The sequence below is a fragment of the Lontra canadensis genome, unplaced genomic scaffold (genome assembly GCF_010015895.1).
Source record: "Lontra canadensis isolate GAN:19392208 unplaced genomic scaffold, GSC_riverotter_1.0 scaffold83, whole genome shotgun sequence".
Taxonomy (NCBI): Eukaryota; Metazoa; Chordata; class Mammalia; order Carnivora; family Mustelidae; genus Lontra; species Lontra canadensis.
This window is the reverse complement of record NW_022631077.1, coordinates 4,690,095-4,834,273: the sequence shown is the minus strand read 5'-3', so window position 1 is coordinate 4,834,273 and position 144,179 is coordinate 4,690,095. Positions and strand designations below refer to the sequence as shown.

The 144,179-nt window shown below is 39.2% G+C and overlaps 2 protein-coding genes across 2 annotated transcripts; both read right to left on the bottom strand.

Moving 5' to 3' along the window:
* Positions 1 to 2,434: 2,434 nt before the first annotated feature.
* On the bottom strand, positions 2,435 to 3,277 carry LOC116882305 (coiled-coil domain-containing protein 152-like). The gene is given in 2 exon segments (XM_032882610.1): positions 2,435 to 3,223; positions 3,225 to 3,277. Coding segments are annotated over 2 exon segments (699 nt in total). The 3' UTR covers positions 2,435 to 2,577.
* A 21,500-nt stretch (positions 3,278 to 24,777) lies between these two features.
* On the bottom strand, positions 24,778 to 113,385 carry RAB2A (RAB2A, member RAS oncogene family). The gene is made up of 8 exons (XM_032882609.1): positions 113,117 to 113,385; positions 81,331 to 81,402; positions 72,603 to 72,670; positions 63,736 to 63,818; positions 63,235 to 63,327; positions 52,916 to 53,027; positions 27,206 to 27,274; positions 24,778 to 25,175 (listed from the first exon to the last, which is right to left on the bottom strand). The coding sequence occupies exons 1-8, from the start codon at positions 113,160 to 113,162 to the stop codon at positions 25,080 to 25,082; spliced, it is 639 nt and encodes a 212-aa protein (XP_032738500.1). The 5' UTR covers positions 113,163 to 113,385; the 3' UTR covers positions 24,778 to 25,079.
* Between the last annotated feature and the right edge of the window lie 30,794 nt (positions 113,386 to 144,179).

The following is a 144,179-nucleotide window of genomic DNA, read 5'->3' as shown; positions in this document are numbered from 1 at the left end:
AAATGAGATATCTTAAAGAGCCCTCGAGATGTCAGTTCTCAGATCATCTTTGAATATATGTGGGAGTTATTTAAGTGGAGTTGTAATCTTTCCCTGTGTAATTTTGGAGTAAAGGGAAGTGAGAGCAGTAGAGAAATATATGGAGATCAAGAGCAGGGTTTTCTTTCATCCTAAAGAAGTTTTCTAGGTAATGGAGTATTATAATAAAGAATAGTCATCTTTCCTATTTTGTTCCCAGTATCAAAGGGGTAGAAAGATGGCAAAAGAAAGAAGACACATATGAAATAAGAGATACACAAGTAAAATGTTTGGAGAGTTTTGAATAAAACTAAGTTGTATTTCTTTTGAAAAAGCTGGTTAGGAAAAATTATTGTAGAGTTAAAAGCAGACTTGTGTTAATACAGATTATCTGTGTGTTTATTATGTATGTATGTGTGTGTGTGTATATATATATATATATATATATATATACATATATATATATATATTTAAATCTATTTAACTTTTTAAAGGATTTTATTTTAATTCCAGTATAGTTAACATACAGTGTTGCATTAGTTTCAGGTGAACAAAATAGTGATTCGACAACTTCAGGCATCACCAATATAGATTATATTATATTATAGCTTCAGTTTAATGCCGTCTTCAGAATTAAAAAAAAAAAAGGCAATGATTTCATTTAATTGAAAAATCAACAAGAATTAGAGACTTGGAAATGACAAATGAAGGACGGAAAACATCCAGAAAACAAGATAAATTTAATGGACATGATTCATTGTAAGAGACATGACCTCATTCCTTATTAGTGGGATTTCCACTAAACCAGATTTGATGTTAAATAAATTTATTTTACAGACTTTCCTCAAAATTATACTAATTTAATATGTTTTATTGTTGTTGTCGTTTTGTGGAATGGAAAAAGGGAAAAGAAAAGAGATACAATGAAAAATTTAAAACATTGTCGCAGTTTCCTTAAATAACAGTTGTTCCAATCTCCTTTACCTCACCCATCATAATATAGGAATAAAAAAGCAGAAATCATCAGCATAAAGATTCTAGTTGTCCCTAGAAGTGAAGCATGAATAGGTGTGTGGATGTCTGTGAATGATGCAAATTTAGTTTTGATCACTTAAACTTATAGAATTTAAATTGTTGATTTCTAGAATTAAGCTGATTTTACTTAAAAGTTATTGAAGAAATGATTAAAAGTTAGGGATTAAGCTGGGTGAAATAAGCTGTTTATAATAAACACAAGGAGCAGGTTATATGATATAGTCTATAAAGCATGAAATGACTAGCCGAGTAAGTGAGATTTTTCCAGCAAGTCTTTTCCTTAGGACTTTTGGTTTGGTATTCCATATATAACTATAGAATAATCTGTATACAATCATAATGTTTACCCAATACTTAGTATATACCAAACTCTGTTTTAAGTATCTTCTTCTTCTCCTTCTCCCCCTCCTTCATCTACCCCTCCTTCTATCCCCCCCCCCTCCTTCTTCTTCTTCTTTCAGATTTCATTTATTTGACAGAGTGCACAAGAAGGGGAACAGGAGAGGGAGAAGCAGATTCTCTGCCGAGCAGGGAGCCCAATGCGGGCCTCCATCCCAGAACCCTGGGATCACGACCTGAGCCGAAGGCAGACGCTCAATTCACTGAGCCACCTAGGTGCCCCTAAGTATCTTCTTAAATACTCAAAAAATCCCAGAGAGCAGGTACATTGTTATCCCCATTTTATTTACTTACTTATTTATTTAATAGGATATGTTTCATTTTTTTTAAAGATTTTATTTGTTTGAGAAAGAGCACAAGTGGAGGGTAAGGGGCAGAGGGAAGGGGAGAAGCAGACTCTCCTTCTGGGCAGGGCTGCATCCCAGTGCCCTGGGATCATGACCTGAGCCGATGGCAGACACTTAACCATCTGAGCCACCCAGGTGCCCCTATTATCCCCATTTTATTTTATTTTTATTTTTTTCCCCATTTTTTTCTTCACTTATTTCTCAAAAAAATATTATCTTAGTCTTTTTAATCTTACATTTTTAATTGACTAAATCTTTAAAGAACTCAGTGAATTTGTCTTTTAAGTTCCAGATATACTGACATGACTATTTTGCTAGGACTACATTTTAAATATCCGCTTGTACTTTGTATATCTAAGAGTTATATCTTAATTTTCACCATCACATATGAATGAAGGCCTTATATCTTATTTTCTTTATCTAGCATTATGTCATACTCTTAAATTTGAGATAGTCTGTCTTGAGGGTAGTAATGGAAAAGATAAAAGAATGTTGTCTATGTCTTGATTGTTTAGAAAGTATTTCCATAGTCAGTGATGGTTCAATAGGTAAACTAAGGCCTATAAACCTGAACTCCTTTATGGGTAATACTGTTCAGCAAGAACATAGTACATGATTGGCCAAATGTGGATTTGTTTAAATAAACTCAATTTAAAAGGTCTGAAGCTCTCCTCTTTTCTTTGTTATTATTTAGGCAGTATGTTATATTAATGATAGAAGTGTATTTTCAACTGCTTTTAAAGAAATTAGGTAGCGACTAATGAATTTACTGTCCTACTCAAAACCGTCTACGCCTAAGGTAAGAACCTTTGCCAGTAGGTTTAAGTTGAGAATCTTTGTCAAGGGAGAGATGTTGCTCTGAATCATGAATGGTATTACGAAGAACTGAGATCTCCTTGTTTTTTTCTTCTTGAAGATGTTGAAGCTTCCTTCTGTAGATGCTCTGTGGCAAAACAGTAGAGTCTGGGTATGAGTTTGACTTAGTTTGAAGTCTTGCTGGGTTGGCATCAAACTCTAACTGTAATTTGATAATTTCACTTTGTTTCTCCTTTTCTTGAGTTCTTAACTTTGCATTTAACTCTGAAATTTCTACCTCCTTTTTCTCTATCAGGTCTTTATGCTTTTCTTCATTTGACTCAATTTTTTCCCGCATATCCTGACGAAGTTTCCTTATTTCTATCTTATGTCCCTCCTCTTTGATTTTCATTTCACTCATAAGTTTGGCAATAGTATTCTTATATTCCTGTTCATGAGATTTTAAATTTTCTTTCATAAGATCAACATTTCTTTTTAGTTGTTCATTTTCACTTTTCAAATCATGTTGAGATTTAATGGTCTGTTGTAGTCCTTTTATCATATTATGAAGAGCAGCACATTCTTCTTTAATCGAGATCTCCTTTGTTTGCATTACTTTTAGAACAAATAGTTTTTTCCAACTGTATATCCAGTATATTATTCTTTCCACTGTTTTCTATCATCTTCTCTGCTCACAGGTCCCTGCAGTTTCCCACACCTCCTCCTCCTCCCGGTGCAGGTCTGCCCCACAGGGCTGTCTCCTCCCTGTATTCTCCCCATTTTAAAGATGCAGAAAAGTTGAGTAGCTTGCCTGAAGTCAGACAGCTGGGGGGACAGAGCTGGGAATCAGGCCTAGAATCCTGACTCTGCTCAAAGCCATGTGGCTAAGTGTTCTCAATCCCTCACTGAGCTGACTTAGTTATTTCTATGGATGTGATCATTAATGCACTTTTGATCAGATTGTTTCAACAGTTACACATTTAAATATTTTGCGCTTTCATCCATTTATATTTCAGGTGAGCCTGTGGCTACCGAAGTGTCATCTGTGCTTAGTTTGCTAGAGAAAGACAAGCAGGCCTGTCACCTTTGAAGAGAAACACCCCTGAAATTTGCATCTCTGTTCTCTTTTAAGCAGACATGGACATGGGCAGCAGCACATGGGAAAGTCCACTCCCCTTTCTTTCTTTTCGTTCTTTTTCTTCTTTCAGGCCTGTGGCTTCAGGGGACCCCGAGCACAGAAGACCAGCTGGCCGTTTGGGGTGCCTCGAGCTGGTGTCCTTCCCAGCACAGGTGCTGATGTCCTTAGCCAGTATCAGCCGAAGGCTGCCAAGTCACTCAGCTCTCAGAAGACAGAGAAGGGAGGAGGCAACAAGAATGCATGACAGGAATTTGGGGATTCAGTAGCATAAAGCTGAGAGAAAAGGGGTGGCACCTTCCAGACGGTTTCCCCCCTTTCTTCCTCAGTCTGTACATTCGGCAGAGAAGTGGCACGTGCTTCATGACAAGAGTAAAGGCCGCTGCCCCTCGCATTGACCTTGGCCTCCTTAGGCTTCGTTCTACAGTGTAGCTCTGCCACCGAGTGGGGAAAGGGCTCAGTCAGGCTCAAACCATTCCCTGTCAGTACTTGTTCACCGGGCCTGCATCCGGAGGGTTAAGAAATTAGAAATAAAATTATTCTGAACAGGATCACTTGCGACTCATTAATCCATGTGATTTCTGATGCTCATTATCACTGAGAATTGAGTTGCCTAAGTCTGTTTAACTTTTGTGATTAAGGATCAGCATTAGGATTTGAGGTTCCGGGGACAGAGGGGATGAAAGGATTGTGCTCAGCTGTCTTCCACCCCCACCGCTCCGCACCCAGTGCTCTTTGTCCTTGGCCAAAAGTGCTTCTCTATCTCCTGTAAAACCCTGACAGCGGGCAGACAGCCCAACATGGAGCACAGGCCAGCACTGGGCGACCCGATCCACAAGTCCTCCTGCCATCAGTGGGTAACAGGCACAGCCACAATCAGTATCTTGATCCTAAGGTGCCTAGAGGGGCAGGTCTAACTGAAGACTGACCTCATTAGCCAGGGGCTGTCTTTATATTTTATTATAGTTCTACAGTGTTCTATAACTAAGTTCTTGCCATATGATATTTTTCAAATCCAAATATTTAAACATCTTATCAATGTGTAAAACTATTTTAAACCTAATAGCAAACACCTACTCGTGTACGTTTGTACTAGTACTTCTCACTCAACAGGTGGCCGCCCTCTCTTCCTGGGATCCCACACACAACCAGATTCTGGTGCGCCATCTTCTTTCTTTAACCCCTCAGCCTGGGGTGGGCATGGCTTCCAAAGGTCGCCACCCCGGATGCCTCACCTTGCTGATTCCTTTCGCTGAACCCATACTTCTTACTAGTCTTTTCCAAAAGTCCGAGCGAATGTGCCTTTCCTTCCCTCCTTGGATAGGACATGGATTGCCTCGGACATCCATCATGATCTGGCCCCTTACCGACACCTCCAGTTTCCTTTGTGGCCTTTCCCCGCCTTCACACCGCAAACTACTCCTGTCTCCCACACACTCTGACCCTCGAGGATGCTGTTCTTTCTGTGGGGAAAACTCTGTGAAGACTTCCTTGGGCTCCTTCCACATGGGCCGCATCTCTTACAACCTTGACCACATTGTATTGGAATTCCTGCTTGGCCCCTTCCCGAAATGGAGGTTCCTGGAGGTCAGAGCTCATGTCGTTCATCTGACCTCTTGATGCTTTGCACTGTACTGTACACATGCAAGAACATGATGAAGGAAGAACTAAAGACAAATCGAAAATGTTTCATTTCCTCTATGGATTCTTTTTCCAGATCAGCTGTCTGGCTTTTTCCAAATTTAATCAATTCAAAATTCAAGTTACATTTATTTCAATCTTGTCAATATTGACGTAGATAAAATGATACCCTTTAATTAACATTTACACAATAGCGAGCTTTTACTATGCTGGATACACCAGATATGCTCTCAAAACGTGAGTAAATTAATATTTCTAATTCAAGTGTTTACAATTTAAGGTAATCTGATTTCTTTATTAGTGGTGAAGCTTTTTCTTTTCTTTCTTTCTTTTTTTTTTAAGATTTTATTTATTTATTTGACAGAGAGAGAGACAGCGAGAGAGGGAACACAAGCAGGGGGAGTGGGAGAGGGAGAAGCAGGCTTCCTGCTGAGCAGGGAGCCAGATGTGGGGCTCGATCCCAAGACCTTGGGATCATGACCTGAGCCAAAGGCAGCCGCTTAAATGACTGAGCCACCCAGGCGCCCCAAGCTTTTTCTTCTGCATAAAAGTAACTTTCTAGGTTATTTATTTGGGAAATGCTGCTTTCTTTGTATTAGATTTGCCTTTAGAAAAGGAATTCTGTGTTGTACTCTACTACATAAGTAGATTTAACTGAGAAGTATCATTTTTGCTATTTTTTTGCCTGTGAATGAAAAAATAACAAGAACAATTTAACAGTTCTGTTCTTTTCAAGACAACACCACCGTCTGTGTGTTTTCGGCAGTGAGAGCAGGGGGCGGACCAGCTTCTCCCCTGTCCCTTCCCCGCGCTTCTCTAGCTCTAGCAGAGACATTTTCTGTAATTGGTTTTCCACATTTGCCAAGAGTCTGTTTCCTCTTAACATTCAACATGTTTAACAGAAGTCTTGTAATAGTTCCAAAAATAATAAAGCGGGTCCCAAGCATAAAAATGATCCATACACAACACATTGTTTTTTTGTCATGGCTTTGGTTTGTTAAGTTCTTTTTAATAATTTTTTAGTGTCAAATCATGTGGTAGAAATGAAAAGGTTTTCTTCACAGTAATAAAACCCACTATAGATCTAGAATTAACGACTTGTGCATAAGGCAAGAGTTACCTGCCCAGGCCACCCCAGGACAGTGTGGCCTCTCAGTGTCCAGCTCTTCATGCTGTGTTGGAAGTGGGACATTCTGGTTAAATTTAACGTTGTATCCTCAGAAAGAACAAAAGCGTGTTCGAGGTACATGCTTCCGATATATTGGGAAGGCTATTTTTAATCTGATGAAATTTATTTCTCACGTTGTGAAATGTTAATATAAAAAAGCAACACGAGCTTATATTTTATCCACCCCTGCAATTACTTCTAGGAGGTGGTTAAAGTGTCCCAAAGTAACTTTCTCTGTTTCAATAATTAGATATAGGACAGTTGAAAAAATGTAGATTTCCTTTAAAATTGTTACTTAATTTACTGGTGTTGTAGTCAATATGATGATTACCACCACTATCATTATGAATGACATACCTTTAAGCGTTGAGGGCATCTGGACTTTGGAAGAGGTTTAAAATCCCAGAGAGAAATCAGAGGCACTGGCAAGCAGGTAGTAGGGGAGTTGACAACACAATCCTTATGATTCTGTGCAAGGCATTTTAACCTTTTCTTCATTCGTGAGTCAGAATCCGAAAAAAAAAAAAAAACAGCAGTGGTACCTGAATGTTTATAACAGCAATGTCCACAATAGCCAAACTATGGAGAGAGCCCAGATGTCCACTGACAGATGGATGAAGAAGATGTGATATATATACACAATGGAATACTACTCAGCCATCAAAAAACAAGATCTTGCCATTTATAATGGCGTGGATGGAACTAGAGGGTATTATTCAAAGCAAAATAAATCAGAGAAAGACAATTATCTTCTGATCTCACTCACTCATGTTTTTGTTAAAAAAAAAAAAAGGAGGAGCATAGGAGAAGAGAGGAAAAAAGAAAACAAGACAAAATCAGAGAAGGAGACAAACCATGAGACTCTTAACCATTGGCTATTATATAAGATTGATGAATCACTGACCTCTACCTCCAAAACCAGTAATATATGTTAGTTAATTGAATTTAAATTAAAAAAATTTAAAAAACCCAAAAGATAAGCCCAGCGCAGTAAAAATAACCCTGGCGAGGGGATGTTGCCCCCTGTGTCACTGTTAGACTGAGCATCCCAAAGCCGGTGGGATCTATCCTCTGGCTCATACTCATGTTTGGGAACACGTTCTGTCCTTTCCCCAAGTCCACTTCCTTCTTCTGAAGGAGACTGCTCTTTCCCACAGGACCTGGACAGACCTCGAGCAAAAGGTCTTGCTGTTCCACGTCCGTCTGGGGTCCAGCAGCATCCATAGGACCAACGACTGCTTTGGAACTGAAGAAGCCCAGGTTGAACCTGATCTTTGGAATCTGAATCAGCATCTTAACAAGGTCTTCAGGGGACCCAGGGCAACCCCCATGTGAGAAGCCTGGCTTAGAGCACCCCCAAATGAAGATAAACAGAGACTGCCACCCCCGGGGGAGTGGGAACCCCCTTATATATATTTTATCCCCTGGTGTATTTTATACCATTGCATATTTTAGCCTATGTTTCTAGGGAAGGGAAAGACTCGGGGAGGTGGGGGGATAAACAAAGAGTACTTACCTCGCCGAGCCTGATCAAATACATGTAGTCCAAATTCAATGACCACCTTCATGGTAAACAAAAGGAAACACTGCAATGGGTACAGGTGTCATTCCACGGAGAAGGGTTACATTTCGAATCTGTGTTGGTTTCCTAGGGTTACTGTGACAAAGTGCCACAGGCTGGCTGACTTCAGTGACAGAGCATCGCCTGGGTCTGGAGGCTGGAAATCTGACCCTCATGCTCCCTCTGAGTCTCTGGGGACAGTCCTTCCTCTCCTAGCTCTGCGGCTCCTGGCCGCCCTTGGCCTGCAGCCGCCCCACTCAGCCCTGTGCCTGCTTCGGTACATGGCGCTCCACTGCCTTGCTGCTTACTGGGGCTCTCTTCCCCCTCTGTGGAAACCGGTGATCATGGATTAAGCCCCAGCTCCAGTATCACCGGCAATGATGTGCTTTCCAAGTAATGCCATATTCCACCAGACCTGGGGATCCTGTGATGAGGAAGACGTGGCCTTTGGAGGAAGTCCAAGTCTGGGGGGGGGGCAGGGACAGCAGAGCAGCAGGAGGGGCTCCTAGGGTATCTTTCCAGCCAGACTCCAGGCCACCCCCAACTCCCACATTGATTCCGTGGCCCTGGAACTTTGAAGTGTAACAAATCCCAAGCGATTCTGAGGTAGACAGCCTCTCTTGCAACCTACCTCCAGAGGCATCAGGATCTAACAGAGATCCCCGTGCTGCCCAACTTGCCCAGAGTGGACCCCAAGTGTGTTTACAGACAGACGATGGTATGTGTGTGAGCACATGAGTGTGTGTGTGTGTGCACGCGTGTGTAAGAATGAATCTGAGCAGGAGACCCTAGTTGTGGAGAAAGAAATCGGGAACTGGTTGTTAGAGTATACTGATAGGTGACAAGAGCCCTTCACAGTGTCATGACAGTTTTATTGTTGTGAAGACTACACACTAACCTCGACCATTTCAAAACCGAGGTGGTTCATTCATTCATCAAATACTCAGTGCCAAGTTGTGCTCAGTACTTTGGTATTTGGGGTGGTTTGCTCTTAATTTTTAAAAAATTAAATAAGTTTAGGAAATTAATATAAGATTGCAATTAATACATTTTTATTCTGCCAATTATGGATGTGCAAAAATTGCCATCAGTGATTTTATTTTTAATTTGTAGTATTTATTTCTGAATAGGTAAAACCAAAAAGTACAGAGGATGACAGTGCAAAGTGAATGTCTCTCCCACAGAGGCGACTGCTGTTACTTGAGAAAAACCATTTTTAACACCAAAGAAGTAAGAAGGACATAATCTTCGGGAAAAAGAGAGCTTTTCCCAAAAGGGAACAGTTAAGAAAAAAAAAAATCTGTGTCTGTTTTTCCTTTTTTTTTTTTTTAAATTCATCTCTTATTTTTTCCAAGTATTTCCACATTCCTTTCATGAATGAGGCATTGTTCCAGATATGAGGAGTACATCAGAGAACAAAACAATGAAAACACCATTCCCTGCTTTCTTGGACTTACATTCCTGTGGGAACTGAACTAAATCTGGAATTGGGACATAGAAGTCCAAGCCATTTGAACAAGGAGAAGCCAACAGAAGCTAAAGGAAGAGGATGTCCCAGCCAACCAAGAGGACCCCGGTGTCCTCCAGGCACAAGGGGTACAAAGGTGGGCATGCCATTAGAAACTGCCACCAGCCACACCAGGACTGTTCAGAGTCTACGTCAGCCAGACCAGGTGAAGGACTTCATGTCTGGTGAGAAGCAGAGCCTGACAATAGAATTTGGTCCAGATTTGACTACAAGTGCGAGAGATGACTGGTGAGATGGAAGCAATCTTAAGGAGCAGAGAGGAGAGTGATTTTAATTCTTTGATAGGGTTTCTGTTCATGCAAAGAAACTAGCTCAATCTGTTTGCCATTTGCATGCTTCCTTCCTCATGCTTCCAGTATCTGGGCGTGTCCCTCAACCGAGGTAGCGGCTGAGCTGTGATAAATTACTGGGTCTCTGTCGATGGCTCTCCAACCAGGACATGGGGTGGGAAGCATTGACCTCAATCTTTACACTTTTTTGAAATTAATAGACATTTTTTAAAAAGCAGTTTTAGAAAAAAAAAGTCATTAGGTGTATTTTTAAAAAAGATTTTATGTATTTATTCATAAGAGACTGAAAGAGGCAGAGGTAGAGGGAGAAACGGACTCCCCACTGAGAGGGAGCCTGATGCGGGGCTCGATCCCAGGACCCTGAGATCATGACCCAAGCTGAAGGCAGAGGCTTAAGCCACTGAGCCACCCAGGGGTCCCTAGTTCTAGGTTTATAGAAAAGCTTTTGTATATGTCCTCATCCATCCCAATTTCTCCTGTTATTACCATCTTGTGTTAATGTGATGATTTCTTACAGTCGATGAATGCGTATTGATACGTAATTATTAAGTAAAGTCAATAGTTTACATTAGGCTTCCCTCTTTGTGGTGTACCTTCTGTGAGGTGTTTTTTTTTCAAGATTTTATTTATTTTTATTTTTTAAAAAAGATTGGATTTTATTTATTTGACAGAGAGAGACAACGAGAGAGGGAACACAAGCAGGGGGGAGTGGGAGAGGGAGAGGCAGGCTCCCCACGGAGAAGCAGGGAGCCCGATGTGGGAATCTATCCCTGGACCCTGAGATTTTATTTTTAAATAATCTCTACAGCCAACGTGGGGCTCACTCACAACCGAGATCAAGAATGTGGGTTTTGACAAATGTAGAAGGACGCGTATCCACCATGGTAGTGTCCTATGGCATAATTTCACTGCCCTAAACCCCCTGTGCTTTGCCTATTCATCCCTCCCTCCTGCTGAACCCGGGTAACCACGGATCTTTTTACCAGCTCCATAGCTTTTGCCTTTTTCAGGATGTCACATAGCTGGAACCATACAGTATGTGGCCTTTTCCGATTGTTCTCTTTCACTTAGTGATATACATTTAATGTATATGCTATGTGTATATGTGGATATAAAGTCTTTTTGTGCTTAAAAGCTCAATTTGTTTCTCGGACTATATATTATTCCATCATCTGGACGGACCACATTTGTGTTTCCATTCATCTATTAAAGGACATTTTGGTTGCTTCTAAGTTTCGGCAATCATGAACAAAGCTGTTATAACCTTTTCTGTGCAGGTTTTTGTGTGAACATAAATTTTCAACTTATATGGGTAAATGCTATGGAGCACATGATAAGCAAATGTTTAACATTTATACGTTTCCTTCAAGAAACTCTTCCCTTTATGTCAAAATTGAATCCAGAAAAAAAATGCGGCACAACATTTTGTCATAAAATACTACATTACATGTAATTTTTTTCTTGATATGAGCTCCTCTGTTTAGGAAACTGCATTTCACATCGCAACACAAAGTTAAAAAATGTTTTTAGCACAACTTTTGGGCATTTGGCTTTAAAAATAGACTTTATTTTTTAGAACACTTTTACATTCACAAAAAATATGAGATTCCCATATATTCCTCCCCACATTTGCTTTTTAATGCTGTCATTTTAAAAAAAATTTTTCTTAAAGATTTTATTTGTTAGAGAGAAACACAGCGAGAGAGAGAACACAAGCAGAGGGAATGGGAAAGGGAGAATCCGGCTCCCTGCCAAGCAGGGAGCCTGATGTGGGGCTCGATCCCAGGACCCTGGGATCATAACCTGAGCCAAAGGCAGACACTTAAGGACTGAGCCACCCAGGCACCTCTAATGCTGTCGTTTAAAAAAAGATTTTATTTATTTACTTGTCAGAGAGAGAGAAGGGGAGAGAGAGAGCACAAGCAGGGGGAGCAGCAGAGGGAGAAACAGGCTCCCCAATGAGTAAGGAGCCCGATGTGGGACTCGATCCCAGGGCCCTAGGATCATGACCTGAAGGCAGACGCTTAACCGACTGAGCCATCCAGGCATCCCTTTTAACACTGTCATTTATCAAAATATAGCTACACATAGATTGAATAAGGAAAATGTTGATTAAAAAAACCCCTACAACTTCTAAAATTCAAGAACAATAGCAGCTCACAGAAACAAGAGCACTCGAAGCGCCCCTGGGTGACATAAGCAGCATTTCTCCTGCTCCCACTCCCTGCCTCGGCCATCACTCAGTCTGTGTGTAAGCTTGACAGCATTTGTTCATACTTTGCAAACATATCTACACGGAAGTAGGGTTTTCTTTTGTCATTATTTTCACAGAAATGGGAATCCTATAATAATTATTGTCCTGCTAGCATGATTTGTTTTCTTTTTATTATGAACTTTCAGTTTAGTGCATAAAAACTTTATTTATTTATTTTTTTAAAAGATTTTATTTATTCATTTGACAGAGTTCACAAGTAGGTGGGGGGGCGGGGGCTGGGAAGCAGGCTCCCTGCTGAGCAGAGAGCCTGATGCGGGTCTCGATCCCAGGACCCTGAGACCATGACCTGAGCCGAAGGCAGAGGCTTTAACCCAATGAGCCACCCAGGCGCCCCCAAAAACTATTTTTAAAAAAGATTTTAATTTTAAGCTATCTCCACACCCAGCGTGGGCTCAAACTCCCAACCCTGAGATCAAGAGTCACATGCTCTACCAACTGAACCAGCCAGGTGTCCCTAAACCTTATTTTTTTAAAGGCTGGATTGTATTCCTTAGTCGATCCCTTCTCCTAGTGTGGAAATTTAAACAGTTTTGCATTAGAAGTTATGTTTATATAAACATTCTATATATTCATATATCATCTTTATGCATTTGTGCTAAAACTTCTGTAAGTTAGAGTTAGAAGAATAATATTGTTATCATCTGGTCATTTTTTACACACACACACACACACACACACACACTCACTCATATATACAATTTCCCCTATTTAAATTCCATCAGCATTTCGTGAACAAGTAAATCCTTAATCCTGGATGTTATTAAGCCTTTTTTTTTTTTTTTTTTTGCCAATTTGAAAGACAAAAAATGGGTATCTCTTTGTTTCAACTTACGTTTTCTGATCTTGAATATATTTTCATAAGTTTGGAAGCTATTTGTACTTCTTCTGTGAAATGTCTGTCAAGACTATTTGCCTATATTTTCTCTTAATGTAATTTTCTTTTGCATAAGTCATACATTAATGTAATATTCGGATTTAAAAATTCAAACAGTGTAGAAGTGTAAAGAATTAAAGAAAAAAAAATTCTCCATCCAGAAATTAGTTATCATAGTCAAAAGTTGAGATGTATGAGATGTATTTCTCTAGCTAATTTCCTCTGTGTGTGGGATACATACATATACAATGTACATATGTGGGTATATATGTGTACGTGATCACAATACATATATTATTCTCCATCACATTTTTAACTCAACAATATATTTTGTATATATTTATATATTATATAAATGGTTTTACTTAATAATATGCCATATACATCTATATAGAATCTTGATTTTTTTAACCATTATTTCGTATTCCATAATTTTTCTTCTTTTTTTCATTCCTATTTAATGAACAAATATATCCTGTTTACTGTGCATGAGGTATCCTTCCAGTACTTGATAAAAATTAGACCATTTCATCATCACAACTATTCCGTGGAGTAGGTATTACTGGGATCCCCATTTTTATCAAGGAAAGTAAGTTACTAAAAGGTTAAGTACTTGCTCGATCGAGATCACACTGCTGGTCATTTGCAGAATAGATTAAAATTTGACTTGAGGGGCACCTGGGTGGCTCAGTGGGTTAAGCCTCTGCCTTCAGTTCAGGTCATAATCTCAGGGTGCTAGGATCGAGCCCCACAACGGGATCTCAGCTCAGCAGAGAGCCTGCTTCCTCCGCCTCCCGCCTCTCTGCCTACTTGTGATCTCTGTCAAATAAATAAATAAAATCTTTAAAAATTTTTTTGACTTGAAAATTCCCATATTAATAGGCTTAAGTTGTTTCCAACTTTTTGCTCTTTTGTGTAGTGCTGCAAGAAACACACCTGGTGACACAATAAAAATGTCAGGAACAAGTCCAAACATGCTTATAAAATTTTTGCCATCTGAAATTAAAGCATTTAGATGTAATAGGGGAAAGATGAATTGCTCAATAAATGACACGAACCAAAGATTTGGGGGTGCCCCATCAAGTTGCAAAAAATTTTTTTTAAATAAAAATTTCCATTGCTGGTAATACAGTACAGAAAACAGGACACTCTTGAGGTCTAGGTGGAATATAAATTGATATATTTCTATGTATCAATTTATATAAATAAAATATTTTATTTTTTTAATTTATATAAATAAGTAGCTATTTATATAAATAAAATATTTTATTTTTAAGTAGTGGCAACACCTAACTTGGAGCTCAAACTCACAACCCTGAGATCAAGTGTCCCATGCTCTGTGGACTGAGCCAACCAGGTGCCCCTAAACTGATACATTTCTGGAGAGAAATTACATATATAGAATCTTTAAGAATATCTATACTTTGGGATGCCTGGGTGGCTCAGGTGGTTAAGCATCTGCCTTCAGCTTAGGTCATGATCCCAGGGACCTGGGATCGAGTCCCAGATCGGGCTCCCTGCTCAGAGGGAAGCCTGTTTCTCCCTCTGCCTGCCACTCCCCCTGCTTGTGTTCACTCTCTCTCTTCTCTCTCTGACAAATAAACAAATAAAAATTTTAAAAAAATATATCTATACTTTATGAACCAGTACCTCTCCTAAGAATGTACTTTAAAGAAATAACTGTTTATGTGTCCAAAGATTTAGCTATAAGAACGTTAACAGAATCATGATTATTGTGTCTAAATTATTTATAAACCTAGTCAGCAGAAGAAGAGGATAGATAAATTATAGCACACCTGCACAATGAAGTACTATACAGTCATCAAAAATATGTATAAAATCAATGAGGTAACATGTATTGAGTACTCACCGTGTGCCAAGTCGATTTCGAAGAACTTTCCAGGTAATAGAGCATTTCACCTCCCCACCCCACCCCCATGAGGTAGGGCGATTACCGCTTCCATTTTACAGATGAAGAACCTGAATGAGGGCGTTCGAAGCCTTGCTAGTAAGTGGTAGAGCCTGTATCGGAACTAGAGGGTGGGGCTCCTGAGCTCACATTCCTAATCATTACAACTGAGGAGCTTAGTTAGTAACAATGGAAAATTTATATGACAGAATAGGTGAAGAGTGGTATGCGCTATATGATTCTATTTTCATAAAAGAACATACGTATGTATACTCACAGAAAGAAACTGGAGAGAAACACAGCAAGATGTTAAGTTGTTTTCTCTGGAGGCTGGGGTTCTAGGTCATTTGAACAAAGGCTGTTGGTGCTCTGGTCTCCAGCCGCAAGTCCTCATTTGCAGTCCTTTATCTCGGGCCATAAGTGTCCTAGTCTCGCTGCTTAAGGGCATGTCTGGCATTGCGCAGGGCAGGAGAGAGTGCCAGGGAGCTGATGTCCCCAGAGCAACTCCCACCAATGACGGAAGTCACCCTTTGCTGGGGTGGGTTCTTGTCAGTTTCCCAGAGGGTCCTCAATGGGAATGAGTCCTGAGGTACTCATAGCAGTCCATAGAAGTAATGCATCCAATAGTGCACCTTAGTTAGATTTTTTTTCCTTTTCTTTTCCTTTTTTTTTTTTTTTAAAGATTTTATTTATTGATTTGAGAGAGAGGGAAAGAGAGCATGAGCGGAGTGAGAGGCAGAGGGAAAGGGAGAGGGAAAGAGACAAGCAGATTCCCTGTTGAGCGTGGGGCCCAACACTGGTGGGGGGGCTCCTTTGGAGATCATGACCTGAGCTCAAGTCAGATGCTTAGCCAGGCTCCCCTGCTGGCTGTCTCTCCTCCTCTCCCTATCTCATTTCTGCACACCTTCACTGTGCTCCTGGGAGCACTACCTCTCCAAATTCCTTGCACCTCAATCTTGTCTCAGAATTGGCTTGGGGGGAATCCAAACGTGGAGACTAATTTTAATTTTCTGCTTTTTGTTTGTTTTCTTAATGTTTTCTGCAGCAAACTCTGTGTTTTAACAAGTTATAAAAGAAGACAGTGCTGCTGTTTTAAAGAAACTTCCTGGACTTCTAGTTCAGCAAGGTGGTTTGAGCATATGACTTTATTTCCCTCCCAAGACCTCAATAAATGCCATTACAGGAATATAATATACAAATACACAAAGACAAGGAGGAGAGGAGATGCCAACACCATGGGGACTTGGGAGAGGGAAATGTCCGGAACAGCGAGCCACGGTCACCATGGAAGGTGGCTCCATGTCCCTTCTCAGCACTGCACAGCCAAGGGTCCAAACTCCATGGCTCCTCACACAGGAGCTGGAGGTTGATCGTGGATATGGGCACCAAGGAGGGGTTGAAGTCAGGGCTGAGAACTCTGGAGAGTTGCTTATGAATTGGGGACAGGTGGGACAACAGATGGTTCCTTTTACTATAAGTCTTCTAGTACTATTCAACTTTTTGGTAGTGATGTACATATATAATTTTAGTAATTTAAAAAAAATTTATTCACCTACTTGTCAGAGATAGAGATAGAGAGAGAGCACAAGTAGGGGGAGAGGCAGGCAGAGGGAAAAGCAAACTCCCCACTGAGCAAGGAGCCCATTATGGGGCTCAATCCCAGGACCCTGGGATCATACCTGAGCCAAAGGCAGATGCTTAACCAATTGAGCCACACAGGCATCCCTAAAATAAATCTGAAATGAAAGAAAGAAAGAAAGAAAGAAAGAAAGAAAGAAAGAAAGAAAGAAAGAAAGAAAGAAGAGGGAAAGAAGGAAGGAAGGAAGGAAGGAAGGAAGGAAGGAAGGAAAATAAAAGAAAGTGAAAGGAAGGAAGGGAGGGAGGAAGGAAGGGAGGGAGGATGGAAGGAAGGAGGGAAACAATATTGAGGCTGAGAAAGGAGTGGGAAGCAAGAATTGGAAAGCACAGCACCACTGCATGTCTTGTGCTGGGGAGTTTTGTTACGCAGATGGGTCATGCTGCCCGACAGGATGACACGAGGCCCTCGGAGCAGCCGACCCCAACGGAGACATACACACACCAGCTCCATGGAGTCATGCAGGCTGGACTCCATGACTCCAAGACCCACTGGAGACTCCAAGACCCACTGGAACCCAGTGGGTCTTGATTATGTAGTGAGGTATTTGGAATCAGGAAGAGAATTCCACACACTGAGCTTTTCTCTAGATTTAGTAGACACAGACAAACATAAGAAACATTGAGGGAGCATTCTTTACAGTCTCTTTATAGCAGGCTTGTTCATGTCCCGTGTGGTGTTCCCCAAATCCCAGCTTAATCATCAGCACATACTGGGCTGATTAAAGAGCTAAGTGCTTCTCTTTCTTACTCTCTAAATCCATACTCCACAACCACCTTTGTTATGCTCTGACTTAAATTCTCCTACCTCCCAAACTCATAGGTTGAAATCCTAAATCCCAGTATGGCAAAATGTGACCTTATCTGGAGATAGAATCCTTACAGCAGTAATCCAGTTAATTTGAGGTCATAGGGGTGGGCCCTGATCCAACATGACTGGTGTCCTTATAAGAAGGGACAATGCGGATACAAAGACACACACAAAGGGAAGATGATGGGAAGAGGCACAGGGACAGAGGGGCTTCTCCAAGCCAAGGAGAAGGGCTGGGAGCAGATCCTCCCTGCAGCCCTCAGAAGGCACCAACCCTGCCCTCCTCATCTTCAATTCAGACTTCTAGCCACCACCACACAGTTGTTGTTGGGTGTTTGTTTTGATAGTAGTCTCTACACCCAACATGGGGTATAAACTCACAACCTCTGAGATCAAGGGTTGCACGCTCCACTGACTGAGCCAGCCAGGTGCCCCTAAAGCACACAGTCTTTAATACTTTGTTATGACAGCCCTAGCCAACTATTAATAGATTATATAATAATCCTTGCTTGTCATCCCTAACATGCCCATTTTCTGCATAAATACTTTTGCCCATTGTGCTGTGGCTGGTCAATGGAATACGCTCACTGTCTTTTACGATTGTTAAGTTTCCAATGACTCATGGAACACTGCATCAAAAACTAATGAGGTACTGTATAGTGACAACATAACATTGAAAAAAAAGGTCATGAGTTTTGGACAACATAACATTTAAAAAAGGTTTTAGACAACATAACATTAAAAAAAAGGTCGTGAGTTTTGGACAGGTCCTAGGAATAGGTGACTCTGGGACCACAGCCCCTGACCGAGCGATCTATGATGACAGCCCTGGATAAGTACTTTTATTATACTAGTTGGAAAGAGGATGTGGGGTCTGGCTAACTTGTACACCAGCAGCTCCCAAGTCATGCACAGGCATATGTTAAAAGACTAGTGGAGGGTTGACTTTGTGGCCACTTACCAAGTTCCTGTAAATGTGAATTCCATGAAGCTGCAGCTCTGGGGACTGGAATGTGGCTATTTTAATGCAAAATTGTCATGTATAAGACTGCAGTGGGCCTGCTCTCTGGTGGCCAGCTCAGCCTCTAGCTAGGTGCCCGCCTTCTGTCCTCAGTCCCCATCCGAAGATCACAGTTGTATACCTCTGACACCTGCTGGGATTTGGAGCTGAATTCTGGGCGAAAGGAATGATAAATATTCTATCTCCAATGTCCTATCAAGAAAGTCTAATGTGTACAAATCTTTCATGTTCCGAATTGCATCTTGATGTGTAGATTAAGTTAATGTGAGGCAGGGAGATGTAATACCCCCTGGAGACGAATGGTTCTCTAGGGGTGAACTCCCCACGGGCTGGGTGGTGAAGCAGCTCTTACCTTCCCATCAGCCGCCAGATGCAATGCGACCTTTTACTGAAGGCACGCAGACAACCCATCCAAATATGTCCCCATTCACAGGATATAAGGGATGTGTCAATTTCCTAGGGGGGCTGTAACAAAGGGCCACAGAGGGCATGGCTGAAAATGGAAACGCACTCTTTTACAGTTCAGAAGGCTAGACTAAGCTCCAGGTCAGGATGTCAGCAGGGCTGCCCTCCCTCTGATGCTGGAGGGGAGCCCTTCCTTGCCTCATCCTGGCTTCTGCTGGCTTGCTGGTCATCTCCGGCATTCCTTGGTTTGAGGCTGCAGAACTCCAGCCTCTGCCCTCACCGTCAGGTGGTCTTCTCCCTGGGTCTGTGTCCTCACATGGCTATCTTCTTCTCAGGACCCCAGTTACACTGACTTCATTCTAATTAACATAGGTAGTAATCCTATTTCCAAATAAAGACAAATTCTAACGTACTGGGGGTTAGGACTTCAGTATATTCTTTTGGGGGTGGGAGGGTGCAATTCAACCCATTACTAAGGGATAAGATAAACTTCACACATTTCTGTTTTGAGGATAGCTCATATGGCAGCATTTTCATTTAATGAGACAAAATCTTATTTATCAGAACGTGCGTAAAACACATAAGCATAGTTTAAAAATCGTAAGACAAATATCTATGTAACCCCCAACTTGGGTCAAGAAACAGAATCTTGGGGTGCTTGAGTGGCTCCGTTGGTTGAGTGTCTGCCTTTGGCCAGGTTGGAATTCCAGGGTCCTGGGATTGAGTCCCACATCAGGCTCCTTGCTCAGCAGGGAAACTGCTTCTCCCTCTGTTGCTCCCCTTGCTTGTGCTCTCTCTCTCTCTCTCTCTGGCAAATGCATAAATAAAATCTTTAAAAAAAAAAAAAAAAAAAGAAAGAAACAGAATCTTGCTAGTACCAGAGAAGCCCCCTGCACACCCTTCCTTCATCAGAACCCTCCTCCAGGGTCCACCCAGCATCCCACACTGAATTTAGTTGTCATGTCTCCTTGAATCTGTGACGGTTTTTCATTCTTTATCTTCCATGACCTTGATATTTTTGAAGAGTACTAGTCATTTTTTTTTTTTTTTTAAAGATCTTACTGGAGAAAGAACAGGTGTGGGGAGAGGAGCAGAGGGAGAGGGACAAGCAGAGCAGAGCCCAACATGGGGCTCAATCCCATGACCTGGAGCCTACATCAAGAGTCAGAAGCTCAACTGACTGAGCCACCCAGGCACCTCACTAGTCACTTATTTTAAGGATGTTCCTCAGTTTGGGTTTTTCTGAGGTTTCCTAATGATTTTGTTAAGGTTATACATTTTTTAGCAAGAATCCCACAGAACCCTGCCCTTCTCAGCGCATCCCATCAATGGTACATGATGTCCTCACATCTTGATCATTTGATGAAGGTGGTGTCAAGTTGGCTAACCATCAAGTTAGTATTTTTCCTTCTGTAACAATATCTTGTGGAGATACACTGAGCCTACGTACATATCTTATTTCTTGTCATTCTTTTGCCCATTGCATTCAACATTCATCAATGATGCCTATCTTTAACAGTTACTGTGGTTTTGAGGATTTTGTTTGCATCATGCTTTCTAGCTCTACTGATTGGTATTCTACTGTAAGGAAAAGCTGCCTCTTTCCCTCATTTATTTATGCAATTATTCATTTGTACCATGGATGTTTGGTCCCATGGTTTACGATCTTATTACTAACACGAGTTACTTTTTTCAAAGCATTCCCGATTTGGCCATCAGAAGCATTAAGTTGGCGCCTGAGTCCCTAGTAATGCCCCCCTTTCCATTCCCATCATTTTATGAGCACTCCCTTACTTTTCTGGCATCAAGATATTCCGGACTTATTTTATGATTTTCCTGCCCCAGCCCTGGAATCAACCATTTCTCCAGGGTGCCCTAATTCCCTTAATAGAAGGTATTTAGAAACCACTATCTGCGTACTAGGTGTGCTCACAGCTGCTGGGGTGTCTTCACTTCCGGGCCCTTCTCAGAGTAGACAAAACTAGGAAAGGTGTATTTTCTCACTCATCTACCTGTATTTCTCTGTGCATCCATACACAAAAAAACCGTTGAGTTCCTAACACCTCCACTTTCAATCCACCACCACAGGGTCCATTCTAGTCTTTCTCAACTTTTATTTGTGACTTTATTCAATATGGACCTTTCATTATCCACAATATATTTATTTGCTCAATCTAAATATGCTAAAGGTGTTTTTAGAATTGCTAATCCATACATCTCTACTACCTACAACATAGTTGTGTATAGTTTGCTGTATCTTTAGCCTTAGTCATATCCTGTTCCTCAAAGTTGCTGCTTGTATGCTAGTTTTCTTTCCTGTCCCCTTCAGTGTGGTAATGTCGCTCATTTGTAATATAGGCAGGGTCATTCATTCCAAGTTCCCTGAACATCATGGTTGGTTTTAATTATTTTTGGAGTGCTGAAAACACTACTATGGTTCTGAGTCAGACTAAAGAAAAATGTATACTGAAAGAGAGGTCACTTAACCCAAATACCTCATTCCCAATCCTCCTTACTTTCTATACCAATCCTACTCACCCTCTGTAGGTAACCAGTCTTTTTAGTTTATTCTTGCTTGTTTCTTTTGCACAAATGAGCAAATACATGCATACTTTCTGATATTACCTTCTTGATTCCATTATGGTAACCTGTAGACACCTTTGCACTTCACTTTTCTCCCTTCATATATCCTGGAAATGACATCAGTTCATAGAGCTCTTCTTCATGCTTTGTACAGCTGTGTAGGGCTCCCTGGGGTGGATGTCCCATGGTTTATTCAATCATTCTATGCACATTTAGGTCATCTCCAATTATTTTGCAATTACAACCAATGTTGCAGTGAGCAACTTCATGCCTATGTGCTTTTGCATTGTTGCAAGGTTATCATCAGGGTATTTTGCTAGAAGTGAGATCGCTGGATCAACAGCACTCTCTCTCTGGCAAATGAATAAATAAAAATCTTAAAAAGAAAACAAAACAAAACAAAAACAATCTTAGGTATGACCAAGTTCCTCTCCAGCTACACATTACATTTGCACTTCCACTGGCAACATCTGAGAGTGTTTGACCAACAGAATGTGCTGTCATACTTTAAAATTCTTCCAATCTCACAGGTGAGAAATGTTTTCTGTTTTATTTCTGTATGTTTGAATTTTTATATTTTAGGTATACTTAAGAATCTTAAGGGTGAACTGGTTTTTGTTTTTGTTTTTTCCCCCATCAGGACTTTGGTCCTTCATCCTTCAGTTTTAAGAGTTGGCCTCATGATATTAGAAAGCTTTTGAATACTGAAAACATACTGGCCCTTTAAAGCTTCCCATCATGACTTCAACCAAGTAAGTACTATTATCTAGTAAACACCAATGTAATTATCAAATGCTCTACCATGGGGCTAGGTTCCATTTTCATTTGAACACCAAAACACACGTAAACTCTTTTTTCTAAGATATGCAGGTCGGTATTTCAGTCTCTTTGTAGTCAATTCTTTATTATGAAACAAGATTTTCTTTTCATTATTTTTTTAGCTTATATAGTCAAACCCTATCCTGTCAATCTTAGTACTGAGCTTTGAAAGGGTTCGACTACCTATGAGAGAATATTTAATGTGTGCCAAAGCCAGACGTAAGTCACTGCTTGAGTGATTAAACACATTTTGGTATCATTTACATTTCTACCTTCTTGACTATGAGGACAAATAGGGGCTATTTTCCTGTTAACAGCCTATTTTAAAATTAAAAACAAACTGTGTATGAAGTTTTGGTTCAGCTCCCATGTTGTTTGAATCACATACCAAATTATGTACTATTCTTTCAAAAATTTGCTCCCGATTCAGTTGTCTTCAATTCAGAACACAAAGAGTAACACTGTCTTTATGAAGATTACAACTTTGGAATGTTACACGTTAAGAAATTAGAAGTTGTATCTAGTTTTTTAGTGACTGATTTTTTGGCTCTTAAGTGTGTCCACAGATGCTGCAGAAACTGATCAAAGTTCAATTAAAGACTCAATTATAGTATTAAAGATTCAATTACAGGTGCCAATATTATAGTATTTATGATAGGAATATAGGAATAAAATGGGCAAAGGGTAGAAGCCAACACTGTTTTCTTTGTCAACCAATGTAAAGGGTTCATCACACATATTCTTTAATAGTAGATGAGCTTTGTGGAGGAAGTGGTAATGAATTATAGAGAAGTCTACTACTCACCCTGCTGCCCAAGTCGGAAGCAGATTAAGGGTCCTGTGGTAAGGGCTGTAGGAGGGCTCCGTCTTTTCTTAGGGTATTAAAATACATGTGCTCGTCTGCTACTGTTTGTGTTTACCATTTGTTTCTCCTCCTATACTTGATTTAGAGAAGAATTAAGGGAGATGGATGGAAAAGAAACACACTGAACTTTGGGTAAAGTTAACAGCGGCTTCAAAATAACAATTTCCAAAAAAGCACCCTCTTCCCAGTACACAGCAGAACAAGTCTTGGTTGTCTCAACATTTTTTTACTCATCATTACTGACAGTGAATTTTATATGACCACTTTAAGGAGAGACAAGCTTATAATAACAATCCTCAAGAAACTTGGTTTCCTCTCACCTTTCCCTCTGGCCACAGGGGGTTCATTAAAGCAAACCTAAGATGACATTAAGTGTTTTCCCACAAGAGTAATGGCGGGGCTCTGACGAGAGTATTGCTGAATCTTCAAGGAAGACCCGCAGAAGGTTGAAGTCAGTGAGTGAACTGAAAGTAGTTTCATACTTAGAACTTCTTTATAAACCCTTCTTCTAGTTTGAATGCACTTTTATGTTGGCTGAAAGGTAGGAAATACTTGCTTACATCATCCATCACAAAAAGGATTTCAATATTGTTAAGTCCGATCACATTTAAGCAAAATTTTTTAAAAAAGGTGTTAAAACATGCTGACCCTTTAAAAAATATGCTCAAATAAATACATGTGGATGTACTAAAAAAAAAATTTTTTTTAAATGATGTGGTCATAATAAAAAAAGGAACACTTTTATACATAGGATTTTATTTTGCACTGCTGTAACAATTTCATTATAGACCAAGGGAGGAAAAAAAAAAAAAAGGATAAAACCACCACACTGAGTAAATTACTAAAGCTTTTCTACTTTTGACAGGATTTTCCGTCTGGTAGATTTATTGTCATATCCCCTTCAAAACAGACAAGATGCTTACCATATTTTAAAGATTACAGGTTGCCACTGAAAGAAAAATTTTACACAGTCACTGTACATCAAGGTTGAAAAACTGTCCTGCATGAAAAATATACTTAGAAATCATGTGAATAAAAGCAAAAGAAAACATTATTGTGTTTAAGGAAAGATTAAAGTCCTCATAATGTGCCATCTAAATGTGGACATTCATTCTTCTTGGAGTCGCTTAGGTGTAGGGAGTTCTTGCTTCTGCCCATTTCACTCATTATACTGTGTTTGTACCCAACAGTATTCATTAAGGCAAACAAATCCTTTTCTGAAGAGGTCTTAAAGAAACTGTGGACATACAGCAAACTTTTGGCATTAAAACAGGTTAACACATACATAGCCTTTAGTAATGTACATTAAGCATATTTTCTTGGACTAGTGACAAGAAAAGATGAACATGCTTGTTAACAATGTCAAAAAGTTTAAAATTCAGTGTCCAAGCAATTCCTAACAATGCTTCTGTAGCTTTAAGCTCTAAACAGTATAGAATTTATGCAAATGCATTAAAGAATTCAAGCTTGGCAAAGTACACCCAAGCAGGTTAAACTGTATATACAGAAAGTAAATGATAAATACAGAATTAAAAGAGTCCTTCTGGTTTTCCTTACAGCCTTGAAAATTGACAAACTTTTTGAGGACAGTTCTAGAATATTAAACATTAGGTCACCACAGGTGTGAAACCTAACCACACAAACTGATTTAAAATACTCAAGATGACTTTGTAGTGTTTAATACAGTTCAGTTCGTAGGTAAGGGCACAAGACAACATTTAACAAAAATAATCACATCAATTGACCTAGAAATCAAATGCAAATAGATATGAATACAATCTCCAAAATCTGTCGTTTTTAAGTGAACATTAACCATTTATTCAAAGTTATACAAGAATTTGAAGGATTAAAGTCTCCTGTGACATAAAGCCATTTCAAATAGCTTCATGTCTCAGCTGAGCAGGAGGAGAGAGTGAAAGAGGAAGTGAGGAGCCGCATTTGGGCAGCGAGACAGTAAAAACGGACTCAACAGCAGCCTCCCCCGGCCTGCTGTCCTCCCTGATTGCCTGCGTGTGTGGCGTTAGTAGCAGCGTGCTGAGGGCCAATTTTAATGCCGTTTGCCTGAAAGAGAAAGGTAAAGGGATAAAAATGTCAACGGGCCCCAACCAGATAGTAGAGTTTAACTAAATTTAAAGAACTCTATTGAATTCTTAATGACATAATTTCTCCACAAATGACTGGGGGAAAAAAAGACATTAAGCGGATTTTTGACGCCATTACAACAGTATCTCTGAGGGGGATGTTCCTTCCTTTTGAAACTAATACTGTGGAAATCCTTCTGAAAAGAATCCTTTATCCTCCCAGGTACTTGTGAGTAGACAGAACCCGAAGTGCCGCTTGGCGGGGTGTTCCCAGAATGGAGACGCTGTTTAAAACGATTACTGCAAGTCATCTTTAAAGGGTAAAAATACGCACAGCCCTGTACTGCTCTAAGATGACGTCCAAGCTTTTCTCTAGACGGCGTTTCTGCCCCATGTTGAATCAGCTGCGCGGGCTAAGGGCATATGAGTGTTCTGTGTCATCAATAATTTCTATGATCCCCAAAGACATGGCAGCTCGCCAAGAACCCACACACAGAGTAGTTCTTTCATTCATCAAACTCACACTTCTGTCTCAGCCCTCACTCCCTCAAGTGGATTTTTACCTACAAACACAACACTTGGAGAAAGTAATACAGTAGCTTCAGAAATTAAGCTCTGAAGGAAACTTTCCGTCACAGTAAATCTCAGCTTTATAGTGCTTGGCAGTTGCTCTGCCCCGGTAGTAGCCTGGGGGTTTCTGGCACTCGCTCAGTATTGACAGCAGCTGATGTGGTTTCTTCTCGCTCTTTTGACTCCTCTTTAATAAAAAGCATGCCCTATGGCTCATTGGTTTTGCCCCCTCTGGGCTGGTAGCAACTTCTTGAGGAATCAAGGAGTCAGACTTGGCACTGGGCCAAATAAATCGCACGGCCTGTTGGCTCCTGACAGCACATTACACTCGAAGAGGCCCCGCGCACAGCAAAGCAGTCAGCTACTATATGAAACCAGACAGAAACAGTGAGTGTTCCCTTTTAAACGGAGGCCCAATTACTGTTCCACTTATCTGGCATTAGTCTCTGACTGCTGTCTTTAAAGTAACTCCAAATCTGCCGCACGGAAGCCTAGAAGATAGGATTTAGGAAATATAGTACCTCCAAATTAAAAGAAACAAGAAAATCAAGTACTTTTTGGAAACCTCAGGTAGACTGCTGTTTTAGCAAGGAATATTGAGACCTATAGGGAAGAGCCTCATGTATGTACAGGCCAGGAGCCACACATGCAATAAAGGATTCCTAACACTGTGCTTTCCTAATTGCAACTGTGGGAGGAATAAGGGTTTTTCTCTTGGGAGCACCAAGTCTCAATATGGAATGGCAAAAATATTTATGTCAAAGTAAATAATCTACCATATATCCACATAAACGTTCTGAAATAAATAAGTGCAAGTGGGGAGTTAGGTCAGAAGGATAACTTTGGTAAACACTGAATTATATGCTTCAAAACTTTACATTTCATCCTAATCATATTCATCAAATAATTTTACAAAGAAGACAAAACCAAAAACAATGCCAACTGCCAATTACATATATTAGTCTCCTGAAAACATGCTATGCTATACTGGGAATCATTTCCAAATTGGGTATTTCCCTCTTTCAAGCTAGACAACAGAGAGAGCCTCGTGCATTAGTAACATAGTACGTGAATTTACACACTAGAAAATTATTCCCCAAAGCAGAGGACACCATATGGACGCATGTATGAAAGTGGATTTTCTTCTCTTTTTGGAGGGTTTATCTTTTTTTTGCAGTGTGTGCAATAAATGGTCACTTATTTTAATCCATTTTCACAAAGTGATGCCCTACTAGAACATAAACATTTATCTACTATAGAACACAGAACAAATCTTTAGTTAGAGGATTATAAACTAACAATGTGTTAACGGATATCACAGACCCATTTTTAAGAATTTCAAAAAATCTAAACTCCTAAATCCATGTTGTAATTAAAATTCACCTCTAAATTAATATTAGCCAATAATATTTATTTATACATATATATATGTATATATACCTCGTTATTAATGTCAAAGACTCCTTCTTGGATTTTCTCATAAATTTCTTTTGCTGTATTAATAAATGCCTGAAATATAGAGTAGAGAAATTGATTCAAATTATTTAAAATCACAACAGTAAAAGAACATTATGTAAAAACTCTGTAGAATTTCATTATGTTCCATGTAAGAAAATCAACCAATGTAATACAGCATGTTAATTAATAAAGGACAAAAACCATATGATCACTTCAACAGAGGCAGAAGAAGCATTTAACAAAATCCAACAACCTTTCATGATAAACAAGTTGGGTTAGGAGGGGACTTCCCTCAACAGCATCTATGAAAAACTTACAGCTATCATCATACCAAGTGGTGAAGACCGAAAGCTTTCTTAAAGATCAAGAACAAGGCAAGGATATATACGAATGTTCATTATCAGCAGCAATAGCCAAAAAGTGGAAACAACACAAATGTTAATCTACTGATGAGTAAAAAGCAAAAGGTGGTATAACCTTACAATGCAACATTACTCAGCCATAAAAAAAAAAAAAAAAAATGAAGTACTCATTCATACTACAATGTGGATGAATCTTGAAAACATTATGCTAAAAGAAACCAGATGTAAAAAAACCACACATAGCATGATTCTATTTATTGAAATGTCCAGAAGAGGTCAATCCATAGAAGAAAGAGATTATTGGTTGCCAAGGATTAGGGAAACGGGGAGTGACTGATAATGAGGTATGGGGTTTCTTTTGGGGTGATAAAAATGTTCCCGAGTCAGGTATTGGTGATGGTTGCACAACACTGTGAATATACTAAAACCTACTGACGTGTATTCTTTAAAATAAGGGTAAATTTTATGGCATTTGAACTATATCCCAAAAGAAAAATTCTTCACTGGAGGGGGCAGGCAGGGATACCACACATAAGAAAAAAGATGTCAGTTCGATACATTGCATGAACTTCCATGCTGAAACAAGGTTACTCTTAGAGACCACTGTTCCATATACGATCCTTTTCACCAGGGCAATGTATTACTTAATATACAGTTGAAGAAGAAAAGAATCAAAGGATGCTTAAGATAAAGAGATAAAAAGCAGCTCAATTTTTATGCTGGGCTGAATGAAGTTTCACCCTATTCCCATGTAGCATACTACTAAATTGACCAAAAAAAAAAAAAAATCAGTGTTAAAACACCAACCAAATTAAACCTCTAAACACCAAATGAATCCACAAGGATTCTCTATGTAAAACAGTAAGCTATTAGGGGGCACCTGGCTCAGTCAGGAGAGCACGTGACTCTTGATCTTGGGTTTGTGAGGTCTAGCCCCACGGTGACGGTAAAGATTACTAAAAACACAAATAAATACAAATAAATATTGAGATGTTTTATACGAATAGTGCCAGTGTTACCGAAGGTGTTCATAAATTCACGCTCTAAACTATCCCATCTGAGAGAGCACAGATAACAGCATTCATTTTCCAAGTCGGGTCCCCTTCAGCAAGCGTTCTCTGAAAATTCATAAAACAAGGCGATTCTCCGCTAGCATGGCCACAGATTTAAGTCCAAGTTTAAAAAGTAAACAGGTTCATGGAAAGGAACCAATCCTACTTTTCGTCTTTTCCACACTGGAAACATTTCACGGCTGAACTTGCCACCGGAGCTTTTGTTTCCTAATTAACAGGACTGATATGTTTTCACCTTTAAAGGCCTTACAGCTCCCCAGAGTAATCAATCTACCGCAGCTCAATTACTGCACCAAGAACACACCAGTCGGCAGCGGAGACGCGAGTGACTACAGGAGGGGCGCGGAGATATGAATATGCATAAACTCTAAGTGGCTGATCGAATCATCAGAGAGGGTCATGAGAATTTGCAGCAAAATAATGAGAAGAATTAATCACTGCAGATTCACAAGCCTCTCAGGAAGCGAGAGCGCTTTTCGTGTGCGCTGGAGTTACAGTGAAGGAGAAACTGGCTTCCAGCCAACTCTGAATTGATTCACATTCCTCAAAATTGAAGTTACCCTTATAAATAAGGGAAAACTTAACTTTATTTCCAATAATATGTCAATTACGGTTGATGGTCTCAGAAACCGGGCTAACTAAATATTGAAGCCAACAGATTCATAAATTCACAGGGCTCGAAATCCTTAAAGGGGCCCCTGCATGTATACATCTCCCTAGAACATCAGACAGAACTACAAGATCCCATAAAGGAGTTACAACTTCATATAAACAAGCATTTTTTTTTTAATTTTATTTATTTGACAGTGAGAAAGAGAGCATAAGCAGGGGGAGCGGCAGGCAGGCAGGCAGAGAGGGAAAAGCAGGCTCCCCACTGAGCAGGGAGCTGATGTGGAGCTCAGTCTAGGGACTCCAGGATCATGACCTGAGCTGAAGGCAGACGCTTAATGACTGAGCCACCCAGGCACCCCTAAACAAGAGTTTATATTATAAAAGACACTAAATGTGCCAATTTATGTACAAAAATGGACATTTTTACCAATCTGTTGATGAATCATTTTAAAAACTGGCTGAAGAAAGCTATGCGATATTAAGATTTTTAAGTCACTACTAATTTTGTAGTACTGAATAGTACTTAATATTTAAGTACCTTTAAGAACAGTTGTACTCAATGGACTTAAGATGTATTTTATATCTGGGGTGCCTGGGTGGCTCAGTCGTTAAGCATCTGCCTTCGGCTCAGGTCATGATCCCAGGGTCCTGGGATCGAGGCCCGTATCAGGCTCCCTGCTCCTCGGGAAGCCTGCTTCTCCCTCTCCTACTCCCCCTGCTTGTGTTCCCTCTCTGGCTGTCTCTCTCTCTCTGTCATATAAATAAATTTAAAAATCTTACAAAAAAAAAAAAAGATGTATTTTATATCAGAATGACATGCAATTAATTTCATTACAAATTGAAATATATACAAATAGTTATATTTCCTTTCATAATTCTCATCATCTCAATGAAATAGTCTTTTTTTTTTTTTAATTTATTTGTCAGAGAGAGAGAGAGAGAGAGCACACAGGCAGGCAGAGAGGCAGGCAGAGGCAGAGGGAGAAGCAGGCTCCCCACCGAGCAAGAAGCCTGACATGGGGCCCGATCCCAGGACCCCGAGATCATGACCCGAGCTGAAGGCAGAGGCCCAACCTACTGAGCCACCCAGGTGCCCCATGAGATAGTCTTTGGACAATGCTACATTTACTTGCCTTCCAACTCATGATTATATACTGAAAATACTGAAATAACATATCTTCCACTCCACTGGGCATATTAAAAAGATAATAGCATATAAATAGGTTGTTTTGTTTACATGATGGCAAAATTATATTTAAAATGTATTATTAAATGATTTATTATCAATCTTAATGAGGCCTTAGTTTAAAGGCCGATGTGACAAATGCAGACATTAGTTCACATGTTTTAAAAGCCCGTGGCTATCGACTGAAACTGCTGAATCCCCAAATACAATGAACATTAAACAAATACTGTTAAGGCTTATTAGAGATGAAATGAAACTTCCAAGAGAAGAGTCTTGGGTGTTAGAAACGGTATCTGTCCCTCAGAGCTGCAAGCATTTCAAGAACTCAGAAGGATAAGAGACACCTCTTACAATAACTGGCTAGAATTTTAATTGCTCATTTCACTCAAGTCACTAAAAAGCAATCCCTACATATATTTTTCAAGGTTGTAATATAACGATGTGAAACACCTCTAGAACACAGACAACAATGAAGAAATGAGCAACAATTTAACTAGATACTACAAAGCCTTTACACGAAAGCTCTCCTGCTTTCATAGGACAGTCTTAACTTGAAATTCCTTCCAGTTCTAAATGTAATTTTAACCAGTTTCACTTCTTCTATTTCCCAGGCCATAGAAACAATTTTTGAGGAGGGGGTAGGATAAAGAAAAGGGGAAGCACACCTGGGTGGCTCTTATGGTTAAAGCATCTGCCTTCAGCTCAGGTCATGATCCCAGAGTCCTGAGACTGAGTCCTGCATCTGGCTCTCTCTCTGCTAAGCAGGGGAGCCTGCTTCTCCCTCTGCCTGCCATTCCCCCACTGGTGCTCTTTCTCTCTGACAAATAAATAAATAAAATCTTAGCAGAAAAAAAAAAGAAAAAAGAAAAGGGAAGCATGCATGAGGGCGTGTCTGTGAGTGGTAGGCGGGGATGAACCCAAGCAGTATCAGGGGCAGAGGCAATGGGGGAGCCTGCATACAGCGGCAGGTGTAGGGACAGCAAACTTGGGGACATCTCACAGCTCATGGCAGAGTACAAGTGCTAATGACGATGGTCCACGTCATTAAGGAGAGAGGCTGCAACCTGGTAAATTAATCTATCTGGAACATTTATTTATTATCAGAAAAATGAAGCAAGTTGATGGCACACCTACAGAAAATGTTTAGCATTAGTTAAATACTGTCAAAGCACAACCTAAAGATCACTCTTTTTGCCACATAAGTCAGAACTGTAAGCAAGAACACTGTACACTTCTATATTCCACAAATACAATCAAATCTGAATATTAATAGGTTATAGAATAGGAAAAAACATTTGCTAAGAAACCGATGTCGGAAGATTTCATTATTCACACTGAGGAACAAACAGTATCTAGGCAGATCCACAATTATGAAGTAGAAATAGATTCCCGTGTAGCCAACTTAATTTGCGAGCCTCTTGCTTTCCCATGCAGGACTGCACTCCAGGATCAGAGAGGCCTGACTCTCTCTTCATTTTACCATTAGCTCTCCCCTTTACCCGACTTTGATTAACTGTCACGGTCAGTTCTTTACCTTCATTAGCCATTAATTACCTTCTACCTCAGACACTAATCTTTCAGCCCCTGGCACTAATAATACCTAAATTTAAGTCCATTTTCAGTGACTTCCCTAGCAAAAATTAAAATAAACATAACCACAAAATGCATCATAATTCCAAGAAATATTCAACACACTAGCTGACGCATATCCTGCCACGTGTCATTCACCCAGCAGCCATCTGTTAAATTGTTACCTTAGACTCAGTACCTCCCTAGGTCCTATGGAAGATACAGGGAAGAGGAGGATAGAGTTCCTGTCGTTGCTGAACTTAAACAATTCAGTTGGGAGGATCTAAGAACAAGGGCTTAAATCTCTGTTGAAGATGCAGGAAAAAGACACTTTCTGCACTGACAGAGGGAGAATGTGTGCAGGGCAGGACTGAGGCAGGTCTAGATGTAGGACAAGGACATCATATGCTTAAAGGGCCTTCCTTCACAGCCAATGAGAGAGAACAGAGGCAGAGGTGAACACAGAACAATGTTTCATTTTTATTATGGTTTAACAGTTTTTAAAGCAAAATACTGAAGACTGTCTACAATAAAGGATTTAAGTTATTTCTTTATGTCACATGCTGCCACCTGGTGGCAAGAGAAAAACTATACCATCTGATAGGTAAGAATTCAAAACAAATCAAAGTATCTTAGTTTCACTGAAACATCTTGAACAGGGGTATGCCCTGCTGGCTCAGTTGGTAGAGCATGTGGCTCCTGATCAGAAGGTTGTGAGTTCAAGCCCCATGCTGGGTGCAGAGACTGCATAAAAGTAAGTCTTTAAATAAATAAATGTCTTAGATGACAGCAAAGTATGCTGTGCAATCAGTTGATTCTTCAGTTTTTTTTCTTAGAACTGGGGAATGTGAGGTAACTAAAATGTTTAATTTTCTTCTCAATCCCTAATCAATGCTATGAACATTACAGGTGTCCATGTGATGATGCTAATAATAACCAATATTTACTAAGTACTCACTAATGGGTGGGTCACTATGCTAAGTAATTTGCACAGGTTTTCATTATTTCTGAAAGAAATTCAAAATGCATGTAAAAATAAGGAAATTAACTTTAATTTACTTTCATCTGCTTCCAAGAAGATCTGTGGGATGACATTCTCCCTATATTAGCAGAATGGCCAAGAGTAGAGCTCTAGAACCAGACTATCTAGGTTCTAACTCTAGCACCACCTCTTACTAGATGTGTTGCTTTGGACACACCGCTTACCGTCTCTGTAGCATGAGGATACTGATGATATTAATGCCTACTTCACAGAATCGTTGGGAGGATGAATGTGTAGAGCACTGAGAATGGTGCTTGGCAAGTAGTAAGCACTCATGGCTTGTTAGCCTTCAGCATCATAAATGTGTGAGCGCGATGATGTGTGGGGAGCAACAGAGAAGAAGGTACACATGTTAAATGCGAATGTGTCCTGAAACACAGCAGAGTAAAGGAGAGAAATGGTGATCAGGATTAAGGGGCATCTGGGTGGCTCAGCTGGTTAAGTGTCTGCCTTCAGCTCAGGTCATGATCCCTGAGTCCCGGGATAGAGCCTCACACTGGGCTCCCTGCTCAGTGGGAAGTCTATTTCTCCCTCATCCTGCTTGTGCTGTCTCTCACCTCCCTCTCAAATAAATAAAATCTTAAAAAAAAAAAAAAGTAAAAAAATGGTTATCTCTATTATTCAGTGAATTAAAGCATCTTGATTTTAAAAAAAATGAACATTAAAAAAATAAATTAACAACATACAACGTGTACAGTGAGCCCTGAAAATAAAATACAGTAAGATAAGGCTTAAATGTTATGCAAAGACAGGGAAGTCATGTGAAAGGAACATCAGACTAGAACTCAAGATTAGGCAGTTTAAACACAAACTCCTTCAAATTCTGTGGCTTTAAAATGTTCTGAGTCTATCTGATTTAGTTTCAGTAAGAAACTAAAGATACACACAACATCCAATACAATAAATAGCTTTCAAATTGTATTTCATGGACATCTTGTAGGGGATGAGGGAGAAGTAGGGAGAACCCAGTGAAAGGAGAATGAAACTCCTCTTTCCCCCTCATCTTCATGGCATTCCACTCTGCTTTTCTTTCATACGGCTTCCTGTGTTTCATTAGAAGAAAGAGGTCCACTGCTAAATCTGATCTATAGTAACTCTCACTTTATAGATAGGACTGAGCTGCAGAAGGAGAAATGATCTGTCCAAGACCACACACAGCTGCAGAAGAAGCAAGAGCAGCAGGACTGACACTCTGCCACATTTACCTTCCCTTTATCAGGATCACTTATCTTTAACACAACTCAAAGGAATTTTCTTTTATGTTTTCATTTTATTTTATGATGAATTTATAAGGATGCAAGGTTGGCAACACGGAGACCAGTAGAGAGTCTAAAACAATAATCCAGATAAGAAATGAAGGCCCGACAAATTAACTGTGGCAACAAGAATGGAAAGCAAGATCAAACTTAATATCTACTTTGGAGAAATTAACAGGACTTGGTAAATAACAGGGAAAGAATGGTGAGGTATTTAAGGGTGACTCCACTTTTGGCTAAAATGCCTGACATGGAAGGGTATGCTATGAATTGAGATAAATAAAATAGGAGGGGCACCTGGGTGGCTCAGTCAGTTAAGCGTCCAACTCTTTGCTTTCGGCTCAGGCCATCATCTCAGGGTTGTGAGATCAAGCCCTGTGTTGGGCTCCATGGTCAGTGGGCAGTATAACTCTCTCTCTTCCTCTCCCCCTCCCTCTGCTAGTACTTGCTCTCTAAAACAAACCAATAAATCCTTAAGAAAAATAAAAAGGAAAAAAATCAGGTTTCAAGGAGAGAATGAAGAGTTTATTTTAGACACACGGAATTCTATGCTTATGTCAGATACAGGTGGAAAGTCTTGGCAGCTGGTGATCTAGATAACTGTGTGCTTACATGACTACGCACTATAAGTGCATGAGTATGTGGGTGTGTGATATGCACATATCAGCAGGACTTTCTCCAAGAATGTTTAGCTCCCTTAGTTCAGTAGAGAAAACGAATGCAAATTTCAAAGTTAGTTTGGCTTGGATGATCCAAGTTCTGCTGGGTGATGGCCAAGTAAGGGGTGGAGAAACTGATGATGGTCAGCAAAATCTTCCTATTAGGGTCTAAGTATTTATTAAACACTCCTCCAAGGATGCTGGAAACCTGATAAAGACAGGTCAAATTTCCAGTGAAAAAGTCGTGTGGTACCCTTGACACTGAGAACAGGGTTAAGGGACAAGAACACTTCAGTTTATACCACATTCCAGCTTTACAGAAATATCTGTTCCACCACTTATAATACAGCCCAAGGCAAGTAAGATGTTATCTCAACACAAATTAAATTTGGAGGTACTGGGACAGGACACAAACATTAGCAAGGGGCTTTGAAATTGGGTGTTTTTGGTTACGCAAGTCATGTGTTTTCCCTAGACATAAAAATTCACCTATCCTGTCAGATGGCTTGGCAAGTTACTGCAATCTGTCTTAGGGCTAGCTAGTTGACTATGCTTTCAGCTATTATCTTGGCTGTATCTATCATTTATTTATTTATGCTTAGATTTTGAGACAGAGAGAGCATGAGAGAGAGGTGCACGCATGAGCACACAAGGGAGACAGGTGGAAGGAGAAACAGACTCCCCACCAAGCAGGGAGCCCGATGCGGGACGTGATCCCAGGACCCTAGAATCATGAGCTGAGCTGAAGGCAGACGATTAACTGAGTCAACCAGGCGCCCTTGGTTCTATCTTTCAGTACTTTAGCAGCTAAGCCAGGAACTGTCAGACTTGATTTTTCAATAGTTAAAGATATTTTATTTAAAGATTTTTTTAAAGTTTATTTATTCAAGTCATCTCTACAGCCAACATGGGGCTCAAACACATGACTCCAAGATGAAGACTCAGTCACATGCTCTTCCAATTGAGCCAGCCAGGTGCCCCTCAAGATTTTAAGCAATCTCTACACCCAGCGTGGAGCTCAAATTCACAACCCCGAGTTCAAGAGTTGAGTGCTCCACTGACTGACCCAGCCAGGCACCCCAAGAATTTAAGACATTTTAAAAGATATTTTAAATTACTAGACTTTTGCCTCAACATTGTTTGATGTTTATATATTTTTCTGGTTTCCCGTAAGTAAAATTGATGCACACAGAGAAAAATAACCCATCAAATGGCTGAGAGAGTGAGAATATCTGATAAGGAGACAACTGTTAAACAAATGGCAAGTTTAATCGCGGTTCACACCACAATCATCTTTAGTCCCTAGAGAGAATATAATACTATGAGTTTTGGTAATATACAACTCTGAGAAAACGAAATTTTCTCAGGAAGAAAGACAGGGAAGGACACAGACACATACACACACCTCCTTTATATATATATTTATATATAAATATATATTAAATATGTAAATATATATTAAACATATTTATATATAAATTAAATAAATATATATAAATAAAACTATACACACACAGTTACATATATAATTATAATACATCACTTCTGAGGCATTTTGAAATCTTCATGAAGTTAGCATGAGGCTTTTGGGAAGGGGTATTTTTCCTAGCCTGCTGTAATCTCTCTGACATCTATTCCTGGGTCTAAAAAAAAAAATCTTTTCAAACTACCAAGACCCCAGGTAGCTAGTGAAAGAAGTTCCTATCAAAGGAGAAGGCAATTTGTTCTGGGATTTTAAAAATCTCATGGGTTTGCTCTAAAGCAAAGAAGGTTTAAGACAGAATTCCATCTACATATTAACAAGTGGGACCAAAGCATAAAAGATTAAGACTGAAGGAAAAAGGACAAGATTGAAGTAATTAAATAAATTCTTCACCATCCAAACATTTATTATCTACTATACAGGGGAGAAACTGTGGTAGGTGCTGGGAATGCAGAGATGAAAAGATAGTCTGCATTTTCAAGGAATGCTGCCCTTATGTTGAACCAACATGAAAAACAACCATCATGATAGAGTGCTAAGATAAATTCATGCTCAGGAAGATACAGGAATGAACACAGAGAAAAGAACACATAATTGCTGACTATGTGTGCATGTGCCTGGTGGCTGGTGGCGGAGGGGGCAGGGAAGGTGTGTTGTGTGTCACAGCATTCCAAGAGGAGGTATGAGACTTTGTTATATCCTTGAAGGATCAGGTAGGATGGAAGGACATCTCAAGGGTAGAGAACACTTTCTGTGGAAGCAGGCTGAGAGAGTACCACCCAGCTGGTGAGCTCTTAGTAGAATACAGAGAGCACACTGTATGGAGCTGGCCAATAAAGGGACTTGTCTTCCAAGCTAATGAGTTTGATTCTGAAGCTGTGGGGAGCCCACTACACATCGGTTTAGTAAAACTGGGGAGTGACATTCAATTTTCATTTTTCTGAACATCTCAGAGGCAACAATGTAGAGGATTGAAAAATTAAGACAGGGAATCCAATAGCAATGAGAGAAGAGAGCAACTTGGGAAGATATTTCACAGGTAGAAACAAGACACAAGTAGAAAGCAATATATATTCACTGAATAAATGACTATATGTAGGGTCAGGGAAAAAGAAACACTTTAAGACATAGGCTACTGAAGATTCAAAAACCCAAAGGAACTGGTTCAGGCAAGAACAGAGAAGTATTTGTTAGAACAGGCAATTAGGAGGTGCAGGGTAACCTTGTCCATGGCAGAGGAAGTTGACCTGTGAACTGAGGTGTGAAAAAGAATGAGGAAATGGAGATGGAGTTTACAAGAAGATAGAAGAGAACATATCCAGAACTGGGAATGACAGGTTTTTGTTTTTAAAATGATTGAAACTTGATTATTTAATTATATGCTGAGAGCCAAGAATCACTAGAGAAGGAGAGGATGAAATCGTTTGAAGGAATGTTTCTAAGGAACAGAAAAAGAGAGTAGCCCTCCAGTTTCTTCTGTTAGCTAGCAGAGCTGAAGGAACTCCGCAGTCTCTGCCCTCCTCAGAGCCCGGCCCTAGGAGCAGCAGCATCTACAACACTAGACAGCAAGTTCCAAGTGCAGGCTTTCAGGCCACACCCCTGACCTACGAAATCAGAATCTGCATTTTTAACAGGATTCCTAGATGATCTGAGCACACATTAATGTTTGAGAAGCACAGCTCTAAATACAACTGATTTGGGGGTGGGGAATTGTTCATATTATTTATTTTTAAAGTAAGCTCTCCATCCAATGTGGGGCTGGAACTCATGACCCCAAGATCAAGAGTCATATTCTCCATTCAAAGAGCCAGCCAGGTCCATTCATTTTTCAGATATTACATATCCCCTACCCCAATTCCATTTTTGGGGGGAGAAGGGTTAAATCACACTGGGAAATCTCTGGGTTAAATAAAAAGTGAACAAGCTTCTTAACAGGGGTTCCTCAGAAACTAATAAACTACTGGGAATTCTGGTTTTCTACAAGGGGGATACATACTAGCTCCTCCTAAACACGTTTGATCATGGAACCTTATGTAGAGGTGATAATTTTATTCTATTACTTTATTTTAAAGATTTATTTATTTATTTGACAGGGAGAGAGAGATCACAAGTAGGCAGAGAGGCAGGCAGAGAGAGAGGGGGAAGCAGGCTCCCTGCCGAGCAGAGAGCCTGATTTGGGGCTCGATCCCAGGACCCTGGGATCATGACCCGAGCTGAAGGCAGAGGCTCAACCCACTGAGCCACCCAGGCAACCCCTCTATTATTTAAATTTTTTTTAAAGATTTTATTTGAGAGAGAGAGCACAAGCAGGGGGAGCGACAGAGGGAGAAGGAGAAGCAGACTCTCTGCTGAGCAGGGAGCCTAACGAAGCACCCGATCCCAGGACCCTGGGATCATGACCCAAGCTGAAGGCAGAGGCTCAACCCACTGAGCCACCCAGGCACCTCTAGAGGTGATCATTTTAATTAATGCTCCTTAAAGAGGATCGAATAGTCTTTACTACTGCTATTCTCTACTGTGTGGCGCAGCAGAAAGGGGATAATCTATGTGAAAGAAGTCTGACAACATGCCATACAAATATACAACTGCATTGTTTCAGGTACTTGGCATGTTTTAATCACCTGAAAATTCTTCTGAAGTACATTTTCCACTTATGAGACACTCTTCTAAATGCTGACACCACACGTGTGGAACCAACATCACTGGATTCCAGTGACAGAAGGAGTTTCCTGTAATCTTCATACCAACTCCTCAGTTTTGTCACAGGGTAGACGACAGAGGCCAGATTTTCCTGGGACACTGCAGAGTAGGACACTCAACAAAGCTGTGGTTCTGGAATGAACTGCCAGCCGGTAGCAGCTGAGGAGGTGTTTTCCTGAGGAGTCAGACAGTTACCAGGTACACATGGTATCTTGGGTGTCCTCAATGACCTTCAAGGTCTCGGCTGAAAACAGAAGCCAAAACTAATATTCAAAAATATTTACTGCTGGTCACATAGCTGATTCTTATTCTCTTATTAGCAAAATCTTTAGTAAAATGGAAGTCAAGGGGATTTTTTTTTTTGGTCAGAAATAGAGATTAAACTCATTTTCTTAAAAAATAAAATCCTACAATGGATTTCCTAAAAATCCATTTCCTAAAATTTCCTAAAATATATCATTTTCGGGGCGCCTGGGTGGCTCAGTGGGTTAAGCCGCTGCCTTCGGCTCAGGTCATGATCTCAGGGTCCTGGGATCGAGTCCCACATCGGGCTCCCTGCTCAGCAGGGAGTCTGCTTCCCTCTCTCTCTCTGCCTGCTTCTCTGTCTACTTGTGATCTCTGTCAAATAAATAAATAAAATCTTTAAAAAAATATATCATTTTCCTCATTTCACTATAAATGCTCTGTATACTCAGCATAAATATTACTTGAATAAATGACAGGCAACTGAATGGGTTTTCCCCTCCATATGCTAGAAACTCAAATGTATAAGTATAGTATCCAAATATCGTATTTAAAAAAAAATCAGTACTAGAAATTGAAAATTCAGAGTTGGGCTCTGGTCTCCTATTACTGTGGAAAATACCATATAGACAAGATTATTTTGGTTGAATTTGGCTTTCTGATTTCATTGACATTTAGGAGATGAACTCTGGGGTGTATTTCTACTATCACAGATATGGGTGTATTTCCTCAGTGAATAACAAAAAGAATAAATGATAATAGCACATCTAGAACTATTCCAAGTTGTGTTAAGAGTGACTAAAATCCACTTCACGGGAAGAATGAATTCCCTTATTATAATCTGTAACTCAGAAGTTATAACTTATACTTTAGAAACCAATATACTTAAACATAATATTTGTATACTATAGCAGTTTGCTAATAGGTTTTACATAGAAAAGCATTCTATGTTTGTGTATAGCTAATGTTTATATGTGTGTGGTATTAATCTTATATGACTTTATAAACAGTAGATCTTAGTCTGAGGAATTCTTACCTTTGTAAGTCATTTCTAGTTTAGGCAGACTAAGGTATTTTATTTTTATGCTCTCTAAAAAATAATCAGAAAAATAATCTTTTTTGAGCAGGGGAGGGGCAGAGGGAAAGGGAGAGAGAACCCCAAGCAGGCTCACGCCCGGAATGGAGCCTGATGTGACACTCCATCTCACGACCCTGAGATCATGTCCAGAGCCGAAATCAAGTCAGATGCTTAACTGACTGAGTCAGCGGGCACCCCCCCCCCAAATATTGGAAAGTACAGTCTTGGTGTCATTTTAGATTTAAGATCCCAGTTGAAGAACAGCAACATAAATTTGGGCAAGAGCAAAACAACTGGAATAGGAGAGGGCAGAGTTAAGGAAAATAAAAAGTTCAAGGTATGGAAGTAGAGCAGTGCTGAATGATGGTGTTAGTAGTGGCTGACGTGGAAGGAGGTCAGGAGGGATTAGGGATAGAATGAACCTGGATCCAGGTATCAAATCACCAGGAAGATGCTGATAACAGCTGAGGATACTCACTGCAGAACTCACAGGTCAGAGACAGCCCACCAAACAGAAGCAGGAGTGGTGTCACTTCCTAAGAGCACTCTGTCCTCACTTTCTACCCGATTGTCATTGAACTAAAACACTTTTTAAAAAAGATTTTATTTACTTAATTTAGAGTGAGTGAGCATGTTCACGGGGGGACGGGGAGTTGAGGGAAAGGGAGAGAGAGAATCTCAAGCAGAGCCTGCACTGAGCTTGAAGCCTGATGGCTTGATCTCACCACCCTGAGATCATGACCTGAGTTGAAATCAAGAGTCAGATGCTCAAATCAACTGAGCCATGCAGGCAGCTCTGAAATAAAGCATTTTTAAAAAACAATTGTATTTATTTGAGAGAGAAAGAGAGAGAGAGAGAACACGAGCGAGTGAGAAAAAGCATGTGTTGGGGAGAGGGATGGGCAGAAGAACAAGCAGAATCCCCAAGCCGGCAGCCCACTTTGGGGCTTGATTCCAGGGTCCTGGGATCATGACCTGAGCTGAAGGCAGATGCTCAACCGACGGAGGCACCCAGGCGCCCCTAAATAAAGCATTTTTAAGATCATCATACAGCATCCCATGTACTTCTAAATGAATAAAGCAGACGTGTGGATGACAGAGCTGTTGGTGCTTCACTTCACTGATTTTAACTGTATCCTATTACTCTGGCTCAGTGTTTTTCAGCCTTAATACTACTGATATTTATACCACGTAATTCTTTGTTATGGGCCATCCTATGCATTTTTCTCTAACACCAGTTTGGCTGTTCTTCCCCTCAAAAGATCTCTCATGGATGAAATCATTCAAGAGAATAGTAAATCAACAGATCCACAGATTAATAGTAAACTTACTTTCAGCAACAACTCAACTAAGGTCGGAAAAATGCTGTCATCTTATGCTGCAAATTAACCAATCTCTTCCAGGGAAGTACAAGAGTTAAAAATGTCATGGTCTCTACTTGCATGATAGTAATTAGATCTTGACTAAAATATAAAAATAGATTACAGCATAACAGCAAAAGGCAACAGGTCTGGTTATACACAGAAAGGAATCATCATACTACCATGTTTAACCTTAATAAACGATGTAGTTTTAAATTTTTTAAAAAAAACTTTTCTTCTTAATTTTTCTAAAAGATTTTATTTATTTATTTGACAGAGAGACAGACGCACACAGTTGAGACAGGGAACATAAATAAGCAGGGGGAGTGGGAGAGGGAGAAGCAGGCTCCTCGCTGAAAAGGGAGCCTGATGTGGGGCTCAATGTCAGCATCCTGGGATCATGACCTGAGCCGAATGCGAACGCTTAACCGACCTGGCCACCCAGATACCCCTAAGTTTAAATTTCTAAAAGAACTTTTAGTCAAATGGTCCATGATTAGGACACTGGCTCTCTATAAATCTTTCTATCTTTTAACATACAGTAGTCCCCCTTATCGGCGGTTCTGCTTTCCATGGTTACTATTATCCTCAGTCAACCATGTTCCAGAAACAGATGATCCTCCTTTTGATGTACAATCAGGTCAAGAGCAGCCTAACGCTACATCACAATGTCTATGTCACGCCTCTCATGTCATCTTATAACACAATGTACCAGCTCGCATCATCACCAAGGTGAGTATAGTATAGGACGACGTTTTCAGAAACCATATTCACAAAACTTTTATTGTGGTATATTGTTATAATTGCTCTATCAGTTAAGTTATTGTTATTAATCTCTTACTGTGCCTAATTTATGAATTAAACTTTCACTGGTATATATGTGTAGAAACACATATATGTTAAATGTGTTATATATATAGTGTTTTATATATAGTTCCATATAGGGTTTGGTGCCACCTGCAGTTTCAGACATCCACCGTGGGTCCTGGAACATATCCCCCCATTGATAAGGAGAAACTTCTGTAATTCTCTTTTATTTTATATTTAAAAAAATGGCCTTTAAGAGACTTGTCTTTCAATGCAGGGGTTTCCCAAGTTCCTCTCTATGTATTACAGTCCAAGACTGGCTAGGAATTGAGTAACTCTTAATAGATTACAAAAAGGGGATAATGGGGGTGGCTCAGTCTGTTGAGTGTCCAAGTTTTCATTTCAGCTCAGGTCATGATCTCAGGGTCATGAGATCAACCCCTATGCTGGGCTCTGTGCTCCATGTGGAGTTCGCCTGAGATTCCCTCTCCTCCCCTTTCTGCTCCTCCTACTAGCGTACGCGTGTGCACAAATACGCACATGCACTCTCTCAAATAAATTTTAAAAAAGTAAGAGGGGAGATAATGACCTTCTGTGAGCTGCCCAAAAATCAACTACCACTCTCACTGGGTGAGTAGGATGTGTCATTAGGATAGCTATCTTACTCTTTTAACTCCTAACATGATCCACTCTTCCAGAAATGGGTCCTCCAAGGTTAAGCGGTAAGCTGACAATAATTTCCTATCTGAGCTCAGAACCTAAGGTTCTACCCACTGTCCTGAACTGCCTCTCCCACAGAGGATGGCAATGATAAGACACAGTACTTAGAACAAATTTCCCTGAAATTCATTCTTGTGTGCTCCAATGCCAAGTCTAAGCCACTAAGAACCTCTAGACCCTGTAAAACTAGCATATTTATCTCCCGTGTTTCATCATGATTCCTCTTTGGATTTAATTCTAGCAGGCTAATTCTTTCTGAAATCCTGGAGATCGTATATTGCAATTTTATGAGCTGTATAATTTCCCACTGAGGTATTGGCTCTCCTGCCACAGGCACTGGTGCTGAGTACCTATCCCAAGACAGATGCCTGATGAATGCTTAGCTCTCCTCCTTCCCTCTCCTCAAAGCAGAAACAACACCTGTTAGTCTTTTCTGACCTCAAAGAAAGAAACAAGTACTTGTTTTTCAACATCAATTGAATGAAATAAAAAGGATGCCACTCATACTTGATTATCAGATATTATAAAGGAATTACTGCTAAGTTTGCTACGTATAATAATGGTATCATGGTTATGTGTTTTTTAAATTATTGTCACTGAAATATTTATCAGTAAAATATTTCTGGAATTTCCTTAAAAAAAAACAGAGGACATAATAAAAAAAAAAAATCAAAATGTCAAAATGGTGATAACTTCTGAAGCCAGATAATGGGTATATGGGTTTCCTTTTTTAAGTGGTGACAACTGTTTAAAATGATTTAAAATAGGGCCATCAACTTCACTGTGAGCTGAGCAAAATGCTTTAATACAAGTGATGTAGAAAAATAAACTAATGGGTAAATGTATACTGTCACTGAAATACTCATTACTTAATGATGTACTTAATTGGTTTTAAAGTCTGACATGCACAAAGGGTCATGAATGAACTTTGTTTTAAAAATACTTGGTTATTTATTAAAGTGCAAGACATCTTAATGTTTAGCCCAATTTTGGAGTTCTTCCCTCAATTACTTCGAGCCATGTAAAACTCATTATTATCTTCTGACCAGGTCTTCCTTATTCTATATAGCTCAGGGGTCTCTTTCATGAATACTAGTATAATTTCTTCTTACTTCTGAACAATCTTACTAAGAAAGTCTATGTACGCATAATAAAAATCTGAACAGTATGCATAATAAAAATCTGAACAGTAACTTTATTGTTAGGCATAAGCTAAAATACATAATATACAGCATAGAAGAACTTGTTGTAAAAAAAAAAAAATTGCTCTGTGCAAAAATGTGAGAGAGTTCCCAAAGAGTCATACTTAAAAGATTTTTTTTTTTTTAAAGATTTTATTTAGGGACCCCTAGGTGGCTCAGTTAGTTAAGAGGCTGCCTTCGGCTCAGGTCATGATCCTAGCATCCTGGGATGAGTCCCATATCGGGCTCCTTGCTCAGCAGGGAGCCTGCTTCTCCCTTTGCCTCTGCCTGCCACTCTGTCTGCCTGTGCTCACTCTATCTGACAAATAAATAAATAAAATCTTAAAAAATATATATAAAGATTTTATTTATTTGACAGAGTGAGAGACAGAGCGAGAGCAGGAACACAGCAGGGGGAGTAGGAGAGGGAAAGCATGCTTCCCACCAGGCAGGGAGCCCAATGCAGGGCTCCATCTCAGGACCCTGGGATCATGACCTGAGCTCAAGGCAGATGCTTAACCATCTGAACCACCCAGGTGCCCCCTTAAAAGAAATTAATAACTTAATAATTTGAAAAAGAAATTGTGTTCTTTATAAATTCAAAAAATATCACTTAAGCTTTTGTAACTACACTCCTCCATATTCTCACATTTGTATTTTCTTGTAATACAATCGTGAGGCTTCTTAATCTTTATTTTTTTTATTTTTTATTTTTTTAAAGATTTAATTTATTTATTTGACAGACGGAGATCACAAGCAGGCAGAGAGGCAGGCAAAGAGTGAGAGAGGAGGAAGCAGGCTCCCCGTGGAGCAGAGAGCCTGATGCGGGGCTCGATCCCAGGACCCTGGGATCATGACCTGAGCCAAAGGCAGAGGTTTTAACCCACTGAGCCACCCAGGTGTCCCTTAATATTTAAAAAAAAAAAAAAAAAAAAAAAATTGTCACTGTGATCTTTAAGAACAGGTTAACTTTAATTAAAGTTGTTTGTATGTGGTTATTATTGTGTTTTGATAAAACTTTCTGAAGTAATCATAGATTTACATGCATGTTTAAGAGATAATACAAAGAGATCTTGTGTAACCTTTACCTGGTTTCCTCTAATGGTAGAATCTTGGAAACGTAGAGGACACTGTTAGGACACTGATATAATCAAAATGTTGATAAGTGATAGAGAAGATTTCCATTATTATAAGAATCCTTCGTGTTGGTCTTTTTTGTAAACATATCCTCTTTCCTTCCACCCTGACACCCCCTGGCCGTGACTAATCTGTTCTCCATTTCTCTAATTTTGTCATTTAAAGGAAGTAATATAAATAGAACAATACGGTATGCAATCTTTTGGGATTAACTTAATTCATTAAGCATAGATTTCTAGAGACTGATCTAGGTTGTGCATGTATCAATAGTTCATCCTTTTTTTAAGATTTTATTTATCTGACAGAGCAAGCACAAGCAGGGGGAGTGGGAGAGGCAGAAGCAGGCCACCAGCTGAGCAGAGTGTCCAATGCGGGACTTGATCCCAGTACCCTGGGATCATGACCTGAGCCAATGGCAAATGCTTAACCATCTGAGCCACCCAGGGTCCCCTAGTTCATCCCTTTTTACTGCTGAGTAGTATTCTGTAATGTGGATGTACTATTCGTCTAATCATTCATCTGTTGAAGGACATCCAGGCTGTTTTCAGTGTTTGGCCATATTGTGAATAAAGATGCAATGAACATCTGTGTACTGGTTTCTGGAAATCTTCATTTTTTTGGGATAAATGCTCAGAGGAGCAACTGCTAGACAGCATGGTAGTTGAATATCTAGTTTCTTTTCTTCTCTTTCTTTTCCCTCCCTCACTTCCTTCCTTTCCTCCTCCACATTTTATTTATTTTTTACTATGTAAACTCTACCCCCAATGTGGGGCTTGAACTCATGGGCCTGAGGTCAAGAGTTGCATGCTCTACTGACTGAGCCAGTCAGGCATCCCTGAAATGTACAGTTTTTAAAGAAACTGTCACACTTTCTAGAGTGGCCCTTTCATTTTACATTCCCACCAGCAATGTGTGAGTGATCTAGTTTCTCCATATCCTTGTCAGCATTTGGTGTTGTCACTTTAAATTCTGGTCACTCTGATGGATGTATAGTGATAATTCATGGAAGTCTTAAGTTGTATTTCCCTAACAGCTGGTTGATGTTGAGTATCTTTTCAAGTGCTTATTTGCTTATATATCCTTTTTGATGAAATCTCTGGTCATGTCTTTTGCCCATTTCCTAAATGGATTGATTTCTTCTTTAAACTATTGAGTTTTGAGAGTTTTTTATTCTAGATACTAGTCCTTTGTTGGTACTTGGCTTACAAGTATTTCTAGTCCTTTGTTGGTACTTGGCTTACAAGTATTTTCTCCCAGTCTGCAGTCTTTCATTTTCATCTTTTTACCAGGATCATTCACAGAGCACAAGTTTTAAAAGGCAAACAATTTTTCCTTTTATGAATCATGATCCATAAGCATAAATGCTTTTATTGACAAGCATGTTTATCATGATAGCCTGAAGATTTTCTCCCTTTCCCCCGCTAAAATATAAATAGCTAAATGTTTTACTTTTAACTCCAGGATCTGTTTTGGGTTAGTTTTTGTATAAGGTGTGTGACTCGGGTTCATTTACTTGTCTAGGAACATCCAATTGCTAGAGCATTTACTGAAATGGCTATCTTCCTCTGTGAGCTATTTCTGTACCTCTGTTAAATCATTAGGGCTTATCTGTATGGGTCTATTTATTGTTTCTCTATTCTGTCCCACTGCTGTATGTATCTATTCCTTTACCAGTATCACGCAGTCTACGTGAAAGCTTGAAATCAAAGAACGATTCCCCTACTATATTCTTTTTCAAAATGGCTTTAGTTTTCTAGGTCTTTTGTCCCTCTATCTATATTTTAAAATAATATTGTCAAATATCTATCAAAAAAATCTTACTGGAACTTTGATAGGTATTGGATTAAACCTCTGGATCAATCTGTGAAGTGACATCTTTACTAGGTTGAGTACTCCAAACAATGAACATAGTATATTTCCTCATTTATTTGTATTTTTCTTTCTTTCATCAGCATTTTACAGTTTTTAGCATATATGTCCTGTTCTGTACATGTTATTTTTAGATTTAAACCTAGGTATTTTTCTTTTTGTGTGATTATAGATGGTACTGTATTTTAAATTTTGGTGTTCATTGCTATATATAGAAATACAATAGTTTTCTTTTAAAAAGTAAGCTTTATGCCCAACATGGGGTTCGAACTCACAACCCTGAGTTCAAGAGTCACATGCTCTACCTACGGAGCACCATAAATATAAGAGATTTTTTATACATTTGTCTTATATCCTCTAATTTTCTTGAACTCACTCATTAACTAGTTTGTTTATGTGTATGTGTGTGGGTGTGTGTAAATTCCTTGGGTTTTCCTAGAGACAGTCATGTCAGCCATGTCAGCCACAAATAAAAAGTTTTATTTCTTCCTTTCTGAGCTGTCTGCCTTTATTTCCCTTTCCTGCTTTATTGCACTAATTAGAACTTCCACCAATATCTTCAATAATAGTGACAGCAGACATCCTTGCCTTGTTCCTGATCTAAGGGCTAAAAGATTTAGCCTTTCATCATATGTATAATGTTAGCTGTGGTTTTGCAGATGCTTTTTAACGAGCTGAGGAAGTATTCTTCAATTCCTTTTTTTTTTTAAGTTTTAAAACATATGGGTATTGAATTTTGTCAAATCCTTTTTCTGCACTGATCAATCTTGACAGAGGTCTGTCAGTCTTAATGACCTTGAAAAGTTGTTTTTTATTCATTTTCTCTATCATAATTTACCTGTTTTCAATTTCACTGATTTCTGCTCTTACCTTTATTATTTCCTTTCTTCTATTTGCTTTGGGTTCCTGCGGTGGAAGCTAAGATTCTTAACTTGAGACAAGACAACTTTTATTCTATTGTATGCCTTTAATGCTACACACTTCCCTATCTGTACTGAAGTACCCGTTACCTATAATTTCTGATATGTTATAGTTTCATTTTCATTCAGTTCAATGTATTTTTAAGTTTCCTTTAAGATGTCCACCAGACACAGATTATTTAGAAGTGTGCTGTTTAGTTTCCAAGTCTTTGGAGATTTTTTTTCCAGTTATCGCTTACTGATAACCAGATTAACAGAACTCAAAGGAGACATAGACAAATCCATTATCATAATTGGAGGCTATTACTGATTTCTAGTTTAATTCCATTGTTTAGTTTATTTCCAGTTTTCTACTGGTTTTTGCTTCACATATCTTGCATCTCTATTTTTTGATATATATGCATTTAGGATTGCCCGGTCTTCCCAGCAGACTCTTACATAATGTCCCACTCTGTCTCTGGCAATTTTCTTTGCTTGTAGGTCTATTTTATTTTATATAAATAAAGTCACTCTTGCTTTCTTCTGATTAATGTTTATATGATGTATCTTTTCCAATAATTTTATTTTCAGCTTGCCTGTATCATTATATTTGAAGTGAATTTCTTAAATACCCATATAGTTGGGTCATGTTCTTTAATCCTCTCTGCCATTTTTTAAATTCATATATTTAGATCATGTACATTTCATGTCATTTTTGCAATGTGTGGGCTTAAGTCTGCCATTTTGTTTTCTGTGGCTGATTTTGGTTTTATTTTTCCTACCTTTCTGCAGGTTAATTTGAACCTTTTAAAAAATTCCATACTGATTTACCTATTGTTTATTAGTCTATCTCTTTGTATATTCTTTGGTAGTTATTCCAGGTATAGCATATATATATATATATATATATATCACAGTAGACTGTGATAAGTTATATATATACATATATATATACATATATAACTTATCACAGTCTACTAGTGTTGTCATTTTACCAAATCAGGTGAATAGTACCCTTACCTCCCCTGATGGCCCCTTCTTCACCACGGTTTATGGTATTTCCTATATATACACCAAGAACACAGTAGACATTATTGTTCTGCTTCATTTGTCAAACATAATTTGTAAGACTTATAAGTTTTAAGAGAAGTCTATCGTAATTATCCATACTTTTTGTTACCAGTGTTCCTTCAAAGATTCTTTTATCATTTATTTGTTAGATAACTTCCATTAGCCACTGTTTTGTAGATCTGCTATTAACAAGTTCTTAGCTTTCTTTCACCCTGATAATGTTTTTATTTTTCTTCATTCCTGGAAGTATTTTCGCTAGTTCTAGCATCCTGAAAATTATTCTCTTTCAGTTCCTGAAACTGTGTATTTCTTTGACCTCTACTGTTTCTGACGAGAAATCTGCTGTCATATGAATTAGTAAATTGCTTCTTGCTGTTGTAATTTTTCTTTGTCTTTCAGAGATTTGACCGTTGACAGAAATTTGGCACGGTATGGATTTGTCTGGATTTATCCTGTCTGGAGTTAGCTCAGCCTCTTAAATCTAGGTTTATGTCTTCTGCCACATTTGGCAAATTTTCGGTCATTATTTGAGTACTTTCAGAGCCATCTTCCTTCTGTTTTCCTTCTAGGAATCTAGTAACACAATATTAGAGTTTGTGTTAAGGTTTCACAGGTCCCTGAGGCACTGCTCATTTTTTTTCCAGTCTGTTTTCTCTCTCTAGTATAGAATGAGTAATTTCTATTTTTCTATCATCCAGTTCACTATTTCTCTACTCTGTCCCTTCATTCTGCTATTGACCCCATCCACTGAGCCTTTTTTATGTTAATTATATTTTTCATTCTAAAATTTCTATTTGGTTCTTCTTACTTATACTACCTTTGCTGAGACTTTTTTTCACTTGTTTTAAGCATGCTAATTGTTTGCTGAGGCATTTTTATGATGGTTGCTTAAAAAATTTTTATCAGTTCTAACACCTCTGTCATCTTGCTATTAGTATCTATTGATTTTTTTTTTCCCCATTCAGTTTGAGATCTTCCTGGTTCTGGGTATGAAGAGTGATTTTCTAATGATATCTGGACATTTGGGGCACTGTGTTATGAGATTCTGGATCTAATTTAAACCTACACTTTTGCTGGCTTCCTCTGACACCAATCCCACAGAAAAATGAGTATGGGAAACCTCATTAAAGTAAGCTAATGGTAGAAGCAGAACCATAATTCTTCTGCCATGTTTGGGTATAATAGAATGGTTTGCTTTCCTGGTCCTTTGGCTATAAAGTAGGCTTCTTTTTTCCCCCTGCACCTGCTGGCCTTTCTGGATTGCCAGTTTCTCTAGAACCCAATCTGAAGAAAATCAAGGGAAATCACTGATATGTCACTTTTCTCAGATCCCAAGGCTTCTAAGCTGGTCAGCCTTCTTCACTCTAACTCTCAGTCTTCTCATAATTGTTTTACATATAATATTCGAAGTTCTAGATGTTCTTGGTAGATAGGAGAGCAATCTTCTAGATGCTGAAGCCCTTTGGTTGTTGCGTTCATGCTTAATTAGTTCCTAAGTCCTGTAGATATTCAGATTTGATTTTGCTCTTTGTGGATCACAAAATGGTACTCTACCCTCCTCAAAATACCTGATCATGAAATATTTTTAGCTTTCAGGTAAAATCTGATGGATGATGATATTAAGTAGTGCTTGTCTATAAATCTTTTAAAAATGGAATTAGAAAAGATTATTTCTTAATATCCTTGGTTTCTGAGAAGCAAGTTAATTTATGTAACTAAGTAAAGTTCTCTCATGAGTGTAGGAAATTCCTGCCCAGATCAAATTTAAACAATTGTTTTTATTATTAACACAGAATTTCTGTAGTAAGTGCTGCTAAAACATTAATGGAATTTACTTTAGTGTTCAGCCAAATGACAACAGTAATTTGATGCTTATAAATATATACCTACTGTTACTAGTTAAGAATAAAGAAAATGAACACAAAGGCATCAGAAACAGAACTAGAAATCTAGGATTACTTTCTAGTATTTGATGCTTTATCATCTAACTTTATAGTATTTTCTTTTCTTTTTAAATTTCATTTATTTAAGTAATCTCTACACCCTTGGCCTCAAACTCACAACCCAGAGATCAAGAGTTGTATGCTCTTCTGACTGAGCTGGCCAGGAGCCCCATAGGATAAGGTTTTTTTAACCAAAATATATTCAATTTTGGCCTTAGAGTTTCTTAAAATCAATAAGAAAATCAATAATAATCCATAGGATATGTTTCAGAGGTCCTGAAACCCTCACGATACATTGGCTATTATTGTTTCCAAATACAACACCGCTAATAAAGGAGTGCCTCTCTGAAACGGGCAGCTTTACCTGTCTATTTTAAACTGAACAAAGGGGCAGAACAAATTTCTCTCTGGGTTCACTGTGCAAAGTGCAATATTACTCTTGTATGTAATTAAATGGTAATTACTGGCAACAAGAAGTAAAGCATTAATTGGTAGCTGTAGGAAATGCATTAGAGAACAGTCACAGAGCACCTCATCAAGTATAGATAGGTATAATGTCATACTTTAGAAAGAATTTTTCAGTGAAAATACCAATGCTGTTGAATTACTATAGTCAATTTCTGGGTTCAGAAGTTAATTAGAAGAGCCGCAAGTACATTCTTAATAAATATTTACTCACTGTTTATTATGTTAAAGACAGAGTGTTAAGCTGCTGCCTAGCATCTTATTCTCTGCTATCCTTAGAAAAATGACATTTTAAAATCATTTATTTTCTCAAATCCCTTTTCGTAACTGCTGCTGAGAGTCTTACCCAGAGGAGGAAAGTACATCATTACTCTAGGCAAACTACTTACTTTTTTAGCCTCTTTCCTGACTTTTATAAAATAGAGTGTAGCAATACTTTCACCTTAGGGAGGTGATTCTTATCCTTAGGGAAAATTAACTATCTACTCATCTACGTATAGTATATAAATACCACATCCAAATACAGAAAGCATAAAAAGAACACGATGTGTTCAGAAAGCTTCTAGAGTTCAGGCTGATCAGTGGAAATAATTGAGATACTTTAAACTTTATGCTTTGTATAATGTTACAGAGAAATAATGTAATACCTTCCCTATTGAAGCAAAAGTAGATACAAATAGCTATAAATGTATCTCGATATATTTCCAGATTTCATTAGTGCTCCTTTTTTCTCTCAGGATAAATATATGCAAAGATGTGTTAAAGCATTCCAGCTTCAAGAGAAGGCTCAGAATATGATTTAAGAGTTTAAGATAAATGTACAAGGTAAGGCATTTCAAACAGAAGAAATTTTCCTACTCTACGATATTCAAAGACTAAAAAGCTTATGGGAGATATACCAATAAAGTAATATTAAAGTATACAATACATTTCAATTAAGTGAAAAGATGAACATTTAAAAGGGTCTCTTATTTACCTCTTCTACATTGGAAGCAGTTTTAGCAGAAGTTTCCATGAAGATAAGTCCATGTTCTCGTGCAAAAGCTTCACCTTCTTCTTTTTTTACTTCTCTTCTAGATTCTAAATCACTAAATATAGGAAATAAAAGGCCATGTTATTAACCAGCACAGTATAAATAGAGCTATCTGTGAAAAGTGTAACAAAAGATTCAAAGTTGTGCTGACTATTCTTTTGATTAATTTTTAACACATAATAATACAACTGACTGATTCCGGATATTATGAAGGTCATATGTCTAGAATGTGCTTAGTTTCAAGGAATAAATGATCCAACAGGAGAAGATCCAGAGTTAGAGTCCTAGAACACTGTAAGTAAGAGAAACTTAAATGGAACATCTATCAACACCCAGCTCTAGAGTATAGTGGGTTCCCAAAGAAGGGAAATCTCTTACTCAAAATAACAATTCAAGAGAGAACACTAGTCTCAACTTTCAGCCAGACTGAGTTTCTATAAATGTGATTTAAAAACAAATCACTTAATTTCCAGAAGCTCTAGGAAATTGCTTAATAAAATCCAAAGTACTAAAGACATATTAATTAGATTATTAATCTTACTTGGTTTAACTCCCAGTAAAACTGTTAATAGAAAAAGGGAGAGAGAAACAAAAGTCTAAGCTAGAAGTTTTGGGGGGAAAGAACAGTATTCATTTTTATTGTACAGGAACTGTATCAGGAAGGTGGGGGGAAGCAGTGGTCTCTTTAAAGTGTGTTTTATTGGGGCGCCTGGGTGGCTCAGTGGGTTAAAGCCTCTGCCTTCAGCTCAGGTCATGATCCCAGGGTTTTAGGATCGAGCCCTGGATCAGGTTCTCTGCTCAGCAGGGAGCCTGCTTCCTCCTCTCTCTCTATCTGCCTCTTTACTTGTGATCTGTCAAATAAATAAATAAAATCTTTAAAAAAAAAGTGTGTTTTATTGTAAAAACTTATAGTTTTTATTACTATAAAATATTTAAAGCACACAGAAAAGGATGGAGAACAGAATACCCATGTACTTCCATCTAGCCCTGATTACTCGGACACATTTATATCAGATTTCTTCACTGCTGAGAAAATCAAGTTATAATTGATTCACCTCTTCTGTACCTGTCTGCTCCTGATCTCATTCTTTCCTTTCACCTTAAAGGTAACCATTTCTCTGTATTTAGTGTTTCCACTCTCATGCATGTTTTTTTTATATGTATACTCATGTTTATAGCCATACAAGAAAGGGTTTTTGCACATTAAGAAAAATTCAGATGTAGCTATCATTCTCCAACTTGTTAGTTTTGGTCAACATGATTTTTTTGGGGTTACTGACATACTCTACGTAGATCTAGTTTCTTAATGTTTTATTGCCGTATTATGTAGTCTAGTGAATGAATGCAACACAATTTATTTTTAATTTTCATTTGAGAAAGTTATTTATAATTTTTCATTAATATAAACAGTGTTACAATAAAAAGTTATACATTTTTTGGTGTACATGTGCCAAAACTTTTCCAAGGTAGTAAAATGTTAGAAAGTACTGTATTTTCCAAGTACAGTATCTGGTATACATGTGCCATGACTCAGTGAATTAGTATGGAAAAGAAGAGAAAATATCAGACTGTATCGCCCACTGTTTTACGGAATTTTGTTTTTTATGTAGGTATACATATAATTTGTGCACTAAGAGATGATAGAAAATGTATTTAAGACAAATGAGAAAGCTCAAAAGCCACTGCACTTGAATATATACTTGGTACAAAGGTGCCTTCCAAAACAGCTGCATAATTTACACTCTTAGTGGCAATGTTTGAAAGTTCCCATTGTATCACCTCCTCACCAACACGTGGTAAGATCACACTTGTTAATATATGTCACTCTGATGACTGTGAAAGGTACTGCACATTAATGTTACTTTTTCTTTAGTTCGGTTATTAGCTTCACAAATATCCATTATCATCATTATTAAATAAGAAATACAGAAAAATCTAAGAAAATGAAATAGTTCCTTCATTCAACAAATATCTATAAATATCTTATAAATATTTATAAGCCAGGAATTTTGGTAAGCCCTTGGGATGTATTAATGAAGAAGTCACACAAAAAAGTGTACATTCCAGTAGAGGACAGACAATAATACTGAGTAAAGAATATAGTATGTTAGAAAGTGCTAAATGTGGAAAAGCAGAGTAAGCAGAATCAGGAGTACCAGGGAGAGGAGGGAGGTTACTCTATAAATAGTGTAGTCATTCTAAAATTGACTTAATCATTCTTCTTGGTCCTGTTTTTCTACCCAAAAGTGACCTTTTTCACATATATGCATAACCATGCTGTATCTGTAACTCCATGTCCTAATTTTCTTAACTTAATATTAGAATTTATATCATTATATCTTTTTCACAAACACAATTTTTAGTGATTAATTAATATCCCATCACAGTTCATTTAGCCATTTCCTTGGATGATAAGTAACACAGTATAAACCTAGTACTGTGAACTGTTTTACATGGATTATCTCATTCAATGTACCTGACAGATGAGGAAATGGAGGAACAAAGAGGGTAGGTTAAAACAACCAAGTTCACAGTCTAGGAAGAGCTGATGGAGGAGGTGGAATCACCACCCAGATGACTGTGTCATACAGGGATTACTTTTTCTGATAAAAATTGAAGAAGTTTTTGTCAAATATGGAAAAATACAAAGAAAAAAAAAGACCCATAATTTCAATTTCCACAGGTAATTAACATCTTGAATACAATTCCATACTGCTCCTTTGTCTCTTTCTTCCTACTGGAAGATGCTCATACCCACTACTGTATTTTGTGTTTTTTATCATTTTCCCATTTGGAATCTTTTACAGTATTATTTTTGCTGAGTGTAAACAATGGTGGTATTTTATGCAAATTTATATCACACAAATTAGGGATAAAGCAAAACAAAAATGTTAAAGTCTCATCCATCTAATATTAAGTTACATCACTGTTTCAATGTTACAAAATTCACCAGGAATTGGATGCCTTTAAAAAAGCTGGCTGACTAGGGGCACCTGGGTGGCTCAGTGGGTTAAAGCCGCTGCTTTCGGCTCAGGTCATGATCCCAGGGTCCTGGGATCGAGCCCCGCATCCGGCTCTCCGCTCAGCGGGGAGCCTGCTTCCACCTCTCTCTCTCTCTCTCTCTCTTGCTCTGCCTACTTGTGATCTCTGCCTGTCAAATACATAAATACAATCTTTTAAAAAGCTGGCTAACCAGATAAGCTGTCAATTATGTTTACAAAGTTGTCACTTAGCTCATTATCAGTAACAGTTGTTGGTTTTTTTTTTCTTTAAAGATTTTATTTATTTGACAGAGATCACAAGTAGGCAGAGAGGCAGGCAAAGAGAGAGGAAGGGAAGCAGGCTCCCTGCTGAGCAGAGAGCCCGATGCGATGCAGCGCTTGATCCTAGGGCCCTGGGATCATGACCTGAGCTGAAGGCAGAGGCTTTAACCCACTGAGCCACCCAGGCACCCCTCAGTAACTGTTGTTTAAGTAATTGAAACTTCTGAGTGATTTTGTAACTTTCAGTTGTTACATTTTAAAAATAATTTATAATTCATAAGAAGTCATCTAAGCATTTAGTGATGCAAGTGCTCAAAAAACACTCCTAACAATGTGAAATGTTAGAAAGTTTGATACAAAATATTACAAAGGGAACCACAAGAATGTGACATGCTGTTTAGATGCCCATGCTATGAAATTTTAGTGGTTTAAGATGAGAACAAAAACGAGGGCAAACTAAGTTTACAAATATTATAGCACAGGCAGAGTAATACACCCAACTATAATCCGAGGGCCTCTTATGTGCCAAGCCCTTTCCTACATCTGGGGACAGACTACTCGGCAAAATAGACAAAAATCCCAAACCCCCACAGGCCGTAAGGAGCTTATATTCTAGTAGGAATAAAAAATGGGGGGAAAACCCTAGCAACAGTGATGTGGTAACAGGCTTCTGGAATTCATCCCCGTTATCTGACAGTCATTCTTAAGGGAAAATTAGCTTTCAATTGCGCAAAATTTTCAAGAAAACACCTCTTCCCTTAAGTACCCTTTATCCTATTTTAAGCGTATGCCATATCTTACTTAAACAATACCTTATTTGGGGATAAAATTACTCTGTTTTCCACACCATTATTTCTGATTACATTTGCATTTGCAAATGTTATCTTAGCAAAGAGGGTTAAAGACATGTACTTTTGAGGGATTGTTCAAAAAAAAAAAAAAAGTGGTAATTTAGGATGCATGATCTTTTTTAAAATCACACCCTTCCTTACTTTGGTTGTTTCCTCAGTCTTCCAGGCATAAAAATCATAAAACATTTAAACTGTTTTCATTAGTTAATTACCCTTCTTTCCTAAATCATTCTCTTAATTCACACCCTTTTTGTTTAGGGTTTGTAGTATAACCCTTGACTATTAAGAATTTTTCATCTTTGTGGACCCTGCTTTCTATTTCTTGTATAACCAATTTAAAATGCCATAGTTAAGAAAAATCTGTGTCATCTGTCACTCTGACTAGGTCACTGCCCTCCTCAAATCCTTTCACTGGCTCCCTACTGCTTAATGCATCTAATTCAAAAATTGCCTATTCCCCGTTTCCATGTCTACCCCAATTCACCTCATCTAATAATAATCACCTCATTTATCTCTGTTCATTCCCATTCACTCTCCGCATGTTATACATTCTTTGTTCCCTTCTCTTAAGTTTTTCCTTAAAATGTCTTTCCATAGCTACTATACTCTTAATTACAAGGGTCACCAACCTACAATCATTAGAAACACCTCTTGTATATAATATGATTTTCCCTTTTACATTTAGACTGTAAGTTCCTCATGGGCAGGAACAAAATTTTAAGCCATCAGTAAGTTGCCATATACCATGTCTGAGACTCAAAGAAAACACTGCTAAGATTAAAAGTATGAAAATTCTCTTTATTCTCCAAATATTCTCCTCTAATTATTTCACACATCACTACTGAATGGTAGTTGAATACTTCTATATCACAAAGACTAAAGTTTCCCTACAATAGCTTTAATCTTGAAAGGTTGAAATAATTTACATGAGGAAAGAATAACCATGAAAAGCCTTGAGCAAAGGCCAAGATGATAGATATTTCCAGTTACAAAGTAATCAATAATTGGCCTTTTCCAATTGAAATATCATGTAAGTAAATATTTTCTCTTAAACAGCAAACCTTGATTTCTATTAAAATAACTTTCTAAAATTAAATCTATACAGTGAAATGCTATTTGCTATCTTACTATTTTTCCAGCTTTACTGTAGTATAATTGACATAAAAGAAACTGCACATTTAATATAAAATGATGAGTTTGACATGTTTACCTGTGAAGCCATTTGCCTCCCATAGGTTTCCTCACACCCCACACTATAATCCATCCTTTCTTCCTACTTTACCCCAGGCAACTAACGATCTGCTTTCTGAATTTTCCAGGATTTTATATAAATGGAATCACAAGATAGGTCTTCATTTTTGTCTGGGTTTTTTCACTCCATAATTATTTTGAGATTTATCCACTTTGTTGCACATACCAATAGCTCATTCTTTATTGCTGAGTGGTATTCCACTGCATGACTATATCACAACTTACCCATTTGCTTATTATTTGAAATATGGGTTGTTTCCCACTTTGGAGCTATTACAAATAAAGCTGGTAGAGTGTGTGTGTAATTCTTTGTGTGGCCCTATGGATATATCTAGGAACGGAACACGCAGGCAGTATGTTAGATGTATGTTTACATCTTGCAATGTGGTTGTTATCATTTTACATTCCCAAAAGCAGTATAAGGGTTTCAGTTCTACATCCTTGCCAACACTCAGTATGTTAATCTTTTTAATTTTAGCTATTTTAAGGAGTACATAATGGTATGTACATCATAGGGATTTTATTTATTTATTTATTTTGAAGATTTTTATTTATTTATTTGGGAGGGAGAGAGAGAGAGAGAGAAAACATGAGCAGGGGAGGGGCAGGAGAGGGAGAAGCAGACACCCTGCTGAGCAGGGAGCCCGATGAGGTGCTCCATCCAGGGACTCCAGGATCATGACCTGAGCCAAAGGCTCAGGTGCGTAACCACATGAGCCACCCAGAAGCCCCATCATTGAGGTTTTAATCTGCATTTCCTTCATGATTAGTGGTGTTAAGTATTTTTTGTGTGTTTACTTGCCAACAATACATATCTTCTTTAGTAAAGTGCTGGTTCAGTTCTTTTGCACATTAAAAAAAACTGGGTTATCTTTTTATTAATGAATTGTAACAATTCTTCATATATTCTAGAAACAAACATTTTGTTGGATATAGGTTTTATGTTGTAATATTTTCTCCTAGTCTGCAGCTTCCCTTTCATTTTTGAAACTTTTTTTTTTAAAGCAAAAGTTTTTAATTTTGTTGAATTTGAACCTTAAACAACATGGATTTTAACTGCAAGGGTCCATTTACATATGAATTTTTTTCAATAAATACAGTATTGTACAGGGGAGTGCCTATATGGCTCAGTTGGTTAAGTGTCTGACTCTTCGATTTCGGCTCAAGTCATGATCTCCAGGTTGTGAGACTGAGCCCTGCATAAGGCTCCATACTGGGTGTAGAGCCTGCTTAAGACTCACTCTCTCACTTTGCTTTGCCCCCATTACCGTATAGTACTGCAAATGTATTTTTCTCCCTTATGATGTTCTTAATAACATTTTCTTTTCCCTAGCTTACTTCATGGTAAGAGTACAATATATAAGACATATAAATACAAAATATGTGTTAATCAACTATTTGTTCTCAGTTAGGCTTCTAGTCAACAGTAGCCTATTAGCAGTTAAATTTTTGGTAATCAAATGCAAATTTTGGACTGTGTGTTATTCAAGAATCAAATATATAGTTGGTTTGTTCCCTTTTATGCCTTTTTTCTGTCCCATTTAAAAAATGTTTGACAAATCAACAAAACTAAAAGGCAACCAATGGAATGAGAGGAGATATCTGACAAAATGGCATATCAGATAAAGGGCTAGTATCTACAATCTATGAAGAACTTAACCACTTAATACTCAGAAAATACATAATCCATTTACAAAATGGGGAAAGACATGAACAGACATTTCTGAAAGGAAGACATACAAAAATGGCTAACAGACATGCAATAATGCTCAACATCACTCATCATCAGGGAAATACAAATTAAAATCACAACGAGGGGGTGCCTAGTGGCTCAGTCAGTTAAGTGTCTGCCTTTGGCTCAGGTCATGGTCTCAGGGTTCTCGGATCAAGCCCTGAGTCCAGCTCCCTGCTCAGCAGGGGGTCTGCTTCTCCCTCTCCTTCTGCCCTTCCCCATGTCCTCTCTACCTCAAATAAATAAAGAAAATCTAAAAAAAAAAAAAGAAAAACAAAACCCCACAATGAAATACTACTTCACACTGGTCAGAATGGCTAAAATTAACAACTCAGGAAATAATGGACATTGGTGAGGATGCAGAGGAGGAGGAACCCTCTCACACTGTTGGTGGGAATGCAAAGTGGTGCAGTCACTCTGGAAAATAGTACGGAGGTTCCTCAAAAAGTTAAAAACAGAACTACCCTATGACTCAGCAATTATACTACTAGATATTTATCCAAAGGATACAAACAGTGATTCAAAGGGGCACATGCACCCAAATGTTTATAGCAGCAAGGTCCACAATAAGCCAAAATATGGAAAGAGCCCAGATGTCCATTGATGGATGAATGGATAAAGAAGATATATATATATATATATAAAATTATATATAATTTATAATATAAAACTATACAAATCATAGAAAAATAAAAATTATATAAAAATTCTATAAAAATTCTATAAATATATAAAAATATATATTAAAATATTTCTCAGCCATCAAAAAGAATGAAATCTTGCCATTTGCAACAACGTGGATGGAATTAGAGGGCATTATGCTAAGTGAAATAAGTCAAAGACAAATACCATCTGATTTTACTCATGTGGATTTTAAGAAAACGAAACAGATGAACATACAGGAAGGAAAGAAAAAATAAAGTTAAGATAAAAACAGAGAGGGAGGCAAGACATAAGGGACTCTTAAATACAAGGAACTGAGGGTTGTTGGGACAGGAGGTGGGAAGGGGGATGGGGTAAATGGGTGATGGGCATTAAGGAGAACACTTGTAATGAGCACTGCATGTTATATGCAATCACTAAATTCTACCACTTTAACTAATACTACACTGTATGTTAACTAACTTGAATTTAAATAAAATCTGAAAGGAAGGAAAAAAAAGAAAAATGTTTGACAAAACCACAGTCACTAAAATTGTTTTCTTCTAGAATTTTTACACATTTTTATCTCTTACTTTTAGGTCTATGATACACTTCAAGTTAACTTTTGTATATGGTGTGAGGTAAGGGTTAAGGTTCATTTTTTGATACATGGCTACTCAATTGTTCTAGCACCATTTGATGAAATATTATCCTTTCCCAACTGAACTGCCCTGGCACCTTTGTCAAAAAATTAACTTGACGTGTGTGTGTGTATGAATATACTTCTGGGCATCTTACTCTGTTCTACTGATTTACATCTATCTATGCCAAAACCAGACAAAACTGATTACAATACCTTATAATAAATCTTGAAATCAGTATAGTGAAACCAGTAAATCTGCCAACTTTGGCTATCCTATGACCTTTGCATTTTAATACAGATTTTTAAAATAGCTTGTTAATTTTTACCTTCTTAAAGCCTAAAGAATTTTGACTGGGATCGCAATCAATCTTTAGGTCAATCTGGGAAGACCTGCCATCTTAAAAATATTTAGTTTTCCAATCAGTGAATATAGTATATCCCTCCACTTATTTAGGGTTTTGTTTTTTTCACTAAAGGACTCTACAATTAAGAAAGTAGTCATCTCACATAGGAAGTTTAGGAAGACCATGGTAACTACAGCTTAGAGTTGGGGGATCAACTAGCTGTGAAAAAAATACTTTCTTAAAAATTATTTAGGAATTATTTATTTATTTTTAAATATTTTATTTATGTATTTGAGGAAGAGAGAGAGAGCACAAGTAAGCAACCATGAGCTAGGGGGAGGAGGAGAAGGGGAGAGAGAAGTGGGTTCTCCACCGAGCAGGTTCTCCACCGAGCCGGGAACCCAATGCAGCACTTGATCCTAGGACCCTGGGATCATGACCTGAACTGAAGGTAGAAGCTTAACCGAATGAACCACCAGTGCCCCAGGTATTATTTTTTATTGCGATATAACTGACACATAACACTCAAGTTTAAGGTGTACAATGGGTTGATTTGAAACATTTATATAACACAATATGACTACTACCACAGGCCTTGGCTAGCACCTCCATCATCACATCATGTAATTATCATTTCACTCTGTAGTAGGAAACACCTTTGTACATACTGTTTTTCTTTTTCATACAGGGATTAGAAGTTTCTTATGGGCAACAACCAATTTTAAGTCATCAGCAAGAACCTACTAACCATCTTTCAGACAAAAAGAAGACACTGGTAAGATATAAGTATGAACATTTAAAAGTATGAACATTTTATTTGTTACCACTGTAATTTTCAAATAGAATTGTGACTTTCTTACTTCAAACTTTAGAGAAACTATGGCCAAAAAACTGTTTTCCCATGTGCTATTATTTTAAATGAGAGCACAAGGGCATTCATTGCAAATAATGCTCCCTAGAGTTATAAAATGAAATAAGATTAGGATGACACTAATACAAAACCTTAGAAATAAGCTTAAAAGTACTAATGTGATATCTACTGAACAATACTAAAAGTGTTTCAGAACTTTAAGTGTAAATAAACCCAAGAGATGTACTGCATAAACTCGTAATGCACATTAAGTCATAAAAAAGAGAAAAAATATTCCTTTGAGTTCTGCACACCTATTTCTACTGTGAAGTATTTAAAATAATTTGGATAATATTTAACACTGACCTATCCCCCAAATAAATGAGTGGGTTTTCTTTCAACTACTAATCAGATGAACTTCCTTCAAATTATTCTTTCAAGTTTACCTTCCAACACAAACTATTTCTTATAATAATAATGATGACGATGACGATAATGACTTCCAACAAAGCTTATTAACTGTATTTTAAAAACCAAAAGAAACATCCTGGGATTTTCAAAATTTTATAATTTAAGAAACCAATAACGTACATTTGGACAAACATGTAAGAAAATCAGTTACTGCATAAACAGCTATCCACAGTTTTCATCATTAATGCAAAAAAGATTTAAATTAGTCTTTTTACCTTTTATTTCCAATAAGCATAATGACCATGTTGGAATTGGAATGCTGGCGGGCATCCTCTAACCAGGTTGTCAAGTGGTTGAATGTATCTCTCCTAAATACAGAAGAAAATCTGATTACTATTTTCAAAGTGTTTCCCCTAGTAGTGTACAATGAACTGTATACATTCCATTAAAGGTAACTATTTTTAGCCATATCCACTTATGTAATGAGAAACAGATCTCAAATACAGTATGTGGAAATTAAATGTAACTTCACTTTGGAAAATTCCAATGTATAAACTATATTATCAAATTGATTAACTTGGGAGTGCTTATTTATATAAGAAAATAATTTCATTGTAGATCTCTGTAGTAAATTTAAATTTAATTAAAGACACAAGTTTTAAAGTCAAACAGCCAGGGAATAAAGGCAAAACCATACTTTTATAACTGGCAATCATGTTTATTTAGATAAAGTCTCTGCACTGACCAAATGAACAGATACATTTCCAAGTTCTCACCTTGTAATATCATACACTAGCAAAGCCCCTGCGGCACCTCTGTAGTATGACCTTGTGATGGAACGAAAGGACTCTTGCCCCGCCTGTCAGGAAAGAAAAGGTTGGGAGCTTTCTTTAATAAACTGTCATCTATATTTTCTTTTTATTCATATACAGAATATGGGCAGGTAGGGAATGAGCGTGTAAAAGAAAAGTTAACTTCACCAGTCTTAGGAAAAAGTCACAAAATACCACTATTGCTCAAAGTCAACCAGACACACATGCGCCACCCCCCCCCCCCAAACAACAAGACCTCTAAACCTTTTTTGGCAATCCCTGACAACCCAATTTACTGAATGGCTTCACAATACATGAATCATTATTAGAACACAGAATGGACTCCTAGCAACTAAGCTCTGAAGACAAATTTGAAAGGAAGCAAATAACCCAGAGCCTCACATTTGAATTCAATAACCCACTCCCTGGGGCAGCTGTTGACACTAGAATAAATAAAGTCCATTGTAAATAAATGATGAATGACATCTTTACGCCCACCATCTGCTGGTGTAAAGGTTGTTGGAAGGCCAAGGATGCAGATTTTATCAGTTATATCATAAACTGCAGTGAGCTTTCAACAGTCATCAGATGGAATTCTTTGAGCAATCATTTTATTATGAAAAACAGAAAATGGCTCTGAATTTAATTTATATAATTTTTTCTGCACACTTAATCAATTTCCTCTGTATGTGATATATAATGCTTGTCAAACAGCAACAGGATGTAGAAGTCATCTTTATATCCACTTGTGAAAAGAGACTTCAGAGATTATGCAAAATTAGTTAATTTCTCTCTTTTACTAGTGGCACTAATGTTCTAGTTTTTAAGAAGGCTGGTGAAGGATAAACATATTGCCTCTGAGTTTAAAATTGAGACGGTTCTTACCAAAAATACTTCTGCATTTTTACTCACTTTTCTACTTTTGAGAAAAAATAAGTATGGGGGGGCATCTGGGTGGCTCAGTAGGTTAAGCGTCTGCCTTCTGCTCAGGTCATGATCTCAGGGTCATGGGATCGAGTCCCACATCGGGTTCCCTGTTCAGTGCGGGGGAGGGGTCCTGCTTCTGCCCCTGCCCCTACTCCTTGTTTTTCTCTTACTCTCTCAGATAAATAAAATCTTTTTTTTTTCTTTTAAAGATTTTATTTATTTATTTGACAGAGAGGGAGACAGTGAGAGAGGGAATACAAGCAGAGGGAGTTGAAGAGGGAGGACTCCCACTGAGCAGGGAGCCCGATGCAGGACTCGATCCCAGGTCTCTGGGATCACAACCTGAGCTGAAGGCAGATGCTTAACAACTGAGCCACCTGGGCACCCCAATAAGTAAAATTTTTTTTTAAAGTATGTAAATTAAGTAAACACAAAGCCAGTTTTCACAATTTTTGCATTCAAAATCTACTAACCTGGAAAATATTCATGTTTGTATGCTGAGCTTTGATCTTCCAGTTAACTACTAAGCCCTTCCAATCCTCAGAATTCACAAAGACAACTCAAGTTCCACCTTGTTCTAACACTCCACTCTAATTTCTTGTTCTTCCTGGCCCTCACAATATACTCCCTCCCTCCCATATCCCCCATCCCCAGCACCTAGCACTGGGTCTGGCACACAGCAGGCATGCAGAGAAAGCCTTTCCAGTGAAAAGAATGAATCCTAATGTCCTAATCAAGTGCACAAAATGGGTCATTACTCTATCCCACCTAAATAAGTGAATATCAATAAATTCTAACATGCTAAGAGTCAATAAAAATAACTTTTCTTATGTGGAAACTAAAGATTAGGCCCTCTCTTGGTACCCTGCAAGCAATTCTGCCACTTCAAATAGTGTCTAATGCTAAACTGAATACTGAGAAAGCCATCACATAAAAGAACTATACAAATAACCAACTCATTTCATAGTGTGAGGTTAAAACATTAGATGATACTAGTTAGAAGCATGAAATTTCATTAAAATTATTTTACCATAATTTACTGAGATGCATCTTTCCAAAAAAGTTTTTTAATAAATCCAAGTTCAAAACATAAGCATTACGCATTATGAGAATTTCTTTTTTAACTGCTTAGCACAGGAAAACTTAGGACTACATTTTTTTTCAATTTTTAAATTTTTTAATAAACATATAATATATTTTTAGCCCCAGGGGTACAGGCCTGTGAATCGCCAGGTTTACACACTTCACAGCACTTACCATAGCACACCCCCTCCAAAGTAGGACTACATTTTTAAGAGATTTATTTCACTGTGAATTATATATACCAATGAAGGAGTCTTGGTAATAATACAAAAAAGGTAATTTTTTCTTTAGTTTGTAATCAGGTTTACTGCTCTAAATATTGAGAAAAGGCAAAAGTCCTTTAAAACAATCTTGCAGGGGCATTCTATGGGAGGAGTTAAAATGAATACACTGTCAAGAGGAAGACGACTGTAAGATTTAAAACTATAGTGTTTATAGCTCAGATAAAAAACAGTGAAAGGAAAAACAGATTTTTATTATTAATTAATTAATTTTAAATATTTTATTTTTCAGAGAGAGACATTATTAACGAGTGAGCACAAGCAGAGGGAGCAGCAAACAGAGGGAGAAGTGGGCTCCCTGCTGAGCAAGGAGACAGATGTGGGACTCAATTCCAGGACCCTGGAATCATGACCTGAGCTGAAGGCAGATGCTTAACCGACTGAGCTACCCAGGCATCCCGGGAGAACAGATTTTTAAAAAGGAGAATAGCACATGCCTACACACCATTCTCATTCCTCCTGTATTGTTTTACCAGGAACATGTTATAATATGGAAATGCTGTATATATTGGATCACTTTATACTGAATCCATTCAATCTGGTTTTGCCTACCATTACAAATTAAAAACTCAAGCTAAAAAAAAATCCAAACATTCCAAGTGAGGTCTATGAACATAACCATGCATCTTAAAATCTATGATTACTTTATAATAAGCAAAGATCAATATTCAGAATAGTTTCTGAATTCTTGAGACCTGCCTGGTAAGAAAGATACCCCACACATTGGCCTAGTCTCTCTGTTAATGGTATTGATAGTCTGGAAACAAATCCTGCCCAGTTCAGTTTTGAATTATGGCTTCTTTAACTATACACAAACTGTTAAACAGCCACTGAAGTATACACAGTAGGTACTCACATTATGTTATCATGACTGATCCCAAAGGGCCAATAAAGTTAGAAAATTAAGATCTGTGAGAATCAGTATTATGGTAATACCTCTACTTTCACTGCTAATGATTTATCTAACAATTCCAGCTATAAATAACCCAGCCAAGAACCAAAAGAGAAAAGGATTTCTACGTAGCCAAATAAGTTGTCCAGCACCCAAGAATGAAATCTCAGGTACTTTACTCAAGATTCAACTTGAAAAAAATCCCTGTGATTGTTCTTCCTGGTCCTCACAATATAAAGATTCAGAAAAAAGATATTGAAATCTACACATATGAACAAGACTTTGGTTTGGAGGACAAGAACATTACTAAAAAATCAGATTGATTTTTAGGCTGCCTGTGTCCACCACAGCAAGCACAGAGAAAAAGTCAACCTGGACTACTGAAGTCTAGGCTTTCTAAGGGAGTCTCCTACAGAAACCAAAGTAGATCCTTCTGAGAAGAGAAACAGGATTGAAAATATCTAGAAAGAACAGTGATATAAAATTTTTTAAAAAATTAAGCATATTTACCATGAAAAAGAGGATTTCAGATTCTTTTAACACTGCCATGTAAGAGATGGCTTATATTTACTTTCCGTCTTGTACACAGGTGGGAAGTAATTATTAGTGTAGAATGGAATGTTTGAGAGTTTCCTGTCCCTGTAGTTGTTTAAGAGAGGGATGATGAACAGCTGCCACAGGAGACAAAGCTTGTCCACTCCTTGGTTTGTGGGGATGGGAACGGAGATGAGTGGCAGAGGTAGAACCGTGGCCTGATGGTTGGTTCTAGGCCCTTTCCCTGGTCCCACTGAATTCTGGTCATCCATCCTTACCACCCCACTGATATATAAAAACACCCATTCTTTGGGGTAAGAAGTTGGGTATAAATGGACACATTTTATAAAAGGACCAAAAAATGCTGGTGATTGGCTGAAAAGGTACTTTCAGCATGTAGGAAGCACATGAGTGTTTTTTTAATGCAGCTCCAATGTCATAATTGAGGCGGAAAATGCTGGTAAATCTAAAATATTTTGAGGGAAGTTGGGCAGAAACATGGGACTTAGAACATCCATACTATAAATATAGGGGGAGAGAGTAAAATTTATTTGGATATACTGGGAAGGTAACTGAAAATTTGACAAAAACAAACAAATAAACAAAACAAAACAAAAAGAGGAGTAAGAATTTAAAAAATGGTGGGTAAAGGCTGGATGAGAGTCTAAGAGTGAGAATGGACTTCTTACACCCTCCTTCCATTAGCCAAGGAGTAAGAACTGAGTACAATCTGTTTTCTTCTTTGACTCACACAGAGACTAAGAATATCACCCATCTGACTTATGACAAAAGAAAGAAAGTTATAGAGGGCAAAGGATACAGTTACCTCTGCTTGCAACAAAGCCTCTGGGGGAGATCTCTGGCAACTATTTTCAAAGCAAAGATGCTGGATGGTGGATATGGAAATTTTGCAAGGAAAATTCCTTATTTTTATTTTTTGTGAACAGAAATGGATATGCAATGGATGACAAATATCCTAAGATACTGGGACTTAGTCACTGGGGGAAAAATCATTTCTTAAGGCTGATAAAACAAATACTAATGTTTGGCAAATTTTTGCCTAAGGGATACTAGGATGGTTTTGTAAATGTCCTGGGCCAGGAACAGACATGATCCGTGCTACTAAAAATGTAGTTTCCTATCCAAAAGTATAGACATTTGATGAAACGGGAAACAAAGTTCCATTCAGATATAAAACTAAGTGTGGAATGAACCTTTATGTGTGTGATAATGTCTATTAAAGACTTTTGGAAGTTAGGTGAAAGTAAGAAGAAAACCAACGACCATAAGAGGCAAACCTCTAAGTCAGAGACTCAAGAAGCAACTTTCACCAAAAGTAGTAAGTTAACAGAGTTGTTTGAACATTCTTTCCTTTTCCATTCTTTCATCTGAAAGAGGCTATTGTGTTCCTAGCACCCTTCATGTGGAAGCCACGGAATTCTTTTTTGGGAGTCATGATGTCTTCAAAGGTACCAGTCTCTCTGTTTTAGATACAGAGAAGCTGTTCCTCTGCCTCTACAGAGGAAGTATGAACAAGGGTTTTGTTTGTTTGTTTCTATTTCCCTTTCATACAAGTCCAAAATAAGTAATTACTACAGATCTCTTCTGAAAGATCACTGCAGTACAAAATAGTCAACTCATAAGCTAAGGGGAAAAAAAAGGCAGGACTAATTAACCCACAAACTAAACAACTGGGAAATGAATGACTCGTTCAAGTTTCAAAAATTGGAGGGCAGGGGGGAAACCAGGTGGTGGGCATTAGGGAGGGCATGTACTGCATGGAGCACTGGGTGTGGTGCAAAAACAATGAATACTGTTACTCTGAAAAGAAATTAAAAAAAAAAAAATGGAGGGCAGGGGATTATTTAAAGAAAATACCTTAAGGACAGAAGAACGACTAAATACAGTAGAATAAACTACAATGAAATGGTTTGTGCCTCTAATTTCACATAATTTTCATTACAGTATCAACCTTCCCTTTGGAACTATGTACTTTAGTAATGCTATCTCCTGAACAAATCCAATGATCCTACAAGCTGCTTAGAATGAGACGCTTTACTCATTCATTCAAGAAAATTCACCAAACATTTTATCAGTCAATCATCTATTAATCTAAAGCACAAAGCTGAGTAGGATACATATGGTACTTTCCCTCATGATTATTCGGAGAAGGGTAAACAACTGCGTAACTACGTAACAACAGGATAAGAGCTCTTAACAGAAATATGCATAAAATACTATGGGGGCAATCGGCTATCTCATGGGTGTCAGAAAGGCTCCACGACAGGTGACATCTGAGTTGGTCTTCAATGCAAAAAGGGGGTAAAGTACTTCAAGCAAAGCAAGTATTCATGCACAGTATAAGGTATGAAAAACGTGTTTATTAGAGAATAGCAAGTAGGCTGGTTCACAGCACACTGTGCTGCATGAGTTCCCTGGCTAAGAAAGCAACCTAGCTTATGCATAACAATCAGTTCTGAAAAAGGAATAAACTCTTAATACAAAAGTAGAAAATACTTTTTTTTGGCTGGAGAGCTTTAATTTTTAAATCTCTAGGAAGGAAGGGACTTTGCATATTTCATTTTTCTCTTTTCCATGCAGTTCTGAAATCATATTGCCTAAGAGAATATAAATCAAAAAAGGTAATGAGACACTACACGCTTGGGGTGGGTGTGGGAGGGGCCTAAGAAACAGTAAAAGCGCAAGTCTCCACTTCAAAAACAGAGCTAAGAAACCACAAGAACCTAAGACACTGTATAACTCTGGAACAGTACAAAATAGAGATTCAGGGTTTTCCATTTTGGGGACAATTATGGGACACGTATCAGGAAACTAAGTCTCATGACAGCCTGAAGCAACTTGCTTGGTTTTCCTGAGAATCCAGTCTGTGAGACTGTATTCTCGAAGGCTGCTTCCCTCAGTAACTATTATAGGTGACAGGTAAGAAACCAAGACTGAATGACAAGAGGAAAAAAAACAAAACAAAACATGGGTATATAATAATAAAATTCCCCATATTTTATATTTCATTTACTAGTTTAGAGAACATGCTCTTTGTCATAACAGGTGACCTTGTTTGATCTTTCTCAACTGGGGATCTGTGAAGAATTAAGTCTTACTGACCTATGGCAGTGGTTCAAAGTGTGATTCCCCAGGACCCCCAGGGGTCCCGGTCTCCTTAAGGGTAGATGAGGTCCTCTGTTTCCCAACTACCTAGTTATGTGGAATTGTATTTTCTTCATACACTCCAACTAAATAACACACGTAAGACTCAATGCAGAATTTCTGGACACCTGGGTAGCTCAGTCGTTAAGCATCTGCCTTCGGCTCAGGTCATGATCCCAGGGTCCTAGGATCAGCTCACATCGGCCTGCTTGCTAAGCAGGGAGCCTGCTTCTCCCTCTCCCACTCCCCCAGCTTGTGTTCCCTCTCTTGCTGTGTCTCTCTCTGTCAAATAAATAAATAAAATCTTTAAAAAAAAAAAAAAGAAAGAATCAATGCAGAAGCAGATATGAGAATCCAAGCTGTTTACTATCAAGCAGACAATGAAGAGATTTTTTCAAAATGTAACAAAACGACATTCTTCTCACTAGAAAAATAAAGTTTTGTTTTGGAAACACAGTCAATTTTTTGTTTTGGAAAAACATAGTCAATTCCCATAAAAACTGCTTTGCTTATCCCAACATATAATGAGTTTATTATGCTTATTTTTTTAAAGATTTTATTTGAGAGAGAGAGAGAGAGAGCGGGCGAACATGTGCGCACACGAGAAGGGGGGAGGGGGAGGCAGACTCTCTGCTGAGCAGGGAGCTCGACAAGGGACTGGATCCCAGGACCCTGGGGTCATGCATGATCTGAGCCAAAGGCAGATGCTTCACTAATGAGCCACCCAGGCTCCCCTATTACACTCATCTTTAAACATCTGCACTGGGCAAAGGAGCCTACTTGAGATTCACTCTCCCTCTTCCCCTGCCCCCCTCCCCCTCTCTAAAATAAGTTTCTCAGTTTTGTTCTAACATGGTAAATACTGATACCTATAAGGCACAAAAGCAAAGGCTCTTTGGGTCCTCATTAATTTTTAAAAGGATAAAGAAAGGGATTCTGAGACCAAAAAGTTTGAGAACCACTACCTTACGGCAACCATTATATATAGTAAGGTAACTTCTCTTTTATGCATTTAAGTTGGGAGGTTAAAGAAAATAGTCACTCAAATCCTGTTCTGTGGTCAGATGACAAACTGTTACTAAAAGCTCTATGGCATGACACAGAACAGGCACTCAACAAATATTAAGTAAGGGAAGCAAGGTGGTTTCAAGTGGTTGGGACTAAATCAAACTTCTTATTTTTTCTTTAAAAAAATTTATTTGACAAGAAAGAGAGCAAGAGAGTGTGGCAGAGAGAGAGGGAGAAGCAGGATCCCGGCCAAGCAGAGAGCCTGATGTGGGGCTCAATCTGAGGACCCTGGGATCATGACCTGAGCCAAAGGCAGACGCTTAACCAACTGAGCCACCCAGGAGTCCCTCCAACTTTTATATCAAACTTTTAAAATTAACAAACTGTCAGATCAAGTGACTCTACGGTGTTTACATTTACATTTTATCTCATACATGTCCTTTGCTGTGGCACTTTATTTTTTTTTTAAGATTTTTATCTATTTATTTGACAGAGAGAGATCACAAATAGGCAGAGAGGCAGGCAGAGAGAGAGGGGGAAGCAGGCTCCTTGCTGAGCAGAGAGCCCAATGCAGGTTTCCATCCCAGGACCCTGAGATCATGACCTGAGCCAAAAGCAGAGGCTTAACCCACTGAGCCACCCAGGTGCTTCATGCAATGGTGTTTTATTTTCTTAAAAGCACAGTTTCCAGAGCATTTCTGTTTAGACCCCATAGCCCAAGCATTTGCTCAGATATGTTCACTAACACCCAACATCTGCAGTACACCTGCTGAAAACACTGCATAAGAAAACCTAATCTTTTACCACATTTCATCTCACAGTTGCAGGGTTGTTGGTACCAATGAACCATAACAGGCATAAAAAGGACATATAACAATACATATACTATACTTTCAAAAAACAACTTTATTTAGGGCATACAAGGTATTTACTATACTTACCGTATCCCATATCTGAAGTTTTATCTGTTTCCCGTCAATAGTTATCATTCGAGCACCAAACTCTACACCTGAACAGACAAAAAATGATTTGTTACACAAACGAGAGGGACTGTATTTCACATTTAAGGATTTTTTAAAAAGGATGTCTATTTCTAGGACATACTAAGCCAGGTGATACACAGATGAACTTTATCAAATACCACTCCTACCCTCAGAAAACATATAATCTAAGGCAAACATGCTAAAAGGCGTAAGCTAAAGACACAATTAAAATGCTAAGAAATTCAAGTCTAGTTTAATTAGAAAACAAACTGTGGTCTTCCTGTTTCAGAGGATCAATAATATAAAAACTAGAAATGAGATTCAAGAACCATCATTATTAGTTAACAAATACTAAAATTTCTTAAGAACTATTAATGTGGTATAAAAATTACTAAAAGGGATAAATGCATTTCAGCATCACAGTTTTGGTTCCTAGTGTGGGTTATCAACTAGAAAAGAAAACTCTAAATCTACCCGCTAGAGAGAACCACTGTTTAAACATACTTCCAGACATTGCTCCATAGGTAGCATATTCTGTGTATAGACACAGAAGTGAACAATTTATATAAAAGGGAGCACAGAAATGCTGTTCTCTAATTTGCTTTTCAGTCAATAACATAAATATTATTCCATATCACAAATCTCATTACAAATCAATAAATCTATAAAACTGTGTCATTATTTTTGATAGCTGCATAATAAGCCAACTTTACTGAGTTGGTATTATACTGCTACAAGTTCAGGTCATTCCCAAATTTTCACTAAGTAGTTAAAACCGAAATTAATTTTCTGCATACATTTTTCAGCCAATGATTATGATTTTAGGCAAATTATAGGAAAAAGAATTGCAGGTCAAAGGGAGTACAGACTTTACACTTGTAAGTTAACTACGTTGGCTCTTTTCCTTCATTTGTCATCCTTTTTGAAAGCACTCAGGCAATCATCAAAACAGGAGGAGGAGGAAAAAAGGGGGATAATTTCAAAACAGCACACAGCTGTGAAGGAGATGCTGAAAGAAGTCTATCACTTATATTACACCAAGTCATTACTGCTTGGAGTGTGCTCTATCAGTATTTAGATCAGAGTCAGGGTGAAGGGAAGACACACATGGTCCTCAGAAACCAGATGTCATCCTGGCAGAAAAACAGCTTCTAGTTGCCCAGAGAAGGGCACACCGCCCAGTGTCAGAATTCCATTTCAGCATTTCCTGTAATTCCCCCAACCACGATCAGGAGGATGGGACAGACAGGTAATTTGTTCTTTCAGGATATGTAACTTGAAGGTTTCAGTCTGCATTTTAATACTGATTCCATCTGAGGGACACAGTCAATACTAAAAAACTAATGGTCTGTTTCTCAGACTCAGAAATAAAGAAGAGGTAGAGAGGCCCCAGGAGTCATGATGTACTAGAATGAAAAATGCAAAATTCCAAAATTATGCCATATAAAATCATTTTTTATCTACCAATCTATAGATTCATTACAAATGCATATAAATATATACATACATATATTCACATGTATTCTGTGCCACAGGGTGGGAGACATCCAAAACAACCATCCACCAGCTTACCATTAATGACATGAAAATGAAAGGAGCTGAGGGGAGGAAACCAGTGGCTAAATACCACACAAATGTTCTTTGAGGTGTTAATATTTAAAAGGAATGTACTAATGTACAAAATTCTACACAGCTAGATATTTAACTAACTGGGAGCCTTTTCATGACTCTATTGTTTCTAGCCATAAACTAGAGATAGAAATCCTGTTTTCCCTGTCATTGTCAGAGGTGAGCTTTTAACCATAATCTAAAAATGCTGCACTGTTCACTGGGATTAAAGATTTCTTCAACCCAATATATAATGTCAAATTTGACAATCAACAATAACAACAACAAAACCCAAAAAACTAGAAATAGACCCTTGGATGGATACCAAGGTTGGACAGGCAAGGCAAGCAAGGGCAAGCAGATGCTCCTTCTCGGGAACTGACATCTTGAGCAGAGAGACGCAGATATGACAAGTGACCAGCAAGCATTCTGTCCCAGCAGATCAAAGGCTCCCGACAGCTCTGCTGCTGCAAAACAGCAGCTACGGCCCCTGCTTCCTGCCCCCTCTGATGCTTCATTCCTGCCCAAGTCCAAGGCTTCTCTCTTCTGCAGGTTCTATATAAAACCCCAGGTATTCTAATATAGATCCCCTTTTGTTTAACTTACTAGCCACAAATGCATTTTCGGTACATTTATCTCTTTATTCAAAGTAATAAAGTTTGTTTGAAATGAAATAGAAACAGAATCTGATTTCAGCTTCAGAACCATAATTCTTTCTCATTTACCTACTTGTAACTGGGCTCAACATGAGTTTTACCTTTCTAGTCGATGCAGCAAAAGAAAGTACTGAAACCTGAAAGTCCTATAAGACTCGGTAACACAAAAAACTGAAAACCTATTTCTCTTCATTATTAAAATTTTTAAATCTTTTTCCTTAAGTATGTACATATGCTTGAAAATCCCATTTTCCCTATCTTTTTTCCAAGGGATAAACCATCATCCCCTATGCCCTTGAGGCTGTCTTCCCAGATACATTTTCAATTAACAGCCAGTTTGGCTGCCAGAGAAATTGTCTGTGGAGCCAAATGCAAGAAGGCCTCATTTACCTGATATTGTTAGGGAGAGATTCTGATTTTTTCAGATAGGTTATTCACTTGAAACCTTCCAGAACAAAATACTCTGAATGTAAATACATATACTTTTTACTCTCTCTAGATCATTATCATCCTTACATAGTAAGAACTTGAAACTTTGCAGAGTAACAATTTATTGAGCATTCAGTGATCGATACCTACTAACTGTGCAACCTTTGGCAAATTGTTAAATTGCTTCTGTGTCATAGTTTTCTTACCTGTAAAATGCTATTAATGATACCCATCTCCTAAGATTTTTTTCAAGATTAAAGGGTTATACACAAAATACAAGTGTTTGACATACTGTAAGTATTCAGTATGTATGAGCTATTATTATTATTATTCTATACTATACACCAAAATTTCTAAACCACCATTCACATATAAACTACTGATGATAGCCTGTCGAGAAAGGGCCACCTATTAGGGCCAGGTGATCACGGGGTGCCAAAGCAGAGAGCAGAGGTAGACCAGCAGAACACAGGGACATGTTCTGGGACATAGATGTTACGGATGTTCAAAACAGAGACTTGTGGGAAGAAGGCTCTATTCCCCTAATTCTATAAACAAGGGTAAAACTAGATATTAAAGAGTAATTTCCCTAATTTTCTACAAAAAGTGAACAGCATATGCCATACTCAAAGGTAAACCACTAGAGGAATTCAAATTACAGAGAAAATGATTATAACGTCCTCAACCTGTAAATTATTCTAGAGATTTAGGTCACAAATTACAAAAACAAAACTAAAAGGTACAAATTGTAGCCAAAGAAAAAATTATGACTTACAGATAAGACCAGTCTATCCAGAGCATGCAAACTAAGTAAACAAAAATAATGGTGAAAAAAAAAAAACCTTATCCACAACAGTAACAAAATCTATAATATGCCAAAATAAACTTAAAGAATGCACAAGGTCTGTATGAAGAAATTCGTCAAACTTTACTGAAGGGCACTTAAAAGGTTGGAAAAAATGCAAACACATGTGTATATAAATAGGTGATTTTAATATACTAAAAACATAAATTGTCTCCAAGTTAACCAATAAATTTAATAAAATTCTTCTCAAACTTTAAAAGCTTCACTAAAAATTCTGCATTTGGCAAACTGAGACTACATCTCATTTGGAAGAATGAATTCACAAGAATGATTAAGAAAACTTAGAACAGGAAAAAATGCCAATCACATATTAAGTAGGCTACAATTACTATAAATACCCATGTGATATTTTCTCATGAAATAGAGGAGGAATAAAACCCCAAACAAAACCCCCCCAAACATAAACAGAATAGATCTGAGAGGCCCTGAACGGGCTTGCTTACATATGGAGACTTAGCACATGGGCAAGGTTCCTGTTCAAACAGGAAAGAAAGACGGCTTATTCAATTAATGGTGTGGGGACACATGCCACACACAGATTAAAGAAAATCATATACATGGCCATATACCAGACAGGGTACGAATTTATAGTATTTGAAGAATAATTAAGAAAATATTATGTAAATTTTGTATTGGGGAGTCTTCCTTAGTGAGGCCTGAAAGTCATAAGAAAAACATCAAAAGATCTGACTGATAAAACAAAAATCAAACTAATATTATAAGAGGCAAAGATAAAAACAGGTTAATTCAAAGAGAAAAGATATAAAAGCAGTTCTAAAACATACAGAAAAATGCTCAGCCTCACGGAAAATTCAGGAACTGGAAAGTAAAAAAAAAACCACTTTTCTCTATTTCACAAAGAGTAAAAACTCAGAAGCAGCAGTGAAGGGCAAGGATGAGCAGAACCAGGTACTCTGTTCAGTACTCCCACAGAGGGAGTGCAAATCAGAACAGCTCTGTGTGTTTATGGATACATTTTAAAACTCTAGAAGGCGACATACACAACAGTGGATGATGAAGGCCAAAGACAAGTCCTAAGGGGAATTTAACTTTCTCTGGATTTTTAACAATGTTTTCATAATAACCACACCCTGTCAAGAAAATACATTTACATTTTATTATTCAGATAACACAGACTTTGTGAGATCTAAATTAGATGTTCACAGGTCCTCTAAGCTACCTTCCTAGTTCTTGGCAATGTTATTTTAGGTAACTCGAATTATCTCTGAAAACTGAATCCCAAATAAAAGAGGTGTGTTTTCAACTGATTTGTGGAAAGTCAGGTACAAGAAATAATGCTTTGATTCTACCACCTCTTCCCCCAATGACTCCTCACAGTCATTTCTTATAGGATGACTAGTTTAAAGACTTGGGGGAGATAGGCAGGAAGGTGGCATCAACATATAAACGGTCTGGCCCCTAGATCAGTGTTTTTAATCTTTTAGGTAGCCAAATAAATACAATGGTAATTAGTGGGTTGTAATTAGCATTATTTCTACACAATGTAATTAAGCAGCATTAGACAAATGCATGTATCAAGCACTGTAATGTTAAATGTTACTTTCTGAAGCTTTCTCCCCAGATAGTATATACTAAATTTAGAAAACATTTATAGTCTTTATATGTACCAGGCCCTGGAGACACAGCAATGAACAAAACAGATCTGCTATCATGAACTTTACTTTTATAGTAGTGGCAGACAATATTAATTTATAATCACTTGTATAAAAAGTTAAGGAGAAAAATCTAGGCAAGAGGATGGGTATGAGGGTGTCTGTGTGTGCATACAGGTACACTTGTGAAGATCTAGGAGGAAAAAAATCAGGAGCAATTTGGATCACATTAAGTTTGAGATGCCTATCAGGCATCTAAGAGAAAGGAGATGTTGAAGAAGCAGCTGGAGATGTGCACATGGGGAGGAGAGAGATTAGCTGGAGTAAATTCAAAAAAGAATGAGGGGAAGAGAAAAACCAGAGACAGAAAATACAAACAATTCTTTCTGAGGACTTTTGCTAAAAGGAAACAAAAAGATTGAAAGCTGAAAAAGATAACAGTCATGAAAAATGACAATCAAAAAGGGATAAATGAATGACACCCGGGAGAACAAAGAACTGCTGAAGCCGTGTTCTTGCACAGGCCTTGGCTAGCGACTCCTGGTTCATCCAGGTAGCAAGGAAAAGGAGGAGTTTATGAGTTCATGGTAGGTGGTGGTGAGGGTTGGTGAGTCTATGTGGTGATGGAGACCTGTAAAAATGGCTCTTCTGCTTGCCTCTATTTTCTGAAATAGACGGAGGTTATTATCTGAGAGTGAAGATAGGGAAGGTGGTGGATGCTTAAAGAGCAAGACGGTATAACACAGTTGTACAGGACAGTGGAAAATGAGTGGACTGGAAATAAGGCATAATTGTCAAGCAGTTAGAACTTAGTGTCTAAGAAATTACTATAAGATTAGTTAGCATGGCTCTGTGTTTTTCTCCAAGCAGGATAGAATAAGTAGCCAGATTTAACCTATGGGTTAGCCATAAGCATGTGATTGAGCAAAGGAGTGAGTGGGAGATTGAGGGTACATGTGGGAGTGATTATAATGACATAATTACAATGGCTAGAATTAAAGCTGGGTAAGGAAGGAAGCAGGACTACCAGAGGGGTCAGAGTAGAAAGACAGCAGGATCAATGGATTATAGGACCGATGGGGCAAATAAATCATTAGGGAGAGCAACTAGAGGGTGTAAGTTAGAAGGAAAGACCAGTCAAAAGGCCAGATGCATGAAACTGAGATTCTGGAGTGCTTCCAGGCATTGGTAATGACCAGGTCCTGGGTGTGACTATGGGAGTGAGTAGCTGAGGGAGAGGGGGAAGTAAGATCCCAGGAGGAGAGGAAGTAAAGCAACTGAGAGGCCAGGATGTGAGCGGGAGGGTGAGCTCACATATATGCACACATAAGTCAACAATACAAAACAAATTCCTAGATGGGTAATCAGTATCCAAAAGCCACTGCTCCAATGCTTCTCCAAATTTTCAGATGAATCACTTGGAGATCCTGTTCAAATACAGAATCTGACTCAGTAGACTCTTGAACAAGCTCACAGAGAATACTGATGCTGCTGGTCAGTGTAATAGTGCGTGAACACACCTGAGTAGCAAGGCTCTAGTCCTGAGCTTCAGTGTAACTGGATCCAGGAAGCTCTCTGTAAACTGCTTCACTGCTTCTTTGATTCCTACATTAACAATTCTCACTGAGACAGTAGTCAAAGGGTGAGGAGTATTTCATCGACTCATCCTTGTCTTTTACTTCCTCTGTTTGACTTTTTAATACTTCTTAGTCATGACCTGACCTTAGCTTTTTCACCCTCTTCTACTCCTCAGGCAAAGGAAAAGTATGCAGCAGAATCGAGATAATGTCTTACACCTATTTTGGCAAACTTTCCAATGTTCCTTTAAAATAAATACATGTTCATAACCTGAAAAATAAATTGCTGTGATGGTGTCATAAGGTGTAGCAGCCAAGGTCCAACCAGAAAAACACAAACCATATTAAAGTTTTAAAATCAAGGGAATTTAATGTAGGGAGTTAGTTACAGGAAAGAAAGAGCTAAGAAGCTCAAAGAAGGGATGGTGAAGAAGCCGAGAGATTAGCACCTACAGGGAAGTGCTACCATCCTGAGGCTGGGGGAACAGAGAAACTGGGGTTGGCAGACCTTATGAGCCACATCATCAGTGGGCCTGTCACCACCAGAGGCTGGGGCTAGAGTCTTGGAGGACACACAGTTAACCCAGGCGGACAGAGGAAAGAAGATGCTTGGCTTCCCTTTGCTTTTAGCCTCCGACTTCCCACAACCACACACCAGTAAACCCAGAGAGGAGCCAGCTGGTACACCTGCGGGAGTTACAGTTGCAAACAACTCCCTTTGGTCCATCTCCTTCTCTCTCTCCACAGGCACAGGCCTTGCCAATTTCTGACAGCAGGCTTAGGGCCATCCTCTCCATCAACACAACCCTCAGAAATGTATATGAAAGCTTCACGGAAGGGGACATACTTTTGGTTAGTCCCCTATACTAAAAGCAACTGTATGGCTAGTTGCATCAGGACTGAGTCAGGCTTAAGAGAGAGCTACCCAGGTTTAGACCATCTGGGCAAAGAGCAGATCCTACACAAAACTGGGCTCACTGAAGGTAAACTATGAAATGAAATAAGGGCCAGCATGAAACAATAGTACCTGTGTTACCCTTTGTTACTGTATATCCATACAACTACCAAAATTAAAATGGAATCTGAATATTCTCATGGATAGCAGCCACTTGGAAAAAGATTTCCATACATCCACAAAGTACATGTGGCTTGGCTGAAAACTATTAAGTCATCTAAATAATTTGATTAACAAACTCTGTGTTTGATTTGGTATTCTAAAAATACACAGGACACAAGAATCAACTTGCTTTTAAGGATAATTTAAAGAGATCTGTAGAAAATAACCAGTCACCAGCTGAGAAGATACACCCAACTATCAGTTATAAAATTAAAGTAGATTTCAGTCTAACAGTTACTGGTAACTGTCTCATTTATTCTTTGCAACTTAGGACACTAAAAATGACTGCTGGCAGTTTTTCTCAATTAATAATTATAGGTAAACCTACAGCACTCACCATGTTGCCATGCACTGTTCTAATGCTTCACATTAACTCGTTGATTGCTCACAATAACTTTGTGAGATTGGTACCACTATTATTCTCATTTTACAGATAAAAGAAACTGACGCATGGAATGGTAACGTGCTTTTATCCAGCTAGTCAGTGGCACAGTCTTGATTTGAACTCTGGTAAGCTGGTCCAGTCTCTGATCATACCCGTGTTCTACACTGTCTTGCAATCATTTGTTTTATTATTAAATACAATCACAATCTTAAATATTTATATCTTCCTGTTGTCTTCTGACAACTTTTACAAAGTTGGATAATATTTTTACCATACTTATACATTTTCAAAAAGTGATGGGATGAAACTGTGCAGCAACAGATCTAGTTTCACAGATTCTTTTTGATTCATCATTAATAGAATGGACCCCTTTAGCACATTTTATTTCTACTGCCCAAAACTTCTGAATGTTTCTCATCTCTTGCATAAAACTTACCGATAGTCAGGTCATGCACTGGCTGAAACCTCTTGTCTGTAAACTGTAGCAATAAGCATGATTTACCAACACCTGAAAGTTAAAAAAAAAAATTATGAGACAAAACTCCCCAAAATTAAGAAACACTTTACAAAAGCACACAGAAAAGATGCAGCTGGGGTTTTTGGTGCTCTATAAACAATCTACCACAAATTCTCAGAGCTCTGATTTCATGGGAAATTATGGGATTGATGATTTAAGTGGAAGGTGTTAACCAATCCAAAACAGCTTTTCATCCTTTGTTAGTCATTTGACATTTTAATCTGAAAGACAAAACTAGCAGGTACTCTTAGGAGACAACCAAGCAGGTCCCCTTAGTAGCCCCTACTACCATAGGACTCTAGCAATTAAGGTTAAGTTCATGCACTTTGTTTTTTGTGTAGTAGTGAAAATATTAAAAACAAAGTTATCTCTTTTTGTAATTCACCTTACTTTTCCTACAAACAAACTGGCAGTTAAATGTGTGTGATCTACTTTGCTCTATCTTCTGGCTAATTCATTTTAGGATCAACTCTAATCTTTTTTTTTTTTTTTCCTTAAGGTTTATTTATTTATTTGAGAGAGAGAGCTTGAGCAGACGGAGGGGAAAGGGAAGGGGCAGAGGGAGAAGCACGCTTCCCACTGCGCAGGGAGCCTGATCCCAGGACCCCGGAATCATGACCAGAGCCAAAGGCAGATGCTTAACCCACTGAGCCACCCAGGCGTCCCCAGGATCAACTCTAATCTGAACTGCATCCCTTCACTCTACCACCAAATTTCACTTCATTAGGTCATGAATAACTTCCACAGTCCTAATTAAAGATAGATTTTCTGTACTCACCCTACTCACCATGTGAGAACTGGTTACTGAACTCCATATCATCTTCCTACTCATTCTCAGGCCCTTATCTTCACACTAGACCAAGTCTGCTTACTCAAGAGCATCCTGCACTTCGTCTACTCTTGCACTCAAAAGGCTTTACTGAATGCTAATGGTGCTCCGCACTTGGGACTTGAGGATAGATAAAATCATGTGGAATGCTTCCTTCCTTATAGTCGGGTATAGGTAGAAAAATTAAACATTACCAGTGACAATCCATATGAACTATAATTTGAAGTAATTATAATAACTGCCATTTGAAAGAAGAGAGTACTATGAGGACGAGTGACAAGATTAATTTAGACTGAAGGGCTGGAGAAGGTCTTTCTGAAGTGACACTTAAACTAAGCTGTTCAAGGTCTTCTACTAGATTATAACCTCCATGAGAGAAGATGATGACTCTCTTGCTGTCTTATGGCAGAGATACGGCAATTAATGATTTCGCTGAATGACTGGCCCTAATGTCAAATGTTACAAAGACTGTCCAAATGCCCAGTAAACAAATCAAAGAAATATGTGTGTATATGGTTATGCTTTGGGAAATACTTTATTTGTTCAAAGTTTTCTAAATGTTTTAACTAAAAATAAACTGGAATTTCAAAACATTTGACCTTAGTTTTCTTCTCTTTTCTTTTATCCATGATTTCTTTTTTTACATTACAAAAGGTGTAAAGCCAAACTCATTTTATCAGATTTCTAGCTCCTCTGAATAGCCTTTCAGATGTAGGCTAGAAAGGAAAATTATTATTTTTTAAGTGTGAAAGTAAAATTAGCAAACATCTAAGATATGAACCTTTAGGTATTTTTATAAGATTAAAAAAATGTTTTTAAAATACAGTCTACCCCTCAATGTGGGGTTTGAACTCATGACCCCAAGATCAAGAGCCACAGGCTCTACTGAGAGTCAGCCCCAAGGGTTTGTTGTTGTTGTTTTTTCCAGAGTTGGGGCAGGGGGAGAGGGGAGGGCCGAAGGAGACGGAGAGACAGTCTTCAGCAGGCTCCCCAACCCTGAGATCATGACCTGAGCTGAAATCAAGAGGCAGACACTTAACTGACTGAGCCACCCAGGCAGTACATCCCCACCCCCCTTTCTATTTTCAAGAGCAGTTTCAGGTTCACAGTAAAACTGAGCATGAGCAGAAAGTACAAGTTCCCATAGACGCCCTGCCCCACGGGAACACAGCCTCTTCCACCATCACTATCTACACCAGAGCAATAAGACTCGCTATAATTCATGAACCTACACATAATTATCACTCTCAAAGTCCATAGTTTACATAAGGGCTCACTCTTGGTGTTGTCTATTCTATGGGTTTTGACACATGTATAATATATTTACTACTATGGTATCTTATAGAATAGTTCCACTGATCTAAAAATCCCCAATGCTCTGCTTATTAGTCCCTCTCTCACCCTCAGTCCCTGGCAAATGCTAATCTTTTTACTGTCTCCATAGTTTTGCCTTTTCCAGAACGTCATTTAGCTGGAATCAACAGTATGTAGCCTTTTCAGATTGGGTTCTTTCACTCAGTAACATGCATTTAAGATTTCTCTGTGTCTTTTCTTCATTTTTATTTTTAACATAAAAAATTTCCCCATATGATATAGAAAAAATTATGGTTAATTAGAAATCACAGATTTTTATTACTGAGAAACCTCAAGAATCATCTAACAGACTGGCAATCATGTAAGTGATATAAGAGCCTAAAAAACTTCCTTACCTCACAACAGAATATGTATTGCTTTAGTGATATTAATACCATTTAGTCTGATAAATTAATACCATTTATTCTGCTAGTTGAGTATAGAAAAGGCGTGCTGTTTGGTTCTTCATTTTAAAGACTCCATATTCTTCCTTCAGGTAATCAAAGTATCTTTCAAGTTAGAGGTTCTGGGTAATTTGCATCCTTTGCAGACATCTTTAATTTAATACTTGTCCTTTTTAAAGTATAAACTTTGCAAAAATCTCCAAGGTTTTTTTCACAATTTTCCCAAGAACCTCTCTTAATTCTTAATATTCAGATAGTTCTTTAAAAGCATGCTCCATATCTTTCCTCTTCTTCATCTATTTATTAGTGTAAATATCAGATCCCCATTCATCAATGGCATTATATGGAATTCAAGCAGTACTCCAACATTTTTACATAGTTGATGAAACCCTCTATATTATGTGGGACTCGGAATGGATTCATCCTTCATTTTCATAGAGAATGATAGTCACCTGAGGGGAGACACTTAGAAAAGATAATTGAATGAAGAATACTTAAAGTGGCCAATGAATATTTTCATGTTTTTGTAACTGTATTATACAGTCAAGAACCTTGAAATATTTAAAATTTATGATTCCCAACATATAAACTTATATAAAGCTTCTCTCATGACAGATGTTGTTCTAAGCGATTTACATGTCAGCTCATTTAATGCTTAAGAACAGCATAACACAGCGGTTATAATTTCTGACTCCAAAGCCACACCATACTCCTTGAGTTACAACCCCAGCCTTGCTAATCACTATCAACAGAACCTCAAATTAGTTATCTTCTCAGGGCCTCATCTTCCTAATCTGTAAAAAGTAGGCTAATAACACCTACCTCAGATGTTATTGGGATTATTAAATGAGTTCACAAATTAAGTGCTTAAAACAGTATCTGGCACATAATAAAATTCAGTAAAGAATTCAACAAATGTTTGTTACTACTATTAATACTACTATCACTTATTACTATGTCTATATATAATTCAGGCTCCCTAAAGGCAGGAAGCACATTTTATTCATTTTTAGTTTAACCACATGTACTTCTAATGCATGCCAAAATTCAAACTTTCTAGAAATATTTGAGCATGTACTGTGTTCTAAGGCTAAACAACTGGAATATCAGTAAACAATAAGATAAAGGCCTCTGTCCTTCTGGAGTGAGAAGAGACTATGAAAAAACCTTTTTTTTTTTTGTTTTTTTAAATGTCTGTGAGCATATCTATCTGTATGTGTATATACTGGGGAGGTGGGGAATGTGGATGGATGGAGGGATGAAGAGGACGTGGCAGTGCAGAGTGTTATATGTTATGGCAGAGAAAAAGCTGAGCTAATACATGAGCCCTGGAATACTGGAGGGAAGGAAAGAGAGTGGTGCTTAAATGAGGTGGTCTCTCACTCGGAAGGTGAGATTTAAGTCAAGACTTGAGGAGCTGAGGAAACAGACAAGTGGCTTACTGAGAGAAGAGCACTTTGGGCTAAGGAAATGGCTAGAGGAAAAGCTGTAAATGGGATGTGTTGGAGAAACTGTCGTGAAGCCAAATATGGCTACAGCTCAGAAACCAAGGAACGGCCCTGCCCCTAAAAGGTGAGGTGGCAGGCATCACAGGGTCTGATCACGCAGACTCCATGGGAATTTTAAAATTTACTTGTGATAAAATGGGCAATTCACTGCAGGGTTTTGATCAGAAGAGTCATATAATTTCACCTAAATTCTAAAACAATCATTGTGGCTGCAACACTGAGAACGACCTGTTAAGTATAAGCAGATGAGAGAAGCAGGGACTGGTTAAGGAGGTTTTCTCAATGAGGCAAGAAATGGTGTCTTGGACAAGGGCAGGAGCAATGGAGGGGTTTGAAGCGACTGAATTCTATATACATTCTGAAGCACAGCCAAGAGAATTTGTTGATAGTGTGGATGTGGGTTTTGAGAGAAGGAGAACTGCATTAAGAATGGCTCCAATATTTTTGCCAGATCAAATGAAAGAATCAATGAAGACGGGGGAAAATTATAAGTGGAGTAGGAAGGACTATCAATTCCAGTTTAGTTATTTTGAGATGTTTATTAGACATCCCAGTGGTAAGGCTGGGTAGGCAACAGAATATATGAGTTTAGACTTCAGGAAAGATACTGGGGTTGGAGATGTAACTTAGAACTGTCAGCATAAGATAGTACTTAGAGCCACAGAAAGAGAGGAACCAGCAAAAAAGACAGGTTTGTTTTAAAAAACACATTTGTTTTATGATATAGCAGAATTAAACAGAAAAAAAACAAAAGTGGCCTCTCCCAATCCTTCTATCACTGGTTTTCATTCTATATCTGGAACCTGCAAGGCCTTCAAGCATCCTCTCTTCCCTCTTTCCATGCAGACAGACTCCCACCACAGATGCCTTCCTTCCCTGACCATTCTGTGTAAAGTAGCTCCCACTTTCTACCCACTAGAAGTTTTTGATCTTTACCAAAAAAATCACCAAATCTGTATCAGGTCTCAACCCCAGAGGTTCTGACTGAATTGTCAGCATTATGTAGTGGTTAAAAGCACTACCTGGGTGGGCTTGGATGAACCACTGACCTCCATGGGTTTTCTGCTATGTAGAAGCTTTTGTGGGTTTTGTTTTGTTTTTTAAAGGTTTTATTTATTATTTATTTGACAGACAGAGATCACAAGTAAGCAGAGAGGCAGGCAGAGAGTGAAGGAGGGAAGCAGGCTTGCTGCCAAGCAGAGAGCCTGATGCAGGGGCCGATCCCAGAATCCTGGGATCATGACCTGAGCTGAAGGCAGAGGCCTTAACCCACTGAGCCACCCAGGCACCCCTGCTATGTAGAAGCTTTTGAGTTTGATGCAGTCCCATTCATTTATTTTTGCTTTCACTGCTTTGCTTTTGGTGTCAGATTAAAAAATCATCACCAAGACCAATGTCCAGGAACTTATTGCCCATGTTTCCTTCTATAAGTTTTATGGTTTCGGGTCTTACAATGAGGTCTTTAATACATTCTGAGTTAATTTTTATGTATGATGTAAGTCAGTGGTCCAGTTTCATGCTTTTGTATGTGGCTGTCTAGTTTTCCTAACATTTATTAAAGAGACTGCCCTTTCCCCACTGAATATGCTTGGCTCCTTTGCTATAAGTGAATTTACCATGTATGCATGGTTTATCTGGGCTCTCTATTCTGTTCTATCGATCCTTGTCTCTGTTTTTATGCCAATACTATACTGTTTAGATTACTATGGCTTTGTAATATAATTTGAAATAGGGAAGCATGGTGAAACCTCCAGCTTTTTTCTTTCTCAAGACTGTTTTGGCTATTAATTCTTCAATACAAATTAATATACTTAATAATACCACCGCTAGAGTTCCTACGATGATGTCACCTTAACTTTTTCTTTTACTTTAGGTCCACATTGCCATCCACTCAGTAGGACTGTACTGTGGTGAGAAGTGAGTACCTAAGTACCATGTGAGTGCCAAACAATTACAAGTAATATTCATTAAACTGAATTCCTACAGCCCACCCCAGAGCTTCTAATTCAGGAACTCTTTGCTTGGACACAAAAATTAAATTAATAAGACCTCCAGTGATTTTTAGGCAGTGTGTCCTTCTCCATAAGAAACAATGGCCTAGTGCCAAGTATTCTACGGAGGTTCATTTGCTTACACCTAAACTGACTTCCACCAATTTCAACGTCATTTTTAAAAACTGGTAATGGCTCTATTTTAAAAAATCATTAACACACATGAATTTAAAATTAAAAAAGCAAAGGTATGAAAAGTACCAGAGCCAATTCCTAACCACTGAAGATAAGTTTTGTCCAACTACCATTCTGAAATCATGGCTGCATATTTTCATCTACCACACTTGGCTCTCAAAAACAAAATGTAACAAAAGTTCCATGAATGAATGGCCTATCTCATGACTAAAAGTAACCCGCTGAAGAACTGTGTATTTTATTTTTATGATTTTGTTTATTCGAGGCCTCTCTTCTGAGGAGTCTGGCAAAGGTTTATCGATTTTGCTGATCTTTTCAAAGAACTAGCTTGTTTTACCGATCTGCCTACTATTTTTTGTTTTTGTTGTTGGTTTTTTTTTTTTTTTTAAGAACTGTATGTTTTAAAGTCATACCAAAAAAATGACAGACCTCCAGCACAGATCATTCAGAGATGTGGTGAGCTGGCTGAAATATCAGTAGCTTATTTATTCAACATAGAAAATCTTACTCTTCTTTGCACTAACATTCCAAATTGAAAGACACATAAAGAAAAAACAATAAAGTCTGCTCTTTTTAAACAGGAAATTAATAAACTCAGCATGGTATATTAGAACACAAGCTTTACAGTTGAAACAGCAGTGTTCAAGTCCATCTGTATCATTTCATAACCTGTGAACTTGGACAAATTAGATATAGAAATTATGCTCCATTTCTCCATGTGTAAAATGGGAAAAAGAAAATATAGTATTACTACTTCAAAGTTCTATCATAAGGCTCAAATGTAAAATTTTCAAGACTTACAAATTCAAAAGTTTTAATAAAAATGTTGAGGATTCTTCAAGATAAATACAGCTAAGGAGCAAATCTCCCACCGAACCCATCCAATCTTGAGTTCAAAATTTTAAACACATTATCTTCTAAAATTAACTGAAGAAAATATTCACAAATCTATGATATTCTTTCAAATAAAATGATTTCAGAGTTGTTCTTATCCTATTGGCTCTCCATACATTGTCCTCCCTAAGACAGCAATCCTCTCAACTAATTCAATTAGATACTGATCTGGTTCCTTATTGTAGTAGGCAGAAGAGTGGCCCCTGAAGAGGTATGTCCAAGTACTAACCCCTAGAATCAGGGATCTTACATAGGAAAAGGATCTTTGCAGATATAATTAAGATATATATTCTGAGATAAATTCAGTCTGGATTTTGTCTGGGGCCTAAATCCCATGACAAATGTACTCATAAGAGAAAGGCAGGGGGAGACAAAAACAGATACAGGTGACAGGCTATGCAAAGACAGAGGCAGAGACTGAGTTAGGCCGTCACCAAAAGCTACAAGAGGCAAGGAAGGATTTTCCCTGGAGGCTTCAGAGGGACAGCAGCCCTGCAGATACCCAGATTCTGGACTTCTGGCCTCCAGAGCTACAAGAGAAGAGATTTCTGTTGTTTTAAGCCCTAAAACAAGTTTGTGATAATCTGTTACAGCAGCCCTAGGAAACCAATACACGTATCAAGAGCCATCTTTCATTCCTCCTCCTGGGACTTTTCTGTTGTTAGTCTTCCAGGCTTGTTGACATCATCTGTAATAATTCCTACTATAATCTGTAAGTGTCTCAAACACCAGAAATATTAAGAGCAGTAAGGGAAGAGAAAACAGGGGATAAAGAACATTTATTTGAGAAATCTGTCAGTGAAGGCTAGGAGGAAAGGTTAAGAGACAGTCACTCAAAAAAATATTTATGGAGGGGCACCTGGGTGGCTTCAGTGGGTTAAGCATCTGCCTTCGGCTCAGGTGATGATCTCAGGGTCCTGGGATCGAGCCCCGCATCGGGTTCTCTGCTCAGCGGGGAGCCTGCTTCCCCCTCTCTCTCTGCCTGCCTTTCTGCCTACTTGTGATCTCTGTCAAATGAACAGGTGAAATCTTAAAAAAAAAATTAAAAAAATATTTATGGAGTACTTCCTATAGTCCAGACACTAGTATAAATAAATTAGTAATAAAAACAAAGAAATTAAAGAAAGTTTCCAAGAGGTACCTTTCAAAATGCAAGATATCTTTTCCCTGAAAATGGAAGGTATGGAAACAATTATGCTGACAAGGCTGAAAGAGTTGCTAAAGAATCAATAAAGTGAGAGACACCTGGATGGCTCAGTTGGCTGAGTGTCAGACTCTTGATTTCAGCTCACATCATGATCTTAGGGTGGCGGGATCAAGCCCGGCATGGGGAATCTGTGCTCAGCAGGGAGTCTGCATCTCTCCTTCCCCTCTGCCCCTCCCTCCACTAGCATGCACACACATGCTCGCCTGTGCTCATGGCTCACGCTCACGTGCGCTTTCTCTCTCTCAGATAAATAAATAAATAAAGCTTTAAAGAAAGAAAAGAATTGATAAAGTGAAAGGAAATAGGAAGTTGTTGGGATACAGCCATACTTCCCTTGAAGCAAATCATCTACTCCCATTTCTGTATCTTTGGTTTTACAATATTGAAGTACCCTAAATACTTTAAACACTTCTGGGATTATACCAAAAATGAAAATGACTAAAGCAGATAATGCCAGTATTTCTTACACATCTGGCTGTTTGCACACATTTATCTAGCATACTTTAAATGTTCTTTCCCCAATACTCGGTGACTTTGTTCCACTTAGCTAATAGCTACTTATCTTTGCAACTTAACTCAAGTGCCATAACCACTAGGAAGCTTCCGTAATACATACCTACCTTCACAAAGTGAGTTAGGTATTCTTCTGATTTTAAAACATGAAGACTTTCTTGCTGTGTGTATAAAATAAACAATATAACTGACGGGTTTCAGGGGAAAAAACAATATCCTCTGCCGTAAAGGCTGGGGAGGAGAACACTGATGACCTATGACCACCTCACTTGACCTGGGTATGGCTGAGCTCAAGACCAGAAGATGAAGTGAGGCTTCACTGAGGAGCACAATTCATTTTAAAAACCAGGCTTAGGAAGAGCTCCAACCCTACTATTTATGCAGCCACTATTTGCTGAGGACCTATGATGGACACATAATAGTGAGTGAAGAAGCCTTATCTTCATAGCCAATCTTTACCCTGCACTCTATGAAAACTCTTTGCTTTTACCTCTCCCCAAGTTTTGAGTTTTTTCCCTTGTTTTTCACCTACTGTCCTTTCTCTGTCCCAGGATCCCATAGAAGACTCATACAACATCTGGTGATATTGTCTCCTTAAGCTCCTCTATGCTATGATAGTTTCTCAAGATTCTCCCTGTTTTGAAGACCATAACAGCTTTGAGGAGTATGGTGAAGGCATTGCAGAGTGTACCCTCAAATTGGGATCTGTCACACTTTTCCCCCATGACTGACTGGAGTTACTGATGTTTGCGAGGAAGACCACAGAGATATATTATCTCTACCTCTACAAAGGTACTCACTATCATTACAAGAGTACATACCATCCACATGACTGATTACTGTTGACATTAACCTTGGTCACTTGCCTGAGGTAGTTTGAGAGGTTTCTCCACTGCAAAGTAACCATCTCCTTCTCTTTCCACACTACACTCTTCCAAAGGACACCACTATGCATAGCCCACTGCTTTGCGGAGTGGACCTTACCAAAATTTTAACCACTGACCTGTTTCTTTTTTCTATGTTGTCATCTTTCACCACCATGTCCTGTTGCCCATAGCCGATCTTCTGCCCTTTCACAGTGCTTTAACATTATTATGTGTACTTACTACTTTATATTTAAAAATAAATGAAAAATATCCTGTATCTGAAGTAGTCTTCTGAAATGGAAAAATTACCTTCATCTTTAATTTTTTCACTCCCTACAATGTCCTTCTCTAATCCCTGTTAATTCCAATTCTCACCAGTAACCACTTCTTCATTTTCACTACCACTGCCCTACATAAGACCTTTATTACCTCCCACCTGGACCGCTGTAATAACCACCTCACTATATATGCTCCAGCTTCTGAATCTGTCCTACATATGGCTGCACCACGGATGGATGAGAAAAGACAGAAAGAAAGGATTGCATGTAACGTCCAGAATGTCTCCGCCATTATAATCTGAATATATACACATGTATATTTAGTTCCTAATGTAATCATAACTCCAGTCTGGTACTCTTTTCTTTTAAAAAAGTCTACCTTTTCTACTGCCTACAGGTTAAAGTTCAAATTCAACCACACTGTATCACAACCTAAGTCCAATATGTTTAATGAATTTATCTTTCCAGTCTTATATCTAGTAATTGTCTAATAGGAAACTATACTATAAATTGGATGGTTTATACTGAGGAACTACAAGGTGTGGCACTTGAAAGATACATGATAAATGACAATTTTTCCCCTCCTATTTTTACATTTTGTTTATTTACCGTTTCTACTTGTCTAAACTCTACCCATTTTTCAAGGACCAGCTCAAATGCCATGTTTTTTTTTTTTTTTCTCTTTTCTTTCAATGCTCAATTTTTTTTCTTTCCAATGTCATCTTACCCTACCTAAGGTTTCCATGGAGGAGGACAGGCATTCTGCATTCTGCAACTTCTCATGAAATTCCAAGCTTTCTCCAGTACCTCCATCAGAGCCTTTATCACATTCAATCAGCACTGCTAGAGTATACACCCCTTAAAGGCAGAGGCATATTTACTTCACTTTTTAAATCCTTCACAGTAGTAGTCCCGTGCTTTACATTTAAAAACTTAAATTGTGAAGCCTTCTGCATTTCAAAGTACACCACTAATTTAAGAGATAATAAATCTTCTGGACTAGATTAGGATCCTGTGTGTGACACTGGAAGGAAGGGCTGTTTCGGGTCTCCAGACCTTGTTTGCTTCTTTGTATAATGGTAATCATACCACCCACTTTATTCATAAGGCTATTTTGAGGAATACAGGAGCTAGCGCGCAGATCACATGACTGTGCTTCTTTTTCCTTCCCCAGCGCTGAAAGGCAGGCTGACACTTTATCCCATGCTAAGGCCACAGTACTCTATACATACTTTATTAACCACTTACCACGTTATACTTTTATTATCAGTTTACACATCCACCTTCCTCCTTCAGGGGCAGTAATGTTCACCTTTTTGTATTTTGAAAACCACCTTGCACTGTGGCCCAGTTTAGAAGACAGATAGATGCTCAGTGAATACCAGATTAATATACCGCATGCTCACTGAAAAGGTCACAAAGTGAGACTAGTCATTTCTATGATGCGACAAACTCTAATCTACGTTTAAAAAATCAATTTCTCAAAAAATAATAAGTCAATATTTTTTACTCAAACAGGGAATTTTTCAGATGTTTAGAGAATGAAAACCTGACTGTGCTGAATCAGAATTCCATCTCTATCATCAGCCCCTAACTTAAGTGTAATTTTCCTCTGAAAAGTTCAGCTTTTCAGTGTGTACATGAGTTATCAATCAAGCGCCTCCTAGCTCCAAACCTTCATTGCCCTGCTGGAGACACTAGAACATTTCTCCCATGCCAGCTGGCGTGACAGCAAGTGTCATCAGCAGAAGGCAGCACTCCGCACCTCTCCGCAGCCAACTTCCCCCAGCACTCCTTCAGGCTGCTTCCCATGAAGGTCCCAACACAGCTCCTCCCCATGGAAGGCTTCCCACAGCACACAGACGGCAGCTTTCCAATCCATCACAGCCCCTCAGTGGGCCTCAGCCGTGCCCCTCCAAGAAGGTCTGGATGCCAGATTGGCTCCTTCCTTCCATGCTCTGCCTGTGTCTTCTATCTGCTGTTATTGTACTCTTTAGAGTTCTCCTTACCTCTGAGCCAATTCCCTGTTACTCTAATCCCATGATACAGTTAATGATTCTTTACATTAGACTTTCCCTGTGCAAATTCCCGTGTGGTTTCAGTCTCCTAGCTCAACTCTGACTAGTATGGTTAACAGATCCTTCATTAAGACAAACCAAATTTAAGTTGGTAAAGTGGAGGGCTTCTGAATATGAGCCAAGTTTAGATTTTCTCAGAGAAAGCCTACTAGGTGTTTTTTGGTTTGTTTTTGCTTTTTAATGCAGTATTTTCAAAAACTACAAAGCCAGATACAATTTGAATTTTAAAAAATTGTAAAATAAAATGAACCATTTGCTACTTTCCATAGGGAATAAATGATCAAATACTAAATCTAACAGGAAGTAAGACAGCACCATGTGCTAAAAATAACGTACCTTTCCTTTCTTCTTCCCAACTCATGGGGCTTCCCCCCTCTACCTGTTTTAATGTTGGTAAATGGCTGGAGTGTTTGAGAAGCATCAGAATGAAGAACACTGAAGTACAACTACCTCTCAGAATTTTAAGAGTACCACAATTTGCTAGAACCATAGAGGTCCTCTGTGCTGTGTTTTTTAACCAGTAGACTGTAACCAGTTACGTCATGAAATCAATTTAGTGGATCACAACCAGCATAAAAAAACTTAGAAAACGGCAAATATGAGACTGTATATACTATACAAGCGTAAGTACTATTTGGAAACTTCTATTTTAAAGAGATATATGCACTTACACACATATCTGAACCCTGAGCAATCAAATACCGCTTACCATGACTGACAAAAACAAACTTGGAAATTACTCTCTAGTGTCTAATCCAACCACACATTCACTGAAAGAACTCATCTACAATACTTTTGCTAACATTCGTGGCAAAATAAGTCAGCTGAAGAATCCAGAATACTTACATTCTCTTTTAATTAACATTTAAAAGGACAGAGATCAAGGGAAAAATCTGACTGAATCATCTTTTGGGAATTTAATGTACATACCTACACAAATAAATAAATACAACTTAGGTATCATGAGTCAACCAGCAGGTGATAATTCTATTCCAGAAACCTCTCTGTAAAAAGATTCTCCCATTAGGTGAAACTAGGATAAACCCTACACCCTGGTTTGCCAGGGAAGGCTCAGTAACTCGTGTTTCCCTAATAAATAATGGATCAGCTAGTATGATAAATTACATGGTTTCCCTAAAGCACAGATTCTCAAAATATGGTTCTCACACCAGAAGCTTACGCATTACCTGGAAACTTATTAGAATGCAAATGATCAGCCCCATCTTACTGAATCAGAAACCAGGGTGAAGCCCTGATATCTGTGTTACCAAGCTTCCAGGTGTTGCTGACGGGTGCTGAAGTTCAATAACCGGTGCCCTTACATATAGCTAACAAAAATGCTGCTTTCAGTGGCCAATCCTCTTCAGTTTACTTTTTCAGTTATAACTAATGTGAAGCCCCTGCACAGTTGGTATAACATAAATAACTGAAAATACTGAAGATTGGTTCCCCACATTAAAGTCCAAAACATAGTTATCCTGGTTTCCACTTAGCACCTTTGGCAATTACCTGGCTTGGAACAGCTGGGCTACATGCCACCTGCCAAATACCCAAAGGACTCACTTCAATACCAATAGTCTTCCTTTCTTTCTTGTTGCATCGAAGGACTCCTGTAATCAAGTTATGCTAATATACTTTTGTCTTATTTAAAATATCTCCATGGCTTTTGACAGTCTGCAGGTCTGACTATGCTCCTTCCTTGCATGCAATCTTATCCAACCATGATACTAAGCCTGTGAGGTTAGTAAAGCAGGAATGATAAATAAATAGTATTTATTTATTTGAGAGAGAGAGAGAGAGAAAATGTGAGGGGAGGGGCCGAGGGGAACAGGGGAAGAGCTGTGCTAATCACAGAGACCAATATGAGGCTCAATTTCACAACCCTTAGATGACACCCTAAGCCAAAATCAAGAGTCTGGTGCCCAACTGACTGAGCCACCCAGGTGCCCCGTAAATCCCATTTTTCCACTCTACCACCCAACCTCCTTAATTTATTCTTTTCGACAGACTGCAACCAATATCTATCCTAACTAAAAATAATGTTATCTCACTTTCCAGGTATTACTAGTAGTAATACTAAGAGAAAGAAGGGAATACTCTGTAACTAAATGACTGACAGGGCAGAAATGTAAAAAGGGAAAAAGGTTTAAAAAAATAAACATAATTTCCTTGACACTAACTTTATCCCAACAAGTTTCAGTTAATAGATCAGGTATATTACACTTCAATCTGACCATTTTCCTAATCCTTTCATAAGCAAAGGTTCCAAATAAGAACTGCAGCATCTCAAAATCATATTTCAATGAAGGAGCTTGTAGAGGATACTTTTCCATGATGTTCTGGAAGGAAGAAGGTGCTTTGTGATGTGAATGTACATGATACTTATAAAATAAATTTACTGTACATGATCTCTAAGTAGTATGCCATGATATAAATGATATCAAAGTTAAAGACTAGAAGCAAAAAGAACTATTTCATGCAGTTGCTAAATGAAACCGGCAAGAGTCCAAGAAAGCACATGATAATAGCAACTAAACAGAACTGCTAAATTCCTAAACACAGACTAGGCATCAGTCAACACTGACAATGTTGAGATTAGCCTGTTGAATTAAGTACACAAAATATATACCACACTCAAAATCAGATATTCTTTCTAAGTCCACTATTTTTAATAAAAGGTGATTTGGCAATATCTATCAAAATACAAATATAAATCCTAGTCGGCCACAGATTTTACTTCTTACACAAGCCTGCAAGAATTGTGTTATATTGTGTATAACAATATTCATCAACAGGTCTAGATGAACATTTGTTATTTCTGGCAACCTAGCATCAGAGCACTTTTCTTTGAACTCCCCGGGAGCTGTATAAACATGTAATCTAGACTCAGCCAATCAGATGCTCTTGTCCAGAATCTGGAATCTTGAAAGAATGCTCCAATATCAGGGACCATAGAGAATCCATGGTGGCTACAGTGGAGATGAGAGACCACTGATATGTCCCCAGTATCTTCTTCAGCAGGATATACTGACAGCAGGAATCTGACTGTGCCTTGCCTTCCCTGGTTTTGCCATTTTCACCCCGGATTATATTGCTTTCCTATCAATCCATGAACATTCAATCTTTCTAATGAACTGCTTAAATTAACCACAGTAGGTTTCTGCTGTTTGCTACCTACCACAGAGCAGGAATAACAGAATCAGGAACTGAATAAATTATGGTTGAGCTATGCAGGTGTTTAGAAAGAATGATAGATTTATATATGTGATATGTTAGACACCTAAGATGTACCCTCAGGAGAAAAAAAAAATAAAGGTGTAGGACAGTACTAAATGTATAATCCTACTGGTAAAACTGGGACACACCCATACACACAAGCTTACAGATGGATAGAAAATTTCTGGAAGGATACAGAAAACCATGGTTCACCATACTTAAAGTGATTGAATATTTTCATCTTTTATCATGAGCATTTATTACTTAGACCATTAAAAAATACACAGAGAACTTTTTCAAAGGATCTATTTTTGCATCAAACACTACATAAGCAATATTTTAATGGGCCTTGTCTAACAACCTCCATATTGAAGTGGCCTTTAAATAATTAGCAAAACTTCTTGTGTGACCAAAAATAGTTATATTAAATGTCAGTCTGTGGAGAAAATTATGAGAGCCTATGAGTAAAATAATGTGCTATGAGAAGATTTTGATTTCCTTTTTTTAAAACTCCTAAAAGCCGCTCAAGAATACTAATCAGTAGTACTTTTAAACAAGATTTACTCATAGCTAAGGCCAAAAATTCACATATCCATGCTCAAATCCAACATGGTTTTTCCATTTCTAAGGTAAATTCTCCAAGAAAGGAAACCTGAAGCCGGAAAGAATGGGTGGGGGCGGGGGGGAGGCCAAAAAAGAAAACAAGATTAAAAGGTGGAAAGGGATCACTAATTCCTGCCAGAAATCTGAGTGGAGGGTAGAAATTTATACCACTGAGAGATGGGGAACAAGGCTTCTGTGAAGCTATCCAGAGGATAAGCAAACCAACTCAGTGCCACAGAGTGCTCTTCACAGTACAGTCCCCAGATCTCCTTTAGTCTTAAGTGGTCACAGAATGCTGACAAAAACCCTATCCTGCTACACTCTGTACAACCTGACTGCGAGGAGCTCAGTTCAATTCTCTGTTCTCCACATAACAAAAAGTAGGGGCAAAAGTAAAAACTGATTCTAGAGGGTTGTTAGGTGAGGGAATTATTCAAACAAATGAGACCATGTCTGATGGTATCATACCTGATGTATAATTTGTAAAATGGAGCCAATAGGTACCGAAGATTACTGTTGAGAACATGTATGAAAGCCAAAGCACAGCACTCAGCACACACTGGTGCTCAATAAATGTTTGCTGAAAATCTGAGTATGTTATAAGCCATTCACTGCAATTAGAATGAATCCTCTCCATGTTCCTTCAGTACTTTGTGCCTAGGTGCATTACATTATCTTGTAATTACTGTGGCAAATATGTCTTCCCAGTAGGATAAGATAGTTCTATTCATTTTTCTAACTCTAGCACAAGGACTGCCCACATAATATCTTAAATGTCCTTAAAAACAAAAACGAGGTTGGGGAGGCCTGGGTGGCACAGGTGGTTCACTGTCTGACTCTTGGCTTTTGGCTTGATCTCAGAGTCATGGGATTGAGCCTTGAGTGGGGGCTCTGTGCTCAGCATGGGGTGTGCTTGGGATTCTCTTTCCCCCTCCTTCTGTGCTCTCGCTCTCCTTCTCAAATAAATAAATCTTTAATAAAAAATAAATAAAAACAGGGGTGCCTGGGTGGCTCAGTGGGTTAAAGCCTCTGCCTTTGGCTCAAGTCATGATCCCAGGGTCCTGGGATCGCCCCGGCATCTGGCTCTCTGCTCAGCAGGGAGCCTGCTTCCCTTCCTCTCTCTCTGCCTGCCTCTCTGCCTACTTGTGATCTCCGTCAAATAAATAAATTAATTAATTAAAAAAATAAATAAAAACAAATGAGAGGCACCTGGATGGCTCGGCTGAGTGTCCAACTCTTGATCTCAGCTCAGGTAGTGATTTTAGGATTATGGGATTGAGCCCCGAACCATGCCCCACACTGGGCACAGAGCCTACTTGGGATTTTCTCTCTCCCTCTCCTCCTCATCCCCTAACACATGTGTGTGCAACCACACTCTCTCTAAAAAACCTAAAAAACAAAACAAAAAAAAATGAAAATGAATCCAATCCTCTAATTTTCACATAAATTCCATCCTCCAAGCCCTAATATGTGTCAATCAAACCTCTATCTGAACAACTCCAGTAACAAACCAACTCACCACTTAACAAGCTCTTTCCATCTTTTTAAAAAAATTTTTTTTGTTTTTATTTTTAAGTAATCTCTATACCCAGTGTGGGCCTTGAACTCACAACTCCGAGACCAAGAGTTGCATGCTCTTCCAGCTGAGCCAGCCAGGTGCTCCCCACCTCTTTCCATTTCATAGGGACTCCAAATCTATCTCCTTTACTCACGGTCCTGGTTCTGTCCATGAAAAGCCACAAAGGGTAGGCTTAAGTCTCTTTTATTTAAATACCGAAGTATTAAAAGTCATTATTACATGCTCCTTTAGATCTTCTCTTTTTTTTTAGATTAAAATGTTTCCATTATTTGCGTGTGTGGGGGGGCAGTTACAAACAAAAATGTTTCCTGAGCCTGGGTGACTCAGTTGGTTAAGTATCTGCCTTTGGCTCAGGTCATGATCCCAGGGTCCTGGGACAGTCTCGAATGGGGCTCCCTGTTCAGTGGAGAGTCCACTTCTCCCTCTCCCTCTGTCCCTCCCTCTTGCTCCTGTGCACCTTCTCCTCCCCAACCCTTGCTCTCTCAAATAAATAAAAATCTTAAAAAAAATGTTTCCGTTAGTTGTTCCTACAATATCATGGTTGATATAGCTTTCATACTATCTTGACTGGTCTTCTGAGTAAACTCCAATGTGTAGGTATCCCTCTAAAACAAATTTCCATAATTGAGTTGTAGAGTAGAATTATCATCTGCCTTGTCTGTACATTATACTTTTACTAATCCAGCATCACATTTATTCCTTTGTTGGCTTTATCAATCCTGTGACTCATACTGAACCAAGTCATGTAAAAGTTTAAGTGTTTAGACGTGTGCTATTTACCAGTTGACCTCCATCTTGTATTTGTATGGTTGTTTTAATTTTTTTTTTTTTTTAAGATTTTATATATTTATTTCAGGAGAGAGAGAGCATCCCAAGCAGAATTCACACTTAGCCCAATGCAGGCCCCGATCCCATGACCATGAGATCATGACCTGGGCCAAAAATCAAGAGTCACATGCTCAACTGACTGAGACACTCAGGTGCCCCTGTATGGTTGTTTTTACAGTAAATATAAGGCTTTAATTTCATTAATTTCCATTTTGCTAACTTTAGTCAATTGTTCTGCCTGTCAAGGTCATTTTGGATTCTAATCCACACATTAGCTCTTTCCACCAAACTGGATTTTATCCAAGTTGTTACAAACATAAAATGTAAAAAAACCAGGACTGAATGCAGCAGCATGCTCCTTCCAGCTTGCCTACAAGGGCAGCCCTTCATGGATCCAGTTATTCAGCCACTTAAAAATCCACCTAGTAGCAGTGAAACCAGTAGAATTTCTTCACCTTATACCAAAGGTTATATTACTGAAAAAGTGTAACACATACTTTTACTTTAAAAACACGAGAATCAATCCACCAAGTATACGATTACTGCTTTAATTTATAATTAATAACTCATTTCCATATTTATTAATTTTGATATCCAGTTAAGTAAAGCTTTGAGCATAAGTAATTTTGGAAACGTGTACTTTTACTTTGACCTTTGAAATGGTTAAGACTAAACTGAACTAATAATACTTTGTCCAAGGAGATAAAAAGATAACCTTTGATCAATCGATTCATTACACTGAAGACTTCTGTAAACCTAAAAAAAACTGCCTCTTTCCAAAGGAGTTCAAAAATCAAGAGAACTCATCTAAGGTATCTCAAGGTACCAAGAGTGGGTATGGAAGAAATCGAGGAAACAACTATTGATCTTAACATCCCTTTCCTGAAGACTACTGAAAAAGAGCACCTCCTACTTGGTATCATTCTTAATCTCAGGAGGCCTGTGAGGATATCTGAGATAGGAAATGACTTTCCTTTAGGGAGTCCAAAGAAAATTTCAGGATCAAAGAATCGCCATTTTGCATATTAACACGTGATCTTATTTCCTTCAACTCAAGTAATTACAGTTTGAAGTCAGCACAATGAATCGCTTTTTCTATAGACAAGACCTCCCCAACTAACTTAATTTTAGGATGCTCAACCAATTAGAAAAATTATCTCTAAGATATTACTATTAATAAAGCACTTTGCAGCTTAAAAGGCACCTGCACACTTTTTTTTTTTTACTTCAAATAACAAAAATCCTGTAGGGTAGATACAAGCCAGGCATTCCTGCTCTCTTTTTCTAGATGAGAAAACTGAAGCTGAAGACGTCTGAACTTCACCAAGGTAACAAGCAGAGGAGCCCGTGAACTAATCAAGATATTGTAATTACAAATACTAGGTTCTTGGAAAATTTTCAAAAGTGCTGTCTAGGCTAAAATGACCAGAGAGGACTTAGAATAACATATTACAGTCTACCTTTGAACAAAATGGGTTTGAACTGCATAAGTCCATATGTGGATTTTTTTCAATAAAGAGAATACTGTAAATGTATTTTCTCTTTCCTATGGTTTTCTTAATAACATTTTATTTTTAGCTTACTTTATCTCAAGAATACAGTATATAGGGACAGCTGGGTGGCTCAGTTGGTTAAGCTGCTGCCTTGAGCCCAGGTCATGATCCCAGAGTCCTGGGATCAAGTCCCGCATCGGGCTCCTTGCTCCGCGGGGAGCCGGCTTCTCTCTCTACCTCTCCCTGCCACTCTGCCTGCTTGTGTGCGCGCGCGCTCTCTCTCTCTCTCTCTCTGACAAATAAATAAATAAATAAAATCTTTAAAAAATAAAAAAAGAATACAGTATATCATACATACAACATAAAAAATATTTGTGAATTGGCTGTTTATATTATTGGTAAGGCTTCTGATCAACAGTACAAATAAGTAGTTACATTTTTGAGGAGTGGATTATGTGGATTTGACTGTGTGGGGGTTGGTGCCCCTAGTCTCCACACTATTCAAGGATCAACTCTTGAGGATCACAGTAGATGCACAGTAGATGCATAGTGATCACTCCTAGATGCACAGTAATTATTGCTAAGGGGGACAAATGCTAAAGGAATCATTCATTGGCATTAACAACACTGGGGGCCGCAGAACAAGCGTGAATACACCACTTACACTGACATATCAACTGTAAATAAATGAAGGGAAACAAATTACTGACACTTGAATTTCAAAGACAGCTATAAAGTTTGGGGGGGAAAAACAAAACAAAAAAACAAAACCCCACAGCACTGGTGAACAAGCCTACAGGGTGCACCTGGCAGGTACTTTATTCATTTCACAAACAGGAAACTCAGAAATTTTAGTTAATTGTTCATTTGCACAAATAGGAATTAGTGACAGGTATCCTCTTTCCATTAGACTCTTTCTACATTGTCCTAAAAAGAATATATAGGTGACATTACATATATAGGAATATAATAGGTGACATTATACATGCTTGGGAAATCTGACCACCATATTGCTTCCTATGTAGGACATAGTTAGGATATAACAGGACACAGTGCCCGCCTTATCCAAAAGATCATGGCAAATGGACATGCTTATGATCTATGTCTTGATCCCTGCCCATGTGACTAAACAAGTGTGGGACCTGATAGTATAAATTAACTCAAATTCATCAAAGATTGGGGTGCCTGGGTGGCTCAGGAGGTTAAGTGTCCAACTCCTGATCTTGGCTCAGCTCTTGATCTTAGGGTCCTGAGTTCAAGCCCTGCGATGGGCTCCACTTAAAAAAACATACATACATATATACATATATCAATGATTAAATTTTCCTAGTAAAAGCTTCTCAGACTGAATCTTTTAATAATCCAGCAATGGGCTTTATAAAAAACACAAGCTTTAAAAAAAAAAGATGACAGTAGGGCTGAAAGAACAAGAGTGAGATTTAACTGATTACTCTAAAGAATGTTTTTGATTCACAGATTCACAGATAAAGCAAAAGATATGCACACCTCGCACCCACAATTCCACTTCAAGGTGTGGCTCCAGAACTCAGCATATATGTTCAAGCAGGCGCACACCAAAAAATCCACATAGTATACTATTTTTCTTTTTTTTTTCCTAAATTTTAGTTGACAGAGAGAGAATACAAGTGGGGTGAACCCAAGAGGGAGAAGCAGGCTCCCCGATGAGCAGGAAGCAGATGCAGGGCTCCACCCCAGGACCCTGGGATCATGACCTGAGCCAAAGATAGCTGCTGAGCCACCCAGGTGCCCCATACTGTCTTTTATAAGATGACACACAACTCAGCCTAAAATTTCCTTAGGGGAAAGAGTGGGAAAATTGTGGTATAGTCAAACAATAGGACATAATTAAATTAAACCAACAAAATGTAGTTAAAATTAAACTAACCTAGCAATTAATACCAATAAAATAGAACAAAAAATATTAATACCAATAAATTTCCCAAAATAATATTGAACAAAAAAGTTTGAGAGCTTGTACAGTAAAATTTCATTAATATAAAGTTGAAAAAATACATAAACGATTATACACTATCTACAAATACACACAAACATATGTAGTAATCATTTGGAAACTTTCATAGAAATAATAAACACCAAATTCAGGAGAGTGGTTACCTCTAACGACAAAGAACAGTGAATAGTATACAAAGGGCTTCAACTGTATCTGTAATATTTATTTCCTAAACAAAGCACAACAAAATAAACCCTTCTTTCTTTTCCAAAGAAAAGAGAATGATGAAAAAGTCTATACTAGGCAAATATAAACCAAAAAATAAGATTCAAAATTAATATCAAACACTTCAGTACCCAAAACTGCACTACCAAAAAAACCAATACGTAAAACACAAACAACTCCACAGTATGTAAAAAGTGGAGAGTAACTTAATGACAAAGAGTAACTCTTCAGTAAGCTGTGAAGACCTGAGCCCCATAAATACCTTACAAATCAGCCCTCAAATTTACTGGAGGGAAAAAAAACCACTCTGACAAAACTAAAAACAAAACAAAACCATGTCATAATAGATACTAACATCTTACCCCAAAACTCAAGGGACTATCAAGAATATACAGATAGTAAGTCTCATCTCATGAACATGTATGGAAACCTGAACCAACCCTGAACCAACAGTACACGTTTCAAGCATACACAGAATATGTACACTCGCTGACCAAGTAACTGGCTACAAAATTACCTTAAAAAACTAAATAATCAACATAGTCTACATACTCTTACCTATGTGAATAAAGTCAGAAATCAATAATAAAAACATTGTTCAAAAGGAAAAAAAGAAAACATGTTTAAAACAAAAAACACAAGGGGTGCCTGGCAGGCCCAGTTGGTAGAGCATATAACTTCTGATCTCAGGGTTGTGAGTTTGAGCCCCACACTGGGTATAAAGATTATTTAAAATAAAATCTTAAAAACAAAGAAACACATGAAGCACCTGGGTGGCTCTGTCAGTTAAGCGTCTGCCTTCAGCTCAGGTCATGATCCCAGGCCCCTGGAATAGAGCGCCACAGGATCCGCCACAGGATACGGCTTCCTGCTCATCGGGGAGTTGGCTTCTCCTTCATCCTCTCCCCCTCTCCCCTGCTTGTGCTCTCCTGCGTGCAAATGCACGCATGCATCCACACGCTCTCTCTCTAAAATAAATAAAATCTTTGTAAACAAAAACAAAAAAAAACCCAAAAAACACATATCCCTAATTATCTCAAGGGTTGAAAGAGAAGCCATGAGAGGAAAACATTTCAGAGTAATCAGCTCCCTAACACTTGTTTACAATTTTTCTTAGTTTCCTATGGGCACTCTTTAAATCATTATCAAAGCTTCTTTTCCGGAGCTAGTAGATTAGTAGGAGTAGGTTTCTGTTCTTTTATTATCAAACAGGTCCTTCTAGAACAAAACCCTACGGACAATCTTTCTGAATCATGAGTGGACTTGAATGATCATATAGACTAGATTAAGCAAAGGTGCTAAATATATATAAATACACCTAGAATAGAATGAATCTTGAACAACTTTGGATCCTGTTAAAACAACATTGAGAAGATAAGGAGCCTTCCATAAAAGTTTCTGCTACATGCAAACAAATACAGGAAAAATATAGTAAGTGCAAGAAAACACAATACAGTTAGAAACAATTAGATCAAGGATGGTAGATGTCTCAAAGTAGCAGCTGGCCACCAACTAGCAAGCTAACCAGGGATGGTGGGGGGAAGATCAACATGTTAGGATTCACAGGGGACAAAAGACTATTTTTGCTATGAACAGCATTACTGAAACCTACACAGCACTGGTCAAGTTTGTGTTACTCTTTCAATGGACATCAGGAAATTATGGTAACATTTCAAGAAGTAGCACATAAAGTTAAGATGAAACAGTAACCATTTCTCATTCAAGTCACTATTACTTATCTTATCTCATTTATTCATTCCATTTTATAGATGAGGATACCCAGGCAGAAGAAAGATGCTGCCTAAGCTCATACAGCTGGTAAGGAGCAGAGAAAGGACTTTATTCTTTTTTTTTTTTTTTTAAGATTTTATTTATTTATTTGACAGAGAGAGATCACAAGTAGACAGAGAGGCAGGCAGAGAGAGAGAGAGAGAGAGAGAGAGGGAAGCAGGCTCCCTGCTGAGCAGAGAGCCCGATGCGGGACTCGATCCCAGGACCCTGAGATCATGACCTGAGCCGAAGGCAGCGGCTTAACCCACTGAGCCACCCAGGCGCCCCTTTATTCTTATTTTATAGAGGACTTCACTGTTATTTTATCCTTTATCCCCATTTTGTAAAAGTGAATGTGGTATCTTTTAGTAAAGGGGACTGAGGGATTATGTGCTCCCACAACTCAACAAACCAAGCAGTTGTTGGTAAACCAACAAAAGAGGTCTGAATGGAATTTGTGGGAATCCAGAAATACCTATGATACGGAGAGTATGGACTTTGGAGTCAGAAAGACCTGGGTTCAAATTCCAAACTCCAATTTAGTCAGTTACTAGCTCTGGGATGTGACAGCTTCTCTTTCCTCACCTGTAAAATGGAGCCTTCATCATGGATATTACTGTTCAGATTCGATGACCTGTACCAGTAGAAAAGGCCCTATAAATATATAAATATACTAGCTGTATATTTACATTCTTCACTACACCACACTGTAGTCTTTTAAAGAGGAAATCAGAGGAAAAAATGCCTTTCAAGACCCATGATCAGGAATAATTAAGTATACGCATACATGCTTTTAAAAAAAATAATGCATACTATAATTAAAGTAAATAAGCAGGGTTCTCTCTTTGCATAGCTTAATACAATGCCCACTTCAAAAACGTGCACACAAAAAATCAAGTATTAATGCTGCTTCTGACTTCAACTTATTGTTTCTCCTTTACCCTCAGTGGTAGGCAGAAGGATGCCACTCAAGAAATTATACCCTATTCCCTAGAACCTGTGACTATGTTACTCTACACGGCAAAAGGCACTTTGCAGATGTGATTAAAATTACAGACTTTGAGATGAGATTATCCTAGATTATCCAGATAAGTCCAATTTAATCAAACAGGTCTTTATACACAGATAACATTTCCCAACTTTGGTCAGAGAGATGGGATGACCCAGGAAGAGGACTTGGCTGGCTGGCTGCTGCTGTACTTGAAAATGGAGGAAGGAGACCAGAAGCCAAGGAACTGGGTATATGGTGGGCTCTAGAAGCTGAGAGCAGCCCTCAGATGACAGCAAGAAAATGAAGAGCTTAGCCACACAGTTGCAAGAAAGTATATTCTACCAACAACCTGAAAAAGCAACCTGAATCCCTCAAAAAGGGAACCTGGTCCCGCTGAAACCTGGATGTTAGCCCACTAAGAAACATGGCAGACTTCCGACATATGCTGTTATGTACTATCAACTCATACAGAACTTTCTTTCACACTGTAAGATATTAAATTTGTGTTCTCTTAGCTGCTTTAGAGTACAGTGGTTTGTTATGACAGCAACACAAAACTAATGTACCTTCTTTCTCCCATCTGAATTAATAAAACGATCACAAGATTTTATATAAATGTCCTTAAATCCTCTTTGAAACAAAAAGAACCAAACTGGCCAATGCATGTAGCCCACCCAGTGGAGGCTACCTAGCACACATTCCCATGTTCTGAAGCACAAACTCTGCACCAGGCTCTCTCCTGCTCCAAGAGCTTCACTGTGGCATGCATCCATCAATACTCATGTCCTTCCTTTCTCCCTCAGATTTGACCAGACACACACTAACTGTCGGCTACACCTGAAAATAGGTACATTCTGAAGAGCAAACTAGGAGAAATTTAGAGAGCTACATCATAGCTGTGAAGAGTAAAAACTTACAAGAGAAGAGAAAAGTAATTCCCCAAATGACGCTGTTTCTTTATCTATAAAATGGTAACCTCACATATCTTTTGAAGCAATAAAAAATGAAAACCTTTTGATATTGTATACAAACTATAAGAAGTGTGAAGAATAGTTCCTAAGAATCTACTACACAGATGGTACCAAAAACTCATGTGATGAAGAGTTCCACATAAATTCAACCTGGATATACTTTATGGATTAACTTAAAATTTCAGAAAGCAGAAAATCTGACAATAGGAAAAAAAAAAAAAAAAAGATAAATTCTAGAAAAATATACACAAAAGGCCCATGACAGACCTGCAGAGGAATGCCACAGTACTACCACTAAATAAGAGTGCTTTTAAGGGCCCTGGATGGCTCAGTCGGTTAAGCATCTGCCTTAGGTCATGATCCCAGGGTCCTAGGACAGAGCAGGACATCGGGTTCCCTGCTCAGTGGGAAGCCTGCCTCTCCCTCTCCCTCTGCCTCTCCTCCTGCTTGTGCTCTCTCTAATAAATAAAATCTTCAAAAATAAATAAATAAATAAGTAAATAATAGTGTTTTTAAAAAATATAGATGTCCGGGACTCACTGCAGGTCTTCTTAAACAGCATCTTCAGGATAACACCCAAGTTGCTCGCATTGAAAAGTTCAGTAGGAATTAAAAGGGAGGTGACTACAAGTGAATGATAGCAAAGGGAATCTAGTATCTTTTTGCCAGGTGTCTTTTATTTTCAAGTGAAGAAGAGCAGCTAGAATGTATTCTAAAACTTGCAAAGAAATGAGGTTGATGAACCAAATGGGAAATTTTCACATAGAAAGCAAAGTTAGAAAAGAGGACAAGGTAGGTCAGTATTCAGCTGTATCTTTTATAGCAAAGGACACAGCCTTGCAGTTCAGGATAAACAAAGAATAACAAAATGGAGCAAGCACAGCTGGGCCAAAATGAGAGGGAAAAACAGCTAAGCTGGCAAAATTAGAACCTGCTCAAAAAACCAGCAAAATTACTGGCTACTGCAAAAGGCAGTGAGCTGTCGAGATAGAGTGGGGAAGAAGGATCAGAGAGAAGAGAAAATTCATTTCATGGTGGAGCAGGAACAGAATGAGAACAAAAGGGACAAGAGCACTGAGAAGAAGAGAGGGGCATTATTTGAGATAAGGAGGAGGCAGGATCACCAGGAGATGAAAGGAAAAAGGACGAGAACAACAGCACCATGACCTCTAGGATTCAACGGAAGTCCCAGTAGCATTATAAATGTTAGGGGAAGCAAGCAGCAAACAAACTGGTTAGGAGAGAAAGAAAAAAGGAAAGGGATACTCAAAAATCTTGAAAGCAACAATTTAAGTAGACCAGAATAACTGTCTAAGGGCACCTGGGTGACACAGCTGGTTAAGCGTCTTTTGACTCTTGATTTTGGCTCAGGTCATGATCTCAGGGTCCTGGGGCTGAGCGTAAGATATTCATTTTCTCTCTCTCTCTCTCTCTCTCTCTCTCCCTCCCTCTCTAATAAACAAATAAATAAATACAATCTTTAAAAATAGAAAAAGAATAAACTGTCTAAATTCTAGATGATGTTAAAAGGTATGTTTCAGACATGTTTTAGCTCTCTCACTGAATAAAACTAACACATATAAAAACAGACAAAATAAAACAATACAAAGATGAAAAAGTTCCACAACTATGAAGAAAAGCAATGGAAGGATTAATACAGAATTCATGCTGGTGGAAGCCTGGGAAAGGAAGACGTAGGTGATGAGGATCCGTGTTCCTTTAGCATGGGTGTATAATAATTCATTACTGTTCTTTAAAACTATTGAACTGCACATACACAATATATACATACATATGCTTTTTATATGCATGTTATATTTCATCATAAAATAAGTGGCATTCTTCTACCTTCAAATTTCTTAGTTTGTTTTTCCCGTTTGTTTTCTGAAGATAATCTAACAAACTTGTTCACATAATGAAATAAAATGGTGTTTCTGGCCTCAGGTTTTGCGACAAGGAGCTCCACCTCAGACCTAGCGAATCAAAATCTCTGGGGTTTGGACCACTGAATCTTTATTTTAAAAAAAGAAAAACCACTCTAGGTGACTCATGAGAATCTAAAGAAACTCAAGTTTGAGTCTCCCACAGGATAGGTCTTCCTTCTGTCACAGCTCTAAAGCTCTACAAAATCTAATGCCACCATTCCCCAAGGCCTCTAGGATTTTGCCTCTATGCCACATGTTTTTGACCTTTCAACTTCAAGTCTCCCCTACCTTCACACACATACACACTCCAGCCCCTCATATTCCTGCCAACCTGATCTTGCAGTCAGCTCTTCACTTCTCACTCTTTCCCTCTTTCACAGTCTTCAATAAAATGGCTCACACTATGGCTCTATTTTTAATTTTCTAAAATCACCAGTAAGAAGTATATGTGAGACTGATCAAGCAGCAAACATGTACTTCCAACTACCTACCAGACATTTCCCCCATGCCCACCTGGCAAATCCCTATGCATCCTTCTAATTTCAGCTCAACTATCACCTTCCAAATAAAGTCTTGCAGCACGTCTTCCAAGGGCCCAGCTACTTAGCTACTATTTTTTATTATTTTATTATTTTTTATTTTCTTATATAGGACTTGTCCTCAAAAGATTTTAAGGAAAAAAAAAAAAAGCATGTGCGAGTGGGGAGAAGGGCGAACAAACAGTGAAGGAAGAGTGGAGGGGATGAGAACGATGCAATAAGGAGTAGTAGGGTTTATTAACAATCTTAAAAGAATGGATAAGCAAGAGTTGGTCAGGTGAAAAAGTTTTGACCTAACCTTTCTTTTCATCTTTTTTGGGTGGGCGGCAAGGCAAGAGGGTCACTTAAGATAGAATACAACTGGGTTTGAGCATCTGTTTGCCTACCTGAGTGGCAAAAAGGGCAAGGACGGTTAGTGATCAGGTTAAAATGGTAGGCAGTTGCTAGAATTTTAGGAGCAACAATTATAGGCTTATTATAATTTTTCTCTTTCCCTATTTGATAATTATCTGGTTATGCTATTAGGCCAGGCTAGTTAAAAACCAATTTCCATCTATATCTAGATTTAAATGACACATTTACCTAAATGATTTTTCAGGAACAAGACACTACCAATGAAAAATATTAAAGCTACATTTTAACTGCACTTGGATCCAGAGTTAAGAAAACAAGCATTTCAACGGTATCATCATGATCATGGAAAAAGTTTTAAAAAATCTCTTCTATGAAGTGGAAACTCCAAAACAAGGTGTGCATGGTACTTTCACATTTGTCTCCATTTTATCTCATTATTGAGAGAAAAGTAAAAATTAAAAATGAAAACTTATTATAAAATAGGGAAAGTGAGAAACGGGAAAAGTAGCAATTTCCTTCATTCTAAGATATATGTTTTTTATACTATGAATTTTGAAGACATCAGGATGGATATCACACTACTGATTTAATATCTTTTTGTGAGGAGGGCCACATTAAGTGTAACTTACAACTGTGCATATATTTTGAATTAAGGAGACATGTAAATGATTTTGGCCAAAGTTAGTTAAAAAAGTGGCAGAATCCAGGGCGCCTGGGTGGCTCAGTCGTTAAGCGTCTGCCATCAGCTCAGGTCATAATCCCAGCGTCCTGGGATCGAGGCCCACACTGGGCTCCCTGCTCGGCAAGAAGCCTGCTTCTTCCTCTCCCACTCCTCCTGCTTGTGTTCCCTCTCTCTCTGTGTCTCTCTCTGTCAAATAAATAAATAAAATCTTAAAAAAAAAAAAAAGTGGCAGAAGCAGGCTAAAAACCTCCTACAGTCAAGTTATTAATGTATATTAACATGAACATAGTGGCTTGTTTGGCTATTCTTTCATTAACTTAACTAAATGTTCAAGACCTTCTACTAGGCTCTTCCTGAAATACAAAGCTATACTAAACAGCTTTTCTGCTCTCCAGAGGCACATAATCAAATACAGATGCCTACACAAGTACCTATAAAACAGTCTGGCATTAATAACAGAAAAATAAAGGATGCACCCAGATAAAGGAGTAGTAGTCACTGCCAGCCAGGATACCAGAAAAAGCCTGACACATCAAAAGAGCTTAATATACATTGACTCTGAGAGCATTATGGAAGACCTGGGTTAGACTTTGAAGGGTTGGTAGACTTTCCACTGAGAAGGCACTTGAGGCAGAGGGAACAGTAGGAACCAGGAAAAAGCACAGAAATCAGCCACCAGGCCTCACTGCCAGAAGGCAGGGAGTAGTGGGAAAGAAGGTTACCAAAGAAAACAGAGGCTAAAATACTGGAGTTCCTGGAAGGTCAAACCAAAGAATGTGAGCAGAGGAACAGTCTCCTAACAGCCAGGTTTCAGGAAGACTAATCTGACAGCAAAACTAGGTTGGCTAGAGTGGGGAGAGTGTTCCCTTTAAACTGCCTGGGAGGTGTTTTTGAATGAGGGCAAGTTCCAAAGGCACCAGCGCCAGCTTTCTACTATTTGTAGCTCCACTACTCTACCCACAGTAGATGCTCAATTAGTAAGCTGAAAGAAGGCAACCTGCAAAGGATAATTTGCACCTTCACCACTTCTGTATGTCTATATTCACTCCTCTTTTTACTTCTCAAACACATTCATATCATAATTAACATAAATTTCCTCTCCAGCTCAGGTTTACAGCCTAAATAAAAATTTTCCAATAGGCTTTCAATCCAATTCTTTCTCCTTCAAAACATGCTGCAGCTTTTTGTAAAAAGTATACAAATTTGCTACTAAACATTTGCAAAGCATTCCTCTACCCAAGACACTACACAGAAAACCATTCAGACTCTGTACAGACACACATCAAAACAAACCTTCAGACAGGTTTGGGACAGCAAGTTTTTTAGGCTGCAATCAACATGCTTCTTGTGTTACTTACTGAATTTGCTACATCACTAGTGCAACCACAAGCTGCTGCTTATGTTTCCAAAGTTGTGAAAAGGGCCCAAAGTTGTGCAAGAGTCCTCACTGAAATCAGACTCTGGTATATAAATAGTTGTAACACCTGAACGAGCCTTAGTTCTATTATTAGATTCAAAATAATGACAAAATCACAGGTATTAAGTATATTTTACAAGTTTGTTTACTTATCGGCGAAATCACTCAGATGTTACTTCAAGCGAGAACGGCTGAATTTCTTTCTGCTTCAAACTACATGAGGTCACATGAAAATGGGCAGTTGCGACCCTGACTCTGATATATCAAAGAAATCACAGTGCCTCCAACACGCACAGGCACACATACGCAAGCACACACCCAGAGCACTGAACGGCCTCCCATTACTACCAAATAACCCCAGTTTACACGTGGCAAAATCGACAGACCTTTCACGCCTTAATGACCTCGAAAGGGACTCCCCAGCCGCCGAGCGACGGGACAGGACTTATTCTGACTCGGGATTTGAGGGTGTTAAAAAACCATCTTTTTTTAAAGGTTCCCTTCTCTCCTCCTCGGCTGGCCGTCCCACACCAGGAGCACCTTGCCCAGCTTCTGACAGATGCGTGTAGGATGGAAAAGGTGGGAGTGACTGATCAGAAAACGCAAAACCCTTCTCCCATCACCTTCTGCTCTCCTCTGCCTGCCTTTTTCTTTCTCGAGGGCTGCGAAGAGGCCCAAGGTGAGGGGCCCGGCGAGGGGGTGCAATCATCTAGGTCAGACCCTGACGGCCCGCGGCTGGGCCGCCCCTCCTGTCACACAGTTCCTAGATCTTAAGTCGCAAACGGGCTGCCGCGGCCCCCAGCTGCAGGGCTGCCCCGGGCGGGGGCCGGGGACAGGGCCTGGCCAGGCCGCGGCCGCTCGCAGTGCCCACGTCACCAGCTCCAGCACTGCGGAAATGGAGCGGCGAGGCCGGGAGGGAGGCGCCGGGCGGCGTTGGCGCCCGCGCCCCTGCTAGACGCCGTTTGCCGCTCAGCCCCGGCCGGGAGGCCGCCGACGCCCGCCTGGCCGCACCCCGGGCCCTCACCTGTGTCGCCGATGATGATGTACTTGAAGAGATAGGCGTACGCCATGGCCGCGGCCGCTCGGTGCCAGGGCACACGGCTCCTCCTCCTGCTACTGCTCCTCCTCCTCCTCCGCGCCCCTCACCCCGGCGCCGCTCGGCCTCGAAACGCCAGGCCCCGCCCGCCGCAGCCGTCGCCGTCAGCCGCCGGGAGTGAGGGGCCGAGAGGAAGCCGGACAAACTGACACCCGCAGAGCCGATGGAGACGGCTCCCGGCCGAGTTCAGTCGAACAATAACAGCCGCCGCGGCGCCTCCGCCCCGCCTCCGCGCCGACCCGGAAGTGCTGCGGCCGCCGGCGCCTCCGGAGGAAAGGGGAGGAGCTCCGCACGCCGGCCGGAGCCCCGCCCAGCCAGAGCCCCGCCCCGCCCCGCCGGAGCTCCGCCCAGCGCCGAGCCGGCCGCGCCCCGGCCGCACCCCGTCCACCCTGAGCCGGCCGAGGCCCGGCGCCGGTTGTTCCAGCACGTTTGAGCGGGCGACGCCGGCGGCCGGGAGACGCTGGGGGAGGGGAGTGAAGTGGAAGGTTCGGTTCCGTCGCCGCGACGCGCCCGCCGCGTCTTTCCGCCTTGCAGTGGGGGCGCGGGACACGTGTGTGGGAAGGCGGACGTCGCGTTGGGTGCAGGGCCCCGCCCTGGGCTTATGAAAAGGTGTTTGAAAATGCGGGAGCCGCTCGGTGGTGGGTTGAAGGGCGGTGGTATTTCTGTGTTTGGGGACCGGGTTTTGAGAGGGAAAATGGATTTACTTGTAAATTGCAAACCGTAAATCAGACAATGTGAAGTAAATTATGGTATGCCCTATGGTGGAATATTACACGGCTCTTTAAAAAAAGCCTGACAAGCAAAAACAAGGCACAGAAATCGATGCAGACATACATATTTATATCACATGTATTACTTATATATAGATATATAACAATTATGTTGTTATGCTCAATATACTACTGCAATTAATTATATTATGCTAAATATATTCATGTATTTGTAAATCGTATTTTATTGTTATATAGGTAATATGTATATTTTACAGTTTTATTTTCAAAAAATGACAGGGGTGCACCGAAATACCCTTATGTGTGTAGTCAGCCTGAAAGGAAACACGACTGGAACCAAGGGGAGAGTGGATGGGAATGGAGGAAAGATCTACTTCTCCCAGAATTTTTCATGTGCAGTTTGAACTTTTTTTTTTTTTTTGCAATGTTCATGAATTACCTATTGAAAAAATATGTTTAAAGGAAAAGCGAAGTAACTCTTTTTTTCATTCTACTAACATTTATTAAGTACCTACTATGTTTCTGCATTGCTAGGCATTGCAGCCGAAGGCAGAACCTGTTCTAAAGGAGCACAGTTTTGGAAGAGGAGGTAGTAGAGTTTGTTAAAGTTTTAGGATAGGTTATCTGGAGAAAAATGATGTTTGAACCAGGAATATGAATGATGAGTAAGAGTTTGTCGAAAGGACAAAAGTTTGGGAATGGGAAATGAAGTTCAGGCAAGGGAGCAGAGTGTGCAAAGTTCGTGGCTCTGCTGATGGAATTTAAAGTTGCTTGAGGAAGCTCATTTACTAACCCATATCCTCTAGTGTTGGCAATGGAAGAACAGTCTTTGCTGGGGAAGAGTCACTGGGATTTAGTGACCCTGGTTCCTCTGGCCCAATATTCTTTCCCTTTTGATGTCTCTCATTATGTAATTATACTGACACCTTGATGCCAAGCTGGCTACTGTTGGTTAGTACATAGTTTGAATGGCCTTGCCAAGTATGAACTCACTGGTTGTTTCTGGAGTATTTTGTATGTGTGTGTTGGGGGGGTGGGATTTTACTAAGGTTTCAGGGATAGCACACAGGGATTTGACGCGAGAAGTTACCTGGAATTGCATTCACTCATCTTTACTTTGGGCGAGGGGAGGTCCTTGCCCATGGCCTCCAGGTTCCAGAGGCCATTTTGTCACTCCCATCCAAGTGCCTTCACTCAGGTCTTTCGTGAGTGATGGACATCTACAGCGTCCCCTCAGTCGTTTTCTACTCTCAGAGGTATGGCCTTTGCTCATAGTCTCAGCAGGAGAGCTCTCTCAGGGTGACACACACAAGCTGAGCACCCTTTTGAGTCAGGAGTGTTCCCAGACTGTTAGAGTCGCTGGAGACGTCACTAGTGCCAGGTCCTGCAGGGTGTTGTAGCCATGTCTGTATGCATATAGTACTTAGCCAGGTGGATACAGGGGAAACTGAAGAGAAAGAAAATCAGAATTGGGCATGTAAAAAAAAAAATAATAGAAATGGATGTTGTGGCACTACCATTAACTGATCAGATGACTGTGCCAGATCATTTGGCCTCTCAGAGCTTCAGTATACTCCTCTGTAACCTGAAAGGAGTTAAGTGTTACCTTAAAGGGCTATTCCCAAGTCTGAAGTGTGATTCTATGTGTCTCCAACCTCCAGATCTGAAGCTACCTGTAAAGTATCAGTAATCTTCTCACAACGATACCGGGTCCCAGGAGTCAAATGTATGTTGTTCTTGCACAGAACTGTGTGGCATCCCTCCATTCCTGAGATGCAGAGGTGTTGTAATGATCGCTTGCTACCTACCAGTGTAATCTAATGAAAAGAGCAAAGACTCCATGTTACGTCATTTGAGCCTCATTTTCCTTGTCTGGAAAGTGTAGATAATAACTGCCTCTGTGACAAAGTCAATTTAGGATCAATTAAGATATTGTATGCGAAGATATTTTATAACTTACGGAAAACATATACTTAATATATAACTCTTAGTACTGAATAATTATTTAAAATTACTTTGAGTTCATATTTTATTTTTAAAAGATTTTATTTACTTATTTGAGAGAGAGAGCACAAGCAGGGGAGGAGCAAAGGGAAAAGCAGACTCCCTGCTGAGAGGGAGCCTGACATGGGGCTCCATCCGAGAACCCCGGGATGATGACCTGAGCCAAAGGTGGATGCTTAACCCACTGAGCCACCCAGGCGCCCCAAGAGTTCATGTTTTAAAATCAGCTCCATTCCTGGGTTTATTTTATGTCTCTACCTTTACTTTCTTCCTACATTTAATTCATATTTGCTATTTTTTTCTATGCCTATATGCTATCTCAAACCCTCTTTGAAACAATTCAGTGCATAAATAAAAATCATACAAACTTCATTTGAAGCATTTGATTTAGCCCCCCAAATCCAAGAACATTTTTTCAAGAAAAACTCTTCAGGCAAAGTGACAGAAATAAACCTCTTTTCCCCTAAATGGTAGTATACTTCCTGGGATTTTCCATTCAGTTTGATTTTCAGCTATTTCATTCCCTTGGGGATGAATTCTGATAACCTCATCTCTCAGTCTTACATCATATTTGGTCTGAAGGTCAAAACTGTGAAGTTTAAAGATTGTTAGAATACATTCTCTAAGGTCTCCACATTGAAGTTCCCCACGACATTTTAAAATACAGCATTAAACTGGAGTTTTGCATTTACTGTTCCCAATCAGACGTTTCATGTGTTTACATTTTCTCTGGTTTTGACTACTCTCAAGACTGTGGAAAGAGGGAAGCAGTGAGGTGGATGGGATGGGAGAGGGAAATAGTGTAATCCACAGGATTTTTAGTTTCCGTGGTTCCTTAGCTAGTCCTTAAATGCGCTCTGGGGGCTCTGGGATCCTCCAGAAATAGTATGGAAAATGTTGTGTGTGTTTGCATATATGTAATTTTATGGGAGAGATTCTTGCACAGGGCTGTGACCCAGAAATCATTAAGAACCACTGTGAAATGTTTTCTTTCAGCCATTTGTAAATGCCACAAAGAAACTAATTTTCCAGCAAATACTTAATCAGCTCAGTACCAGTGTTAGAGAAAGAAAAAACTGGGTTCAAATCTTGACTCTAGTACTTACCAGTTGATAAATTGATGGATAAATTACTAAACGCTCTAAACCTTAGTTGTCTCAGGAGATGACACAGTGTCCGGCAAAATGTTAATCTCATAGTAGACATTACATAAACATAAGAATTATTTCCTCCTTCCTTTCATCCTTTCCCTGTTCTCCACCTCCAACTTGCCACTAAGAATGAGCCCAAGAGAGACCGTGTCTTTTTTTTTTTTTTTAAAGATTTTATTTATTTAACAGACAGAGATCACAAGTAGGCAGAGAGGTAAGCAGAGAGAGAGGGGGAAGCAGGCTCCCCGCCGGGCAGAAAGCCCAATGCAAGGCTCGGGGCTTGATCCCAGAGCCCTGGGATCATGACCTGAGCCGAAGGCGGAGGCTTAACCCATGGAGCCACCCAGGTGTCTTAAAGTAGCGTCTCTTTATGCTCAGTCATGGGTAGCTTTGGTCTGATGAAGTCTGCAGAAGAGGTTATGTGTCATTTTAAAGGACAGAATTTTGTTCTGGAAAATGAGAGTAGATTTTTACAGAGGGAGAGCCATTTAAGTTGGGCCTTAAAGAGCATCATCTTTCATAGTTACTGCTTTAACCGATTTCTTTCAGGCGTTCCAACAGCCCTCCCGTTTGTTCTTTTGCTCACCTTATCCACCTCATCGGCCATTTATATTCTGGCTGGGTAACACACTTAATATTCCATTTTATTTTCTGTTTGTGGCCCATTTTTGACCACTTGTCAAAGCCAGAAATGACTGTTTTCTCTCTTCCACTTCGTTCTGCTTATCCTTCCAAAGCTTACTTAAAGAGTATAAATTTAATGATTATAAATTCATAACCTTAGTCAATGTGCATGTAGGTGTCTGAAGAAACTTTCCTTTATATGTAGGCTATTCTTTTTACCAATGGACTGATGATCTGTAATAAGAGACCTACATAAGTACACAGATGAAACAGTGAATATTGGAACAATAAGCTCATGTTATAAAATAGTAGATTAAAAATTATAATTACATAAAATACCTTGAATTAATAATTAATTTTAAACACCTTTAAAATGACTTAAAACCCAGGATAGTGGTCTTAATTAACTACTTTTCCTTTTTATTTTTTTTAAGATTTTATTTATTTATTTGAGAGAGAGAGAGAGAGCAAGCAAGAGAGATCCCAAGCAGGGGGAGGGGCAAAAGGAGAGAGAAGCAGACTCCCAGCTGAGCAGGGCTCTATCCCAAGACCACAGGATTATGACCTGAGCCAAAGGCAGATGCTTAACCAACTGAGCCACCCAGGAGCTCTAATTAACTACTCTTCAAAGTCCTTTACATTTGCCTAGTGTTTTCAGCAGGGAAAGTGGTCTAGCGAAAGGCCTAGTGTTGAATTCCAGGAGGCCCGCATTACAGTCTTCCCTGCCACTATCTAGCTGATTTCAAGAAAATCCTTTTGCAACTTTTTGTCACATCTGTTCTATAGAGATAATAATTCTGGTTGCTTACATAATAAAATTCCTGGGAGGTGGACGTGAGAGCACTCTGAAAAGCATGTCATTACCAGGAGCGAGCCTGGATGCCAAATTGCAGGTGAATGGTTTTTTGCAAATGTGTCTAAGTAAATAAAAGACTAACTCCTGCAGCATAGTAGAACACCAGCAGTATTTTGTTATTTGCAGCATTAGTCTTTTTTGTCAGCAGAAACTGGAACGTGCAATTGCTTCTGACCCTACTATCCATTTATCTCTAATGTGTTATAGGCCTTGTGTTAACTGGTAGGCGTTCCTTGTTTTGGCCAAGTTGGAGATGGAAAGAGAATGGCGATGCAAGAGACGTATATCTCACAATGGCTGAAGACAAAACCACTTTCTGTCCCATGAGTGCCTCAATTTCTTTTAATCTCGATCCCTGAAGGTCTTCAAATTTTGATAAAGAGAAATCCATTTTCTCTTCATTTTTGAGGAAATGATAAGCAGGCTGTGTCCCAGTGGGAGATGTAGACACAGAAAACCTTCTGTCACGGATGTCTTTTGAATGAGAAGGGATCTTAGAAAATAAGTGGTACAGGGCATTGTGAGATCACATTTCACCCCTTGGTTATCCCCCCTCCCTCCAATGCACTCTTTATCTCCGCTTTGAATAATCTCACTATCAGAATTTTTAACAAACGGAGTGAAAGAGGGGAAAATGACCACCACAGAATCGTTATTTCACTGTAATCTGGAGAACACGTAAGTATATTTTCCATACTTTCTAATTTTTCAAAATAAAAGTGATTCAAAGAATAGATATGTTCTTTAAAATTGAGATGAGGGGGTGCCTGGGTGGCTCAGTCATTAAGTGTCTGCCTTTTGGTCAAGTCATGATCCCAGAGTTCAGAGATTGAGTCCCACATTGGGCTCCCTGCTGAGTGGGGGGTCGTCTTCTCCCTCTGACCCTCCCTGCCTCATGCGCGCTCTCTCGAATACATAAATAAAATCTTCTAAAAAAAGTAAAAATTTGCATTTCAGAGCAGTTGTTTTGAGGACACAATATGATGACAAAGTAGTTCCCAAATAGGATTTTTTTAAAGTTGCTCTTTGCTTCCTATCCCAAATCCTTAATGATTCATGTGTTTCAACAGCATAAATTATTTTCAACTTCTCATTAACTTCTTTGAATAATTTTATGGGAGCTCAATATTTTTTACCTACAAAACCTCTTGTATTCAAATATTACAGCAGTTGATTATGCATTTTAAGTTTCAAGTTTAAAAAAATCTAGATTAAGTGGGGGTAGGGAAAGCCTTTAGTTTAGCAAGTTTCAGATACAGACAAGTAGAAATTTGACCATCATCTTATTTCCTGAAAGTAGTCTTTCCTGATACTATAGGTTAGTAATCTTCATTAGAAGAACTGCAAGCTTCCATCAATTTTGAAATCATATTTTGAAGTTTTCATTACTAAACTTAATGGAGAGCATTTTTTTACTCCTTGTAAATTGGTATTTACATTTTCTTGAAACCACATTTGACACAAATTACACAAAAGGGTCTTCTAGCAAGAGCAAATTATTTGGCATTGTTATACTCTCTTTAACTTTTTCCTTTGAAAAATTGATTATAATCAGAACTCTCTTTGTAACTAGAGGGGTCCTCTCCATGAATCAAGTGACTACAATTCTGGAAGGTTATCATTTCACTTCACCCTGAAGGACATTAAATCCCAACATAAAGTACAAGATTGTCTCATCAGAACCCGGAGATAAGCCATTCTGCTTATCTATAGACCAGGCTGATAACTAATTACTAATTGAAACTCCCAAACTGAATTACTTACCTTTTCTTTCTTGGAAACAAGCAGAGAGGAGGAGGTCAATATACATAATATGTCTCATTATGAGTGACCCAGGATACAAGAAATAGGAAGTGGACTCCATAGATAGGCATTCCTCAATTAACATTTAGTCACTTAAAAATTGTGAAGTCACTGAAGTAGGCAACTATTTAATGATTAATTTAATACGGCTACATGAAAAAGAATTATTTGAGACCTGCCATTCTTATGCCAGGTACTAAGAAAGAGAAAGAGATTTACCATGAAGCTGATAAAACTGAAATTCAGGGTCCCTTACTTGTGTGAAAACCTTCCAAGGCAAATATGTCCCCAGGATAAATTTTTTTATGGGGGGGAGGAGTAAAGTTAGCAAAAGTAAGACATTTAAACCTTATTCTGTAAATGAGGTTGTCAGCTCTCCACTCAGTTCCTATTTATCACATTTGCCTTTGTGTTGGGGGGCACTAGAGTATCTACAATTATTATTATTTTTTGGCTCCGATTAAGGGAGAGTTGAAATGGGACACATTTGGCCTCATGGGATATACTTATTCAATTACTTGTGTGTATAGCTGAATTATTTTAAGATACCCATCGTAGAAACGGATTCCAGGAACATTGCTATCCCTACTGGGCTGATTCATACCACATCAAATGGTGTGGAGGTCAAACCTCAATATAAACAAGTTCTACTGGGTTCGTTTTCTATTACTGAGTAATAAGCAAACAAACAGATAAATCTTAATGGCAAAAAAATATACCTGTTAATTATGTTATACTTGTGCAGGGCAGAAGTCTGAGCATGGTGTGGATGTGTTCTCTACTCAAGGTCTCATAAGGCTAAAATCAAGATGTCAGCTTAGTTGCATTCTCATCTGGTGTCCCTTTCCCAGATTACATAAGGGCAGAATTAAGTTTCTTACTGTTGTAGGATTGACATCCCTATTTCCTTGCTGGCTCTTATCCAAGCACTGCTCTTAATACCTAGAGGCTGCCTACATCCCTTGCCACAAGGCTGACTCCATCGTCCAAGCCAATAATAGAGAATCTGATTTTCTTTCTTTCTTTTTTTTTTTTGTTTCTTTTTAAAGATTATTTATTTATTTGATAGAGAGAAAGAGCACAAGCATGGGGGAGGAGCAGAGGGAGAGGGAGAAGCAGACCCCCCGCTGAACAGGGAGCCCTGTGTGGTCTGTGCTCATTATGGGCTCAATCCCAGGACTCAGATCATGACCTGAGCTGAAAGCAGACACTTAGCCAACTGAGCTACCCAAGCATCCCTGCTTTTCATTTTTAGTTTCTCCTGTTTTGAATTTATTTTTGTCAGGAAGGGCCAGTTCCTTTTAAGGACTCAAATGATTGGGTCTGGCCCACCCAGGATAATTGTCCTATCTTGAAGGCAACTGACTTGGGACATTAATGAAGAGGGGCGCCTGGGTGGCTCAGTGGGTTAAAGCCTCTGCTTTCGGCTCAGGTCATGATACCAGGGTCCTGGGATGGAGCCCTGCATTGGGCTCTCTGCTCAGCAGGGAGACTGCTTCCCTTCCTCTCTTTCTGCCTGCCTCTCTGCCTGCTTGTAATCTCTGTCTGTCAAATAAATAAATAAAATCTTTTTTTTTTTTTTTAAAAAGATTTTATTTATTTATTTGATAGAGAGAGATCACAAGTAGGCAAAGAGGCAGGGAGAGAGAGTGATAGGGAAGCAAGCTCCCTGCTGAGCAGAGAGCCCGACGTGGGACTCGATCCCAGGACCCTGGAATCATGACCTGAGCCGAAGGCAGCGGCTTAACCCGCTGAGCCACCCAGGCACCCAATAAATAAAATCTTTAAAAAATATATTCAAATGAAGAACTGGGAGAAGGTTTGTGTATAGAATGGAGTGGAGGCCTTGGGGGCTATCTTATTTCTGCCTACCACACTTACTATGCCTAGTACTGGACATATGTGGGATAGTGGAAGGTATACATCTTATAAAGCTTTTTAAAAAAATTAATTGATTAAATTAATTAAAGTAAGCTCCACACCCAATGTAGAGCCCAAGGCAGGGCTTGAATTCACATCCCTGAGATCAAGAGTCCAGACATCCCACATTTTCAACTCAGAATATAGCTCTTCAAAGACCTGAAAGAAAAATTCCAGCATAAATAAAATGAAAATTTATTCAAAAATTTGACACAGCTCTGATATACAATTTTAACTGCAATGTTTTGATTACAACTAATACAAAATTACAGACTCCTAATTTATTTATTAGAAACCTACAGGTTTTTATTTATTAAAAACAAAGCATTCATAAAAAATTAACAGATTGTACAATAAAAGTAATAAAGATGAATGATAGAATTAATTAAAAGTATCCTGTCATGGAGAATTAAATTGTAAGAGTCTTACAGAACACACCAGTTGTTTATTACAAAGAAGAAGTAAGTTTTGAAAAGAGGTAATAAGTAGTCTCAGTACCTGTCTTGGATTCAGAGGAGAGGGGCCCTGCCCTGATCCCGCTACCTGAGAGCACCTTGCACATTACAAATCCTGAAGCACAGGGACCCTTGGATGGCTCAGTTGGTTAAAGTCTGCCTGCAGCTCAGGCCAGGATCCCAGGGTCCTGGGATGGAGCCCTGCTCAGCAGGGTGTCTGCTTCTCCCTCTGCCCCTCCCCCACCCTTCTCTCTCTCTCTTTCTCTCTCTCTCTCAGATAAAGAAATAAAATCTTTTAAAAAAAACCCAACAAACAAAACCCCAAATACTGAAGCACAGAGATCATCAAAAAGAATGTTCTTTTTGACCTCATAGGAAAGTTTGCTAACCAGCAGAGGACCAGACACTATGAGAAGAAGATGTGTAAGAAGCCTGTTCCCAAGGCCAGAGTAGAGTGACTGAGAGCAGAAGAGAGGGTTTGGATTAGGAGGAAGGCTGCAACCCAGGCTATGGAAAGGGGGGCTGCTTCCAGTTGGTCATCCCAAGTTACAAGGGGGGTTTCCAGGCAGATCAGTGTCCCTAGAACTTGCTCTTTTTCCCCTCTCTTCTGCTCAGGTGGTGTAGCTTTGAAAGGTGAACTTCTGAAGGGAATGGACTTTTGTGAGGAAAGAGAAAAGACAGATGCCCGTCCTAGCTCCCTGAGGAATTTGACCAGGTGGCTCTTCTCTGGCGTCCAGGTAGGCCCAGGCACCACCAAAGAGGCCAAGTCTAGCTAGCCCCAGCTTGCCGACACAGTGTATATGGAAGGACAGGGCAGGAGAAAAATTAAGCACAGTTCCTAGGTATCTTGCCCGATGAACAGGGTAATACAATGAATTGAGGTAGAAGACCTGGTGTGTGGGAAAGAGGGGACAGAATCAGACTTCTGTTTTGGGCATATAGAATTGAAATACCAACAGGCATCCAAGTGGACTTGTCTGACAAGCAACTGGACATCTGAGCCTGGAGCTTGTGAGGCATGGTCTGAGCCAGAGAGAAATACCAAAGAGCTGGTACTGTCGTTGGGGACAAATATTTGTTCAAGTGCTCGACAGACATTTGGAATTCCTCTATTGCAGATTATGTATTTGTATCATCTACTTATTTATCTACCAAGTCTCTGGTAATTATTGTTAAAAATTCCCTATCAGAACTAGAGGGTATCATGCTTAGCGAAATAAGTCAATTGGAGAAAGACAACTATCATATGATCTCCCTGATATGAGGAAGTGGAGATGCAACATGGGGGGTTAAGCGGGTAGGAGAAGAATAAATGAAACAAGATGGGATTGGGAGGGAGACAAACCATAAGTGACTCTTAATCTCACAAAACAAACTGAGGGTTGCTAGGGGGAGGGGAATTGGGGGAGGGGGGTGGGGTTATGGACATTGGGGAGGGTATGTGCTATGGTGAGTGCTGTGAAGTGTGTAAACCTGGGGATTCATAGACCTGTACCCCTGGGGATAAAAATACATTATATGTTTATTAAAAAAAAAGTTAAAAAAAATTCCCTATCAGCTTAATACCATTGAAAATGTGTGACAAACCATGCCAAGTCACCAAATCTTCACAACAAATCTGATACAGTTTTTTAAAAATTGTTATTTTAAAGAGAAAGAGGTGGAGGCTTAAAGAGATTAAGTAATTTCTCATGTCATGGCAGCTTGTAAGTGGCAGGGCCGAAAGCTGGATATATGGGTCTAAGGAGAGTTCTGACCTCCACACACAAATTTAGAAGTCATCAGCACGTAACACCTAAGAGAAACAGATTTGTCCTCCACAAGGAGGTGATGGACGCTTTCTGCTAATGAAGAAGGGATATATTGGGTCTCCCAAGAGAACTCACAGGATGGTATATGTGGTAAATCAGGATTAGAAGCCTGATTTCTCTGCATATCAAGAGTGAATCCATCTTTCAGGAATGGACTCCCATTAACCTAGTTTATGGGTCTGGTTTTTAAATGCAGAAAGTCAAATTGCAATGAGAAATCACTGTCCCAGAAACACAACTATGTAAAATCCACGCAATTAGTTTTTGCTTATCCTGGACAATGAGTAAAGTGTATGGAAATATTTTATAACTTTAAGCTAGGAGGATATGAGATATCCATCTCACTTTTGGGATCAGCTTTCCACGGAAGAACATCTGGCTTATCAATTCATTCACTCTCTCATTTCATCTTCTGATTGTGTCTCCCTTGGACCTGCATGACGTATCTGTTTGGCCTTTGATGGCATTTATGACCTTGGCCCAATGGCCTTAACCAAGTATCAAACACTCTGATGAGTGAAAACTCCTCTGAGTAGTATTTCAATAAAGAAGGCCAATTTTTATCTCTAATATCTTCCTTTTTGAGCCTTAGAGGCTGACCACCTTCCTTCTGATATAGTCACTTCAGACACTTTAACAGAGTCAATCAAATTATAATCAGGCCATGGCCCTGGGATCCAATCTGGATTTTTAGGTCACTCCCATAACTTTATTTTGCAGTATATTAAGCCCTCAGCCTCATTAATTACCAACCATGTGATGTAGCCAAGTCTTCGATTCCATCTACACTTCCGTTTCTTAAAATCCATTGACTATGATGGCAGTCCCAGATGGTTTTGAGCCTAAAAAAAAATGGGACAGTGGCTTTGTACATGAGCTTCAAAATTGAATAGAGAAACAGAAATGTTTTTAAATTAGGCAGGAAACATACAGTGTTTTCTTTCCTCTTCTTCTCTTTCCCCTTCTTTATCTTCTTCTTCTTTTTCTTCTTCCTTTTCTTCTTCCTCTTCTCCTCCTCCTCCTTCTTCTTCCCTCTTCCTCCTACTCCTTCTGCTCCTCCTTCCTCCTCCTTCTCCCTCTTCTTCTTCTCCCTCTTCTTCTCCTTCCTCCTCCTCCTCCTTCTTCTCTTTCTTTTTCCTCCTCCTCCTTCTCCTCCTTCTTCGTTTTTGTAATTGCCCCCTTTTAGCAGTTTGGTAAATCTCATGGATGCCGTTTCAAAATAATGATTTTAAAGGTACAAAATAGGGGCCCCTGGGTGGCTCAGTACATTGAGCATCTGACTCTTGATTTCAGCTCAGGTCATGATTCTCAGGATTGTGAGACTGAACTCTGTTTGGGGTTTCACATTCAGTGGGAAGTCTGCTTCTCTCTCTCTCTCTCTCCCTCTCTCTGCCTATCCCCCACTCACTCGCTCTCTCTCTCTCTCTAAAATAAAGAAATAAATCTTAAAAAAAATAAAGGTACAAAATAAAATAAAGTGGATTATAAAAAATTAAATGATATTGAAATTATTACCCAAATATTCCCCAAACTTGTGTTAGAGAATCTATGAGTTTCCTTATGTATACATTAATTGAAAAGATCTAACATCTTTTTATGGTCTAATAATGCCCATAGTGTGTCAGCAGGGATGAGTATAAATAATATAACAAGACATTTGTGCCAATTATATTGTATAATGAAAACATCTGTATTTCTATTGGTGAAAAGCTGCAAGGGCTACCAAGACCACCATGGTTTGTTAACAACAATCATAATGGAAGAAAGGTACATTTCAACTAGAGTTAATACAAATAAAGATGCAGTTTCTCCATATCCACATGGCTCATGGACCCCACATTAGGAAACTATGTATCAGAGGATGGTAGGACAGACACCAAAAGAAGACAGAATTTTTGAAGGAGAAACTGATTAATACCCTTTGTGGAAAGGTTAGAAATTATAAAGATGGAAATGTTTATTGGGTTTATCATTTAGGAGATCATCAGCAAATAGTGCAGTTTCATTAGAGCAGTTGGGGGCATAAATCAGATAACAGTAGTTTAAGGGTGAGTGGGGGACGGGAGTGCAAATATGAGGCAGCGTGTAAAAAGACTAATGCTAGTCTGAGGGTGTAAAAAGACTAATGCTAGTCTGAGGGAAGGCTGGGTTACTAGGAAAGAGGTCTGGGCACAGAGAGTGTGCTTTGCGCAAAAAGCCGTAGAAAGGGAGAAGCTGGACAGTCAAGAGAAGGAAATCACATGATGAGGACATACATGTGAGGAGGCAGGAGGCATGGAGACCCAGAGGGCAAGCAGAGGAATCCACCCTGGACCGAAACTGGAACACTCCTTCTATGGAGGACGGAGCGACGGGGAAGCCAGAGCAGAAAGAAAGCTGGAGTAGTGACCAGAAAGGAAAGTTTCCAAACTGAAATCTACACCTTTGTCCTGACCTTTGCTGCCGTTAGCCTGCAGGTACATGTTCTCTACTTTAGGTAGAAGAGTAGGAACTCAAAGCCTCAAAAGGATTTATCAGGCAGGAGGTTGACCTCTGTAAACAACAGAAAGCCCAGCATTTGGGATTTATTATTTAACTTCCTTAGCTTCAGGAATCAAGGTGACTTATTGGTTCGCTCAACTGAGAAAGTCGGGAGATGAGTGAGCGGTCAGTTGTAGCCCCGCTGACTTTCTAAGAGCTTTCAGCTCCACTCGCCTCCAGGATTTGGCTTCATCTGCAGGCTGGCGGCCCGGTGGCTGAGGAAGGCTGGGGTGCACTACCGTACCTGGAAGGTTCCCGGGCAAACAAGCTGTTTCCTCCGGGTGGGCTCTTTTCTGAGGACTCGCTAGCAAACCTCCCCCTGCATCCCACTGGCCCAAATTGCATTTCCATTCCTGGACATTTCCCTCTGGGGGGAAATTCTGTCCCATGCTTGGTTTACTAACTGCAGGGTAAATAAGTTCCTGAACCGTCACCAGCAGAAGGCACTGCACTTGCCATGACACAGACATTCTCAAGTAAGAACACTGACATGCAGGTAGGTGCGTGTTGGTTATTTTGAGTTGTTAGAATGATTTCTAGTGGAAGCCGAGATGAAAAACATGCTAAGATGTATGGCAAAGTCCTGCGGAGTAAAGAACTGATTAGCCTGAAATACCACTTGTGGCCAGGGTTAAGAAATACTGCTGTAGGGACGCCTGGGTGGCTCAGTTGGTTAAGCAGCTGCCTTCGGCTCAGGTCATGATCCCAGCGTCCTGGGATCAAGTCCCACATCGGGCTCCTTGCTCTGCAGGGAGCCTGCTTCTCCCTCTGCCTCTGCCTGCCATTCTGTCTGCCTGTGCTCGCTCTCTCTCTCTCTCATAAATAAATAAAATCTTAAAAAAAAAAAAAGAAATACTGCTGTAGACGAAGGGGTCCACCCTTGAATTTCACTGGCTTCACACGTAGGTGCAGTACGATAAAACATGTATTTGGTCTTGTCCCTGCTTCCTGACCTAGAGCTCCTAAGACCCTTGGAAGTTCCTGAGCTGTAGGAGTGTCTTTTTTTTTTTTTTTTTTTAAATAAGGAGCCCTTTTATCATACCCGATAATGCTAACTGATGTGAAAGGTTGGGATCCAGGAGCTAACAGTCAAGAAAGAATTCTTGAGACATCTTTGGTGCAAAAAAGGTGGTTTTGTTAAAGCACAGAGCAGGACCCATGGGCAGAAAGAGATGCACTGGGGTTGTCAGGAGTGCCTGAGTATATATTTTCAAGTTGGGAGGGGGTTATGGATAGCATAAGTCTCTAAGGAATTTGGAAGCAAGGTTTCTAGGACCTTGAGGGGTCCTTTACTACTGTCTAGTAAAAACTTAGGAATAAAAAACAAAACAAAACAAACAAAAAAACTTAGGAGACCCTTCAGATGTTTATCAGCGGACCATGTGTTTGGAGGAGGATTGCTAACATGTATCTTGCAGGGGGTGGGGGAGGATAGAGATTAAGGAAGTTTCCAAAGGCATTTAAAAAAATTTTTTTAAAGATTTTATTTATTTATTTGACAGAGATCACAAGTAGGCAGAGAAACAGAGAGAGTGAGGAGGAAGCAGGCTCCCCGCTGAGCAGAGAGCCCGATGTGGGGCTTGATCCCAGGATCCTGGGATCATGACCTGAGCCAAAGGCAGAGGCTTTAATCCACTGAGCCACCCAGGTGCCCCTCAAAGGGATTTTTATATGTTAAAGAAGACTTACAGGATCCTGGAGTTTGGGCTAATGTCAAGCTAAGGTTGCCTTTTGCTTCTAGCGTTAACCTGGAGGCAGTAGAGTTCCTGGAGGAAGGTCACCCTGGATCTTGCAATTGGCATCTAAAGTGGGGCAGTCTGGTGGGTCTGAGTCCTCAAACTGTAAGATCTGATGGTATCTCTGAGTAGATAGTGACCGAATCAAGTGAAATTTTTAGGACATCCCGTTGATGTCTGCTGGGCATTGCAGAACAGCTTGGTGGGGCTGGAAAACACCCCAAAAGGAAATAGCTATCTGAACAAGAATCTGGAAGGAGGGGATAAGCAGGTGCAATGTGGTCAACCAAGAACAACTACTCTAAGTATCACAGATCTCAGAAGCAGAGGGCCTGGGGTTCAAATCCTGACTCTACCTCTTTGTGGCTGTAAGATCTTGGGCAAGTTAATGAGTCTTTAAAAGCCTTATTTTGGGGGTGCCTGGGTGGCTCAGTAGGTTAAAGCCTCTGCCTTCGGCTCGGGTCATGGTCCTGGGGTCCTGGAATCGAGCCCCGCATCGGGCTCTCCGCTCGGCAGGAGCCTGCTTCCCTTCCTCTCTCTCTGCCTGCCTCTCTGCCTACTTGTGATCTCTATCTGTCAAATAAATAAATAAAATCTTTTTAAAAAATAAAAGCCTTATTTTCTTGAATAAGAAAAAAAAATAGAATAATAGCTACCGCATAGATTACTGAGTGGATTAATGTGAGAATGGATGCAAAGAGTCTCAAATGTCCTGGGCCACAGAAGGGATTCAACGCATGTTTCCTTTCTTCCTGGACTTTCGTGCATTAGTTTATAGTATACCCACTTGATAGTATCCGAAGGGATCAGCACTTTGCTGTTTCCAACAAATGTTTTTTGAGGCGCTAATATCTGCTAATGAAAGCATGAGCTGTCATTGAAACCATTAGATCAGGAACATTACAGATGGTCCCTGTACGATGAACTCATGTCACAGATGGTTCATAATAGCAAATCTGTATTAATAAGCTAGAATAGACCTATCAGTTTTAGCTTTGGGCTTTCATTTCCCTCTTAAATATACTATTGCTATATATAATAAATAAAATATGTATGCATACATATGTTTGCCTTTCTATATGTTCCATAATTAGGTAAAGATGCGTAATGCCCCTCATTCTAGCCCATCTTCTTGCCTTTCAAACACAGGACTTGGTACATTCTGTTCTCTCTGGTGGATAATACTTCTCTTTCAGAGTCCATGTAAAGCATCAATTTTTCTGGAAGGCCTCCCAATTTTGCAGACTAGATAGGACCTTTTGTTTTTGTTTTCAGAAACTTTGTTTTTGTTGTCGACTGTTGGGTTACCGACCACCCCGAAATTCAATGGTGTAATTACTAACAGTATTCTTTCCCATGATTCTTGGGTTCAGGTGGGTCTTCTGATTCACGTGGTCTTGACTGAGGTGACGAGACAGCTGAATGGTCAGGAGATAGGCACATCATGTTGGCCACTGACTGAGAGTTCCGCTGGGGATGTTGGCCAGGACCTTGGGGGATGCCCCAGGTGGAGAAAGTGACTAGTTAGAGAGCTTCTTACAGAATGGCAACTGGCTTCTAAGAAAGTGCATTCCAAGGGATCTAGTCCCATTGTGCAGACGCATCAAGCCACTGCTGGCTCTGTGTTTGTAATGTCCCAGTAGTCTGGGACGCCTGCACAGTCAATGGGTTAAGCGTCTGCCTTCAGCTCAGGTCATGATCCCAGGGTCCTGGGATTGGGTCCTGCATTGGGCTCCCTGCTCAGTGGGGAGCCTGCTTCTCCCTCTGCCTCTGCTTCCCCTGCTTTGTGCGCTGTCTCTCTCTCTCTCTCTCTCTGACAAATAAATAAATAAAATCTGTAATTTCCCAACAGTCAAAGTCAGTCACGAGGCCAAATCATGTCAGTATGGAAGGGGATACTGCACACAGGAAAAATACCAGGAGGCATGATTCCTCGGGGACTACCCCATCCAGTGAACCTCTCCTTCATAGCACTCATCATTGTTTATGATGATATATTTGTATGTGTTCTTGTTTTCTCTCTCTCAACAAACTCCAAGACCAGGAAAACAGGGATTTATTTTATTTTATTTTATTTTATTTTTGCTAACCATCATGAAACAGACCATTAAAAGTACTTTAATTTTTATCTCTTAATTTAATTTTATGTGCTATTTTTGCACTTGAAAGGTTTTGAAAAAGCTCAGGTGACTGAGAAGTTAACCATAGGGTCACCATGCAGGACTTGCCAAGGAGACTGGTCCAAAAGCGACCTGACCATTGCTAGTTGATCACCCACCTCCATACCATTCTGGAGAGAGACAGGTGTCCTTGTGCTCCTTCCTCATCATGGCTGAGGGGACAGGAGTGCTCCTCTCTCACCTCTAGTCCAGTGGGAGGGATTTTAAAAGCTATCTGGAGAACTTAATATGAGATCCTTGGATTCTGATGCACCGTCCCTGCTAACATCTCATTGTTGGCAGGCACCAGCCTTGTTCCTGGGCATCGGATTCTACTGGGGGATTATCTCAGGAACCTCTTGCTGGGTTTTCCCTCTGAAGGGAAGAATGGCTCCAAGGGAAATCCCTACATGTCCCTGACAGACATCCAGTGACTCCTCTGCTAAACAACATGAGCTCCCTTTACTGAGTTCCTTCCATGTACCACAGACATCACATAGGTGATTTCTAATCTGTATGACAACCCTGCAGGGTGGGTAGGTTTCATCCACATTTCCAGATGGGGAACACTGAGGTTGAATCACCTTTCCAAAATCACACAGCTAATATGTAGGAGAGCTGTCTTTGAACCCAGGTGGGTCTGTTGCCAAAATTCATACGTTTTCAGGGATGCCTGGGTGGCTCAGTTGGTTAAGCGTCTGCCTTCAGCTCAGGTAATGACCCCAGGGTCCTAGAATCTAGCCACTCATTGGGGTCCCTGCTCAGTCAGGAGTCTGCTTCTCCCTCTCCCTCTGCCCCTCCCCCTGCTTGTGTGCTCTATCTATCAAATAAATAACATATTTAAAGAAAAGTCCTTGTGTTTTCACCAGAGCCCCACTGCCACAGGTCAGGCAGATGTGGAGAAGATATGTATTTGGGGGAAGACACAGAGACCTTGTTTGGAGTACAAGATATTTACTAGGGATCAATGCTCATGAAAGGAAGGGGGGAAGCGGTATTAGGCAAATAGAGAGGTTGTGCTGGATTGCGGGCTTCCAGGGTCCCCCACAGGAGCCCTGGAACAAACCTCCATGACGGGTCCCCTTTAGGCAGAAGGCAGGGCCTTGCATTCTGCCTCACACAGGCACGGGAAGCAGCCGGCCCTGGTGTGATGGATAATTTTGTGTTAACTTGACTGGGACATGGCGTGCCCAGGTGTTTGTCTAAACATTATTTCTGGGTGTATCTGTGGGAGTGTTTCCAAATGAGATTAGTATTTGAATTGGTAGAGGGAGTGAAGCAGACTGCCCTCCTCGGTGTGAGTGGGCATCATCCCTCAGAACAAAAAAGAGGGATATATAGCTCTTCTATTGGTTGTTTTTCTCTGAAGAATAACATACCCAGGAAGGGCATGTTCCCCGGGCACGGTGGCTCTGGGCAGCTGGTGTCCTTGATGGCCAGCCCCAAAATGGCTGCCAACTAGAGGCTGTCTGATGTCTCTACAACCCAAAGCTGGGCAGCCCATCCTTCTTGAGGGGCTCTTGTCAGTATACCCTCCCACGTCTACCACACACACCTCTGAGCTGTTCATTTTAAGTTTTCCTTCAGTGTATTTATTCAAAAAATATACTCTATTATTATTTGTTTTAATAATATTATTATCTTGAGATACATTTGATAGCTTACCAGATTTGAGTATGTGACTCCTGTGTTTAAAATCTGACACCAGGTTAAAAATGGGAAATTTTATGGTGGGTACATTTTATCACAATAAAAAAAGTCTATGACTGCTATGTGTTACCTGTGTGAGAGTCTAAATCCCTTATCATGGTCTACTAAACCTGTCAGAATCAGGCCTTAAACTACAGTTACAAGCTTCTGCTATTGGTCACTCCTCTCCACTCTCAGCCTCCCATCTCTGACTCCCTCGCTTCCGGACAATGCTTCAACAACACTGAACTTCTCACTGATTCCAGAATATTCCATCTTCTATAACTACTCAGTATTTTTGCACTTCCCAGATTATCCACATCATGCTTCCCTGACTTCTCTATCTGATGGAATCCTCCTGAGCCTTCAAGATAAAATGTAAATACTCTGACTCTCCTGGCAATTTTTTCTTGTGTCCCTGTGTTTTCCCATTCTGTAGCTTCTAAAATATTCTTGATTCATATATACACGCATGTGTATGATTTGGTTATACATACAGGTCTCATCACTACATTGTGTTAGGACAGCTTGGGCTGCAGGTAACTAAAAGCTAGGTCTTGCCTCTCTATCGGCTCCATCCCTTTAGCCCGTAATTCTGTTTAATGTGGGTGGACATTGCCAAATCCAGTGGCTATGTTTCAGTTCCTAATTTGCTTGACTTCAGCTCTAGTGATCTCTGGATGTGTGTCATATCATAACCAATGTGGGTCTTGTCTCAGGTACCAGATGTAGGGCTTCACAAATCCTTGGAATTTCCTGTGTGACAGGAGTGTCTTTGTTCTGCTAAAGAAATGAGTCCTGGTGGGTGCCCTAGAGAGCTTCTGGATGGGGAGGCTTGTCACCAGAAAGGCAACCAAAGGATTAGAGGGTTAGGAGCTTCAGTCACCTCTAGGGAGGGGGGCTGGAGATTGAGTTCAGGCACGTGGCCAATGATTTAATCAACCATACCTATGTAATGAAACCCCCCAAAAACCTCTGCACACAGAGGTTTGGAGGGGTTTACTGGTTGGCAGACATATTGATGTACCAGGAGGGTGATGGACCTTCATCCCATGGGGCCAGGGCATACAAGCTATGCATTTGGGGCCCTCCCAGACCTTGTCCTATGTATCTCCATGTTAATAAAACTGTAATAATGAATAGAGCACTTTCCTGAGTGCTGTGAGTCACTCTTGTGGACTAGTGGACCTGAGGGGGTCATGAGAACCTGTGAATTTGTATACAGTTAGTCAGAAGTGATCGTGGCCTGGGGACCTCTTAAGATTTGCAACTGGCATCTAAAGTGAGGGCTGTCTTGTCGGGACTTTGTCCTCAACCTGTGGGATCTGTGCTATCTCTGGATGGATGGTATTGGAGTTGAATTGCAGTACACCCAGATGGAGTTGAAATGAAACACTGTATAATGAACCATCATACTACCCCGTTATTTAAAATAATTTGAAAATTGAGGCACCTGGGGGTCTCAGTCAGTTAAGCATCTGCCTTTGGGTCGGGTCATGATCCCAGGGTCCTGGAATCAAGCCCCACATCGGGATCCTTGCTCAGCCAGGAGTCTGCTTCTCCCTCTCCCTCATGTGCTCTCTCTCTTTCTCTCTCCCAAATCAACAAATACATCTTTAAAAACAAAATAAAAATCATAATCTTGAGTTTTGCAACTTGACTGAACTCAGCTGATCAGTTCTCACCCAAGATCTCCCATGCAGGTGCAGTGAGAAGGCAGCTGTGGCTTGGGCAGATGGGGCCTGGACGGGGGTGGCTGCAGCAGCCAAGTCTGGCTGGGCATTTTTCTCTTTAGCTAGCTTGGGCTTTCTCACAGTGTGGTGATCTCAGGAAAGTCAGACTTCTTGCATCTTGGTTCTGTTACAGGATTTCTTTTCTTTGGGTGCCTCTGGTTCTTGGTCACACCACTTCAAAGAATAAAGAGGTAGACCAGATGAAGAGTGATGGGCAGCAAAGCCAAGTTTATTGAGCGATAATACAAAGTTCCCAAGGAGTGAGGGGACCCAAGAGGGTTGCCACCAGAGTTTCTATGTCTAGGGGTTTTTATGGGCTTGTTGGTGGGTTGTTTTTATATGATTAACCCTCCAGGTGCCCATCATCCAATCAGGTTTTTGTCATCTATCTACCACATGGGAAAGGGTGGGTGGGGCTCCTTCCATGGTGTAAAATTATTTTAAGGGTGGTTTCCTCTTTGGGCCAGGCCCCATTTCCCTGCCTACCTTTCTTCCAACTATCCTTCATGGGTTTAGAAAGATATGACATGCCCTCTGGTTTTTCTTAGATCTCTGACTAGTTTTCTCTGACCTTTTCCAATGCAATCTTCTTTCCCCTTCTATCACTTGAGCATCCTGTTCCCCTTCCTTTCTCTACTCATTTACCATTGATGATCATATCTACTCTTATGACTTCAATCACCACCTTCAGACTGGTGATCCCCCAAATCTATAAATACTCTGATTCATATTGTAAGAAACCTTTACAACACCTGTGGTCTGAACAGGCTTTGTGACCTTAGTAGGGCTCCTACCCACCCGTGGGCAGAACCATAGGTTTTATCCTAAAGCTAGTTGGGCCTTCCTTGTTTTGTTTTCCTGAGAGAGTCTCCTGCTTCTAGCCAACTGTAACACATTTATGGCAACTTCTACATTTCCAGAATGACCCAGGTATTCGAACCCCCAAATGTCCAAAAGATAGGGGAAGGCTGACTAGATGTATGAACAAGAATGATTTCCATGAGTCTTTAAAATATCTACTGTAGAATATGAATTCAGTGACTTCCAGGTCACTCATTCAACTATAATAAGTATAGATATGATTGGCATATTTTTATTAACTGCATTTTGTCATAATTTCACTTTTACAGTTAAGAAATGAACCACCTAATTGACCAATTCATGATCTATAGCACCCACTCCTATAAAAACAATGTCCAGCTGGATCCTCTCTTGCAGAGCATGTGGACATGACTCCATCATAAAAATAAGCTTGTAATTGTCCCTGAAAAACATACTTGAAAATAGATAAAGATCTAAGAGATCTGTTTGTTTAAAAAAAGAAAAAGGAATTGACTACATACATTGTTTCAATAAATCCTAATTTTGTTTTATTTGCATAACAATTTTTGTTAACTTTGTTATATTAATACTTGAGTTTTATGTTAGAAAAACTTTTCTGTATCATATCACTTATTAGATTCAAGGAGTAAGGACTTTTGCTCTGATATGTCATCAACGTGGCTCCCTGCTCAGCAGTCAACAGGGAGTCTGCTTCTCCCTCTACCCCTCCCCTCTGTTTGTGATCTCTCTCTTTCTCTCAAATAAGTAAATAAAAAATATTTTTTAAAGATTTTATTTATTTATTTGACAGACAGAGCTCACAAGTAGGCAGAGAGGCAGGCAGAGAGAGAGGGGGAAGCAGGCTCCCTGCTGAGCAGAGACACCCCCCACCCCCGATGTGGGGCTCAGTCCCAGGATCCTGAGATGATGACCTGAGCCCAAGGCAGAGCCTTAAACCACTGAGCCACCCAGGTGCCCCTAAATAAAATATTTTTAAAAAATACATAAGACACTGTGTTCCATGCTGTGGAGGATATAGATCCTGAGGAGTTAAGATCAATGAGGGAGACAGGAATCACGGACAATTGACAAGATAGTTAGTATACATAGGGGAGAGTGTCAATGAGGAATAGGCTTGTTGTAGCAAGCAGGCAATTAACTATTGCTTTCCACTGGAGGGAAGAAAGGGGTAAGCATTCCAGACAGAAGGAACAGAGCAGAAGCATGGATCAGGAAACTTCAGGCTGTGGCTGGGAATGGTGGGTAAGCCCTTTGCTAGGGCACAAGGTATGTACAGATGGGTACCAGGGAAAAAGACTGAATGAAATATTAAGGTGGTTTTATTCAGAGAAAGAGGTGAGTCATCAAGGCTTTTAAGCATAATTGGGCTTTGCTCCCAACACTATTCCATGACCGTGTCTCTCAGGGAGACTCACGTCAGTGCTTGATGGCACAGGTGTCTAGACTTGTTCTCACTCTTCCCTGATAGGATAACACTCACCTTAAAAGAAAAAGCAAAACAAAACAAAAAATCCTATCCTTGAACTACCGTCCTTTCTGATAACTTTCTCCCTAAATAGGTGTCTGAATGCCCCCTCCTAATATTTTTCTTAAAAACCTTCAACCTATCACCATCAACAAAAATCCACTTTTTAAAAAAATTATACGAGTTATGTACTTATTAAAGGAAATTTAGAAAATACATGTAACTAAAAATATAGAATTAAAATTCACCCATTAATCAATACCTCAAAAGCAACTATAGTTGAAATGTTGGTACATGTTCTTCTGTTCAATGTATTACATATTATCTCTTTATGCATAAAATGTTTGATTTATAAAAATTTACACAGCTTATTTTATAATTTGGTTTCTTTGCTTATTAATACTACATGACCACCATTCCATGTCATTAAATATTTTCCTACAACTTCAATCTTTTAGGTCAGATTTATTGAGGTATCATTTACATGCAGTAGAACTTACCCTTTTTAAGTGCTTATTTTGATGATTATTTTGAAAATTATATACAGTCATGTAAGCCCCACAAAACCAAGAAACAGAACATTTCTGTCATCCCCAAATTTTCTTTCCCAGCCCCAGTCCCTGACAACTATAGATCTGATTTCTATTCCTATAGTTTGATCTTTTCCAAAATGTCTTCTGGAATGGAGTCATACAGTACATTGCCTTTTATGTACGTGGCTTCTTTCACTTACAATTAGGCCTTTGAGATTCATTTATGCTGTTGAATGCATCACTAGTTCTTATTTATTGTTGAGTTGTATTCCATTGCATGGGTAGAGGACAGATTATTTATCTGTTCACCAAGTAATGGACATTTGAGTTGTTTCTAGTTCTAGGTGATCGTTCATAAAACTTCTATCCATAAACATTCTCGTACAGGTCTTTGTGTGAACCTACATCTTCATTCATTTTAGATAAATTCTGAGGACTGAAGTTATTGAGTCATATGGTAAGTATATATATAATTGTGTAAGAAGTTGTCAAATCGTTTTTACAAAGTAGTGCTACCATTTTGCATTCCCACCAGGAAGGTAGGAGGGATCTATTTCCTCTGCATCCTCATCAGCATTAAAAAGAATTTTCAGCCATTCTAGTAGGTGAGAAGTGTTATCTTATTGTGGTTGTATTTTGCATTTCCTTGACAACCAATATTTCCTCTGTGATGGAATGTCCATTCAAATCATTTGCCCATTTTGGGGGGTGGGGGTGGGTAATTGTTTGTCTTATTGAATGCAAATTTATTTTTATAACTATATGAATATACCCAGAGGAGATCTGGGTTTGGAATAGCTTAAAGCATACAATTTGGAGAGCCCTATTTAAAGAAGAGACTATAAAATTATTCAAATATTCATTATTTGAGGGTGCTAAAGCTTCACTATCATTATCTTCACTGTAAATCTGATCTAGATAGGACATACATTACTCAATACCCTATTATTATACATTCAAATTCTTTAAAAAAAATATTGAAAACCATATTCAGATGAATAATACCTTGCAATTGAATCTTAACATAGATAAATTTTCATTTCTTCCATATAATTAAATTTTTTAAATTTAAGTTCAATTTAAATACTGTATTATTAGTTTCAGGGATAGAATTTATTTATTTATTTATTTATTTAAGATTTTACTTATTTGACAGAGAGAGACAGGAAGAGAGGGAACACAAGCAGGGGGAGCAGAAGAGGGAAAGGTAGAATCAGGCTTCCTCCTGAGCAGGCAGACTGATATGGGGCTCCATCCCAGGACCTTGGGATCATGACCTGAGCCAAAGGCAGATTCTTAACAACTGAGCCACCCAGACACCCCTCAGGAGTAGAATTTAGTGATTTATCAGTTGCGTATAATCCCCAATGCTCATTACATCAAGTGCCCTCCTTAATGTCCATCACCCATTTACCCCATCCTTCATCCACCTCCTCTCCATTAACCCTCAGTTTGCTTCCTAGAGTTAAAAGTCTTTTATGGTTTGCCTCCCACTCTGTTTTCAACTTATTTTACTTTTCTTTCCCGTATGTTCATCTGCTTTGTTTCTTAAATTCCATATATGAGTGAAATCATATGATATTTATCTCTCTCTGACAGACATATTTTGCTTAGCATAATACCCTTAATTCCATCCATGTTGTTGCAAATGGCAAGATTTCATTCTTTTTGATGGCTGAGTAATATTCCATTTTATATATATACTATACACCACATCTTCTTTATCGATTCATCTGTCAGCAGACATCTGGACTCTTTCCACAGTTTGGCTGTTGTGGACATTGCTGCTACAAACGTTGGGATGCATGTACCCCTTTGAATCACTATATTTGTATCCTTTGGACAAATACCTAGTAGTGTAATTGCTGGGTCATAGGGTAGTTCTATTTTTAACTTTTTGAGAAATTTCCATATTGTTTTCCAGAGTGGCTGCTCCAGCTTGCATTCCTTTTCTCCACATTCTCACCAATTTCTGTTATTGCCTGATTTATTAATTTTAGTCATTCTGACTGGTGTGAGGTGATATCTCACTGTGGTTTTAATTTATAATTCTCTGATGCCAAGTGATGTGGAGCATTTCTTCATGTGTCTGTTGACCATTTGTATGTACTTTTTGGAGAAATGTCTGTTCATTCTGCCCATTTCTTGACTGGATTTCTTGGTTTTTGGGTGTTGAGTTTGATAAGTTCTTTATAGATTTTGGATACTAACCCATTATCTGATATGTCATTTGAAAATATCTTCTCCCCTTTCATAGGTTGTCTCCTCTGTATAATTTCAAAGAAGTAGAATAGCTTGATGAAATGGTGTGATCATACTGAAAACTTTTGCCATAAAAATTGATCTTATTTATACTTCTAATTATATGAACACCCCCTCTACCATCACCAATTCTGGTTGGAAACTTTGCTTTTGCTTTTTAATGATTCCTTCCCCATTTAACTGTGATCAAGTTTCTGCCTCCTCTGTATCACCAAAAATGTTATGTCAGCAAGGATCTTGTTTCTCAAATCTAGCAAGTTCTTTTCAGTTTTTATTTCCTTGTATCTTCTTGATTTCTCTGTGTCATTTAACATTGTTGACCATTTCAGCATTTTTTTTTTTTTTTCTTCTGTGGCACCATTCCTACAGTTCTCCTGGCATCTCTGTGGCCAGCTGTCTCATCCTTCTCTGCCTTGGATCTTATTTGCTCTTCCTGGCTCTTTGTGTTGTTGCCCATGAGGGTTCTTTCCCTGACTCCCTTCCCTGTCCTTTCCTTCCCTTCCCACCTGTGAAAGTTAATGCGAAACGTTTCACCTTGCTTGTTCCTTAGGCAACTGATCTCACCATTTCTCCTCTAATATCTTCAGTTCTTCTTTCAGCGAAAGATAACAACATCTATCCATTCCTTCAAAGAAGAGAGTTGGGCGCCTTACTGATCCCCTTCCTCCCACTTCTCCACTACCTTACTATCTTTCACATCTTCTCTACCTTCCATCCAACTGCCAGCTCCATGATCTCAACCACCACATCTTCTGGAGCCCCAGTAGTTGGAATCAATTCCACCCATTGTCTCTCCCCCACCACCACCCACCCCCGCCCCACCCAATCGATCCAACCTCCACTACTTTCCAGATCCATTTTCTGAAATGCAAAGCTGATGATGAGTAATCTCTTTAATTTCTCCTACTACTCCTACAAAGTAAAGTCTAAATTCCCAGGATAATATAAAAGCCCTCCCTGTGTATTGCCACTCTACTTTAATGCAATACCTCCCTTTGAAGATAGGCTTTAGTGTTACTCAGCTGTTTGTAGCTACTTAGGTACATCGGGTTGGGTTTTTGTTTTCGTTTTTGTTTTTTAGTATTTATGGTATGTTTAACTAGTATATTCCCAGGTAAAAGAAATTTTTCCCAGTCTTACTTTGATCCTAGCACCTGAAATATTTTATTTCATTTATTTACATGTGCAGCACATGTAAATAAATGGCAAATAATTTCTTACTATATTGGGAACTAATTCTTCACTTTTATATTCTGAGTACCCAGCCTGGAGCCTGGAGTATAGTATGGAGGTGTGTTTGTGCTTGTTGAATAAATAAACAAATGCATTAATTATGGTAAAGAGAACATTGCTCTACATAGGGTCTGAGGATCTGTTGTACAACATGGTGGCTGCAATTGATAACACCGTATTGTTTAATTGGAATTTGCTAAGAAAGTAGAACTCAAATGTTCTTACACACACACACACACACACACACACACACACACATATATATATATATATATATATATTCAGATATATTGTGATGGATATATTAACCAGATGGGCAGAATCTTTTCACAATGGATACTATATCAAATCATCACGATGTACATTTCAAATATCTTACAATTTTATTTGTGATTTATGCCTTAATAAAGCTGGAGGGAGAGACACCTGGGTGGTTCAGTGGGAAGCCTCTGCCTTCGGCTCAGGTCATGATCCCAGAGTCCTGGGATCAAGCCCCGCATCGGGCTCTCCGCTCAGCAGGGAGCCTGTTTCCTCCTCTCTCTCTGCCTGCCTTTCTGCCTACTTGTGATCTCTGTCTGTCAAATAAATAAATAAAATCTTAAAAAAAAAAAGCTGGAGGGAAAAAAGAACATTGTTTGAGCAGTTCAATTACATGAGTCTACTGGCTCAACCACTTACTTATTAATTTACCTTGGACAAGTCACATTAACCATCTTGGAGTACAGGCAGTTTGGGGATTTCCTGAAAAGAAATGGTAAAAATAACAACTGATGACAGATTGGCATGCAGATCATACTGGGACTGTCATGAGCCCCTCTAAAAATTATTTGCTACCAATACACATTTTATTTATTTATTTTAAGATTTTATTTGTTTATTGTCATTTATCTATTGCTATTTATTTATTTATTTATTTATTTATCAGAGAGAGAGAGAGACTACAAGCAGGGGGAACAGCAGACAGAGGAGGAAGCAGGGTCTCTGCTGAGCAGGGAGCCTGACTCGGGACTTGATCCAGGACCTTGTGATCATGACCTGAGCCAAAGGCAGATGCTTAACCAACTGAGTCACCCAGGCATTCCCCATACTCTCATTTTAGTACCAATAATCCATCTTGTGCTGATGTCAAAAGGTTTGAAGTCCTAAAAGAATGGAGGGGAAGAGCATCTCAGCCTGCAAAAGTAACACAGATATCCTTCATTAACCCATACAGCATGAAAGGAGAAACCGTGGGTTAACAGGAGTCAGGGGGTAGTGTCCAGCTGGTGGTGACGCCACCGTGTGCCTCCACACCACAAGATTCGGCAACTGAGACAGAATGGACTCCCTTTGCCTCCCACACATGCTACATGAGAACCAGGCTGTCCCATTACTGACATTTAATCAGAAAGCCTGGGTGGCAGTTGCACTTTATGAACCTATCCTGGACTTTAAGGAAGAACCCTGCACTCAAGTCGCCTTTTACTAATGTAAAAAAGTCAAGAAAAAAAAAAGCAGGGTTTTTTTTTTTTTAAAGAGATCATTTATTTTGAGAGAGAGAGAGAGAACATGAGCACAAGCGGGAGGGTCAGAGGGAGAGGGAATCTCAAGCAGACTCCATGCTGATTGAGGAGCCCCCCAAAGGGTTCGATCCCACAGTCCCGAGATCAGGACCCGCGCTGAAACCACAAGTTGGATAATTAGCCAACTGTGCCACGAAGGCTCCCCAGGAAAAGGAGGATTCTTAACTAATCTTGTTTTAATTCCTTTTCCTTGATGGTACGATTTCTCTGAAAGGATAAAACACATATTCTTCTTGAAGCATGGGTCAGAATGCTCCTTTTCTTCCAGAGGTCCCCAGTTGTAGACTTAGTACCAGAATAACATCAACGTAACAACAATGATGACAGAAGAATGGTAGTGGCAGTCCCTCTTTGGTGGACAGATACTGGTTTCCGGGCTCTGTGCTAGCCATTTGGCCCACATTGCCTCCCTGAATATCCGTGATAACCCTATGTGGTAGGTACTCTTGTTATGTCCACTTTACCAATGGGTAAATAACCTCAGATTAAGGAAACATCTAAAGCCACACAACTGGTAAGTGGCAGAACTGAGAATTGACTGTAGGTCTGTCTGACTCCAAATTCCTCTGAACTACAGAGTCTTCTGTACTTCTGAACTATCCTGATTCTACAGCATACACTCAAAAATTGATATTAAGGATTTTCCATTCCTTGACTTTATACCTTTGAATTGATTGAGCAAATTGATTATACCTTTGAATTGACTATATGCATAGTCACGGACAATTAGAAGAGCACTTAGGACAATTTGAAAATAAAGATCTTAGGATTTTTCTTTTCTCTTTCTTTCTTTTTATTATTTTATTTGACAGGGAGAGAGCACACGCAGGGGGAGCAGCAGAGGGAGAGGAGAAGCAGGCTCCTTGCTCAGCATGAGACTCGATCCCAGGACCCTGGGACCATGACCTGAGCCCAAGGCAGATGCTTAACCGACTGAGCCACCCAGATGCCTGACCCTAGGTTTTTTCTGATTAAAGAAAAAGAAGAACAAAAACCAAACCAACCAATCAAGCAAAAAACTTCTGATATTAGAAACTTTGTCTTAAACAAAAATGCATTCTGAATATTGGCAAAGTCACAGGTTTACAGATTTGTAAGTCACGTAGTGAATCATTTTTTCCCTCTAATGTGCAATCCATTCCCAAACACGTCCTCAGTTAGAGATTCATGCATGAACTCCGAAAGTCTTCATAATTATCCACTATATGTCTTTGCCTGCTCGTCAACCAAATACTTTCCCCACTTATGGTTCTGACCATTCCCTGCTTCAAATATATTATATTTCCAGTGATAATGTTGTTCATTCCCTACTCATACAAGTTCAATTTTTCTGAGTCCTGTCTCCTACCAGCTGCCTCTATTAAATTTTTTTTTTGTGATTAATAATCTTTCACTGCTCACTGTTGTGATTCATAGGTAATGACAAGTCTGGAAGGTGAAGGAAAGACATTCTTATTTTTACTTTGGTGTGGCTGTTCCAACACTGACTTATGGTATCATCCCTCCCACCTTCACCCCCATACTGTGAGGCTATCTGATCGTCTTCTCTTGAAATCATAAAGTCTGTGAGTTACAGAAAAATATTGAGCTCATTTTCTGTGGAAACGCTGCATTGGTTGAGGTAGAGACATTGCAGCTAAAAGGACTTGGCGGGACGCGCACACCCTAAGGGCCAGCTCTTACCTCCAAGTGGCAGACACTCTTCGCTCATCTTGATCTCCTTGAAATTGCTGGCCACGTTCCAGACTGCTGCCATCCCTGACTGACTTAGAATTTGCACAGAATACAACCACAAAAATCGTCCCCAAGCAGAGCCCAGCTAACACTTGGAGCCAAGAGGATACTTGGAGCCAAGAGGATAAAACTTTCTTCCAGTCAACTTTGTAATTTTAACTAGGCAT

What these genes read in the sequence shown, in the direction of transcription:
- RAB2A (XM_032882609.1), bottom strand. Translation starts at nt 113,162, where the DNA reads ATGGCGTACGCCTATCTCTTCAAGTACATCATCATCGGCGACACAG. An exon ending in AACTTCAGATATGGGATACG is followed by an intron (nt 63,819 to 72,602) that starts GTAAGTATAGTA and finishes CTTTCCTGACAG; the next exon opens with GCGGGGCAAGAGTCCTTTCG. An exon ending in CTAGTGTATGATATTACAAG is followed by an intron (nt 63,328 to 63,735) that starts GTGAGAACTTGG and finishes TTCTGTATTTAG; the next exon opens with GAGAGATACATTCAACCACT.